The 144,179-nt window shown below is 41.4% G+C and overlaps 1 protein-coding gene across 3 annotated transcripts; it reads right to left on the bottom strand.

The window, feature by feature from the left end:
* Positions 1 to 53,391: 53,391 nt before the first annotated feature.
* On the bottom strand, positions 53,392 to 124,050 carry tmod2 (tropomodulin 2). Of its 3 annotated transcripts, XM_041175011.1 has the most exons (11): positions 123,924 to 123,944; positions 104,127 to 104,383; positions 90,575 to 90,775; positions 89,017 to 89,173; positions 64,774 to 64,896; positions 63,462 to 63,542; positions 61,586 to 61,716; positions 60,457 to 60,564; positions 59,070 to 59,213; positions 58,273 to 58,417; positions 53,392 to 56,185 (listed from the first exon to the last, which is right to left on the bottom strand). In XM_041175011.1, exons 3-11 carry the CDS (start codon positions 90,698 to 90,700, stop codon positions 56,151 to 56,153), a joined length of 1,050 nt encoding a protein of 349 aa, XP_041030945.1. In that variant the 5' UTR covers positions 90,701 to 90,775; positions 104,127 to 104,383; positions 123,924 to 123,944; the 3' UTR covers positions 53,392 to 56,150. The 3 variants fall into 3 exon arrangements, with proteins under 3 accessions (XP_041030945.1, XP_041030946.1, XP_041030947.1); XM_041175012.1 differs by lacking the exon at positions 104,127 to 104,383 and having other exon boundaries at positions 123,924 to 124,050; XM_041175013.1 differs by lacking the exons at positions 104,127 to 104,383; positions 123,924 to 123,944 and adding an exon at positions 122,039 to 122,103.
* Positions 124,051 to 144,179: the final 20,129 nt, after the last annotated feature.

The following is a 144,179-nucleotide window of genomic DNA, read 5'->3' as shown; positions in this document are numbered from 1 at the left end:
TAAATTAAACAGATTATAAATCGTTGCCCATTCCCTTAGCACTCTTTCATTTAACTGTGCTTTGTCTCGGCTGTTTTAGGTGCTTGCGAATTCTCATCAGAGAAAAAAATTAAAGCACAAGATTTAAGATGCAACTAACCCCTTTAATGAAATGTTTAACTTATCTTGGTAAATCAATTTCTAATCAGCCAGAATTGTGCCATTGTCTGAAGGGTTGCAACACTTGGTGGTTCTTGCTCTGCTTTGTAATCAAGAAACCTTGCAGTCCACAAATAAAATCAAAGAGTAATATCCCATGAAAGCTGTAGCTGGCAGTGGGGGAGGCACAACAGGGCGTTAAGTTGGATAGCACTCAAACACAAGTGCTGGGATCATGACGCCTGATTAACCTGCACCGGTTGATTTAAATGCAGGCAGCATTTATTAATAATAATAATAATATGCATGCAGTCAGTGCTCACTGTGTTGTTCGTTGGCTGCATATGTCAACAGGGCACCAAAACTCATAACTTCGCAGCACCATGCAGAGCTAGCCTCCACTGCTTAAAAACTAGCCTGCACCTCTTATAGAGGCCTGGAGCAGGTGCTGGCAGTTGCCATAAAGTGAATCTGCCCTAGAACAATGAGAAATGACTCAACACAGGAGAGGGCAGTCTCCAAGGTTTTTCGACACTGCATTGGAGGCCTTGAAGGAGGAGGTGAAAGCGAGGAGAGATGCCCTGTATCCGCAGGGGGGAGGTGGAGTGAATCGACGGGAAACCCCCCAGGCACACAGTCAACATAATACCGACACACACTGTTGCAGGACAAGATGGCGCACAGAGGGGAACAGATGCACTTGTATATCCTATCCCCAGAGACAGTGCTGGTCAGTACAGGAATGTCCATTGCTGAGGCCATGGCCTGCAGCGGCTGAAACCATCAAAGGTGACTGTATCCTCAAACCTAATCCTCCTCCTCATTCCATGGCCCATTTATCCCACACTCTTCTCTGATTTACAAAGTGCGGATGGTGTAAGCTTGCATTTTTTTCTTGCCCCACCCTTTCCCTCCTCTCTCCTCAACACAATCTTACCCTTGTAACTTTTTTCCCTTCAGATACCCAAGAGGTGCAAATTGCCCAGTGGATGAACATCAAGATGATGAAGATACCACACTGTCACTCACTCACAGCCATCAGCTCAGAAACTGACACCATACATATGATTAAAGGATAGGTTAGTGGGAGGATGTGGGGAGATATTGGGCATAGGTGGCCTGGAGCCTGGCAGAGGGGGTGAGGTTAGCACAGGTACCGGTTTGCTGGAGGATGGCATCATACACATGTTCCATTGCAATGCACTCAGAAGAGCATTTCAGTTGGCCAGCATGCAGAAGTGCATTGGCGGCACTAACAATAAAACCTGTGTGCGTTCTATGTCAAGGACTGTGGAGGAGTCCAGCACCAACTGGGCCCAGGGCTTTACATGAAGCTTGGAGGCCATCCTTTCTAGCAAGGATGTGCTGACCAACTCTATTTACACTATTGTTGACCTAACCATGAAGCACTGGGTATAGCATAACCACAATCAGTGTTGCAATAGAAGCTAAGACTGTTCTCATGTAAGCTCATATTCCTTTCAGCATGACTTTGATTACAATGTGCAAAGGGGCTTGCTGAGTATCAGAGCAGTCCAAGCAATCCGTCCTCCAGTAGGTCACTAGGATTGCTGAGGTCCTGCAAGAGAGTAGCAATGGCTCCATGAGTGCGCAAACTTGCTGTCTTCTCTCAGGGTGACACAATTCATTCTTTCATCTCAGCCACTCTACCAGTGTCTTTGCTGTTTAACCATCAACCAGCCCAGACTGCTGCCACCCATGCTGAGACAGTGCAGTCTGCTCCTGGGCCTTCTAGGACCAGAATCCGTAAAGGCTATCTGCAGTCTCCCCACTGAAACTCAACAGCCAATGAGGTAGCACTGCATAGCAACACTAAGACAGGAACAGGCACAAGGAAGATAGGCACAAAGAGAATACACAAAAGGAATTATTTAACATTTGGATGGAATATGGCAAGATTGGAATGATTATTTTGTGGTGGCTTTTATTTTTTTGCCTTGTGGCTAAGCAGACCATGTGATAGTCAATGACAGAGGGAAGGTAGGGTGTGCTGGACTGTTGGGGTGGGGGAATTGTTTTGCAGCTACTGACATTGCACCTGAATTAGTTCTTCGCATTCAGCCCGGGCAAAAAAGGGCTGTCGTGGTTGCCTTCTCCAGCCCCTGAGCTGCTTGCCATAGCTAGAGACAAGGGCTGTGCCCTCTTGATGGCGAGGCTGTTCAGCATACAGTAAACCATCATGATTCTAGATCCCCGATCTGGAGTATTGCAGGAGTGTTGGTTCAGCGTGCCAGTGGTCTACCCTATAATATTTCATGTGGCAGCATGTCTTTCATCATATACATGCTGTGTATGTGTGTGTTGGCTGTGCACCAGAGCTATGAGTCATATTGTAAATGATTAGCCCTTGCAACCCAGTAGCCACTCTGGTTTGTCCTGGTGGCCCAAATGCTGCTGGCACAGTGAACTGCCATAGAAAGAAGGCATCACAACTGCTGCCAGGATACTGGGCATTGACCTGCATGATTCTCTGCCTATGATCACACATCAACTGGGCATTGAGGAAGTAAAATTTTTCCAAAGTTGACATGTCACTCCTGCAAAGTGACGCATGTGCACCCTGCACCATGGAGAAGTCTGCAATCCTCGCAAAGTTGTGCGCTCACTCTGCCTGCTGGTCTCTGACAAGAGAGAAAGAAATATTGTTAGCTTTCAATGAATAGAGAACCATGGTGATATCCCTAATGCAACAGTAAATGACAAACTGCAAGATGCTACAACTTGGAAGAACCAGATGCATAAAAGTTCATTGGCACTGTCACCTTCACAATGACTGGCAACAAGATCCTTGTCCTGAACTGAGGTTGCAGTTGTTACCACAGTAGGTGGCATATTTTAGTGAGGACGTCTTTATTGAAGTATAGACAGCTTGCACCTTGTTTTTTTTTGAGGTTCAGGTGGAAGAATTGCTCCCTGAACACCTTGGGCGGACATGGCCTTTGGCAGGTTGCCCTTCACCTCACTCCTCCACCCTCTTCCAGCAGTTTATCCTGCTCTGCATGGCCTTTACTGATTTGTGAGTCATATTGTATTCCAAGGGGAATGCCCTTACTAGTGCACCCATGTTTGGGAGCAACTGGGTTGAGCAGAAGCCTTGAAGCTAACAAAATGTTCTTCAGCACCTACCGCATACTTCCTGTAGAGTTTTGCAACTTGGAAACCAAACACTTGTAGAATCATAGAAATAGCCAGAAGAAATAAACCAGCAACTAAGTTATAGGATTGGATTATCTTTTTAAATAGCATTGGTGGGGTGGGGGCCTACTTAACATATGCTCAACTGTGCGAGGTTAAAGGAGGGCATCAGCTGGAGCATTGAGCTTCAAAATGGCATTGTTGGTATCACAAAGTTGCATGCAAATTGACATCATGACCTGCCAGCTCTGCATTCGCCAAACAAATGTTAGCTGTGCCTCCACTAACACCCTCACAGGATGCCATATAGTGTGATTCACAGCAAGAGTGTAAGCTTACATTGGACACCATTTTTGTCCCGCAAGGCACTCAGTGCCCAAACAACAGGGGTTACAAGCCCAATTTCACACCCAAAATTTCCCTAGTCCACTCCATGATGGATGATTTGTCTGATTCACACTCAATGAGACTCGCATTTCAGTGACATCATCAAGAGCCAGTCTAAAGAGTGAAAGCTTTAAAAAATAAATTACACAAATTAGAGTGGAAAAGGATATTTGGGTGGTGGGTTGGGTCAGGGTGATGGTTTTCCAGTGTAATTAGTCATTCACAAGTAATTCTCTTGTTTTTTTTAAAAAGTGAAAAGGCTAAGTAAACAGTAAAGGCACAGTTCGTGACGCCAACTCTGAAAGCAGTAGGAGTGATGAAATATTAAAAATATCTTTGAGTTTACCTTCTCTGGAAGAACTCATCAGAGGCCACATTGATAATAAACACCATCAAGATTATCAAACAGGGAACAATCAGCAAGAACAAAGCTGCTCAAACCCCTCATCAGAGTGTGTTCCACCCTCAACCACTTCCCCATTTAAACATGTGATCAGTTCCCACTCTCCTGTCCTGTGGATGATTCTATTCAAAAGTTTCCCAGCATTTTCCAATGTCTTCCTATATCATTTGGAAGTTTATTGCAGTCTAATTCTAAATTGCTTGACTCAAGTTGTCTGCTAATTTAATTTTCTTGGCCTGAAAACTGACAAGGTTATTAAAGATTTCGTCACAAATTGACTTGTGGATCTTTCCCCTTCATACCATTGAAACACAAGTTCTCACGATGCACCTGAATGGGAGGCATTTCGAATGCTATAGTTCACTGTGTCTTGCAGTAGTCAACATTAGGACAACAGCATCTTCCTGGTCATGTTAGAAATCAATATATTTGTAAAAGACTGGAGAATCCATCTTCTGGAGTTTCAATTTTCAAAAATATATAACTGCAAAATCATCGAGAAGTAGCAATTATGTTGGTCATAATAAGGAGAAATTAGTGCAATTGGCTGATGGGCCTGGGTAAATCAGATAACAGAGAGTCAGCAGTCCATTTACATCTCTTTAATTTTTATTTCCATCTTCAAACTCAGTTCTGAGGGAGTGCTGTCCACTATTGGAGGTGTCGTCTTATGGACAAGATGCTTACCTGAGGCCCCATCTACTTTCTCAGATGGATGTAAAAAATCCCAGGGCACTATTTTGAAGAACAGCAAGGGAGTTATCCCAGGTGTCCTCACCAATACATATGTATCCCTCAATCAACATCACAAAAACAGGTTATCTTGTCATTCCTACACACAGCAATGTGATAGTTTGCTGTGCGCAAATTAGCAAATACATTTCCTACATTACAACAGTGACCGCCCTTCATAAGTACCTCAGTGGCTGCAAAGAACTTTGTGTTGTCCAGTAGCCATGAAAAGCACTACAGCAATGCAAATTTTACTTCTTTATTTTCACTTTGTCCAGGTACTTTATAGTTTCCAAAATACTGGAAATACAATGAAGAAAATATCAGAAATCAAATGTTTCTGGGAGCATACTTCTGGACATCTCTGGAAAACACTTTTTGTGCCTTCAACAATTGTATTTCCTATTCAAACTCTGGTTTTTTTTCCCTCCTCCACTATGAGTGAAATTACATTGGCTATACTGTCATGAGGATATCAATATATATATGTTATTGGAAATTATTTTAAATTGGACTTGTAGTAGGGTCCTTGTCTGTGGGTGTGAGTGTTTGTGTGTTAACTGGATTAAAGCCAGCTAATATGGGTGCTTTGATGCATAGTAGTTTTGAAATGTTAAACAGTAAGGTAGAGGGTACATTTGCATTTTGTTCAATAAACCATTCAAAGACTGGGGGTGAAATCTTGCACCTAGCTAGGAGACACCAAGCAATATGTTTATATTACAAATAAAGTTGTACTATGAAAGGGGTTTTATTGTTAGAAGAGGTGGAGTTCAAAAGGCCTGGTGATACAATGAGAATTTACATTCAAAGGGAAGGCTAGGTGTATACAGAAAGTGCTTTGTGTGTGATTCAGAGGCATGTAATATCTAAGCAGCCTGTAAGCCCCACCACTGTGTCTGTGAAGGAACAAATTGAAAGGAACCTCATTTTGAATTCCTAAGATAAAATGTGCTTTGCCTGGTGTCTGTTCAAGTCTATGGGTTATTGTTGCCTTGGCGAAGATTATCTGGGAGTGATTCAGGGATTTGTTTAAAAGTTATTATAATAGTAATTTGTAGGCATGTGTACATGTTTAAATTTGTTGTTAAATTAGTAAATGTTTAATTTATATGAAAAACCTCTCAAGGCTTAATGGGTTTTATTCCTGAGTTCAGAGCTGCACCTCAAACATACCAATTGAAAATACAGGTTATGACAGCTGTTTAAAGTTTCTCTATGGGATTTTAAATAACTCAGCCTTTACCAGCTGCTGTGTCATAACAATATCCACAGGCTAAGTTACACTCATTTACAACTTGCTTTCACAAGTTGTAGCATTATAAGCTGGGCTCTTCTCCAGTTGTCAGCTCAGCTTTTGTGTTAGCTTTTTGGAAACCATTGGTCTGTTTCAGTTAGGGTAATGCAGTGGTCCTTACAGAATGTGTGTGTTCAGACACTAGCATGGGTAGCGCCAGGCACAGCTGTGATGACCAGCCCCCCCCCCGTCACTGTTGTAATCTAGGAAACATGGCAGCCAATTTGCATACAGCAAGCTCTCACAAACACCAAAGTGGTAATGCCCAGATAATCTGCTTTTGCAATGTCAGTGGGAGGATAAATATTGACCGGAAGATTTGGAATAACTCTCTTGCTCTTCTTCGAAACCGTGCCAGGGGATCTTTTACCCCGACCTGAAAGAGCAGACAGGGCCTCAGTTCAACCTCTCATCCCTCAGTGCTGCACTGGAGCACCAGCCGAGATAGTGGTGCTCAAGTTGTAGAGTGGGGCTCAAACTCATAGCTGCTGACTCAGAGGGGAGAGTACTATCAACGGAGTCAATAGCTGACACGTGAGAGGTAGAAGAAATTGAAGAGAAAAGCAGGGAGAGGTTTAGAACTTGAGTTCTTCTTCAGAACTCAAGAAGAATAATATGATGAAGAAGATTTGTATTGGACTCAAAATATTAACTCAGTTTCTCTCACCACAGATGCTGCCAAACCTGCTGAGTACTTCCAGCGCTGTTTTTGGAATAGAAGGCCCCTTCCTCAATAGCATACTTAGGTTTCTGTGGGAACCAACGCCTTGGAACAAATGTATCATAAGAGAAAGAAGAGGCAGCTTGAACCAGTTTTAAAATCCTGAATAAGATTTCAGTCTCTGACCTGATTTAGCAACTGTCATTGTTGGTGTGAAGACTGTAATAGATCAGAGCCGAGAGCTGATCTTTCCTGTGGCAGCAAGTCAATGAAAATGGAATTCAAAATGTGCCAGTATAATCATCATTTTGCCACAGTCGCACTGGAAAACGTCAGGTTTTAAAGAGATTTACTTCACTATCTAGAAAAAATGCAAACATCTCTGCAGAGAAAAAGTGAAATAGCCAGGTGTAAATGGTACTGTGTATAAAGAATAAAGACTAGATAATACATCAAAACATATTAAACTGCAGTGGCACATAACCGGATAAAAGAAAGTGCCTTTGCACTGGTGTAACTTATAATTTTTCTTACCTTCAACAATAAAACAGTGTTTTATGAAGTGTTGGAACCTAAGAACCAGACTGAATGGACTTCACAATGTCAGAACAGTTGTTTTAGAATGTCTAATGTTTAAGCAGCAAAACTGCAATCTTAACTCTGCTATTTCAATGTGCAAAAGCTGTTGAGTAGGCGGCAGGGGTATAGGTAGGGGAGGGGGGGAGCAACATAGTTCCACGAGATTACCAGCACATCAATGCTTGGCATTTCACAACTCTTTAGCAACCTGCACATTGGATAATTCCCTGTGAAACACATCATCTAAAACTATAACTGTGCCAGTTGACGGATTCCTCCCATTTGGTCTGTTATAACATACTGTTCCTGGAATAAGAATGCCTTTTGAAAAGGACAATGGATGATAGCAACAGGGGGAGGTCATTTAGCCCCTCGAGCCAGTTCTGCAATTCAACGAGATCATGTTGATTGGTGACCCAACTCATCATGCCCATAACAAAAATAAAAATACCTGGAAAAACTCAGCAGGTCTGACATCATACTCATCTTTGCCCCCATACTCTCAGTACCAAAGGTTAATATGAAACTTCAAATGCTGCTCCTTGGAAAAGTCATCTGCCTCCTCAAAATCAGGCCTTCCAGATGTAACTAATTAACACATTGCTTTCAGGACCTTCATATTTGCCCTCCCTAGCAATATTGAATGGGGTTGACCCCCAGATTTCAGGCATTGGGCCCATAAGACAAGGAATTCCATCCCATTGCAACTTCAGGGGTGGATAGAACGAGAAGAGATTTTGGTGCCTGGATTTCTCCTAATTCAAACAACTCAAAGCTTTATTCTCAATTGTGATGAAGATTTCTATAAAACTAAGGGGCTCAAAAATAAGTTGTATTTATTTAAGACTCAGACCAATTAAGGTCAGAATTAGGCAATGCTGCAAAGTATGATTCATAGCCCATCTGCCTTTCCACCCAAAAGCTTTTGCACATTAAAATGGCTAAGTTAAGATTTCAGTTTTGCTGCATAAACACATTTAGGCGTTCTAACCGAACTATTCTGACATTGAAAGGTGCATTCAGTCTGGTTCTTAGGTTACAACACCATACAGAAATACTAAAAACAGAAATACAGAGCAGGTCAGGCAGCATCTGTGGGAAAGAAACAGTTAACATTTCAGCTCGATGACATTTCATCTGCATTCTGACTCTGTTTCTCCGAGTATTTCCAGCATTTTAAATTATTGCTTCATATTTCCAACATCAGCAGGGTTTTTTTGCTTTTGTATATTTCATAGCTGTTGTGTATCAAGACCACAGCGGTTGCTGTACTTGTACCTCAGGTGCATGACTAGTAAAGTTGCAGAACATTCTTCTTGGCCTTTAAATCATAATTAATCCAGTAAATTGCCTAATCTGACTGCATTTCCTCAAAAATGAAGTTCTCAGCTGATTCCACTCCAGCAGCAAAATCTTCCATACATTTCTTCTTTTCAACATGGACTTCTAGGCAATCTGTGACTGTAGCAACATTTGTACATCCTACAGCAAGACAGATTGAGCAGACAAAATGGATCAATGTTAATTTCTCGACAGAATTGACAAAGATTATATTTAGGTTCACAAAGAAAACCCAGTAGAATGTTAATGAGGGATTGATCAAAATCAAAATGCTGTTTCAGTTTTGGAATTCCTAAACATTTACAAATCTCCAATCAGCGGACACAGGAAATCTTAGCAGGGTATGAAACTTTATCAAATACAATGCTGTGACACCTGAATGAGTGAATCCGTAACAATACAAAAGGTGTCACCAGCAAACCTATAGCAATAAAGCTTCAGGCAGCATCTACGGAGAGAGAAACAGAGTCAGAACACAGCTGAAATGACATCAGTCTGAAACATTAACTCTGTTTCTCTCTCCACAGATGCTGCCTGACCTGCTGAGTATTTCCAACATTTTCTGTTTTTAGTGTTTTTGTACAGTGCTGCAACCTAAGAACCAGATGGAAAGCACTTTACAGTGTCTGAATAGTTTTGTTAGAATGTTTAATTTCATGTTTATGCATTTATCTGTCAGTATGCACAATGTGGATCACACTTAATCCTTTCTGTGCCTTGGACAGAGAAAGCCTGTCTGTTTTTATATTTTATATTATTGTAGCATACCTTATTGTAATATTTTCCGTTTTTGCCAAAGTCACAGAAAGACAGGTTAGATAATGAATAGTTATTGGACCAACATATGAATTAATGTAATTATTCTAAAGATGAATTTAACTTGAAAGTTGAATAAAAGCTCAAATTAGTTCACTATGTTGAACTTTACAAAGCAAAACCGAATTATTCCAAAAGGTTGAAAACTTCTGAATAACCATCGTTTAGATAGGAAGTAAAAAAGTATATAATTTGTTGATGATAAATGTAAAAATGTTAAAACAAATAAACATTCAATCTATTTACTGAGTTCAACAAAAATCTTTCAGAATTAAGCAAATTTCCAATTCAACTTTGTACTGTTAAACAGTTACTTTCTAAAACATGTGTACATAGAATAATTGTCACTTGATTACTCTGCATTTGACCAACTGGGACTTGTTAATTGTATCAATTGAAGTTAAGTACATACAGGTGAAGGGCATTGATTGAGTAGTTACCTGAGCACATATAAAGAGACACTAACAGAGGAGTTGAGTGGAGTCAGGAGATATATACCTGAAATGTTTCATTCTGAATAAATCTATCCCAAGTAGAGACTGTCTTTAGATTCTTCCTTCAACAACTGGCTATCAGGAATATAACACTTGTTATAAAAACTTATATAGAGACACAAAGGGCTGTCGTATGGGTTGGGAATACTACAATGAAACTTACATAGAACATACAGCACAGAAGCAGGCCAAAATAAAAGCAAAATATTGCATATGCTGGAAATCTGAAACAAAAACAAAAATAGCTGGAAAAACTCAGCAGGTCTGACAGCAACGTTAACGTTAACTCTGTCTTCCTCTCCACAGAAGCAGTCCATTCAGCCCAGCCAGTCCATTCTGATGTTTATGCTCCACTCAAGCTTCCTCCCATCCTTCCTCATCTAATTCTATCAGGTCAATCCTCCATCCGCTTCCTCCTTGTACCCTTAGCCAGCTACCCCTTAAATGCATCTACACTACTCACATCAACTATTCCCCTATTGCTGAAAAAAGAGACATGCTGTCTAAGCTTTTCATTTTGCACTAATCAGGACAGAATTGCAAGAATACCAAATCTAAGGGAACAGCAATTTATTCTGCATGAGAAGAGGGTGCTGATTGGTTAGCAAGAGGACTCTGATTGGTAGAGGCGTTTCCGTGGAGAATGTACCAGGAAGCAGTTAACTTCTAAGCTTTTGTTTAAATTCAAACCAGACAGGTCGAATCTGATTGGTCAAGGCATTGCCATGGGGAATGAACCAAAGAATGGCTGTCCCTTAAGGTACTCCCCTGTACAAGAAGTTCAAAAAGAAAGAGGAACTTAGTTTTAAATGGGATCTCATCACACCCTGTACTTATCTGAAAGAACTTTAGATCTGTTGAATTACATTTGAAGAGGAATCGTTGTCTTTATGGAAGGCAAATACCACAATCAAATTGTGTACAGCAAGATCCCATGTATGGTACTGAGATGAATGACCAATTAATGCACTTTTGGTGGGGGTTAGTTGAAGGAGGACTGTTAACCAGAACAGTGGAAGAACTCTCTGCTCTCTTGTGATGGTGTTATGGGATCTTTAATGTCCACGTGAACAGGCTGACAGGCCTCAATTTATCATCTCATTCAAAAGCATTTTCAATATGCAGTGATCCCTCGGTACTATACTGAAATGTCATATTGGATGTGTGATCAATATTGGAATGGAATGTATTAAATAAATATCCACGTACTATACACAGAATTGATAACATTCTGCTGGCATTTATTTGGTTTAATATTAATATTGCTGAAACAACCTGAGACTTCCTGAGGGATTAAATGCCATGACTAAGACTTGGTGGTAAAACATTAAAAGACGTATGATGTTATGAAGGTTCATTGTGTATGTGAGTAATCAAAACGTGAGTACCGTAGAATACTGAGTTTTAACTTAGAAGAGTATTGTCACTCATGTGAGAAAAGGTGGCAGACAGGCAAAGAGCACATAATGCTTCAGACATCTGAACAGTCTGTGAGATGCAGAATGGAAGAGGCAATTAGTTTGTGGTTAATGAGAGAATTAAAGTATGTGAGAGAAAATACTATGGCCTAGTGTAGTGCTCTTCAAGTTACTTCTGAAGGAGAAAATATGACATTATTTTAAACAGCACACATCAGTTATAGATGTTCAACAGAACTGTTGCCAACTAACGCTTCAATATGTTACAGGTATAAAAACAGAAAATGCTGGCCAGGCAGCATTTCTGGAAATAAAGTCAGACTTTTTTCCCCTACACAGGTTTTGCCTGACCTACTGAGTATTTCGAGCATTTTCTGCTTTAATTTCACATTTTCAGCATCTGCAGTATTTTGCTTTAATATATCACAGGTACCATTTTGATGCTAGTATCAGAGCACTGCAAATCAGCCGCACTGAATTATATTGCGCAGATTTCACAGCTGTCTGGTCAGAGAAAAGAAGTGTTCTGTGCCTGTGTAACTGACTCCTAGATCTTAATAGAGACGTCAATCCACTAAAAATAGCAGGCAAAGTAGTTTCAGCTTTACATTTGCATAAAATAGCTACAAGCATTGTGACACAAACTTTAGAATGTTTTTTAGAAGATAACCTAGATTGAAATACCTTTAGGTTTCTAACATCAGTAGAGAGTTGTTTCACTTGCTTTTGCTAAAATAGCGAGATAATGACATTATTAGGATACACATCATTCCAGTTTCTCAGTATTGTGATTTTAGGAAATTGCCCTGGGAATGCACTTTTAGTATAGCTGCATTAAAGAAAAAACAATTTGAAGACTTAGGTGAAATTGGAGATTGTGTTTTGCAAAGCACTTCTGTAGTTACAATTTTTAGTTTGTAATTGTTCACACTCAAGACCCAAGCTAAAATTTAAAACAGAAAGTGCTGGAAAACTCAGGCCAACCTGAAGTGTTAACTTTGTTTCCCCCTCCACAGATCCTGCCTGACCTGCTGAGTATTTCCAGCATTTTCTGTTTATATTTCAAATTTCCAACATCTGTAGGATTTTGCCTTTGGATAAGATCTTAGCTATTCATTTTACCAGTATTTTGAATTAATCTATGGTCATGGAGAAATAAAGAACTTCCTAGCAGCACGCATCAGGTGAATAAATGGAGAAAATAGGTTTGAGTAGATGATTTTACCCTTCAGTCTAATTCACTTATGATGTGGCACATGATGTGTGTCAGGCAGATCAAATCCACAAGGGAAACTTGATCACGCTATCACAACAGTTTTGCAATTTGTATTTATTTTGTGATGCGTGCACTGAATTCAGAAGTAATAAGTCCACTGAGACTGAGATTTTTTTTAAACAAATGAATTAAAATATTTATTAGCAAAAGAGAAGATTTCAAGCACATAGTTAGAACTACAACTCACTACTATAACAACTCCTAAAATCCAAAATTAACCTGACTCCCAGTTACACCCCCTTTAAGACAACGGTCCAAAAATAGGTTTTAGTTTTTAAACAGATCCAGCAAATTATTACACTACCCTGGACAGTGGAATTCAAAGTGGCTTTCTCCAGCTCCAGTTTCTGTAGACAGCAGGCTTGGGCACAAATGTTGCAGGTTTCATTACAGCTACTTCACACACTTGTGTTAGATTTCACAATGCCTCCTCCTGACACATAGCCTCATTCTCCTTTATATATGTTTCTCTCTTTTTAATACGTAAATTCCATTGTTTCCATATGTCTTTGGAACTTTACCTTTCTCATAAGAAATCTTTTCATGTTGCTAATATTCTTGTTAACCTCTTTGAAATTCAAACTTCCCTTCATCTATCTAAAAATGCAAATTCCCTTCACACCTTACATGCTAAGACCCCAACCATGTTTACCTACTTAGCATTTTAAAGACACTTCTACATCTTACTTCTTTTGATAACTTCAACTTGCAGTCTGCTTGGCTACAAAATGTAATTAAATCTCCCACAGACAGAAAAACACAACCCCCATAAACCTACAATAAATCACAATAATATTATGAAAATTATTATACTTTCATGATACCGTACAATTCCCTTGTATGCCAGGACATTCTTTACTACTGATTTGTACCTGATTGTGTTAAATTTAAGTGAAGAGAAATGATGTGATTGGAGCCTTTTTCTGAAAAGGAAGCTACAAGGGAATACTGTACTTGTACAGATTAATGCCTTATATTTGATATTCATAATTCCTGCCAATAATACAGGGTTAAGATAATATGACAGGAACTGGCTAATTTTTAAGAAGCAATACAGCTAAACGCCTCCCTTTCACCCAAGTACCTTCAGTATAATATGGTTCGTGAATCACCCCGAGTTCTTAGTGCAAATCAATTATCCCATTTTAATAGGGAGATATAAATTTCTTGGGTGGGCCAGGTTTTGTATTATAGCCCCCTCTCCTGTGTTAAGTCAGTATTAACACAAGGGTATTGAATGAGGGGAAACAGCCTTCACAAAAACATTGTGCTGAAATTTCATCTTATTATCACTTCACATATTATACAAGTATACAGGAGCAGATGAGCATTCTTATACAACATGTACGTTCACTTGAAATACACACTTTATTGTTCAAAAGGTTTAAAAAATCACACAGTACTAAACTGTAGCATTATCGCAGATATAAGGTCAACCTGTACCCCGCTTTTTCACTTGTCCTTCCTCCAAACATTCCCCATTAGGTTCTGCTATCTTCAGATCTATTTACTCATCAATGATTCTGGCTCTCTCTCAAGTGAAACAATCACCCAATTTGAAGAAGTTCCTGTTTTGTGCTTTCTCCGCAACTGAACTATGTAGGCTGTTCCACACCACATACACCTTGCTAGCACTCCCTCCCCCCATTCCACATCAGTAGCAACACTATTCATATCAAGCAAAACTCTGTGACAACAGATTAAGCTTCTGGGTAACACTCATTGGACAAGTGTCTGTACTCCCAGGAGTTTAGAAAACTGAGAGATGATCTCACTGAAGCTTATAAAATTCTGACTATGGATTGATAGGGTAGACACAGATTGTTTCTGCTGGTCAGGGAACCTAAAACACCGGGGCACAGTCTCAAGATAAGGGACTGGTCATTTAGGACTGAGATGAGGAGGAATTACTTCATGCAAAGGGCTGTGAATCTTTGGAATTCTCTACCCCAGAGGGTTATGGATGCTCTATCATTGAATACATTTAAGACTGGGTTAAACAAATTTTTGGTCTCTCAGGGAACTAAGGGATTTGAGGAGCAGTCGAGAAAATGGAATTGAAGCCCAAGATCAGCCATGATTGTATTGAATGGTTAGCTCGATGGGTCATGTGGTCTACTCCTACTCCTATTTCACGTGTTCTTGGGATCTCAGGTCCCTCTCATTTAAGGTCTTGTATGTTCAGTCAGATTTCATTGTTCGAAAAAGATTTTCAAAAAAAAAAGGATCACTGGGTAATTAACACCATAGGGTGGATTTATGTCTCAATTAACCAGTGCACCCGGGGTAGATCAGAGGAGGAGATCTGGCACCAGATGCCCAACTGTGTGCAGCACAGACAGGAAGCTTCCACCTATTTCATTAATTTAAAATGAGTGACAGAGTGACATCATTTTATCCTGGATGTTCTTTTCTGATGCTAGTTGATGCAAGACACTCAGTACAACTCTCACCTATGTATCTGGCTAGGTCAGATATATACAGCAATTCATTTAAAAGCACATTCAATGCATGTGTGCAAAGACCACTTCTGTCACATTTTGGGGGTGTTGCTGGTGTAATGGTAATGTCACTGGTTTTGTAATCCAGAGGGTCATGTTGTGGGAATGTGGGTTCAAATCCCACTATGGTAGCTGGTGGAATTTAAATTCAATTAATAAAAAAAAGTCTCAGTAAGGGTGACCATGAATGTGTCATTGATTGTTGTAAAAACCCCTCTGGTTCATTAATGCCCTTTAGGGAAGGAAATCTGCCATCCTTACCTGGTTTGGCCTACATGTGACTCCAGAGCACAGCAATGTGATTGACTCTTAACTGTCCTCTGAAATGGCCTAGCAAGCCACTCAGTTCAAGGGCTATTAGGGATGGGCAACAATTGCTGGCTTTACCAGTGATGCCCACATCCTCTGAAAGAATAAATTAAAAAAAAAATCTTTCTACTGCCATTTAGGTCTTCAGGAGTCTTTGTGATGGTTGTTCTTTCATCTCTTGTATCTGGAGATTTTGGGAGGAAGAAAAGCAGAACCAGAGGAATGTCCAGATTAGGATGTCACAGCTAGAAGAAGTTTCATAGTCCCATCGACCGAGGTGCACGTACCTCATTTTATCAGATGCTTAGTGCACATGCAGGCTCCAGTTTCCAAAGTAGGTCCATGCTGATCTCAATTCAACATGTGAATACCTGAATAAATGTAGTGCCAGATGCACCCAGTCACGCTATGAGACTAAGTTGCATTGCATGAAAGAAGTCCTTTCAGAGTGACTAACAAGCAGCTCAACTCAACTAGTCATACCTGCCAGTGGTATGCTTACCAAGGATAACTTCAAGCACTGGCACATCTACTTAGCGATGAAAGTGGGAATAGCCTTTACAGCCTTCAGGTCAACAGGCAGTCAAGGTGCCAGAGAGCAACCAGTGCCTGTAAAGGAGTCAAGATCTCCAGGAGAGGAAGGAAGGGTAGAAATTAGCCATACAATACAGAAAGGCAACCAAACACATGAGTGGAAGGAAGTGGGATCATATTTCTATGATTGAGTCCCAAAATTTCAGGGGGTAACTACCATTTTGAACAGAATCTGCAAATAAAGTAGTTAACAAAACTTTGAATAAGTATTAAAAATAAAATAATTGCAAGATTACAAAACTGTCAATATACCTAGTGACGGATTTATGCACCATTTGCATTAATTAGATTTGGGCTATCATTCCCTTTCTCAACCATTTCTTCCTTAAGTAGCTGTATTAGCTCTCCAGTCCCTTTACCTTTCATTCAGCAGTTGAATACCAGGCACTAATGTAAACAATCTGCAAGGCACAGACAGCATTAATATTCACAGTGCAATTACTATTCAGAACAGCTGACATGCATTGTATGATGAATAGTAGGATTCCTAAGAGAACAGTAATAAATTTACTTATCAAAACGTGGGTAATTTGTCAGCCTCACTGGCACATGTACAATCATACAAAAAGGTTATGGATTGTTATCCATAAATAACTGTGCCATATTCTCCATTGATCATACTGATGGAAGGTGCTGAAAGAGCCAGCAGTGTATTTGCAGTAATGTCAGATTGTTCTTTTATATTAATTTGGTACAGGAGCAGCAAGGTCTTAGGCAGTATTCCTTTATAAATCACAATATTTTCAGTATTTTTATGTTTGGTAGTGAGAAATGTTCAAAAAATTGACAAGAGGACAGTTTTATTTTAAATGTCCCAATGATTTTTCTCCAGGGTTGCGCGCAGCAGTATCCTGGAGATTGCTCTTCAATTCCTGGAGACTCCAGGCCAATCCTGGAGGGTTGGAAACCTTAATTGGTGATAATGACTATGTGCATTGTCAAGAAGGCTCTCAGTATTCCAATTGAGCCCAATAAGCTGGTGTTGTTTTATACATCTGCATGCAGCACACCAGCTGAACTCGGTAAACTACATAAGCCATTGAAGATGGCAGGACATGTTGAGAGAGCAGTTAATAAGGCATATAGTATCTTAGGCTTTATTAATAGGGGCATTGAGTACAAGAGTAAGGTCGTCATGTTGAACTTGTATAAGACACTGGTTAGGCCTCATCTGGAGTACTGCATCCAGTTCTGGGTGCCAGACTTGAGGAAGGATGTGAAAGCATTGAAGAGAGTAGAGAGATTTACAAGAATGATTCCAGGGATGAAGAACTGTAGCTATGAGGATAGATTGGAGAGGTTGGAACTGTTTTCCTTGAAGGAAAGAATGCTGAGAGGAGACTTGATAGAGGTATTCAAGATCCCGAGGGATTATGGACAGGGTAAATAATTAGAAACTGTTCCCACTTTAGGGAGCCTCAAGAACTAGAAAGCATAGATTCAACATAATTGACAAAAAGGATAAAAGTGATGTGAGGAGAAATTTTTTTCACCCAGAGTGGTTGGAGCCTGGACGAACCTCCTGAGAGGGTGGTGGAGACAGGTTCAATCGAGGTATTCAAAAAGGAATTAGATTGCTATCTGAAAAGCAAGAATGTGCAAGGTTATGGGGATAAGGCAGGCAAATGGGACCAGGTAGAATGCTCTTTGAGAACCAGTGCAGACTCGATGGGCTGAATGGCCTCCTTCTGCACTGTAAAGATTCTGTCTTACCGGCCAAGGAAGAAGGCTGTCAGACACCTACTGAATCAGGATTTATCACAGAACCAGCCTCAAAGGGAAGTAACAGCAGTGAACACAGCCATTTTGACACAAGGCTGTCACCTCAATCCTGTCATGCTGGTTATCAAGGAGTGATAACATCTGGAGCATTTGTACACATGCAGCTGACAAATTTTGGTGTGGAGCTGATCGGCTCACATACTTGTGCTCAACTATTTATTTATGTGATGTATTGTATAGCTGTTGCCTACTGCATACATCCATATTGTGTGGCAGATTACACAATAAGTAATGAGTCTGCAAAAGGATTTAGATAGGTCCAGTGAGTGGACAAAAATGAGACAGATGCTGTATAATGTGGGAAAATGCAAACTTGTTCACTTTGGCAGGAAGAATAGAAAAACAGTGTATTATTTGAATGGAGAGAGATGACAGGACAATGCAGTACATGGGGATCTGGTGTCCTAGTACATGAATCACAGAAAGTTAATACAGAGCTACAAAAAGTGATTAGGAAGGCAAATGGAATGTTGTTGTTTATTGCAAAAGGAATATAAAAGTAGGGAATTTTTGCTACAAGGCATTGGTGAGACCACGTCTGGTGCACTGTGTGCAGTTTTGTTTTCCTTACTTAAAGGATAAAATTGCTTTAGCTTTTCCGAGAAGGCTTACGTAACTGATTCCTGGGATGAAGGGGTTATCGGATGAGGAAAGCTTGGAAAGGCTCGGCCTGGGTCCTTTGGAGTTTAGAAGAATGAGGCACGATCTTATTGAAACATACAAGATCCAGAGCGGACTTGACAGGGTGGATGCTGACAGAATGTTTCCCCTTGTGGGAGAGACTAGAACTAGGGGATACAGTTTAAAAATTAGGGGTCTTCCATTTAAGATGGAGATGAGGAGAAATACTTTCTCTCAGAAGATTGTAAATCTGTGGAATCCTCTTCCTCAGAGAGCAGTGGAGGTAGTATCATTGAACATTGTGCTGAGTTCTTGACTGACAAGGGAGTCAAAGGTTATAGAGTGTAGACAGGAAAGTAATATTGAGATTACAATCAGTTCAGCTATGATCTTATCAAATGGCAGAGTAGACCATTCCTCTAATTCGTATGTTTCTATGTTTCCAGTGGCCTGGGTCCTTAAAGCAAGAAGTAAAAAGAGCTTGTATTAGGGTACTTGGGTACTTCTTACTTATTGGTGACTCAAGATATCAGTAGTTAACGGATCTCCTGACCTGTGCAGCTATGGATCACTTCATGGGTTTTAGATGCCAGCCTTTGCAGTGTCTCTGTGGAAAATCAAGAGATGGAGCTCATTCCCTTATACATACTTGCTCAGGCATTGAATCGGCAAAACTGACAGATTTCATTACCATTTTTTTTTGAAGGACTCATCTTGCTCCTCAGATAAGACAATGTGTCTTCATTCAGAGATTCAACCATTGTTTGGGGTGTAGCTAGTCAGCTGTTTCGATTGTGAAGAATGGGATTATGAATCATGATTTTCTAATGCGGTTTTGCAAACCTGGTGATTGAATGATCGTGTCATTGGCAGTTTTCTTTGTATAACAGCATCCTGACACCATGCCAAGATCATGTATTGTGATCGATTGTTTTCAACCCTTTAGCAGATGTTTTTATCCCCCTCTTCTGAGCTGTAATTATTCTATGCTTATTCTATGATTTGGTGAAAAGAGCAGTAAAGGGTATAAGGAGAAGAGGCACTAACTGTGTGCATTACTTCAAGAAGGAGGTGAGGCCCCTCGAGTGGGTGCAGAGGAGATTTACCAGAATAATTCCAGAAATGAAGGACTTTAGCTACAAAGTTAGGCTGGGGGAGTTAGGGGTTGTTCTCCTTGGAAGTGATTGAGGGGAGATTTGATGAGGTGTACAAGATTCTAACATGCTTAGAAAAGGTAAACAAAGAAAAGCTGTTCCCATTGATGGAACAAGGGGATACAGGTTTAAGGTTTTGGGTGAGGGATGCAGGAGGTACTTGGTTTGCTTTTTTTAAGGCCTGATTAACCTGTGGCGCAACTGGTCACATGACTGGTTATTATTTCAAAATATAATTTATCCAATAAAAAATTTGTCTTCAAACCCATGTGTAAAGCAACATAATGATTGCAAGATGCAAACCCAAACCTAAAGATATTTGGGCTCTAACAAGGCAGATCACTGTTCCCAATGCCTCGCTCTGACTAACTGGGCTTTGATCTATGCTTGTAGATGTAGGTGCACACAGCTCTCGCCAAACAGTTAGAAGGTTAAATGGTCGGGGGTTCAGGGTGGGTGAAGGGGAGAATCTCTGCTCTTTATTATTTAAATTAGAGTCAGGTAGGTTTACACATTATCCAGGGATTCAGTGGACCCTTAAGCATTTTTGTCATCAGGTTTGATATGATGGTGGATTTAAATAGCAAGGGGGTCATATGGGCATTAAACTGGCACATCCAACCACCCATTTCTTATAGAACCCCACCGCGGAAATGAAAATTGGGCAAGTTCTATAACTGGCAGGTGATTTGCTTCCCCAGTTTACCTCTCAAGTAGTGAAGGTTAAAATTACCCACAAGTGGCATCAGAGCAAAACGGTGAGAGATTGCTGACTCTAGGGTTTGCATTGCATTGGTACAAAGCTGAGATTGCTCAGCAATAAAGTTCTGATGTAAATGCAGCCTTACTAATTATTTTTAAGTACAGTTAAGCTCCCTTTATTGGGGAAAAATGTCACGTACATATCATGACAGGCTGCTGATGCCATATCCACAATGCTGAGAGCATCCAGTGTATGGTAACTAATTGATATAACAATGCTCATGTAACATTTTCCTCTGCACAACAGACCCAGTTCAAGCAGTCTTTTCTTCTAAACAATTTTCCAACTGTCACCTCTCATCAAATCTCCTGGACACCTTGTACCTGACCACATTTACAGATGAACAAAGCAGCACCTGCATGCTGGAGGTGGCAACTATTTCAGTGACATTTAATGAAATGGCGTTTGATGACTTTCGACTAGAGGGTAGGAAAAGCAGCTGCAGTGGCAGACCGGAAAATCACAGACTCGGCTCAAAATAAGCAGTCACGATTTTCTGATCTGAAATTTAACAAAAGAGCACTTAGCAAAACATTTGACTTTGCCACTCAGTCTTCTAATCTTGGCTTCCATCTGTCGAACAGCAACATCGTGCCAAACACCTGACAACTCTAATCTCTTTTGAAGAGCCTTTGATGTTTTGAACCCTCCCTCTGCTGTCACTCTGGTGCTAGCTACAAATCTGTAACTAATGTCCACCTATCACTGTCACCCAGAAAGCACAAGTAACCAGCCTCTCAAATTGAAAGTGGATAGAGGAAGAAAATATAAATTTAACAGCACTTTCAATTTGTATGTTCTCAAGATTAACTTGGTAATGAGATTGATGTTCTGACCTATTTGATGTTGCCATGCATTAGAACTGGTAGATGAGATGAAAGATTAAAATTTCCAAATGGTTTTTACTATTTCTCCAGCAACAAACATACATTTATTTTGTTCCCAAAATATTTTAGCTTTTTTTCTTAAATGAATATATCAACTACAGAAATAGCAAGTTAAATAACCAGTAATCGCCATGTTGGTCTTGCTGGAAATTGCACTCTGACATGTAGAATTGAGCCACACAAATGTGGAAAGTGCCAGGCTCCCTCACTCATCCGCATTACATCAGCCAGAACAGTGGTCAGCGTGCTGTGGTTGGTTCCAGAGCACTGGGCTAGGGTGGACCAATAATCAACCAGGTTTTCTACTCTTGGTTGCTATAAAAATGACTCTGAGTGGAAAGTGTAACTTTATCAATATTGGGTGGAAATAACAAATGCAGCATGACTTCAGCTTTATAGTCAAATGCTCCTGCACTACTAATTGCATATAAAGATATGCAATTATATGGATAAAATATCAAATTCAGCGTGTCAGTGGCCTGCAATTTGGAAGGAAGGAAAGAAAAAAAGGTTAGACAACACAAAGTTGATTTCCTGACAGTTTGATCCCAACTGGAGTACTGCTTTCAATTGTAGATACTGCATCTCAGGAAGGATACATTGGCCTTGAAGCAAGCACAAATTCATCAGCAAAATCCATCACCTTCAGGTACCATGCCCTAGGCGGGCGTTGGTGACCATGGACTTCCATTGGATTGGTCCATGATCATGCTTAGCAAAGTACTGCCATGGTTTACCATTGCCTTCTGCAGTGTGGCTGACCAGGAATCTCTCCCACTCTTACTGCCTGCCATTAGGCGTATAGGAAGGATTTACAAGCTGATCATCAACCTATTTGGCTAAGTTATGAATGCACCTTCCATGGACATCAAGTCCTGAAGTGAGTCTTGAACCCTGGGCTCCTGGCCCAGCGGTTGGGATGCTATCACTGCACCACAAGACCTCCCATCAGCATGATACCAAGGCTTAAAGGGTTATATTCTGATACCAGGTTGCACAACCTTGGTTTGTATTCACTTGAGTTTAGAAGGTTGATCTAATCAAGGTGTTTATAATGATAAAGGGATTCAATAGGGTAGATACAGAGAAATTATTTCCTCTAGTGGAATCTATTTTAAGAGTAGAGGTAAACCATCCAGGAGTGAAATGAGGAAACATTTTTAAACACAAAGGTAATGGAAATCTTGAATTCTCTTCCACTGCACCACCCCCCCTCCACCTCTCCACCCCCTCCAAATGCTGTGCAATGAAAGAATTTAAACAGAAGGATGAGATTAGATTAGAGGGTTTGGGGTCTTGAAGTCAATGTGGGTAACAAAAGATAAGAACGAATGGGTGAACAGGATACAGGATAGATTCTGGGCAGCAGTGTTTTGGTTTAGCTCCAGTTTAGAGGTTGGAGAAAGGGAGGCCATTGGGATAGTTGACTGGAGGAGGTGTCCTCCAATGAACAGCCCATTGACAGCAACTATCTAGCCAGAATGATCACTTTGATAAAGCATACTCAATCTTATAGATAGGAAAGATGGGAAGAGGTACATAATGGAAGGATATCTGCTGCAAGATTATTTTGACCCAACAGTGATCTCAGTTTTACAACAAATGGTCTGCTTCTTTATCTATTATGGATGTATTACATTGCATTATTTCGCATCTGTCAGGGCAGTACAATGTCGTCACTGAATTGTCTATTGTATTTTCATCTCTGCTCATCAAATATCAGACTAAGACTTCAAGGTTTCAAGGTAATTAATATCTATGCCCTCCCTGGCTGGACATGGAGCTTCGTTAAATTTCATAATGTTCCTGAAAGATTCTTTAATAGATTTAGTATCTGCAAGCCTCTACACTCAAGCTCCCCTGCAACCTGTTATCACGGTTTACTATATACACAGGCATGCTTAATTTACTGTGTGACCTTCATGCTCTTGTCACGCTTTAACACTTCAGTCTGTATATTGACTGGACACTGATGAGAAATACAGAGACCAGATTGCAAATTAAGTGTAACTGTCCAGCCCTGACTCTCCACGTTAAGTATGCTGAATGAGGAGCATTGATTTAATGAAAAATTTATAGGCCCATGCATATGGTGGTCTCCAAAGTCATTGTTTCCCTACAAATCTTTCTATCTATATTTAGGTGCACAGCTGATGGTGCCTGCGGTTCTCTAACATAGAAGCTTTACTCTAGCATAAGGAGTAAGAAAGATTGAGAGCACAATCATTAAATGAAAGGCATCAAGTTGCAGGGTACAACAGAATCCATTTATAGTGATCATGCAGGTTTAAGATTCCAAGTCTGGTTCTCAAAACCAATGTGCATCTTATTTATTTCAATCAGTCGTAGTGATCAGGGCAAGTTGGTCACTCTGCTGAGAACGTTAAATTTAAGTCGTCAACCATCCTTCTTATGTTATGCGCTTCCCGAATGTTAAGGAAATTAATTTTAAAAATTGATTTACTTCCATTCAGTTTGTCACCGACACAATATACATATGTAGTTAATGTGGCTAAATAAAGAGCAACATAACACTCAATCATCTACTATCCATAACCTATTAACTAATGCACATTGTCTGTCAGAACATAATTGGAGACAGTGCACTTTGAGATGTTTCAACCTGAAGATGGTACAAAGACTCATTTAAACAAAGGTACATATTAAAATATAGTATTACTGTTCCAATTCAAAGAAAACTTCTAGCAGGTTTCTTTAAACTAAGACAACTTCATAAAATATTTTGAGTTCCTTGTCACAAGAGTTGAAGCAATTCAAAATGGAACCTTAGCATCAAGTGCTCCTGGTTTAGGAATAGGATGTTTTTTGCAGAGTCAAGCTCCTTAAAACAACCCCAACAGCAGAGAAACATCCCACACTCATCTGTACTCAATTTTCATTATTAATGGAGATCGTCATTGCAGTCACAGTGGGACTGCTAATTTCATTGCATTTCTAACATGAAGTCTTATTTTGGGCTTGTACTGACACCCTTTGCTAAACTGTACAAATTACAAGCAAGCAAAATGATCACAGACCATGGTGCAACTGTATAATCTCCTTATTTGACTAGTGCTATATTTTATAGTGATTGTTAGATACTGAAGAAAATGAAGGATAAAAATAAATCATTTCTGGCTAGAAATACATCCACGTCTACATTAGTCATTGGGACAAATACACACAAGGACTCAGAGGTAAATGGTGTAATTTCAAATCACTACAATGTTAGGGAAATGTGTTCCATGCAGATGGTGATTAACCTTGCAAGCTGGCCTGCTTTTGCTTATGTTGAAATAAATCAGTAGAAACATTATAAATATTGCAGATGATGTGTGAAGAACAGTTAAATTGGAGTCTATTAGATATCAGCCAGAGTGTACTCAGCTGAGAAACAGAGGAGAGGTTTGCTGAATAATAAATGGTGGACTCAAACATTCCCTTTTTTATTAATTCATTCACAGGATGTGGGCATCACTTGTAAGGCCAACATTTATTGTCCATCCTTATATAACTGAGTGGCTTGTAGGCCATTTCAGAGGACAATTAGGAGGCAACTACATTGCTCTGGGTCTGGCGTCACAGATAAGCCAGACCAGGTAAGGATGGCCATTTACCTTCCTAATGGACATTGGCCAACTAGATTGAGACTGACCAAACTCATATCATCTTGAGCCCTTACAGCCAGGTATCAAAAAGAGAAAATTACGTCACAAAGTCTTCTGACTACATGTAGCTAACGTGACGGTTCATGACTGACAAAGTCATAATGGAGTTATTCTCTGTGATACAAACAAGATGCAAATCCCTTCCCGCGGATCTTGGGGGTTGATTTGTTCTATAACTTAAAACAAATAAGTAAAGTTAATTAGGCAAAAAAATAGGAAAAGTATGTAATTGTATTTTTGTTTCAGCTGGTGTGATTTGTGAATATTGATGTAATTGCTGAGTGATGTTAATGGTTTATACATTTGCTGTGAATTAACTTTCATGATGGATAGTTCCAGAAATTAATGATGCCAATTGTCACTTGGTTTAAACATGAAAAAAAAAAATCATAGAAGTGATATCACAAGTTATGAAGCCCCGGTTAATGCCGTCAGCTTAAGGCTGGATTTTAACCATGGTCCTGGCAAAAAGGGATTAGGTGCAATTTCCACTGGGCACACCTGATCATCACTGTAACTTTGCTATAGGTGGCAGAAATCCCAGGGAAATGACACAAAACAATCAGACAAACGATAGGGAGAAAGAAACCCTGTGAAATTTCTTTGTATTTAGAGCATAGTGGGCCAATGACCTATTGGCAGCTCTGTTGAAATGCTTACTTTAACACACTTTTCCTTCTTCCAAATTCACTAAAGTCTCATGCCTAATTAGTCATATTCATATGAGCATTGTGTAATGAACCAGTAATTTGATATTTATCTAACATCAAAGGCTAAAAACCCTGCAGCTGATCTTCATGTTTATGCACAATACAGCTACAAAAGATTTCCATTAATGCCATGTCCAGCAAACAAGCTCCATTTTTGAACATTATTCGCAGTAAGAAACAGATGTTTCCATGATGCCTCAACAAATTTATCTAACAGCTGTACAGTACAGAAGATCCAAGTTTGGCCTGTCGTGTATAAAGAGTTAGCTGATCTCATCTACACTGCAATTTGCTTTAATATTCAGTGACCTGTATAATGCAAAAATGCTGTTATGATTTTGTTGCTGTATGAAGTAAAGCAGAGGTTTTACCTTGGGTCTTAAATAGCTGCATTCTTAAGGCAGAGACTCATTCTCTCTGTCGGGGTAAACAATTCAATCTATTTTGAGCATATCAAGAAATGGCTGCCTATTACTGAAGTCTATGAAAGTATAAAATTATATCATTAGAGCCATGGTTGTCATAGCAACACCACCCACTGCTTGAGTCATCCTCTATTCCTGTTCACAATAATGATATCCAGTTTTCTAATGACATCTTGGCAACAGTATATGAAGGTTAATTTGTTGGATTTGCATCTTGTCCTATGTTTTACTTGGAAATGGACACCACAGTTTACAAGGAGCTGGGGTATATTCTTCTTTCTCTAGTGTTGTATGTTTTGCAGACAACTCCAAATTCTTGGCTGGAATATAACTTGCTCCCCACACCTCACCCCTTCACCCCACTATAGGACACCATATAAAATTCTTCAATGTGTCCATTAGCTGATTTATCTTTTCCAAGAATATTTCTGTCCTCTAGCGGTTTTGCAGATAAATCCTTATTTCCTTTTAAATTTTTGCAGCTTCCTTCGATCCCTTCTTTTATCGTTTGACAATGAACTTCCAACGTGGAACCTTATTTCATGTGCTCACTTTGCAATGGACTTAGGTGTCATAGTTCATGGATAATCTGTGCCGTGCATTTTGCTCGTGTGCTTCACATTGGAACTGTAAGAAGTGGAAGAGATAGCATTCTATCTGTAATGTTGGTATCTTGCATTATAGTAACACTTTGCTTGTTGCTTTTAAAGTCACTGAGGAAGAAGAGTATTCAGCATCACTGGAGGAGTAAAAATTGCACAAAGAGAAATAATCAAACTTGTCAGTACTTTTGAGAAAATGAAACCTTCCACACTAGTGCTTCTGAGAAACCCTCCAATACTAATGGTTTCCAGTTTCCTGGTCTTAACCATCTCCTCTTCACCATTGTTGTCTAATCTTTCTACGCCTCCATTTCCCCCAACAGGTCAGTATGAGATCCCTTCGCTTCTTTGTTGAATGGAGGACCAACCAGTTTCCATCACCTACTACCTTCCTCCGCTGAGTTGAACTTGTTCTCTCATTGAACAGCTTCTTGTTTAACTCATCGCACTTGCTCCAATCAAAAAGTTTTGTAATGGGTACCCATATAGGTCCTAGCTGTGCCTGTTTTTTTAAAATAGCGGATGTGTCACATTCCTTGTTCCATTCCTTCTCAGCCCCACGCTCAACTCTTTTTACAGAACATTGTTGACTGTCTGTCCTGCTCTCACCCTGAATTGGAAAAAGCCAACTACTTTGCTTCTAATTTCCACCCTTCTCTCAGTTTCACATGGTCCATCAATTCACTCCCTTTCCCTTCCTCAACTCCTTTAGCTCCATTTCTGGCAATAGACTATCAACTAATATTCATTATAAGCACACTGATACCCACAGCTACCTCAACTAACTCCCTCACACCCTACATCCTGTAAGGATTCCATTTCATTCTCCCATCACAATTTCCCATACCAGCACTTCAGAAATGTCTTCCCTTTTCCTCAACCAAGGAATTCCATCACCCTCAAACCATGGTTGACAGGTCCCTTGATCATGTCCACCACATTTCCTACACTTCTGCTCTCACTCCTTCCCCTCCCTCCCAGAATCATGCTAGAGTGACCCCTCATTCCCCCTTGCACCCCACCAGCCTGTGCATTCAACAGATCATCCTCCACCACCTCCGTGATGCCACCACCAAACACAACTACCCCTCCCCTTCCATCAGCTTTCTGATGGGACTGTTCTCTCAGTGATATCCTGACACACTCCTTAATCACCCCCAACATCCCATCCTCTTGTCAAGTCATTTCTCCATGCAAGTATAGATGTAATACCTGCCCTTTTACCTCCTCGCTCCTCACTGTGCATGATCCCATACATTTGTTCCAGGTGAAGCAGAGATTTACTTGTACTTCTTTTAATCTAGTTTACTGTAATCGCTGATCACAATGTGGTATCCTCTACGTTAGGCAGACCAAATGCAGACTGGATGACCACTTGTGGAACATCTATATTTAGTCTTCAAGCATGGCCCCAAGCTTCCTATGGCCTGTCATTTTAATTCTCCACCTTGTTCTTGCACTGACATCTCTGTCCTTGACCTGCTGCACTGTTCCAGTGAAGCTCAAAGTAAGCTTGAGTAACAGCACCTCATCTTTCAATTGGACACTTCACAGCCTTCCAGACTCAGTATTGAGTTCAACAATTGTAGACCATAATCTCATACCCCTTTGTTACCTTTTCTTTGCATGTTTTGGTTTTTCTCTATTTTTTTTCTCTTCAACAGCAGCACACCTGCTCTAGGGATATCCTTTATTTTTTTCTCTTGCCTTATCACCATTCTCTTTGGTCCTGTAGAACTAACTCTTCTGTCACTGAAACTCTCCTATCTTCCAAAACAAAAATAAAAATACCTGGAAAAACTCAGCAGGTCTGACAGCATCTGCGGAGAGGAACACAGTTAACGTTTCGAGTCCGTATCAATTTTCAACAGAACCAAGGAAAAATAGAAAAGAGGTTAAAAAAAAGCTGGTTTAAGGGGGGGTGGGACAGGTAGAGCTGGATAGAGGGCCAGTGATAGGTGGAGATAACCAAAAGATGTCATAGACTAAAGGACAAAGGGGTGTTGACGGTGGTGATATTATCTAAGGAATGTGCTAATAGGTGACATTAAGGGTAGAAAGCAGGATGAGCAAGGTACAGATAGCCCTAGTGGGGGTGGGGTGGGGGGAAGGGATGGAAATAGGCTAAAAGGTAGAGATAAAACAATGGATGGAAATACATTTAAAAATAATGGAAAAAGGTGGGAAAAGAAAAATCTATATAAATTATTGGACAAAAGGGGGATTGGATAGGGGGTGGGGATGGAGGAGAGAGTTCATGATCTAAAATTGTTGAACTCAATATTCAGTCCGGAAGGCTGGAAAGTGCATGGTCGGAAGATGAGGTGCTGTTTCTCCTATCTTCCGCCTTGCTTTTGTCCTTGTCCCACCCACCCCATGCTCAAAACCTATTACCTATCTATTCCCAGTTCTGATGAAAGCTTATCGACTGGACACGTTAACTGCTTCTCCCTCCACAGATGCTGCCTGGCCTGCTGAGTATTTCCAGCAGTTTCTGTTTGTGTTTCTAATTTCCAACATCTTCAGCATTCTTGTTTTTTGATTAATGTCTGCAAAACATTATGATGCCTCGGCTGCAGGGACCCTGGAAATTCCACAGCAAGGAGGACCTAGGATGTATTCATAGAGGCCCACATGCCAGGGAGCACATTCCAGCCAAGATAGTATTATGACATTTTATCCCCATTTCTCTTAACTGAACTCGCTGAGAAAAGGGCGTCTTGTTGGGAGTATCACGCTACAAAATTAGCCCAGGGGATCCAGTCCTTTTTCACTTGGTTTTCAGATATTTTACAATGAGCATTAATAGGATAGTTTAAATTTTAGCCCCACTTTAAAACTAGGATATTGTATTCTGCAATATGAAGGATTAATCTGAAGCATCTACTATTACCATATTCTGTACTACGTTGCCCTCTGGAGGTTCAAAATGTAACCGGTCATATTCTTCAAATAAATCATACTTCTCAAGTAGGTATGTTGAACACACTAATCGGTAATAGAAAAAGTTTTAAGTACACTTCTTGCCCCTTCTTTTGGGTATCAGGCACATACACATCACACACTTCCTGTGTTTATAATTGTATAAAAAAAGCCAAGGAATTAAAGGTCATGAAAGGAAAGTCGCTTAACGAAAACTGAGCAGAAAATGCTGGAACTACAGTGTCTGCAAGTTCCTCAAAGACCTTTCCACAAACGCAGCCTGGGTTCTATTGCAAGCCTGAAGATCAATTCACCTTTGAATGAACTAACCCAGTGTTTGCTTGTTTATTAGAATTTGTAGCCTGCAAGAGACAAACATTGGCAGCAGAATACCCAGTAAATCGAGAGCAGTAACAGGGAGATTTGCTCATTTAAAAATTCCAGATCTCAGAAAAAAATGCAATACTTACATTGTATCATCAGAAAATGCTGGAAATACTCGGCAGGTCAGGCAGACTCTGTGAAGGGAGAAACAGAGTTAATATTTTAGATCAGAAATAATACTTGTGTTGACCAGTCCAATTATTGGTCAATCTAAAACTTCACAAGCACTATTTTGTCTAAAAAGATCCTAACAAAAATGGAAAATGAATAGTGTACACACAAGTTTATAATCTCTCTCTCTCTCTCTCCATGAAGTGAACAGAGCCAGCAATTTTCTCAGCATTCGGTGGCATGATCACTAATGAGATGTATAATCTATTAAAGGACTCAGAAGTTTGCCAAATCATATGCTTAGAGTTGTCAAATGTTCATTCAAAGGTTAATTGGCCTTCAGACTTGCAATAGAACACAGGCTGTGTTTGTGGAAAGGTCTTTCAGGAACTTGCAGACAGTATAGCTCCATGAAAATTATGTTCCCTGAGTTCTTGTCAAATGACTTTATGACTTTTAATTCTTTAGCATTTTTTAATATATAAGTATGAAGACATTTGTATTAGAAAATGTGTTACTTGTATGTGCATGAACCAAATGTGACAGGCAAGAAGTGTACTTAAAGTTTTTTCTCCTACTGATACGAGATTTTTGCTGGTTGAGCAAGTTCAGGTATTCCACAAAAGACCCACTACAGAGTAACTAAGCAACTGCAGTTAAGAAGGAGAATACCTGTGCAAAGATGCTCCAAATGGCACAAGATCAGCTCCAAGGATAAATTTTGGATTGCCAGCATCTGCAGTTTTTTTGTTTTTATCCAAGGATAAATGAAGTTGGTTTAAAAATGGTGTCATAAAGAGTCACACTGCTTCTGGCAAAGGAAGAAATCAATATATATAATTTCTCTCCTCCCCCTCTCCCACCTTCCCAAATCAGTTTGGCAGACACATCTGCTCTGCATAAAAGCAGTTTGCCACTGAAGCCCTTTTGAAGTACAGCTCAAACAAAGGCCTTGAAGTTTGTGATATAGTCCTCAAACTAATCCACCCATGGTCAGATGGGTTAGAATATTCTGCCCACGCCCCCCAAGTATTATTAACTATAAAGAGCAACAGACTGCAGTACTGTGGCACATTTAATGTGGAAAAATATCCAAAGTGTTTCGCAGAGACAATTAGAAATGATAACAAAACAAAAATAGAAATACCTGGAAAAACTCAGCATGTCTGACAGCATCTGTGGAGAGGAACACAGTTAACATTTCGAGTCTGTATGATTCTTCAACAGAACTAAGTAAAAATAGAAAAGAGGTGAAATATAAACTGGTTTAAGGGGGGTGGGACATGTAGAGCTGGATAGAGGGCCAGTGATAGGTGGAGATTGCCAAAAGATGTCATAGACAAAAGGACAAAGAGGTGTTGATGGTGGTGATATTAGCTAAGAAATGTGCTAATAGGTGACATTAAGGGTAGAAAGCAGGACAAGTAAGGTACAGATAGGCCTAGTGGGGGTGGGGTGGGGGGAAGGGATTAAAATAGGCTAAAAGGTAGAGATAAGACAATGGATGGAAATACATTTAAAAATAATGGAAATAGGTGGGAAAAGAAAAATCTATATAAATTATTGGAAAAAGGGGGGTCAGAAAGGGGGTGGGGATGAAGGAGAGAGTTCATGATCTAAAATTGTTGAACTCAATATTCAGTCCTGAAGGCTGTAAAGTGCCTAGTTGGAAGATGAGGTGTTGTTCCTCCGGTTTGTGTTGAGCTTCACTGGAACATTGCAGCAGGCCAAGGACGGACATGTGGGCATGAGAGCAGGGTGGAGTGTTGAAATGGCAAGCGACAGGGAGGTCTGGGTCATGCTTGTGGACAGACCGAAGGTGTTCCGCAAAGCGGTCACCCAATCTGCGTTTGGTCTCTCCAATGTAGAGGAAACTGCATTGGGAGCAGCAAATTCAGTAGACTAAGTTGAGTTGGGGGAAATGCAAGTGAAATGCTGCTTCACTTGAAAGGAGTGTTTGGGCCCTCGGATGGTGAGGAGAGAGGAAGTGAAGGGGCAGGTGTTGCACCTTCTGCGGTTGGAAAGGAAGGTGCCGTGGGAGGGGGTTGAGGTGTAGGGAATGATGGAGGAGTGGACCAGAGTGTCCCGGAGGGAACAATCCCTGTGGAATGTCGCCGGGGGGGTGGGGGGGTAAAGGGAAGATGTGTTTGGTGGTGGCATCATGCTGGAGTTGGCGGAAATGGCGGAGGATGATCCTTTGAATGCGGAGGCTGGTGGGGTGATAAGTGAGGACAGGGGGGACCCTATCATGTTTCTGGGAGGGAGGAGAAGGTGTGAGGACGGATGTGTTGGAGATGGGCCGGACACCGTTGAGGGCCCTGTCAACGACCATGGGTGGAAAACTTCGGTTAAGAAAGAAGGAGGACATGTCAAAGGAATTGTTTTTGAAAGTGGCATCATCAGAACAGATGCGAAGGAACTGAGAGAATGGGATGGAGTCCTTACAGGAAGCGGGGTGTGAGGAGCTGTAGTCGAGGTAGCTGTGGGAGTCGGTGGGTTTGTAATGGATATTGGTGGACAGTCTATCACCAGAAATTGAGACAGAGAGGTCAAGGAAGGGAAGGGAAGTGTCAGAGATGGACCATGTGAAAACGATGGAGGGGTGGAAATTGGAAGCAAAATTAATAAATTTTTCCAGGTCTAGATGAGAGCATGAAGCAGCACTGAAGTAAACATCGATGTACCAGAAAACGAGTTGTGAGAGGGGGCCGGAGTAGGACTGGAACAAGGAATGTTCCACATACCCCATAAAGAGACAGGCATAGCTGGGGCCCATGCGGGTACCCATAGCCACACCTTTTATTTGGAGGAAGTGAGAGGAGTTTTAGGAGAAATTGTTCAGCGTGAGAACAAGTTCAGCCAGGCGGAGGAGAGTAGTGGTGGATGGGGATTGTTCGGGCCTCTGTTCAAGGAAGAAGCAGAGACCCATCAGACTATCCCGGTGGGGGATGGAGGTGTAGAGGGATTGGATGTCCATGGTGAAGAGGAAGCGGTTGGGGCCAGGAAACTGAAAATTATTGATATGATGTAGGGTGTCAGAGGAATCGTGGATGTAGGTGGGAAGGGACTGGACAAGGGGAGAGAGAATGGAGTCAAGATAGCAAGAAATGAGTTCCATGGGGCAGGAACAGGCTGACACGATCAGTCTGCCGGGATAGTCCTGTTTGTGGATTTTGGGTTGGAGGTAGAAGCGAGCCGTCAGAGTTTGGGAGACAACGAGGTTAGAAGCTGTGGGAGGAAGATCTCCAGAGGAGATGAGGTCAGTGACAGTCCTGGAAACAATGGCTTGATGTTCAGTGGTGGGTTCATGGTCCAGGGAGAGGTAGGAGGAAGTGTCCTGTGAGTTGACGCTCAGCCTCCGCGAGGTAGAGGTCAGTGCGCCAGACAACAACAGCACTACCCTTGTCAGCGGGTTTGATGACAATGTCAGGATTGGACCTGAGAGAACGAATTGCTTTTATAATTGGAAATGATTGCCTAGTCAAAGTATTTATTAACAGGGTGACCAAAAACCTGGTCAAAAAAGGCATTTTTATTTTATTCATTTGCAGGATATGAGCAAAGCCAGCATTTATTGCCCATCCTTATACAGTTAAGTGGCTTGCTAAGCCACTTCAGAGGGTAGTTTAGTGTCAACCACTTCACTGTGGTCACATAGGCCAAACCAGGTAAGAACAGCAGATTTCGTTCCTTAAAAGACATGAGTGAACCAGATGGATTTTTACAATAATCTGCTAGATTGATGGTTACCATTACTGAGACTAGCTTTTTATTCCACATTTATGTAATAAATTGATTTGAATTCCCTAGCTGCTGTACTGGGATTTGAACTTGTCTCCAGATCATTAGTAAAGACAGCCTCTAGCTTACAAGGCCAGTGATATAACAAATGTGCTACCGCATCCACTCACAACTTGCATTTATATAGCACCTGTACCATTATATAATGTCCCAAGGAGTTTTACAGAAGCATAATCATACAGAAACAGACAGTGGAGAGACATTACGACAGATGGCTAATAGCTTGGTCAAAGAGGACGGTTCTAAGAAGCGTCTTAAAGGAGAGGGGTGGAAAGGTTTAGAGAGGGTCTTAAAAGGAGGGGGATGCTTTCACCCTCGTTGTTCACCCTTCCCAACTTCAATTTATATATTTGCTCAAATTATTTGACATATGTTTAAACACTAGCAAACAAGCATTGCTGTCATTCGAGAAAAAGCTGACTACAAACACCAAGGGCAGGTTAATTAATCCAGCAGTCAAACTTGGATCAGTGAGTAACACTTTCACCTGATAGCTAGATACTTGAACACAAAATCTCAGTTGGCATTTCAGTGGAGTACTGAGGGAGTGCTGCACTGTCAGAAGTGTCATCTTTCAGATGGAGACATTAAACCAAGGCCCCATCTGCCTCCTGGGAGGGTGTAAAAGATCCCATGGCACTATTTTGAAGATCAGGAAATTTCTCATGGTGTCATGACTAATGTTTATCCTTCAAACCGATTATCCGGCCATTACCTCATGCTGTTTATAGAGTCCTAATGTGCACAAATTACTGCCCATTTCCTATATTTCAAAGTGTCTATACCATTAAGATCACTTAATTGACTATAAAGCACTTTGGGACATCCCGATATATAAATAAAAGCGCCTTCTTTCTTTACTGAGCCCAGAAGCTAAGAGAGTTTCAATGCACACAAAACGCAGTCTGCAGACATTAGCAGATCTCCTCCAGCACCTTCCTCTGCAGTGCTTAGCTCTGCAACGCCAACTCAGCAAATGTCCTTGATGGATGGGACAACTGAACAACCATTGACATCTTTTAACAAAATTATTCAGTGTAGGTTGGATTGCCAGAAAGAAACTTGTCGATTGCATTCAGCATTGCCAATTATGAAAAATTTGCAATATTTGAAAAGTGAAAAACAAATCAATTTTTAATGGTGCTGTGTCATCTCTGGCTTCACTAACAGTGTCTAGGAGTGAAAAACTGTCTAGATTAAATATTGCAGTGCCAGGTGGATGTAGGTAACATGAATCTCAAGTTCAGGCTGTAGCACACTAAGGATCGACACCTAGTCAGTCATAATAAACATAGAATACATTTAGATCATGAAATGTTTATAGAAAGAGTTAAAAGCCATTAACAAATGGGCCCATTGCAAACTGAAATTTAAAGTACAGGAGAATATTGGGAGCAAATCAGATCCCAAGAATATCTTAGGTTTAAAAAAAATCTGAAACATAATAAAATGCCCTGAGGTGCTTCTCAGGATTATTATAAAACAAAATGACACCAAGTTAAATAAGGAGACATTAGGTTAGATGACCAAAAGCTTGGTCAAAAAGGTAGGTTTTAAGGAATGTAATAAAGGAGGAAAGAGTGGTATTGTTGCTGAACAAGCTGATCTCAAGCAGAACAGTATTGATGTTCTAGAGTCTTCAGAATCCCTTGGTTAGAGAAAAGAAAGATTTGGCATATTATCTTCTCGTTACCCCAACCCAACTCCCAGGAACCATGGACAAATACTGAGACGCCTATAGGCTCTCTGTCCCAACTTCCAATACCCAAGGGGAAAAAAATGCAATAACTAGCAACAAAAAAAATTTCATCAGTATATAACACCTCAAATAATGTACCAGTAAGTCAGCAAATCCAGAAATCTGATAAAATGGATAAGAAATCTGATGGTTTTGGACACAGACCAAACTACAGTAATGAATGATGAAAAGCCTGCTTGTTTGTTGATGGGGTTAGCTGATGTCAAATAACTGCAGCCTGTTTGCGTGCCATGACCCCATTAACTGATCATAATAAAGATCTTTGTGGAGATTTGTTTGGGGAAGTTTATATCACATTGAAAATAAGCAAAACTTTGAGCCCATTAGGATTAATTTTGGGAGTTCTCTCAACAGCGATGTCCAAAATAAAAATAACGTAGCTTTAAAAGAACTTTCAATATGTTATAGTTGCAAAGTGTTGCCATTGAAATATATAAAATTGAGATCCCTTCTCAGGCTCTCTGGAGACTCCAGCTGAAACTATATAGTCAAGCAATGCATGCAAGATTAACATTACTGCAGCACTGCCTCCCACCCACAGCTGAACAGCAAATTAAAAACAAACATTTGAGTGAGCCCTTCAGTTTGTTTCACTAATCCTTTATTGTCTTTGGGAGGCTGCTTTAAAATACTGCAATTAAGTTCTAATATTGTGCATTTCTATTTTAAAATGAGTCCCAGCCTAGCTGTTTAAGATGCATTATTTTTGCTTGGTTGTCACATCTGAAGCCCTTTGAAAATTTGAAATTCCAATTACTTTACCCATTGTGATGTAAAGTTTACCATGAGAATGTACATGGCAATCTTCCAATAATGAGTTATGGCATGACAATGGGCTACAATCAATCAATGCTAAATTCACATCATCCATTGCTCTCGATCTTTTCATTGAGAACTGTCGGTGCGACATTAGTCGTCTCAATTTCTCTGCTCTTCTCACCCATTCTAACCTGTCTCTCTCTGAACTTACTGCACTCCATTCTCTCAGGTCCAACCCTGACATTGTCATCAAACCCGCTGACAAGGGTGGTGCTGTTGTTGTCTGGCGCACTGACCTCTACCTCGCGGAGGCTGAGCGTCAACTCGCAGACACTTCCTCCTACCTCTTCCTGGACCATGACCCCACCACTGAACATCAAGCCATTGTTTCCAGGACTGTCAGTGACCTCATCTCCTCTGGGGATCTCCCTCCCACAGCTTCCAACCTGATAGTCGCCCAACCTCGGACGGCCCGCTTCTATCTCCTACCCAAAATCCACAAACAGAACTGCCCCGGTAGACCGATCGTCTCAGCTTGCTCCTGCCCCACAGAACTCATTTCTCGTTATCTTGACTCCCTTCTCTCTCCCCTTGTCCAGTCCCTTCCCACCTACGTCCGTGATTCCTCTGACACCTTACGTCACTTCAACAATTTCCAGTTCCCTGGCCCCAACCGCTTACTCTTCACCATGGACGTCCAATCCCTCTACACCTCCATCCCCCACCAGGATGGTCTGAGGGCCCTTAGCTTCTTCCTCGAACAGAGGCCCGAACAATCCCCATCCACCACTACTCTCCTCCGTCTGGCTGAACTTGTTCTCACGCTGAACAATTTCTCCTTCAACTCCTCTCACTTCCTCCAAATAAAAGGTGTGGCAATGGGTACCCGCATGGGCCCCAGCTATGCCTGTCTCTTTATGGGGTATGTGGAACATTCCTTGTTGCAGTCCTACTCCGGCCCCCTTCCACAACTCTTTCTCCGGTACATCGATGATTACTTCGGTGCCGCTTCATGCTCTCGTCAGGACTTGGAAAAATTTATTAATTTTGCTTCCAATCTCCACCCCTCCATCATTTTCACGTGGTCCATCTCTGACACTTCCCTTCCCTTCCTTGACCTCTCTGTCTCAATCTCTGGTGATAGACTGTCCACCAATATCCATTACAAACCCACCAACTCCCACAGCTATCTCGACTACAGCTCCTCACACCCTGCTTCCTGTAAGGACTCCATCCCATTCTCTCAGTTCCTTCGCCTCCGTCGCATCTGTTCCAATGATGCTACATTCAAAAACAGTTCCTCTGACATGTCCTCCTTCTTCCTTAACCGAGGTTTTCCACCCACGGTCATTGACAGGGCCCTCAACCGTGTCCGGCCCATCTCCCGCGCATCCGCCCTCATGCCTTCTCCTCCCACCCAGAAACATGATAGGGTCCCCCTTGTCCTCATTTATCACCCCACCAGCCTCCGCATTCAAAGGATCATCCTCCGCCATTTCCGCCAACTCCAGCATGATGCCACCACCAAACACATCTTCCCTTCACCCCCCTTATCGGCATTCCGTAGGGATCGCTCCCTCCGGGACACCCTGGTCCACTCCTCCATCACCCCCTACTCCTCAACCCCCTCATATGACACCACCCCATGCCCACGCAAAAGATGCAATACCTGCCCCTTCACTTCCTCTCTCCTCACCGTCCAAGGACCCAAACACTCCTTTCAAGTGAAGCAGCATTTCACTTGCATTTCCCCCAACTTAGTCTACTGCATCCGTTGCTCCCAATGTGGTCTCCTCTACATTGGAGAGACCAAACGTAAACTGGGCGACCGCTTTGCAGAACACCTGCAGTCTGTCCGCAAGAATGACCCAAACTTCCCTGGCGCCTGCCATTTCAACACTCCACCCTGCTCTCTTGCCCACATGTCTGTCCTTGGCTTGCTGCATTGTTCCAGTGAAGCCCAACGCAAACTGGAAGAACAGCACCTCATCTTCCGACCAGGGACTTTACAGCCTTCTGGACTGAATACTGAATTCAACAACTTTAGGTCGTAAGCTCCCTCCCCCATCCCCACCCCCTCCCATCCCCACCCCCTTTCTGTTTCCCCCTTCCCCTTTTTTTTATTTTATTCCAATAAATTATAAAGATTTTCCTTTTCCCACCTATTTCACCTATTTCCATTATATAAAAAAAACCCCACTAGAGCTATACCTTGAGTGCCCTACCATCCATTCTTAATTAGCACATTCGTTTAGATAATATCACCAACTTTAATTTTAACACCTATGTGTTCTATTGTACTATTGTCGTTGACATCTTTTGATGATCTGCTTCTATCACTGCTTGTTTGTCCCTACCACACCAACCCCCTCCACCTCTCTGTCTCTCTATCTCTCCGCCCCCCACACACACACCTTAAACCAGCTTATATTTCAACTCTTTCTTGGACTCGAACGCAAGTTCTGTCGAAGGGTCATGAGGACTCGAAACGTCAACTCTTTTCTTCTCCGCCGATGCTGCCAGACCTGCTGAGTTTTTCCAGGTAATTCTGTTTTTGTTTTGGATTTCCAGCATCCGCAGTTTTTTTGTTTTTATCCATTGCTGCAGTCCGTTGGCCTGTATCCAAGTCAAGTTGAAAGGTTAGATAGATAGATTTTTGACCAAGGGAGTCCAGGGCGATGGAGGATAAAAACAGAAAGTGACTCTTCTAAGAGTCGTATGGACTCAAAATGTTAACCCTGCTTCTCTCTCCACAGCTGCTGCCAGACCCTGCTGAGTTTTTCTCGCACTTTATTTATATTTCAGATTTCCAGCATCTGCAGTACTCTGTTTTTATTTAAGGGTTAATTTGGGGTGGGGAGGGTGGGGTGGGGGGAGGGCAGTGGGAGGGAGGCAGAACAGACCAGACAGAAATGTGGAGTTGAGGCCACAATCAGATCAGCCATGATCATATTGAATGGTGGTATAGGCTTGAAGGGGCCGAATGACCTACTTCTACTCCCCGTGTCACAGTTAGTAGTAAACAGACAGGAGATATTACAGAACAAAGACAAAAGCACCTGGAAAAACTCAGCAGGTCTGACAGCATCTGCAGAGAGGAACACAGTTAATGTTGAGTCCGTATGACTCTTCATCAGAACTAAGGAAAAATAGAAAAGAGGTGAAATATAAACTGGTTTAAAGGTGGTGGGGGGGGGGGGGTGGGTGGAACAGGTAGAGCTGGATAGAGGGCCAGTGTTAGGTGGAGGTAGCCAAAAGATGTCACAGACAAAAGGACAAAGAGGTGTTGAAGGTGGTGATATTATCTAAGGAATGTGCTAATGGTGACATTAAGGGTAGAAAGCAGAACGAGCAAGGTACAGATAGCCCTAGTGGGGGTGAGGTGGGGGGAAGGGATCGAAATAGGCTAAAAGGTAGAGATACAACAATGGATAAAAATACATTTAAAAATAATGGAAATAGGTGGGAAAAGAAAAATATGTATAAATTATTGGAAAAAGGGGGATCGGAAAGGGGGTGGGGATGGAGGAGAGAGTTCATGAGCTAAAGTTGTTGAACTCAATATTCAGTCCGGAAGGCTGTAAAGTGCCTAGTCGGAAGATGAGGTGCTGTTCCTCCAGTTTGCGTTGAGTTTCACTGGAACATTGCAGCAGGCCAAGGACGGACATGTGGGCAAGAGAGCAGGGTGGAGTGTTGAAATGGCAAGCGACAGGGAGGTCTGGGTCATGTGGACAGACTGAAAGTGTTCCGCAAAGCGGTCACCTAGTCTGCGTTTGGTCTCTCCAATGTAGAGGGAAATGCATTGGGAGCAGCAAATGCAGTAGAATAAATTGAGGGAAGTGCAAGTGAAACGCTGCTTCACTTGAAAAGAGTGTTTGGGCCCTTGGACGGTGAGGAGGGGGGAAGTAAAGGGGCAGGTGTTGCACCTTCTGCGGTTGCATGGGAAGGTGCTGTGGGAGGGGGTTGAGGTGTAGGGGGTGATGGAGGAGTGGACCAGGGTGTCACGGAGGGAACAATCCCTGTGGAATGCCGCCGGGGGGTGGAGGGAAGATGTGTTTGGTGGTGGCATCATGCTGGAGTTGGCGGAAATGGCGGAGGATGATCCTTTGAATGCGGAGGTTGGTGGGGTGATAAGTGAGGACAAGGGGGACCCTATCATGGCTCTCTCTGGGAGGGAGAGGAAGGTGTGAGGGCGGATGTGCGGGAGATGGGCCGGACACGAGAGCTTAAATGACAGAACAGTTGTTGGTGCAGGTCCAGAAAGAGCAGCAATGGGGCCAGAAACAAAAGAGATGTCTAGAGGAGTGAACGGCAAAATGATGATCAGCTGCTGTCCGAAAGCAAAAGCAAAGGGAAATTGAGAGTAAAACCAAAACCAGCCAAAAAAATGAAACAAAATGGGGACAAAGGTGTTTCTTTCTCCGCTGATATCAGACCTGTGCATTTCCAGCAATTTCTGTTTTCATTTCAGACTTTCCGCATCTACAGTGTTATGCTTCTCATTTTATTCTTTATTTTCCACTATTATTTTGCTTCTGAGAAGTGGTTTGTCTATTTTCTCAGTGCAGATGGAGGTGAAATGACAAGGCATGGCAAGACCCAAAGGAGGGATAGAAAACAATGATTTTTCTTGGACCTCATTTATTAAAATAAAATCTAACAGTAACAATTTCTTTCCTGGGCTTTTCTTGACACTGCATTTTATTGTGATCATGATCTCTTGCATCTCAATTTTAGCTGTATGGCATAATTTAGTAGCAAAGTGCTTTGTCCCCTATGGTTGTCAGACAAATAAATGCTTAAGTTAAATCCTATGCTTTTGAATTCATGAACAATTACTATTGGCCTGATTTTACAATAGCAATGACAGGAAAACTATCAGTGTTCACTATTACTGCTGCACTTATCTGAAATGGATGACAACTTCTGGAAGCTGCACATTTGCAGTTAAACACAGAAATCAGTGCTGTTAGTTAGTTCAACGCTGCTTCATAGGGTGCACTGTTGGAGCACCCCCACCCTGCCACTATTTGCAATCAAGTACATATCACTGAGAACCAGCCCTTTTATGGTATTAGCCTCACTGTAAAAGTCCTTGAAATTGCACCTTGTTGAATGAGGTGCAACTTTATTAAATGGCATACTAAATTCACAATCACTGCCTAGAAACCTCTCTAACCTGAAAAGCTATTTTACATTTGTGGAATATCAAATTTCCCCATTATGATTTTAAAAAAGTCACCTTTTAAGTTGATATTTTAGCTTTCACCTTAATCCCATGTGAATGTTTCAACCATTCATTTCAATCTCTATAAAGTTTAATTATGAAAGGATACAATTGCTTTTAGGTTTATGGTTTGCAGTGTGAGAACACCAATGTGATTGGATGCTTATCCTGCTTGTGACATCACTATTGTTATGACCTTGGTGATCTCCTCCACTTGACGCCAAATTCAATCTGATGCTGGGAAAAGAAAATCCACATCAGATTGCTAGATCTGTGAGATGCTTTTTTGTGGTGAGTGCTATTGCTTTACTGCTGATCGTGAAATCAGGGCCATCATTTCTGTCACACAAAACTGTTCAGATGGTTAGCTTAAACTGTTGTTCAGTCACTTGTCATTATTAGGGGATCTACTCATATTTTGATTTCAAAATTTTGTAAGTTCTGCCGAACAACTTTTGGCCTGTTTCACCACTCAGAATACTGAGCACAATGCTCCAATCTTTGCCTTCATCACTTTTAGAAATCTATAACTTGTCAGTATTGATGCTTTCCATGGGAGCAAAATACTGCGGATGCTGGAAATCTAGAACAAAAACAAAAATACCTGGAAAAACTCAGCAGGTCTGACAGCATCTGTGGAGAGGGATACAGTTGACGTTTCGAGTCAACTTGCCTCACTGACTTTTCAGCAGCTTGTTTCACCAAATACATCTAAAAATAGCATGCTGCAGTGTGGGGAGATGGTAATCAAAAACAAATTATGGGGAAAGCCACTTCAAAGAAGCAAAGAAATAAAGAGATAAGCACCAACGTTTAATGCTTCCAGTGAGGAGATTGCCTTGTCAAGGTGCAAATTAGGGAATGAGATTGGAAAATCATCGCACGTGGTGTGACCCATGCACACCCAATGCAACAGATGACAGATTCAAGATCTAATATCCTGCCACCAATCTGGGCACACCAAATGGGTGACTTGTTTCAACTTCTCGTTTCCAAATCTGGTGGGTACAAGGGCAGTGGGCATGGAGAATCTGGCTGTACGTGGGAAGGTTTTAGTGGGATCAGGAGTGCTCCATGAGGGTTTTAAAAACTTCTTGGAGGCCTCTGGAATTGCCTTCAGAGATTGCCAATTATGCCTCTCATTGCCTAGAGAAAATGATACGGGTTTTCACTGTCCACATTGTGCCTATTTCTCATTTAGGTCATAGTTTCTGAAAACAGGCACTGATTTGCACAAGTAAACAGCTTTCTGCCTAGTTCTGGGTGCTGATTTAAAGGCCGGTCAGAAACCTCGTTCAGGCAAATGACCACACAAGGCCCAAGCAGACTTCTAAATGCCTATCATCCATATTTCAGGTAGGAAGTTGAGGTAACCATTTGAAAGTCCCCCCAACTTTGATCCTGGAATTAACTGTTGCAAAATTGGCTTTGCTTTTCCAACAAGCAATATAGTTATTGTAGGGAAATAAAAAATAAGAACCATCAGAGGTATACATATAAAGGAAACTTCCACAAAATTTGTTTGAAGGAGCTTTGGAACACTTTATTACATTAAAGGTGCCGTATTAATGCAATGTATTAATGTTCTGGTACATGAGATAAATCAACATGCAACATGTGAAACTAAGCAACTCAATCCTATCATGTATAATGGTGACCCAGAGGGTAAACTTCTGAAAAAAAATGCTCAGAATTAGCAGCAGTGATTAGGCATGTTTTGGACTAATCTTTTTAGATATTTTAAAGGCAATCGTGGTGTTCCAAAGCCCTAATCATCTTATTTAAAGCAAGATTTACTTTCCTTTTAATAGAAATTATGTTTATATATTTTGACTTACTGAACTTTTCTAGATCCTTTTACTTCATGATATCCATCCTATACAATCCTGATTTGACTCAAATATACCCTCCTTCTCTGTTATTCCTCTATTCAATTCGCAATCCTTCAGTTGCATTCGTTAAGGAGATAGTACATCAAGGTCCCAGATATCCTGCTGCCCTCACCATGCTAAGATGAGCTCGCGCTTCCACTAAGTTAGCCGCAAACATTTATGAACCGAAGGGTGCAGGAAAAAGTTTATAAGTATGTACAGTCTGCCATGAGACACCCTCAAGTTGTGGCTCATTATCTTTAATTCCCATTTAACAAACGTGCGCTATAACCATTACCTTGTCAAGGAAGCAGAATGGATAGTTGCTCAAAGGAATATTGATAGCCTTCTTCCCAACTACAACATTGTGTGTCTCCTGATTAAATAGAGTTGGAAGGTTCCTTATTCCAAGCACTGCTTTCCCCTAATCAGAACATTTCTCAATTAACCCTTCAACAATTGAGTTTGATGAATGAGTTCAAATTATTTAAGGCACTTGTTCTTTTACATACTTTACCCTTTTCTGGCAAAAAATTATCTTTGAGAGTCTCATTCTTGGAGCAATTTCAACCAGCATAACTGGGAGTACACAGTTACCAGGGCTCAGAAAAGATGATCAATAAAGTTGAGTAGAAAAATACCATACTTGGAGAAGAAAGTACAGAACTTGAAATAGTACATGCAAGTACACAAATCAAATCAGACTCAGCAGTTCATACTGTGCAAGTATAATAAATCAAGTTATGACATGTTGAGTTTATAAGTCATTGTCCATGCAGTTACCTCATTCCTAGAGAATCTAACAACCTCTGCTGAAACAGAAACCAGTATGAGGTCATCTAAATGATTTAACAAGCCATACAAGGAACTGCTGAATGTACATCTTCTCGTCTGTGTTAATATATATGTTTTATATATATGTAATATATCTTCATTTTTATATTTCAACATATTAATACGTTAGGAAAAGTGATCACACTTATTAAAAATGAACATGGTAATTTATATTATATTTAATTTTAAAGTGTTAACCTCACTTAAGCTCCTTTCCCTAAAGAACAAAGAGCATTTTAATTACTTTTAGGTAATCATTATTCTTGAGATTAACAGCATGTGATATATACTCTGAATCAGGTAACATAATGAATGAGGCAAAAGGGCATGTCAATCCCTTTAAAAATTTTATGTAGAAACCATGTGACATTCCATTCTGAGACTCAAAGAACATCAAGAATGTGCAACACCTGCCCCTTTACTTCCCCCCTCCTCACTGTCCAAGGGCCCAAACAAGTGAACCAGCGCTTCACCTGCACTTCCCTCAATTTAGTCTACTGCATTTGCTGTTCCCAACACGATCTCCTCTACATTGGAGAGACCAAACGCAGACTGGGTGACCACTTTGCGGAACACCTTCGGTCTGTCCGCAAGCATGACCCAGACCTCCCTGTCGCTTGTATTTCAACACACCACCCTGCTCTCATAGGCAGGTCCTTGGCCTGCTGCAATGTTCCAATGAAGCTCAACGTAAACTGGAGGAACAGCACCTTATCTTCCAACTAGGCACTTTACAGCCTTCCGGACTGAATATTGAATTCAACAACTTCAGATCATGAACTCGCTCCTCCATCCCCACCCCCTTTCCGATCTCCCTTTTTCCAGTAATTTATAATTTTTTTTACAAATATATATTTTTTTCCCACCTATTTTTAAATTTATTTCAATCTATTGTTTCATCTCCACCTTTTAGCCCATTTCAATCCCTCCCCCCCCACCCCACCCCCACTAGGGCCATCTGCCACTAGCTTGTCCTGCTTGCTACCTTTAATGTCCCCATTAGCACGTCCTTTAGATAATAACACCACCGTTAACACCCCTTTGTCCATGTCATCTTTGGCAGTCTCTTCTTGGCCTCCACTTATCACTGGCCCCCTGTCAAGCTCTACCTGTTCCAACCATCTCTACCAGCTTGTATTTCATCTCATTTCTATATATTTTTTGGTTCTGATGAACAGTCATTTGGACTCGAAACGTCAACTGTATCCCTCTCCACAGATGCTGTCAGACCTGCTGAGTTTTTCCAGGTATTTTTGTTCTAGATTTCCAGCATCCACAGTATTTTGCTTTTATCAAGAATATCACAGTTTTTAATGAGAAATGTTGCTTTAAATTAGAAGTAAGAATTTCCATGTTCTATTCCAATTTGGGAAAAACATAAAAGATTTATTTGACACTTCAAACAAAAATGCTGCTTTCTTAAAATAAAAAATGATTTTTTTTGGGGGGGGGGGAGGGCGGAGAGAATGAGTGGGCAAGACTGACAAATGTAGGTAAAAGGAACTACACAAGACCATAATTCATCTCAAAGAAAGCCCAAGCGAGAAACAGCAAGTCTTGGGAGGAGAATAAGCAGTTATGAATTGCAACCCCATTCAAAGATTAATTAGAATTGCATCTTAAAGTTATATTCCCATTCTCATGAATATATATTCTTTCTACCAGCTAAGTAGTTCAAAAGGAAACTAGAGGACGAAGCAAGGCAATACTATGTATAGGTAAAGAACGAAGGAATACTACATCATCTTTTTACCAGGGAGACTTGTCACAGTTGTGCTTCAAGAATGTCCTCAATCACTTGCTTTGCTCTTGGACACAGATAGTGGATACAACTGTCATAGAAAAGCCCCAAGCTTGGTAGCTATCCTGATACTGATATCTTGAAAGCTGATACTAAGAGATGGAGGTAGTCCTTGAAACATTCTGTTGCCAAACCAAGTCACCAAATTTCAGTCAAAAAAAAATGAGTACTGTTCGGGGTAGAAAGAAAGAATGTTTGCGAATTGTGTTTGACTTAATAGACAATGAATTTCAGTATTGGAACATAGAATGAGGGTCAGGGCTGGCATTATCATGTTATAGGATACAGTGGATCACCTATCAGTGGGTAAATGTGAGATCATTGCAAAGAGCAGAGTTGTCAACTAGGACAAGTTGAACTTGATAGTGATTGTGTGATTCTAAAGGACTTTGTCAGTTTGGGATACAACCTATTTAGATCCTGAACCAAGGATAGACCCAATGAGTGGGAGGCCCCTTCCATTAAACGATCTGCAAAGCAAACTTTCCAAAGTGATACATAGAAATATTCACCACACCATACTCTAACAGTCAGGTTTACCCAACATATTCAAAAGTTAAAATAGGTACAGGACTTTTGAAATTTACAGGCACAATTTGTAAATATATTAAAAACCAGATCATCTTGAGAGGTGCAGGTGGATTCTCACATTTACAAAATGCAACTTTTTGGCAGGCAATTGTGATAAATCTGTAAAGAAATAGAGGCCTGCCCCTATAATAAACTAAACCTTTTGAGAAAAATCAATTAACTACATATTTCTTAGATTGAATCACAGCAATAGTCATGCTTGATCAAAAAATAATGGAATCAGCAAATATGTAGTAGTAAAAAGAATTTATTTGGAAAGAAATGGTTCTATGCTTATAAAAGGTCAGATGAAAAAATTAAAAGTGTAGTGTTCACTGACTAAACAATAGTAAAAACATGAATAATTAATCTCATATGTAAACCCTTACTTCTCCAGGGAAATATCTACACTTTATGAAAACATTTTAGCTGATGCTCTTTAAGGGCTGAGAATTGCTCATTGAAGTTATAGCTACTAAGATGTAAGCATAGTTCCATAATACAAATAGATTTTAAAGAAAGCTCCTGTTGCAAAACGTTTGGTTTTCCTTCAGTCAACATTTACCATTCTATGGTTACTATGCCAATATTTCTCGTTTGATTTTGCCGTGCTACTTGCCACAATATAGCAGGTTTCTGAGATTTCTTTTAATTGTTCAACGTTTCATGAGCAACAGCACAAGCAATTTATTAGTACCAGATAAAAAAGCCAAAAGTTCAAAAAAACAATATATGTGCCTCCCTCTATCTTTACTTCTTTATTCCCTCTATTTTAATTCCTATTACAATTTATCTAGCTTCTCATTTTATTAGAAGAACAGGCAATACTGGAAGTATTTAGTGGTTAGGCAGCATTTGTGGAAAGAGAAGCAGAGTTAGCGTTTCAGGTTGATGTGGTCTTTCCTCAGATCTGGAGGCTAAAATGCAATAGGTTTTAAAGCAAGTACTTCTTCAAAGAATCACATTGTAAGCTGAAAGAATGGCACGTCATCGTTCAATTAATCTTTACGGCCTTTGTGTTCAACAATTTCAGGTCATAACCTCTATCCACCCAGACCTTTGGTGATTTAGTGTTTTGGATGGCAGCTATTGGTAATAATTCTACTAATTCCATTTATACATCCTCCAGCCCCATTTTTTATTCTTTTACTGGCCCCATTTACATCTCCTTTACCTTGCGCCATTATCTCTTTGGTCATTTAATCTCTCCTGTTTTCCAACCCATCAGTCTCCTTTCTGTTCTTTCCCCTTCCCTACTTCTAAAGTCTGTTACATCTTTCACATTTTCCAGTTCCAATGAGAAGTGACCAATCTGAAACATTAACTGGTTTTCTCCACACAATCACTGAACTGCTGAGCATTTCCAGTTTTTATTTCACATTTCCAGCATCCATAGTATTTTGTTTCTCATTTTATTCTTTTCCCACTATTATTTCTCAAACTTACTTGCTTTCCTTAGTTTCCTGCAACATACCAACCAATTTCAGTAACAGGTGCACTTTGTTTAAATTCCACCTCATTCCGTGAAACATTAGATTACGTCTCCTGAGTGATGTTTTTTTTCCACTTAGCGTTTTAATTCATTTGGCAGAAGTACAGTATGATGTAATTCATCAGAGACCCATGACAAAGGAGCAAAAATTGGTTATCCCATCAATGTCAATGGAGAGGGGAAGGTGCAACACTGCAGAATTATTCAACTACAATACCAATAATAGAAAGCTATACAAGGAATGGAAGGAAAGGAAAAAGTGGAAAGATGATCAAATAGTTTTGTTGGCCTGCTTATTTCAATTTTCCAATATTGTACAGATGCAAACATTAAAAAAGCATGTAATGAAGCATATTTCAGTGCATCGAGCCTAATTACTCAAACATAACCAGTTCTGGACTCTTAACCATCTCTGCTCAGGTTGCAAATCAAGTTCCTGAGATTCGATCAGATCTGCTGAGAAACACAGGTAGGGACAATATGGCTTATGAGAACACTTGATCTAATGTAATCCTACTGCACATTTGTAAATACAGCAGAAGAATGGGGAGAAAAATAAACTGAGGCCAATTTAAATTTGCTCTGACACAACTCTTTTGATCACATATCTTAATTTGAAGGCTAACTAAGGTACCAGTGAGAGAGATAATGTACCTTCTTTATACTCAGTAGTAAATCTAGTTATCCCTGAGCCTAAAGCTTTCTTATATATAAATTAAGATTGATGCAGGAAGCTACAGATGATAAAATTGTGCAATTGCAGTTCCTATGAGATAACTTGCATTTATACAGTGCCTTTAACATGCTTTACAAGAGAGTTATCAAAAAAATTTTGACAGGGCCACATAAGGAGATATTAGAATAGATGATTAAAAACTTGGCCCAAGAGTAGTTTTAAGGAGAGTTTTTAAAAGGAGAAAAGGGTAGAGGAGTGGAAAGTTTAGGGAGGGCATTCCAGAACTCAGCCTAGCCATCTGAAGGCACAGCCATTAATGATAGAGTGATTAAAATCAGGGATGTGCAAGAGAGGAGGAAGTCACAGATCCGAAAGGGCTGGAAAGCTGAATGAGGTAGGGAGAGCCGAAGCCATGAAGGGATTTGAAAACAAGGAAGAAGGTGAGAAAAAGGTGTTGCTGAACTGGGAGTCAATATAAGTCAAAGAGCAAAGTGGTGACCAACTGCTTAAGAATTGATCCAAATTGTGGCTACTCTGTTGGTAACTGTTATCATAATCTGAAGCTCAGACCCATGGATGATGTCAAAGGGCAACTGACCGAAGCATTACGGACTAATTTTTAAATCGTTTAACTTTGAAAAGTACATGAAAATTTGTTTTAAATATATCAGCAAAAGCTTATTTATTTAATAGCTGACCATCTTTTCCCTTGCCTTTCTGCCCCAAGGTAGGTATCTCCTGTGACCAAGACAGCAGAAGGGCAACTGTTCCCAAATGTCTGCTATAACATTGAGTCAGCTGCTAAGAAGCATTAATGATCAGTCTGGTGCACAGTCCTAGTTTCCGTCCTTTCCTTTGGGAAGGTTTCTGGCCCCATACAGTCTGTCTCTCCAGCAACGCAGCTGAGCCGCTGAAAATCTAATTCCCAAAGCACCTTGAAATGAGATGCATGGAGATACTCTAATGCAACATGAGTGAGAGTAGTCTGTTGCTGCAGGCACATTGGGACCAAAAATACACTTATTCTATGAGACAATGACTATATATTGAATGATTTATATTCAGAATATACAGCTGTATTCTTACAAGTTCTAAATACACATATACTTCAGTATGGAAAAACATTTACATAACAGTAAGGAATCTTAATGTTCAGAATTCCAAAAATCATCCACTCCATTTCTTCAACTTCTTCAGAATGATTTTTTTTAAAAAGGTTGAATTTATCGATAATCGCCTGTATTTACTCCACCCAAGTTAACGTGGCTAATATTTATGAATTATTCATGAGTGCATGCAGACTTGAGACAGTTTACAGTTCATTAAACCATTTTAAGTTATTCAGATTGTAGAGTGCTTGATCACAATGAACTCATGCAAAAGGTCACTTTCTGGTTTAAAAGCAATCCAAAGGTATTTGTGAACTAAAGCAGCATTGCATAGTTGACAAGAATGGAATAGCTTCGGAACATGTACTTACCCCAAATTTTCCTTCCTCCCCACAGCCTCATTCCCCCGAAGGCACAGACATGGAACAGGTCATGTTTCCATATGTCAGCTAGGGCTTGGTTGGTAGCACTCTTGCCTCGGAGTTACAAGGTTCTGGGTTCAAGTTTCACTCTAGGACTTGAGCAAAAAATGAAGCCTGACACTCAAAGGACAATGCAGTCTTTGAGTGAAATGATAAACTGAGGCCCATTCTACCCTCTCAGGTGGGCATAAAAGATCCCATGGCACTATTTCAAAAAGCAACCCCCAGTGCTCTGGCCAATATATAACCTCAATCTACATCATAATAAAGAGCTTATTTGGTCATTTTGACACTGCCGTTTATGGAACCTTGCGGTGTATAAATTGGCTTCCATATTTCCTACAGTATTGCAGTGTAGTCACTGTTGTAAAAGTAATTAATTGGCTGTAAAGTGTTTTGGGGTGTCTGGTGGTCATGGGAAGTGCGATATAAATGTAAGCCTTTCTTTCAAGTCTTTATAGGAGACAGAAGTTCACTACTGCCTCATCCAAGTGACCAACCTTTAAGTGTGAATCTGGCCAGTAATTGCCAGCAGCGTACTCAACTATGTGGGTACCTGAACCAAGTCTAATCTTGTGTGTGTTCTCTCCCACCAAAATAGCTCACCACTAAGATGAACAGCAGAGCACCAAATGTCATCCTGGTCTAGACTGGCAAACCCAACACAAGATGCAACCTGGGATTTTCTCTGTATTATGCAATGTCACACGATGCATGTATTTACTCACTCAAACCATGAGAGTAATACATTTTAAATTTGATGCCTATTAGATGACATGCTCAATATAATATGCAAAGTAGATTTAAAACATAATCGGAATGGTCAGTACTCATCAAGGAGCTTAATCTCCAGGATTTTAGAAAACCAGTGCAATTAATTCATTATCTTCGCCAATTGCAGAACAAACTGCAAGACTTTGAAAATCCAGGCAGGGACTCAAAACAAACAAACAGAATTTTAAAAATGAAAGCTCCATGATATGAGCTGTCCAGGGTAAAATTAGTTTTGTTTATACTTGTAATTCCAAGTAGGGAGGCATGAATGTAATTATTTCATTTTAACTTGCAATGTTAGCCTTCTTTCTTGAAGAAAACAGATATGTTAAAGATTCAGAAACAGAAGCCAAAATTAAATTTATATTTACCCATTTACTGTGCTAAGACTTTAGAAAACTTTTACTTGGAATATGTAAGCATCTCAACTATTTTTATACAATGCCGTATTCAATCTGAGGGGATTATGCCTCGAATTAGCCAATTAAATTTTCATTCAAATTAAATTAATTCACAAACTGAGTGCCTCAGTTCTTCCATTAGGACTACATACAACAATTTGCATTTATATGGCATCTTTACAGTGGAAAAACATTACAGGAACACAATATTTAACACTGTGCCAAATGAGCTGATATTAAGACAACTGGCCAGAAGATGGGTCAAAGACGTAGGTTTTAAACAGCATCATGAGAAGGGTCATGAGGACTCGAAACGTCAACTCTTTTCTTCTCCGCCGATGCTGCCAGACCTGCTGAGTTTTTCTAGGTAATTCTGTTTTTTGTTTTGAATTTCCAGCATCCGCAGTTTTTTAAAAGAGAAGGTAGAGAAGAAATTCCAGAGCTTTGGGTCTGCGTACTGCATGCACAGGCACCAATGGTGAAAATTGTGGATATGCAAGGGGCCAAAATTGGAGGAGGTTACAGTGACAGGGAGGGGTGAGGCCATGGAGGGGTTTGAAAACAAGGATGAAAACGTTATATCCTAGTTTAAACTAATAAGATGTATAGATTTAAATAAATCTACAATAATGGCTGATGAAAGGATTGTTTAAGTAGCTATTTCGCAGAAGAGTTAACTTTCTTTTAATTAACACAAGTCTAAGAGACAGATCTAGCCTAATCCTGTCTCACAGGTTGAAAGTGACTGATCAAATGATGCATGACAAAATTATTCAAAAACAATTTTCATGAACAAAGATGAGACCAGTCCTCCATAGTCATCTATATTACATTTCAATCCATATTTAAAGTAGTGAACAACACAATGCAAATACTGAAACACGTGATTTTATTCAAGTGTGGGATTTACTGATTCTGATGAGCATGAACCAAAGTTTTCACATTTTGCAAAAGCATAAATTAGCATTTCAGATCAAAGACCTGGTTTAAACAGAAAATCAAATAAAAGTCCTCCTCCCCTTTTCTAGCATTTGATTAAATATTTCTTTAAATAGACCCGAAGTTTTTTGTATTTGTCGTTACTCTTTAAACTCAAATCCCTTTAAAGGGTGGGGCAGGGGGTCCAAATTCTTTGCCTTACCATACAAGCAGCATGTTTAAAAAATGACTAAGATCTATGACGCAGAACTCTGTGCTCTATGGGCTGTTCCCAGGGATGCACACCGAGACAGACATCAACAACTTGGTGAAAGATGCTCTTTGGTCTGCCAAAGTTTGCCGGGTCTTCCAATGCCAAGAGCTGTCCTCGACCAAGTGTTGCAGACTGGCACATTCCAAGGTCCAGAACTATGTGCTGAAAGACACATTAAAGCTCGAGGCAGCCACCCCAGCGGCACAATGGGGAAAGGTTGCTGTATAAGCCCTCTCAGCTATCATACACTGAGGGGCTGGAAAATTTGTAGAATCCCCTCCAACTAAATGCCTAACATTGAATATGAATGCACAAGTATTGAAATGGTATTGAGGCACTTCAGAGGGGCATATGCTGAATGAAAAAAAGTTGAATTCTATTGCACTTTTTGTAATTTTTCAATTTGAAATGTTTTGCCCCCAGGTTGTATGCGTGATATGGAATGTATATTGAAAATATCAAAAGATTTACAATTGTATAGAGGCACCTAAGAGTGGAACACACTGTACAGAGACAAGTAGGGTTTTTACAAAACATTTTGACTTTAAAATTACAGAATGTACTTTTACAAATTTTATGAATAAAGTATTTATTAGGAAAAAAATGACTACAAGGTAGAGAAACACATTAATGGCTGCTAATCAGGAAGACTCATATACATGACAGCAAGAAACAGGACATGTAAAATCAGAACTTACATATAAGCCTGCCCTTTCAGGGGCTGAGTGCTTATTGCCTAGCTTGCAGTAGGTTGTTTACAAGATAAAACTGTGAACTATGGAAGAGAATTAAATCTGCAAATTAAATCTCAACCAGAAAGGCTTTACCTGTTCAGAGGCAAATGAATTGCTGCATGTAAAATTGATGCTTAGCTGCATGCTGACCAAATCTTACACCAAGGGTGTTCCTGTACCTTGTATCTTAGCACAATGCCCAATTTATAACAAATTGAAGCCTCGTAGGCATAACGCTTGCTCCCTATGGAAAAACAAAGTGCACCATTGTATTTCACACTGAACCCGTTTTCAATTCCATCTTTTAAGCAAGTTCAAATGTAGCTGTTTGGGAACGCGATGTGGCATTTCTCGGATCAGTAAAAGCACTAGAGAATTTGTTCCAGGTAAAGCTTTGTCATCTCACACACACAAAAACTGTGTGTGGTCTGTTGCACCATGAAGTGACACAGCATTCACTCTTACACGGCAATACTTTCAGCAGTGCAGTTCTAAGAGAATTATATACAGGAGTATTCAGTCCTATTGCCCACCTAAGCAGCATGTGGTGATAGTGACAGACTCTCAAATGCATGCACACTACACAGCCTTTACCATCATGAAACACAAAATGACAATACAGCAGATATCACTGGTTTCGTACAATAAAAATTAACTTTTAGATCAGCTGCAGTTATAGTGTCACCGATGTGATATAAATTGGATACAAGACTTTAATGCACATATTCCTACATCAAATTATTAATGTCAATGCTATATTAGCAATGTATTTAAATTTCCGATGAAATTCCCAGTTTAAACTCAAATAATTAAATGAGAAAGGTGAGAACTTAAGTACTAAAAACTTTATTTTCCCACAGGTTTAAATGTAGAATGCTGTACATTTTAAATATACACAGCACTTTAACATAAACTTCCCTCATTCAACAGATTAATTCTTACACAGACTTTACGTAATAGGTTGGTAACCAATTATTATTTAATACTACACAAAACAACCCAACACCTTTAGTGAAGAGTGTTTTATCAGTTCAGTTATAAGGGTAGGCTATATAAATACTTTCAACATCCAATTTTAATTTGTGAGTATTTATTACCACAAATCGGATTTCCACTATGAATAAACAAGCATAACGGAGAAGCTTAACCGTTAACAGTTGAGCATTTATAACAATTTCTTTACATGATCCCACAATATTTATTATGTTTGAAAAAGCCAATAACTCAATGCAATGTATTAATTGATGGGACAGACATCATACATGGGCCTATAAACACTGACATAGCTTTTCATCATGTTGGCATAATATACCTTAACCACACAAACACGCAAGCCTAGGACTTTCGGACAGCATTCACAACAATTTGGTCATTTAAGCATACTACACAAGATACTGGCATGCGCATGGATTTTTTAGTATCCAGAATATTTCCTGCAATTAGTCATGCTGCCACATAATTTCCTATATAAGTGAAGTAGACAAACTCTTAAAATACTCCGCAGATAAAAGCTTCATGAAGGAGGACATAAAAGGGTTACATATTTTTAAACTACTGTACACAGCTTTAACAGTGTGGGTTGGTATGGATTTTTATTTAAATCATTAGGACTTGGTGTAAGCAATCATTCAGATTTGTTTTCCCAATACTAGCACTCCATAGAATCCAACATGCTTAACTGAAAATGCCAGCAGGCTTCATTATTTAATACATTAGGAGAACAAACTACAAAGAATCCAGATTTGCAGATCTTTGGTTAAATAGTTACAACTATTGCCAACTAGCATATTCCTTCCAGAACATAATCTGCAAATGTTTTATTACTTTACTCCAATAGAATTTCCATCAATACAAGTCAATTTGGTAATAAAATGCAGTTGCAGCAAAAGGAGTACAAATGAATTTAAGAATTGCAAGTGGCTTTTTTGGCAGAAAGTCTGAAGAAATATCCCTGTGTCAAGTCTTGATTTGAACTGCTCTCACCACAGAGTGAGCATGCAGAAGAGCAACAGCTACTTGCATGGCCATGGTTCAGTGCTGTACAGCATGGCCAAATCAGCAAAATAATCCTAAGTCCCAAGACAAACTTCGTAGTAGTTTTTTTTTAGTTAATACAAAATTCTTTTTTAAAAAAAGGTTAAGTCTTTTCTGTCTTAGTCCTGATACACTGGAACATTAAGTGCAGTACAAAAATGACACAACTGCACAACACACTACAATTTAGCACGATTTTCATTACAGTATATAAAAGGTTAAAAAATACTTGACGTTGGGCACAGTGCAAATTTCAAGTCAAACATTTTTCTTGTCCTGGATATCTTAATATCTAACATTTTCAAATTACAACATAGTTTGGTGCTATTGATGAGGTCCCCTGAAAAATTAAATCGAGAAGTGTGATGTCTATGGATAAGTCATTATTAAACTACAGTTACTGCTAGAACAGTGGAGGGGTTAAATTCCAGTCTTTTCCCTTCTACCCAGACAGCAAATGCGAGAAAGCCTCGAGCTAGGCTTGGCAACGTGCCCAATGCGTTGTAGTGGATCTTCCATAGGATGAAATACAGCACCAGGCAGGCACAGACTCCAGATTACCATTAGTATGCATCTCTTTCGACTCGCTTTTTGCGAACTGTATTGAAACAACAGAAAGAGAAACAATAGCTGAACAGCTTAAAATGGTATGGTCATCAAGTAGTTTAGAATACATGACAGACAGACACACACACACATACACACTCCTTTTGAAAATCCAAACTTTTCTGGTCAATTATAAATTCTGGAGCATGCATTCAAAGTTCTAACAGGCCAGAAATTAGAAGAAAAGCAGTGAAATAAATAAGATAAAGGCAAAACTCTGAAAATAGCAGTTAGTGCAACGCAGAAAGCTGGTGATAATTAGTTCAGCGGTTCCAGTTCTCCATACTCATCACATTTAATCCAACCTGAAACTTCATGGCTGGGCAGCTGGCAAGGTGTATGAAGAATTTACCCATATTCCAGACTGAAGAAGCAAGATGACAGCAATTAGCAGGAATAAAAAAAAATGTAATATTGAAACAAATTGCAGCATTATTCATCTCAAACTGTTGCTTTGTGGGTGTTCAATAGTTGTTAAGTTTGATTTCAAGGCTGGTGCATCATTTTTTGCTATCTTTTGTCAATATGAAAAGTTTTTGGGAAACATCCAGCACAAGGAAAGTCTACAACTTAATAGAATCTAAAATCTGAAAAGAAGATAGAAAGGGAGATTTGTTATCCTAATAGCAAATATATATAAAACTTATAATAGCAAAGAATCTTTACAAAGGCTTCCCACAGAAGAAATCAGAACTAACGCTATTTATACCAATAAAATATGAAATCACACCAATAAGAAGTTTAAAAAGTTAGGACATCACTACTTTATTTTCTATTATAAGTATTTCAAGAAAGCTTTCAGATTTTGAACATGCAACAGGTTTACTTTTCAGGAAGCAACGCTACTGAAACAGTGTCACCTATTCTGGTCTCTTGACTCAGCGATTGAAAGTAATTGGGTCAGCAGTGACTACACAAACCAAGTGCCTACAGTGGCTTGCTTAAGCTGAAATTTCTTCACAAGGGACCCAATTTCGCTCATACCTGTACACGGCAACATCAAGGCGTTTTGTTGTGTTAATTGAAGTGTCAGTGCTTGCAAACACCTCAATAATGTTTATTACAGTAGATGGATAATTTATATTTCAACCAAATCAATGCCACAGGCTTGGATCTGGTGACAGAGAAACTGACAAAAGTGCAGACAAAGTAAGGGTCTACACTAAATGAAAAAATAAAAAAGGTGAACATTTAGGCATGTCAAACCAGAAAACTTATGAAAAGGAGTGCATCACTTGCAAAAAGGAATAATACTTATCCAGTTAAAAAACTTAGCAAAGTAGCAGGCTTTTGCCAGGGCACATGCTGGGGCTGTGTGGAAGTACCAATAAATATCTTGCCTGCCTGTTTGAAAGTTCTGATGTGTATACTCAATGCTGCAACACCTGATACATTTACCCAAGGTATCAGGAGGAAAGGGAGAGAGAACCTGGTCTGCAATTTCCATTCAAAATTTAATTATCCTGCAATAATCCGAACGACAGCAAAGGGAACACCTATATGCAACTAAATTTGCCATTAAAAGTTTCCAATAGTTTCACTAATTCACAAAATTCAATGGTTCAGCCAAAACTTGATTCAAAATTATAATCGAATTGATCAAAACTCTTACTCTTAATTATCAGTGGCTCTTATGTTCATGCACAAAGGATGAAGACAGGACTGGCTTGAAACTGATGCTATGGGCTACTGTGTATGCATCCCTGCCACTTCAGGATGCAAAGCCTGCTAACATTCATTAGCAAGGTTTGCAAGTGAAGAACAATAAATGCTGGAAACACTCAACAGTTCAGGCAGCATCTGTGGAGAGAGAAACAGAGTTGACGTTTGGTCAATGGCTTGATGAATGCCTAACCAGATAAGTGCTTCCAGCATCTACAGTATTTTGCTTCTGTCACACATGGAAATTATTACTCGAGCAAGTAATTGGATGACGACTGGAACCTTTGGAATTATATTCCAATGTATCAGTGCCTTCAGGGAGGGATAAAATTGGTTGGGCAGGGGTGAGGGGGGCAGAAAACCCAAATTCGCTTTGGAAATTGTTGTTATAAAGCCAAAAGGAATCATAAATCTTACCTATATCATTATTCTTGGTTATGGCCGCAGCTGCCCTTGCTCGTGGTCCTTGTTGCGTGAACTGATATCCAAATTTCAAGATTGAACAGTTTGTCTCCAGCATTTGTGCTATTTCCATTTCAACAGTGGCACCTAACTGTTGGCGCTACAAGCAGAAACACAGTCAATGTAATCAATCTAGTGTGAGAAGTTTACTTTGAGGCTTCCCCCTTATTTCAAATTGCCAATTTGAGACAGTCAAGTAGTTTGAACTGGACATCTTTTAGGGATGGGTGAAAATGGTTTTGGAAAACATTAATAAAGCAATTCTCATGCAATAACTGACTAATTATTAATGCTTTTCAACTTTACAACAGATTAGCAGTTATTGTTCAGAACTCAACATACTCAATCAGTGCAGATATTTCACATTTTGTTCTTTTACATAAAGCAACATACCAGATTAAGGCTTTAACCATTCAAACTACATACATTTTAAAAAAAACTATGCAAAGATTTGATGACATGAAGATATTGAGAAACGCATAATTTTAAATTAACTGAATCCCACAACAGTTTATCTTTGGGGCTTCATGGTAATAAGTTAGATGCTTAGGATATACAGAAAATGTACTGTGCGCTCAGGGTAGATGCAAGCACATTTCAGGATAATTCAATTAGGGTGCAAGAAGGACTATATGACGTTGTAGTTTCTTGGCCTGAAGGCTGTTATATAATATATAGAAAAATATCTAATAAGCTGTCCTAGCAGTATGCCAAAGTTACACAAGTAGAGATTTCAGGCACAAAACACTCACTTGATTATCAATCTTGATCTCCATTAAGGTTTCATTCTCTTTCAGTGCATCAATGATTGCCTGTATACCGACACCAGTGATGAAGTTTGACTCAAGATTTAGACTTCTAAGTGTCTTATTAACTCGCAGCATATCTGCAAAAGCCTTCAAAACAAAAACTTGGTTTGAATGCTAACAGGCAATGTCTCCAAAAACAAGCATTTTAAAAGCACTCACTAATACTAATATGATGTAGCACTGAAATGCAATCAGAATTCTTTTGAACAATGGTCGATGTTGACATTCTCTGAGCATAGTGGCTGAAACACTTCAGTTCAGAGGTCAGTTTTAAGAGGATCTTAAAAATGGAAGGAGGTGGTGAGGATGGGGTAGAGAATTTCAAAGTTTGGGGCCGAGATTGTTGATTGCACAGCTGTCAATGCTGGGGTGAAGAGTATTTGGAGATGCACAAGGGGCCACTGTTGAAGGGACAGAGTTCTTGGAGGGTTGTAGCATCTTGGAGGGTGACAGATTGGGACTGGTGAAGCCATGAACACAAAGGTGGGAATTTTACATGAGACTTTGGGGGAATGGGAGCCAATACAGGTCAGCACAGGGGTGATGGGTTAGTGGGACTTGGCATGGGATAAGTTAGAGAGTACAGTGTTTTGGATGAGACAAAGTTTACGAAAGTAGAGAATGAAAGGTTGGCAACAGAGCATTGAAAGTTCAAGAGGAATGACAGCAACATGGTCAGGCTGAAACAGGGATGAAGATAGGTGATGTTAGAAACGGAAGTATGAAAACTTTGTGATTGAGAGGATATGGGTTTGGTAACTCTGCTCAGGCTCATAACTGGCACGGATGCTTTTAAATTCCTTTAATATAAATTCTAGGAGTTTGACATCCACAAATCAATTCCCCATGTTGTGAAATCCATTTTCTAGAGCTTAGCTGCAGACTTGTAGTCCCAGATAAAGCAGGGCCAATGAGTCTGCTGCCAGGGCTACAGAGAGTGGATTCAGCAAACACTGAGCTGGCTTACAAATGACAATCTCTCAGGGTCTGAATAAAATAGAAATGAGTTTTGTTGACAACTTAATAATGCTAAAGCAAAAACTTTTATAGGCCCACTCACCAAGTTACACCATGACCCAGATTGTATCAGTTTGTGTTTGCGTTTAATGTTCATCTAATCCCAACCAACTCTTCATGGACTGAGGGAAGATGGTTACATTAACCAGCATGCAGATTTTCAAAGAAGCCTATCATCTCACGAGGGAAAATCGTTAAAAAGAGTTCCAGCTCACTGTTTTGATATTTTGCTCTAAACCATAATTCCAAGTTAACTCACTGGGGAACTAAAGAACGTTTCATGAAAACAGAATCAGAGCAAAATTAAACTTACAAAAGCAATGGGGTCATTGCTCCGAGACGCCGCCAGGCTAAACTTCTTCAGGTGAGTATTTTTTTTCAAGGCTTCTGCAAAGTCTTTTAACGTTGGAATTGGAATATTCTAAGGACAGATTCAAGATAATTGATTAATGCACATTGGAGCCACAGTGCACCCCTTCCTCATGTTTCTGACAACTTCAGAGCACTCACTAGCTGCCCATATAAACCACTGGCTGTTCTGCCAGTCTTCAAACAATTTACCTAAGTTTAGAGCTTCCTCTGAGTAACTGCAAGTGAGAGTGTGTCTTACCAACACACTGCATCACAGGGTGGCAATCAAATCTTTCGAACAAATCAATTTGCCACCTACTGATCACGTCTGTCTTTTCCCCTACTCCCTTTTTGCAAGATTTTATAATATAGCACATGCCAACCACTAGGAGGTGCAAGAAAGGAACCAGTCAATTCAATTTTACTCATGTGGCAGGCAAAATTATTGGCAACCCAAATGCCTCAATTTGCTCCATTTCAACATGACCAATGCAATACCTTTATTGGCGATGGCTAAATAATTCTGACCTAACCAAACCTCTTATGCAATGGTTCAATTACTGAGAAACCAGCCTTTGAAGCCAGTTTTCCTACTTAAGTGAGAGGAAAGTCCAATGGTGACGGAGGAAAAATACTAAACAATTTAAATATTAAATTAAAACAATGAACACAACAGGAGGTAAGACAGAAAGAATGAAGGAAGGCAAGGCAGTTGTTAAACATGGAATTTAACTATTCTTGGTAGCAGTTCATTACCATAAATCAAGCTACTGGCATGTATGCAGTCTTACTGCAGTAATGAGGAATTTTTAACATCACAAGATCACGAGCTGAACCTTGCATTAGTCCTCCAGAAGTAGAACTCCATGCAGTTGGTGATGCCAAGTACTTTGTTACGCTGAGTGCTTAGATTCTTTTAAAATTATGCAAATATATTATGGTTATGAAATTTTAATCAATCACAAATGGAATGAACCATTGTGCTAATCCAGTTGCTGGTTACAAAAGCCATTTAGTTTCTTCAAGGTGCAGTAAAACAGCATTTAAATAAGTCATTTAAATAAGAATTTATTCAACCATAACTATCTTACCTTTATGTTGTTAAGATTAACCTCTACAAGTCCAGAATCATTGGCTTTTATTCGTTGTAAACTTTCTTCTACATTTGTTGGGTTGGGAGGTTCATCAAAAACTGGTTTAACCTTTTCACCTTTGACAACATCTGGAAATCACCATTTACAACAATTAGTTCATTGAAAAATTATCCTGAATCTTCAAAAACATTAAAGCAGGATTTGTCAAGAGGCTCAAATGTACATCTAGGTGGCAATAAGCCTTCTCTGGTAGCAATGATGGAAGGAACTGATGGCATAGTGGTAAGGTCCCTGAATTTATAGTCCAGAGGCCCAGTCTAATGGTCTGGTGCCACCATGGCAGCTGGTGGAATTTAAATTCAGTTATAAAAAAAATCTGGAATATAAAGCTAGTCTCAGTAATAGTGACCAAGAACCTATCAATTGTCATAAAAACAGATCTGGTTCATTAACGTCCTTTAGGGAAGGAAAGCTGCAATCCTTACCTGGTGTGGCCTACATGTGACTCTGGGTTGACTCTTAACTGGGCTCTGAAATGGCCACTCAATTCAAGTGCAATTAGGGATGGGAAACAAATGCTGGCCTTGCCAGCAATGCTCATAGCCCATGAAAGAATAAATTAAAATTAATAATTAACATATTAACAACTTGCTGATGTAGCAATCTTTGTGCTGAATCAGTGTTCTGCTTTCAGAAGTCAATATCATAATTGATCTGATACCTATGTATGGTTGTAACATGTACTGGTTTAAGTCTTGTTTCACTGAAGAAATCTGTATGAGTGTTTAATATTAAGCTGATATCAAAGTACTTAGTTTGAAAATAAACATTTAAATGAAGTTTTACCCTCCTGGCATAGGCTTTACTAGTAAACAAATCTATACATAATAAAAATGATAATTGACCAACCTTATCTAAATGCAATATGCTAAAACATTGCCATCTTAGTTCAACTTATTATCTAGATTAGGGGGGAAGAATGGAAAGAGAAAGACAACACAGCTACTCAGCACCGTTGCCAGGATTTCAGTAAAACTTAAATGATGGACCAGTGAAATTTTCAACACCGTGTCCAAAATATCTAGTATCGATTATATCCTTCAAACACAGGTTGTGCCTGGAAAGAACGTTTTGAGCTGTGCAGCATCAGGGTGAAGTATTGGTGGTTACAGGTCTGTTACTGGTGTAGAAAAATCTGCAGCAAATTAAGAATGCCATACAAAAAATACACTGGCTTGATGCAAAACATCTTTTCTCTACATTACTCTGGTGCCAACACTAAATAACCCGAGTAATCAGCAAGCTTGATACCATGGTGTTTACATGAAATATTACACTATGATCCAAATATTTTGATAGACTTACAAATATTAAATTTGGGGAAAATCCCATTGAAAAGAACACATTTTAAACTGGCATCAGCCAACATGATCTTTATTTACTACTACTAGTTTGCATGCATCTCTGACTGCGCATGTTTTTTATAAAAGGAAATTTTAACTTAACTTACTTAGCTGAACATATTAATCTCCTGATGACTAAATTGTTTTGGCCTGTATGTGTCTCCTTCACTCAAGTCTATGTTTAAACTAGATATTCTACTTGGGCAAATCAAAATCTTTATTCACTTTACTCCCAACCATTCCACCATGTTAACAGCTGTAAAATGAATATTCATCAGCCTGAGAATTTCACCATTCCAGAAAAAACAAGCAGATAACAAAAACTTGATTATTTTCCTGAATAGGAAATGAAAAATTTCATAACTGTTGGAACTCGCCAAAGGATTGTCCTATTTCTAACACAGATGCAGTAGCAAAACACTCAAGTGAAACATTTGTTAAAAAGTAATAACTTCTTTTTTCCAACTTACTGTTTAAGCCGCCTTTGCTTCCACTGCCAACAGAATCTAAGTAATGTGTGTTGCTCACCAAAGTGTGCATCCCTAGAATGGCTGAAATTAGGAAGCAGGAAATTAATGAAATCTTAATAACAGCTTTGCTAGTCTCTCAGTCAAATACATCAGCTTCAATTTAGTTCTTATCCAAGCTATAAGAAAAATAAATGGATTATTGAAACGTGGATTATTTAATTCAGTTACTTCGTGATTTCCCCTTAAATGACAGGCAAATATCCTACATTAATTGAGATTAGATAAACAAAGGTTTTAAGTATTTCCTGTGGTGCAACAAACATGAATTTTTCTAGAAGTACGTCACTAAACAAAAGCAGAGCCGCTGAAATTGGCAGGAATTTTCTAGATAAACTGTTGGAATTCAGTTTTTGCAAGCAACTTGTTACTAGCACTAAGTCTCTGAAGTGCTATAAACAAACATCATGAAATATTACCACTGAGTGTCGTTTTGGAATCAAATCTCAAGTCAGCTGTGTTGGGGGAGATATCAGATAAAGACTTTAACAAACTACTTGAAGTCCTGACATCCCAAACCTGCCTGAAAAAGGTAGTCACAATTATTGTACATAGTTTTTGTCTGAGGGTATATTATCCCATTTTCTTGATTTATTCAGTTTGCTGGTTTCCACTTGAACAATGCAACTCCATTTCAAAAGGAGAGCAAGCACATTAGTGATAATCCATGTAGCTGGACAGCCAGGTGAGCTGCCCAATGTATTTCTCGCCAACCCTACGCCACTGGAAACATCCATCAACAGTGGAATGACCAAGAGGAAGAACAAGCAGAATTTAGAGGATCAAAGTTATATCCTATAATTCTGTGGTACTGGGTGTTAGACATTTAATGGCAGTTTGGTGGATAAAGTGAATTCATGAACTACATAAATACCATAGATGAACATGCTGCAAATCATAAAACATATTCAAAAAGAGGAGATACACCATAGACAGAAGTTCTCATCAATCCATAAATTGCAGACAAAAGTTGCCAGCAACTAAACTCCACAGATGCAATTGTTAGAGCATCTGCCCCTCTAAGATTATTTTCTCTGAACTTTGCCCACACTATGTAGTAGACCCTTTGCCATCTTTGCAGTTATTATTCTCAAATTAAAACTAAACCTACAATTATAACGAGGAAACAAAATCCACCAACTTTTAGAAGTTTTGCACAATTCCCTCCCTATCTAGCTCCACCCAAGGGAAGAACAAATGAATTAGAAGTGCACCAAAACAGATATTAAAAAAAGCTGTGCTCACGATGGTTTACCTGCAAGGTCACAGAGTTCTGTATCCGTTGCACTCGTCAAGGCTTCTTCCAGTTCTGGATCCAGTGTCACTTTCTCTTCCACACGCTGCTCCACAGGTTTCTGCTTGGGTATCCATAATTTTCCTGTAACAAATCATTTTGAAATGATGTTCCAAGGTGTTTCCACTCTATTTTCTCAGACTAGCTTCTAGTTGATATACGTAACAAAGGCTAACAAGCCTAATCTAGTTATAACTGAAAAAAATTCTCAAGTCAATTGGAGATTCTACACCTTGCCCCTAAGATAGCCAAGTAAAATGTAACAATGGCGTTGTTTCTATATAAGTAAAATTAGTAGATATTAATCATGTTTACATTATGCTATTACATTTTGTTAACAAGAGCTGGGAGTGAGTCAACAGTGCAATACATCACTTGCTTCCCAAACAGAAATTTGAGGTTTGGATCATAGCACAGCTTGCGACTCAAAATAGCAGCTTATTTCAGCTAGATTACTAGATCAGAGAGTTTGTTAAATGGACGCATTTTACAATCCATATTACTGCCTGTTCAATGGTAGCCATTAAAAAGAACAAAACTGTGCAGACTGCTGGGAAGCTAGTAATAAGTTCAACTAGCATTAAAAAGCACCTTTAATGAAGGAAAAAGAGGCCATGGTTGGTGTCTCCCGAAAAGCATGCGCAAGAATGGTTAATGGGTCAGCCCTATATGTTAAGGGCTACTTAGATTTATATAGCACCTTTAATGTTATAAAACATCCCAAACACATCACAAAAGCATAATCAGACAAAGAATGACACTGAACCAAAGATGGCATTAGGACAAGTGACCAAATGCCTCGACATTTTTGAGGAATGATATTCCACATATGGAGTTCCAAACAGCATTTGACAAAGTTCTACTTCAAAGGCTGCTATTTAAGCTAGAAGCAGTAGAGACTCAAGGCAAATCAGATGGGCAAAGGTAGCCTATAAAATCAGTTCAGGGTGTATTCTGACAATTTCTTAGGACTATATGTTCTGGAGCCAACTAGGGTGCAGTCTGTTCCAGACCTGGTAATGTGCAATGGGACAGGATTAATCAATAACCTTATGGTACAGAAGCCTGTAGGTGAGAGCGGTCATATCATGAGAATTTCATGTTCAGTGTGAAATGGAGAAGTGTGGGTCTAAGACCACTGTTTTGAACTTAAACAAAGGTAATTATAAGGGTACGAAGGAAGAGCTAGCTAAAGTGAATGGAAAACTAGTTAAAAAAGGTAGAGAAGCAGAGGCAGACTTTTAAAGAGATATTTAATAATTCTCAGCAAAGGTTTATCCCAGTGAGAAAGAAAGGCTCTTCGAAAAGAATGCATCATGGATAAATAAGGAAGTTAGGGATGGTATCAATTTGAAAGAGACACTGTACAAATCTGCGAAGGTTAGTGGTAGGTCAGAAGACTGGTCAGCTTTTAAGAACCAGAAAAGAGTATAAGGTAATAGAAGAGGGAGAAAGTAAGGTATGAGAGAAAGTTACCTAGTAATATAGAAACTTGCTATCTGTTTTTATAAGTATACAAATAAGAAACGAGTAATGGGCCTGTATCCACTGACATTCAGAAGAATGTGGGCGATCGTATTGAAACAAAGATCCTGAGGGGTCTTGACAGGATGGATGCTGAAAGGATGCTTCCCCTTGTGGGAGAGACTAGAACTAGGGGAGACAGCTTAAAAATAAGGGGTGTCCCATTTAAGGCAGCAATGAGGAGAATTCTTGCTTCTCAGAGGATCAAGTGTCTTTGGAACTCTTCCCCTGGGAATGGTGGAGACAGAATCATTGAATATTTTTAAGGCAGAGGTAGATAGATTCTTAACTAATAAGGGAGTCAGATGTTACCAGGGGTAGGGAATGTGAAGCTGGCCACTATCTGATCACCCACTACTGAATGATAGAGCAGACTCAAGGGGCCAGGTAGCCTATTCCTGCTTCTAACTCATATGTTCGTATGTCTATGGAATTGATAACGAAAAGCAAGGAAACGGAGATGGTGTTGGTGTTGAACAGGTATTGTGTGTCTGTATTCACTGTAGAAGGCAGAAAACTTTCCAGCTTGAAAATCAAGAGGTGAAAGGGAGGGGAAACTTAAAACAAATCATCATCACCAGGAAAAAGGTGCTGGGAAAACTATTAAACTTAAAGGTTAACAAGTCCCGAGGGCCAGATGGCCTGCATCCTAGGATCTTAAAAGAAGTGGCTACAGAGATAGAAAAGGCATTGGTTATAACATCTCCCAAAATATAACATCTCCTTTGATTCTGGAAAGGTCCGAGCGGTTTGGAAAACAGCAAATGTAACACCTTTATTCAAGAAAGGAGGGAGACAAAGCGGGAAACTACAGGCCAGTTAGCCCTAACCTCTTTCATAAGGAAATTGCTAGAATCCATAATTAAGGAGGTTATAACAGGATACTTAGAAAATCACAACGGCATCAGGCAGAGTCAACATGTTTTTGTGAAAAGGAAATGGTGTTTAGCTAAAATGAGTTTTTTGAGCAGGTATCAAACCAGGTGAATAAAAGGAAACCTTTGATGTGGTGTATTTGGATTTCCAAAAGGCATATGATAATGTGCCACATCAAAGGTTACTACACAAAATAAGAGCACATGCTGTAGGGAGTAACATGTTAGCATGGATAAAGGATTGGTTAGTTAACAGGAAGCAGAGAGTAGGGATAATTGGTCTTTTTGGGTTGGCAAGTTGTGCTTAGCAGAGTGCCACAGGGACCAGTGCTGGATCCTCAACTATTCACAATCTATATTAACGACTTAGATGAAAGGACTGAATATATGGTAGCTAAATTTGCTGATGACACCAAGATAGGTAGGAAAGTAAGTTGTCAAAGAGGAGGTAAAGAGTCTGCAAAGGGATACAGATAGGTTAAGTGAGTGGGCAAAAATTTGGTAGATGGAGTATAATGTGGGAAAATCTGAACTTGTCCACTGTGGCAGGAAAAATAGAAAAGCAGCATATTATTTAAATGGAGAAAGATTGCAAAACTCAGTGGTACAGAGGGATCTGGACATACTGGTACATGAATCATAAAAGTTTGTAAGCAGGTACAGGCAGTGAATAGGATGGAATGTTGAGGCTTATGGCAAGGGGAATGAAATATAAAACTAGGGAAGTTTCACTGCAGGTGTACAGGCCTTGGTGAGACCACATCTGGAGTACCATGTAGAGTTTTGGTCTTCTTATAAAAAAGGATACAAGCATGTTAGAAGTTCAGAGAAGGTTCACTCATCTCATTTCCTGGAATGTAGGGCTTATGTCATGAGGAAAGCTTGAACAGGTTGGGCCTGTACCCACTGGAGTTTAGAAGACCTTACTGAAACATACAAGATCTTGAGGCACTTGATAGGGTGGATTCCAGGAGGATCTTTCCTTTTGTGGGGGAAACTAGAACTAGGGGACAGTTTAAGAATAAGATATCTCTCTTTTAAGGCAGAGATGAGGAGAAATTTTTCTCTGAGGGCTGTTAAGCCTATAGAATTCTCTTTCCCCAGGAAGCGGTGGAGGCTGGGTCATTTAGTTTATTCAAGGCTGAGTTAGATAGATTTTTGATAAACTAGAGAGTTGGGGGTTATGAGTCAGACAGGAAAGTGGAGTTGAGACCACAACCAGATCTTATCAAATGGGTCAGCAGGCTCAAAGGGTCGAATGGCCTACTCCTGCTCCTAAGTCCTATGTTCCTAAAACCTAGCCAATGTTAGTCATTGCATAAGATGTTGCAAGTTCTCATTAAAGTAAATAAGTTGGAATAAGCAAGTGCTGAGTAGGTGCATGGGGAATCAATGACAGGAGGCTTACTTGTTCTAATTTACATTAATGACTTGGTTGATTAATTTAAACAACTTGCATTTATATAGCACCTATTGTGAAACTGATCACCAATCAAGTGGAAAATAATCAAACATATTCACAGGTGCCCTGAACAGAAAATGTATGATGTAATCAAAAAACACATGGGTATTGAATGAGTACATGGTTGAAAGTTGTCTTATAGCTATGGCAAATTTAAAGCAGTTGGGCAGTAAAAAGATCCATAGATATGATGCCAAGACATGCAAAGAACAAAGATTCTAAGTAGAGAACCTACTACTGATGCAACATAACTTCAATACAAAAAAATCCTTACCTTGGGCTTTTAATCACACTCTCACTCTGAGCTTAAGGTAGACTCCACAAACAAATTTGGTTCTTTTCAAACTAGAAATGACCCAAAAGATAGGCAGGTTGGCAGAGGGGGTGGGGTTGCTTTTTTAGTAAGAAATGAAATCAAATCGATAGCAAGAAACAACGTAGGGTCAGATGATGTAGAATCTGTGTGGGTAGAGTTGAGGAATTGCAAAGGTAAAAAAATCATAATGGGAGTTATGTACAGGCCTCTGAACAGTAGTCAGGATGTGGGGCACAAGATACACCAGGAGATAGAAAAGGCGTCGAAGAAAGGCAAGATTACAGTGATCATGGGGGATTTCAATATGCAGGTAGACTGGGAAAATCAGGTTGGTAGTGGATCCCAAGAAAAGGAATTTGTGGAATGTCTACGAGATGGCTTTTTGGAGCAGCTTGTGGTGGGGCCCACTAGGGAACAGGCAATTCTAGATTTAGTGATGTGTAATGAGGCAGATTTGATAAGGGAGCTTAAGGTGAAGGAACCCTTAGGAGGAAGTGACCATAATATGATAGAATTTACCCTACAATTTGAAGGGAAAAAGCTGGAATCAGATGTAATGGTATTACAGTTGAATAAAGGCATGAGGGAAGAGCTGGCCAGAATTGACTGGGAGATGAGCCTAGCAGGAAAGACAGTGGAACAGCAATGGCAGGAGTTTCTGGGAGTAATTTGAGAGACACAGCAAAAATTCATCCCTAGGAAGAAGAAGCGTTCTAAAGGGAGAATGAGGCAACCATGGCTGACAAGGGAAGTCAGGGACAGCATAAAAGCTAAAGAGAAAGCATACAATGCGGCGAAGAGCAGTGGGAAACCAGGGGATTGGGAAGCTTACAAAGACCAACAGAGGACAACTAAAAAAGAAATAAGGAGGGAGAAGATTAAATATGAGGGTAAACTAGCCAGTAATATAAAAGATTGCAAGAGCTTTTTTAGATATATAAAGGGTAAGAGAGGCAAAAGTGGACATTGGGCGGCTGGAAAATGACGCTGGAGAAGTAGTAGTGGGGAACAAAGAAATGGCGGAGGAACTGAATAGGTACTTTGCATCAGTCTTCACAGTGGAAAACACGAGTGACATCCCCAAAGTACGACAGAGTCGGGGGGCAGAGGTAAGTTTGGTGGCCATTACCAAGGAGAAGGTGCTAGGAAAACTGAAAGGTCTGAAGGTGGATGAATCACCTGGACCAGATGGATTACATGCCAGAGTTCTGAAGGAGGTAGCTGAAGAGATAGCGGAGGCGTTAGTGGTGATCTTTCAGGAATCACTGGAGTCAGGGAGTGTCCCAGAGGACTGGAAAATCACTAATGTAACCCCCCTGTTTAAGGGAGTGAGGCAAAAGACGGGAAATTACAGGCCGATTAGCCTGTAGTCATTGGTAAGATTTTAGAGTCCATTATTAAGGATGAGATTTCAGAATACTTGAAAGTGCATGGTAAAATAGGGCAAAGTCAGCAAGGTTTCATCAAGGGGAGGTCATGCCTGACAAATATGTTAGAATTCTTTGAGGAGGTAACAAGTAGGTTAGACAAAGGAGAGCCAATGGACGTAATCTACTTGGACTTCCAGAAGGCCTTTGACAAGGTGCCGCACAGGAGGCTGCTCAGTAAGATAAGAGCCCAAGGTGTTAGAGGCAAGGTACTAGCATGGATAGAAGATTGGCTGTCTGGTAGGAGGCAGAGAGTGGGGATAAGGGGGTCCTTCTCAGGATGGCGGCCGGTGACTAGTGGAGTTCCGCAGGGGTCAGTGTTGGGACCACAACTTTTCACTTTATACATTAATTATCTAGATGAAGGAACTGAGGGCTTTCTGGCTAAGTTTGCAGATGATACAAAGATAGGTGGAGGGACAGGTAGTATTGAGGAGGCGGCAAGGCTGCAGAAGGATTTGGACAGGTTAGGAGAATGGGCAAAGAAGTGGCAGATGGAATACAACATGGGGAAGTGAGAGGTCATGTACTTTGGTAGGAAGAATAGAGACATAGACTATTTTCTAAATGGAGAGAGAATTCAGAAATCTGGAATGCAAAGGGACTTAAGAGAATCCTGGACTAGGACTCCCAAGGTTAACTTGTAGGTTGAGTCAGTAGTTAGGAAGGCAAATGCAATGTTGGCATTTATTTTGAGGATTAGAATATAAAAGCAGCGATGTGCTGCTGAGGCTTTATAAGGCTCTGGTCAGACCACATTTAGAATATTGTGAGCAATTTTGGGCCCCGTATCTCAGGAAGGACATGCTAGCCCTGGAAAGGGTCCAGAGGAGGTTCACGAGAATGATCCCAGGAATGAAAGGCTTAACATATGAGGAACGTTTGAGGACTCTGGGTCTATATTTGATGGAGTTTAGAAGGATAAGGGGGGATCTGATTGAAACTTACAGATTACTGAAAGGCCTGGATAGAGTGGACGTGGGGGAGATGTTTCTATTAGTAGGAGAGACTAGGAACCGAGGGCACAGCCTCAGAGTAAAGGGAAGACCTTTTAGAACAGAGATGAGGAGAAACTTCTTTAGCCAGAGAGTGGTGAATCTATGGAGTTCACTGACCCAGAAGGCTGTGGAGGCCAGGTCATTGAGTGTATTTAAGACCGAGATAGATTGGTTCTTGATTGGTAAGGGGATCAAAGGTTAGGGGGAGAAGGCAGGAGATTGGGGCTGAGAAACTTATCAGCCACGATTGAATGGCAGAGCAGACTCGATGGGCCGAATGGCCTAGTTTCTGCTTCTATGTCTTATGGTCTAAAATATTCAAGAAAGGACTTAAGAACATGCAATGAGAAAACAATATATCCCTATTCCTATTTTCCAAGTAATCACCAGGTTAACGAAGGTCTGAGATTATCCAACAAGCTCATCCTTTTTTGTAAATTGCTATAGCCCCTTCAGCTCAAACATCTCATCACTATCTCACCTGTCAGAAAGGACACTATGCTGATTCACTAATTTTTCCTCTTCACACAGTAACCATATATAGTCTTAAAAAAGACAGCTATACCTGCTGAAACAGATTGGGGGGAGTGGTAAAGGAGAAAGGTGAATTTAAATTGAGGTTCAGTGGTGAAAGGGGCATGCTATGAAGTCGCAGCTTTTCCAATCCTTCAGATGTGCAGTTTTGGTCTCAGTATTTGAAGAAAAATATAATTGCTTTAGCAGAGCTCAGGAAAGGTTCACTCGACTCGTTCCTGGAATGAAGGGCTTATCATGAAGACAGGTTGAACAGGTTAGGCCTATACACAATGGCGTTTAGAAGAATGAAAGGTGATCTTATTAAAACAAAGATCTTGAGAGGACTGGATAGGGTGGATACTGGGAGGATGTTTCCTCTCGTGGGACATAGTTTAAGAATAAGAGGTCACTCTTTTAAGACAGAGATGAGGAGAAAGTTTTTCTCTGAGGGTCATTAGTGTGTGGAATTCTCTTCCTCAGAAGGAAGTGGAGACTGGGTATTTAAATTTATTCAAGGCAGAATTAGATAGATTTTTGTTCGACAAGGGAGTCAAGGGTTATGGGGGCAGATAGGAAAGTGGAGCTGCAACCTCAACCAGATGAGCAATGATCTTATCGAATGGTGCAGCTGGCTCAAAGAGCCAAATGGCCTACTCCTGCTCCTAAGTTCCTGTGTAAAAAGGTAATTTTCTTTATTTACTCAAAAGCATACAATTCCAAGCATTTCTGATTTCAAGAAAATATACGTGTTTTGGAGTATTCCCAAACAAGGAAATTAGCAAACTAAGTATCTTTTTCAAGTGAAGTCCTTACTAGTAGTTATGTACAGTGACTTTCAGAAGTCACTGAATCAAGATTTAGAGAGTTATGAACGAGAAATGAGCTTAAAAAGCCATTCATACAAAGAATGGAACATTTGTTGAACTATTTTCGATGTTTTTATTCTAGAACAATGAACAAAACCCAGAACACTCCCATTCCAAGTTTGGATGAATAAACTCCTTTCATGGAATAGATGACATGTTGTAAAGCTGGGAGAGGACTTTTATACAGAAAAGTTGTCTGAAGATTTCTACTTGAAAAAAGTTGCATAGCTTATATTATTGGTTATGAGCCCGATGTAAGATGTTATATGCGAGCATATTTAAAAACGTTTACATGTGCACCTAGCGTATGGTGCAGAATAACACCAGTGGTGCAAGTTCAAACCCTGCACTGACTGTGGTAGTTCAAGGAGGGCTGCCTCCTTGCCTTGCCCCAGGCTTGGTGTGGATTGGAGCCCCTCAAGCTATTTAAACACTTATCTCAGAGAAAGAGATGCCTATGGTTCCTTGTGGATGAGAGTTACTCACCACATGTGCGCCAAATTCAAAATGATTAAACTATTATATTTTTAAGGAAAGTATATGAATATACCCTAGCTAAGAGTTTCTTCCAAGGTTTGCTCTTCAGTTAAGCTTGCTATTATTCTTGTCTATATTTATGGAAATCTATCAAGTCCTTAAACATATTAAACACATTATAACTACACAGCTATATCACAGCTGCACAGACACACAACTTTGAACATAATCTTGTTAATCTCCAATTTTAATAATCTTGGCTATCCTTGCTTAAACTATTTCTGCAACAGATTGCTACTATCAATTGACATTTAGATGCAGGAAGAATCAGTTCTTAAATGACAATAAATTGATTACATTATTGTTTCCTGTTGATCAGTCTCTTAAGAACTGCCTCCGGATGCAGAAATTACACAAGAATGAATCAAAAATATGTGACAGCTTCTGGAATAAAGTCAGACCGGGTTTATCCGAATATATTATGAACGTCCACTTACTTTACAAATTGAAAGTCAACACCAGATTAATGGAAATGAAGAGCCAAGAGAGCAAATGTCAAATCAAGTTACTAATTCCATACTCAGTTCAAAAATTACACACTGTTCGTTTATCAAATGCCTAGTAGTCCTGCAATTACTGAACACAAGTGAAACAGAACTGACATTAACCATTTTATTCCTCCTAATTTGAATAAAAAGCAGAGCAAATATGGACAGATATAATAAGCAGCTAATGTAATATTCAAAAACATACACTCTTACCTTGCCCACTTCAAATATTTAAAAACTGAATTATAAAAAGTTTTATTTTTAATGTTGAGTGAGGAAGCTGCACCCAAGGTGCTAAAAAGGTGGTTAATACTCTTCAGCTATTGCTCTTTCGATCAGATGGCTTGATAAATCAGAGAGGGCTTTAACATCAACTGCATAGTGTGGGACTAGATCCAAGTCAAAGTTAGGCCCATACAGGCTGGAGTGTCAGTTTCTCTTTCTGCAGGACATTAGTGAACTAACTGTGTTTTAAAATCACAAAATAGCAGCATTTATGGTCATTTTCAAGTGCCAGCCTACAAACTGACAGAATTAATCAAATTCAAGCTTCACAACCTGTCCCTGCACTATTCAAACTCTTAATCTTTCCATGTCCCTTAAATGATTTAAGTGTAAGAATGGAATGCACATTAAATGCACTGCCAGTTTGTTACTGGCAACAACGTGCACTAGAGTACAACTACATTTGCCTATTCTTTAATGACAGGAAAACTAGGCAATAAGAAACTTGATATTTACAAAAAAAATCTTACCTTGGGAGGTTTTATAATTAGGAGGGATAACTTGGCAACAGTCTTAGCGAGGACAGTAAAGTTTGATTACTACTACAAAGATTGTACCATTTGGATTCAGAATTTTACAGGGTTTTGTATTAACAAAAATAATTATAATGGAAAATGGCTGTTGATCTGAAACTTGTTCAGATCCCCAGACATTTGGGGCAATGAGGTTTGGATAAATCAGATCTGACTGTACAATGAACCAAGTGCATGCAATCTTCAGTTGTCTTTTGCAGCATCTAGCCCAATCACTCAGATGTGTTATGATGGATAGAAGTGTATTAATCGAAATAACTTGCCATGGATGCTATAATGCCAAAACTGATATCAAGTACTAATTGCACAATCTATATAACTTAACAGTTTGATGCTACAAGTAAGAAAATCCAGAATTATATCCTAAAACTGAAGTGTTGATTGGTGTGTGTCAATGAATCAATTATAAAGAATGATAAATGGTGCATGGCCCAAACGTTTGGAGATTTCGAAAGTTAAACCATTGGAAATGCTATGCAGCAGTAAACAGCCTCAATGGAAACTAAATGCCAGAACAGTAGGATCAAGAAGCTTGTAAGTTTGGAATGATAATCGCTTCTCACAAAACACAAACCTTAGATGTACATATGGTTATCCAACTGATGGTGCTTGAAAGATTTTAAAATATTGGTCCATTGTACCTGTCCAGCCTCAACATTTTCTACTGGATAATAACAAACATCAGAAAGCCAGCCCTGCAGGTTCCTGAAGTCTATATAAACAGGAAGTCGTGCATATGTCTGATTTGATCATAAATAATCAAATAATGAAATGATAATGAAACCTCAGTCTTTATGGTTTCGCGCACACACATTTGAACCAAAAACATTCAATTCCAGCTGCTCGTCCTATTTGATAAATCCCAAGATGGAGCGGACCCTCACTCTAGCTCTGCATCTTTTAGCTCCATGTCCCAGCTCATGCCCTCCACTCTCTGGTCTGACCTCCTGTGAACCACCACATACCCACCAGCAAGAACTTTCAGCATTATATGACCTACACTAGCTGGTCCCTCACCCTCTGTCACCTCCTCAAAAGCGTCTCCAAAAATTTCTCTCTGATCACCTCGTATTATACTAATAGCTGCCTATTTCTCTTCACTGAAATGCTTTAGCACATCCATCACCACAAACTGCCCTACATCCTTTTGTGTAAGAGTTCAAATTACCCAAAATATTGCTTAAATATTTTAGAACTGCTTGAGAAAATATATACTTCATATTCTCTTAAAGATTTTCAAAATGTAACCAGAGGGTGAAATGCATGTTGAAACCTGTACTGTTAGCCTCGCAAAGGTAAAATAGATGTACCTGAGATTCTGTACTGATACTGAAAGGAAAAACATGCCTTTTCCAGTTAATTGTAGTAGCGATCTGCCTAAGGGTAGATTCCCTAATCATTTCTCCACAGCTTGCTGCCTTGCGCTTTCATCTTCAGTTGTTCATAGAAGCCTCCCTATTTTCAATTTCCTGTTGTCCAAAATCATCATTCTCTTTCTTCCTCTTGGTCTACATCCCTCTAATCTTCCTTCAATTTAACTCCTTCAGCAAGTTCTCATGCCTTAGAATATGATCAGTCTAACATTGATTTTTTTTGCTTGGTATTCACTAATGATCTTTCCTCCTCCACCATGCTAGGAACTTCTGCAACTGAACGGCACCATCCTTCTCCAGAGCCATTTTCACAACTAACTTCTGGAACTCTGCTTTTCTCAAGGTCCACATTTTAGCCCCATACAACAAGGCACCCCAAATCGAAGTCTTGGTAATTATTTTCTCAAGATCTCTTCTCATTCTTACACTGAGCAGTTCTTCATATTTGGATTAACTTTTCTAAATCAGGAAGAATAGAGAACAGATTGCTAGATAATCCAGTTTACATTCCAGTGGGTAGATAGAATAACAATAGAGATTAGCCATGATCTAACAGAATGGCGAAATGGACTTGGGGAGCTGAATGATCTACTCGTGCTCCGGAGGGAGGGAGGATACGTACATACATACACACACATTATCATCTCTCAATTACATCCCTATCCCATACGCAAGGCCCTTCAAATTGTTTGTAATGTGTCCAGATCAGGAGTTCAAAAGCATCTTATAATTCTAGCCTGCAATCACTTTCGAATTTTATTATGCTTTTCCAGTAATTACCTGATAGCTTTAAGACATAAATGGTTTCTCAAAATCTGTGCTCTCCCACGAAAGCATTGGTATGGTTATTAGCAACCTCAAGCTAAATCTGTTTTTACTTTTGCAAGAATGCAGTTTTGGCAAATAAACAAATTAAATATTACTCAAATATTGCTCAAAGGTGATCATATTTACAAAAAAAACCAGGGTATGCAAGTTACGTTCTGTGGAATGCAAACCTTTCACATACACCCCAAAATAAAGGTCAATCTATAGACATAATCCAGACATCAATACTGTCACTCCAATCAGCTCAAATATTTGAACATTAATGGTCAATTTTTCCTTGCCCATGGCTGACCAAGGTGAGGCCAACTATTTTAATCTCTTTTCCTTCCCCAATGCTCCACAAATACAAGGGTCAGTCGCAGCTGGGATTGAAACTGGTTCTCTCAACTGACAGTTCAACATTTTGCACTCTTGGTTCACATTAGTTTGAACTACTTTTGTCGATTTTCCCCCAATTGTTGTATATTTTACATTTTAAAAATCCGCAGATATTAGCCAAATACCATTGGTCACATACCCAGATAGAGTATAAGAATATTGCCAACTCACAGCATATTCATTACTTATATTTCTAGAGAATATTTGATTTGTAGCTAAACATCCTCTCAGTGACATTTATGTTACAGAAAGGGTAAGCAAAATGGTTACAAAACAACTACACAGAGGTAAAGGTGCAACAGAGACATGCTGAAAGCTAATGCTCCCATCAGTGGTCATTAATAACATAACCCAGATCTGGAATCTGTTGGTTAAGTACCTGCTTCGCAGATATTAAATTTAGATTGAACTTTTTATAAAAACATCATTTATAAATTCTCACTTCCACTTGAAATCTTGTTATTCAATCTACCACATTCTGAGTCTAACTAGTCTTATAAAGCTTAACCAAGTTTTTAGATTTTAAAACCATTTTCAAGAATTTACTCAGCTAATAAAAACTGCATTACAGACCAATCAGTCTGAAGTTCTTACACAGTAATGTAATGGTCCTAAACTCCTCAAATACTTTAAAGATATAAAACGTATACAAGGACTATTCACATAAAATCTCAATTTTTCCTGCAGCATTTGGCAAGAATTGGTCACACCATCAATTTAATTGAGAAGTATAGATAAGTAGGCATGTAGGAAGTGTAGCGAAAGGAATTCTCCCTTCTGGCTTTCTCTATAACCACTTTCCAACTAGTCATTTGGTTTCAAGGAATTTCCACCACAACCATCAGCTGAGATCAGGAGTCAAAGTTCTTACCTTACCTACCAAACCAATACCAGAGAGGCAAGTACTCAAAGGCCACATTGAAAATACTGTTTTTGCCAACACTACAGAAAAACTATTACAGATAGCCAATTCAACATTCTTTACAAATCATATTAGGCTACATTACATTAAGCTACAAAAATCCTGCTGAAAGCATTTGCCCTATATCCCAATATTAATATACTTCCAGCTTAAAATTTAAGAGTTGTTTCAAATCACAAGCATATTATGCTGATGACACAAGGCAAATTTCATGCCAAATCCAGTCAGCATTCTAACTGCAAACATATGCGTCAGTTGAATAATTTTCCCATTCTAGTTTAGTTTATATCATTGAGTAAGTTAAGTAATTGAGACTGTTAAATCAGATCCAGGCTATTGATAATACCAACAATTCAGATAAAGTACCACATTCTGAACAACCCACACACAAAAAAACAATCAGGAAAAGGACGAGGAGGATGGGGGTGAGATATGAAAGTAGAGACAAATGAAATCACTCGGGGATCCTCCTTACATAACGATCAGAAGTTTCAGTAGTTTTTAACGACACCAGGGAAACAGTTGAGGTCATTTAGCAAGTCTAAAAGCATGAGATCAAGATTCCATTCATTATCTGAAGATACATAAATTTAGCAACAAACAGTACTGCATTTAGCAATTTTGGTCAATTGCAATGTCACTTTCAACTCCTCCAAACTAGTGCCACAGATTAGGTAATGTTAGCTTTGTTTAAAAAAAAAAATGGCTACAAATATTTGAAATGGTATGATTTAAGAAAAATATTAGTGAAAGAAGAGTTTTTGTTTAAGTTCAACTGTATTACCAATAACCCCAGTTGTCTTTGAACATTAAAATGAACAGCTATAAGTAATCAAATGTTCAAATTTTAACAAAAGGCAGTGGTGGTGTGAGTGGAGAAAGAAATGATCAGGAACAAAATTTTTCAACTGAGGAAGTCTCACCTGAGGCAGAGGCAGTGGCAGCTGCTGCTCCTGTGGTTGGCATTAGGATGCGCAGCAGAGAGCATAGGTTAGCAAATACAGAAATCCAGCAAAATAAGGACAATAGATAAGAGAAACAGCAGAGGCATGCAAGGTATCCAAAATAAAGGCTACCTTTAATCAGGAACAATAAATTTAAATGCAACACAAGGTTGGCATTTAACAGTCCATGCATCACCACCATAATTCATGAAGAAAAAACATTAGAATGTAAATCTAATTCCAGCATCATGCTAAATAGGTACTCCATGCATGACGTGTTCCTATATTTAGTACATGCAACAGAATTTCTGTAATTCAGGGAGGGTCTATTAGATGCTTTTTCCTATGTAATACACTCTCTAGTCAAATCTATTTGTGCATTCCAGTTACCCTTGTTCCACAGAGGGAGAACAGATACAAGAGATGGAGTATTGATACTGGAAGGAAAAATATGTTCTTTCCAAATAACTAACTACTGTAGGTCAAGAAGAATAGAGAACAGATTGCTAGATAATCCAGTTTACATTCCAGTGGGTAGATGGCAAAGATCAGCCATGATCTGACTGAATGGCAGAATAGACTTGGGGGTTGAAGGGCCTACTCATTTCAAAATAATTAGAAAAGTTCACGTACCCCATTTGAAGCCAGTTTTCAAAACAGCACAAATAAACCATCCAGTTATTTCAGTAGTTACTGAACTCAAAAATTAGATATTTGCTACCATTAGATACTCAACAGCCCTATGAGCTTAATGCACCAAAATAAACATTCCATATCATTTTTATTTGAGATATGAAGGAATACTAGGGCAATTGAAGATTTTTAGCCATGATAAACTGCAGCTATAGGTCTATAAGCTATGAAATGAAAATAGAAAAGTGACATCCAGAATATGGTTAGATAAGTTATAGCAGAAAGGGCATGGGTTCAAATTTGTAAAAAGCAATTGGGGTGCCAGAAAAAATATCTGCAAGAGTAATCCAGAGTAACACTTAGGACCGACTCTGCATAGAGCAATGCAGGTTAAAAACATAAGCTGGATACTGAAATGGGGAGACACTAGCTGCTGCCCCCCCCCGCGCCCCCCCCCTCCCCCCCACCTCCTCCCCCACCCCACACCACCAACCCCCCCCCACCCCACCCCACCAACCCCACCCCACCCCCACCCACCCCTTTCTGGATGGATGGAGCTTCCAATCCTTATTTATATTACGAAACAAGTTCATAGCGCTCCCAGTAATCTAGTAGGTCAAAGCACCATTTTCTGCAACAGTACTCACCAGAATACTTTAGTATCAAGGAATCACCCGGACAAGAGTCAGACCAATAAATTAGAAAGAAAGGTCATGCCTTCAAAACACAGCCAATTAATAATTGTGAAATGTAATCACTGGTACACAGGTAAATGCTGCAGCTAATTTGCACACAGCAGTGAAATGAATGGTGGTTTTTGTTCAGATATAAAAATGCTGGCTGGGACACCAAGAGAACCACCTGCTCTTCTTCCAACTGTGCCATGGACTCTTTTACATCATCTTGATCAGGCAGATTTAACTGTTTGATTTAACATCTCTAACAATGCAGCATTCTCTTAGTGCTGCATGAGAGTGCCTGTTTGAATGATGCTTTCAAGTCTCTGGATTGGGACTTAAACCTACAATCTTCTGACTCAAAGGAGACAGTGCTATGACTGTGCTAAGCTAAGAAGGGAAAAATTAATTATATGATGACTACCAAATTTATGTACCTTTTAAAATGGGTGAACCTTGTAACCACACATCTCTACATCCTAAACAATAAAATGGTGGAGGGGGGGGGATCAGAGACCTTTACAACATTGGCTATTGATACCCTTAATTCACTGGCCATGATTCTTGTAGTCTGAAATTTTTAAAAAATATATAGTTTTTTAGCAGGAGGTATATGCCAAATAAAGATTTCCTGCATCTTGGTGCTCAACTCATTAAGTGCCAGCTTATACAGCATAGACACAATAATCTTCAAAGTAAAAGACAATTAGTATGTGAACCTGTTAACAGTTCCATCCATCCCAAGTTGTGCGATGTCTACTAGCATACGAAATAATAAAATTATACTTTATATTTTAGGAGTTTACCCAATCTTCTCTAAAGCACTGAGGAATGAGTAATGATTGAGGTTCAATTCTCATGTTAAGCTGTCATAGGTTAGGCAGCGAGGGATAAAGGAAGGAGGTTAAAAAAGGGTAGATTTGCTTAGTTAATCACTGTCTACTAAGGCAGACAGCTAGAAGTTTTTTTTTTAAATATATTGAGAAAGAGAATGGTAAAGGCCCGCCAATTAAAGATTGATGCAGATGAGATTATAAATGGATAACAAGAAAATGGCAGGTTTGTTAGATGAGTCCTGTTTTCACAGTGAAGGAAAAGGACAAAATACCAGTGGTACAAGGAAACTTAAAAACATGTCAGAGTAACTTATTGATTTATTAATTTTAAAGATGGCAGTGGAGAAAATAATGGCACTCAACATAGATATATCTCTAGGATCTGTTGGTTCTCTGCCCAAGTATTTGAAGGGAATGTCTGAGACAATCCCTCCTTGTACTTTTCAATCTGCTGCAGTCAGTTGAATGAACCATCTTCTTCCAACACCCCTCTACTGCTATCCAGCGCTCACCTGGTTCCTTTATCTATCCAATTGTAACCAGAATCACCTGCAAGGGCTTCTCTTCCTGTTACCCCTCGTGTCTGCTAAGGATCTATATTTAGTCCCTTCCTATTTCTTAACTACATACTGGAGCAGTACCAGAAAGAAAAACTGAGTCAGTTTCCATAATTACATTGATGACATCCACCTCTAAGTCACCACCACTTCTCTTGGCCACTGTCTAAGTTGTCAGACTTGTCCCTCATTCAGAGTAGATAGTCAAAAATTTCTTCCAACTAAATATCAGAAAGACCAAAAGCATTATCTTCAGACCCCGCCACAAACTCCATTCCTTAGCTACAGCCTCCATTCCTCTACCTGGCAACTGCCTGACGCTGAACCAGACTGTTGACAACCTTGGTGTAGTATTTGACTTCTGAACACATAGCTAATCATCATCACTAAGACCACTTATTTCTACCACCAATATCACTTGACTCCACTCCTGCCTCTGCTCATCATGACTTTGACAAAAGGCGTTTCAGTATTAAGGAAGGGAGGAAATTTGATCGGAAGGATTCAAACGAGGTTCAGAATTTGGAAGGTGACAGCATGTTCAATGGAGAGATACAGGAAGTTGTAGATGGAGCGATAATTTGAAAGGCCAGAGGGGTCAAGGGCTGGTTTTATGAGGGGCTGATCACTGCAGAATTGGAAGGAGAGGGGGCAGCATCCAAGAGAGAAACAGTTAACAATATCAGCTGACATGGGAGCTAGGAAGTGAAGTCAGGTGGTCAGCAGTTTAGCTGGAATTAAGTTGGGGGAGCAGCAGGTAGTTTTCATGGACAAGCTCAGCTTGGAGAGGGCATGATTGGAAAGTGAGGACAAACTACAAAATTGTGTGAGTTCATGGCTAGGGAAGGGGTGCACCTTAGAGAAAGTCTGGCCTGGTGGGCTAGGGGGAAGCAGCAGGGCAGTTGATTGTATGGTTGAAATCTTAGTGACAAAAGTCAGTGTGCTCCATGCACTTGGAGTTGAGCGTGAAGGAGACAGGGGAAAGGAATCCTCTAGAAATATATATTGGGCCTCAGGCTTTTAATATAATTAATATTTATATTTGAGAAATAAAAATGAGATTTTTTTTTGAATGGTGAGTGACTAGGGGCTGTGGAGGAGCAAAGAGATGTGTGTGTCCTGTACACAAATCACCAAAAACTAGTGATGTGCTAGTAATTAAAGGTTAACAGTATACTTCATCTCAAGGGGGTAGGATTTTAAACGTTATGCTTCAATTGGTCATGTCCCATCTGGAGTATTGCATTCAGTTTTGGGCACCAAATCTCAGGACAAGGTATATCGGCCTTGGAAAGCATAAAAGGCAAATTCACTAGAATCATACACGGGTTTAAAGGATAAAATCAATTGGACAGGTTTGAGAATATTAGGAATTATGCCACGTGCAGAGAATCTCTCAGACCTGGAACTGAATTGACATTGTGTTTTTAGCCCTTTTGGCCATGCTGTTTGGTAATTCAGTTTTCCCAGCACATCTGGAAGCCTACATTGTGAATTTAGTAAACATGATATCCTATTGAAGCTAGGTATTCAGTCGTTTCCTCAGTGTAGTTGAAAATCTGGTTGGGACACTTCTCTAGCACTGAATTACACTGGTATTAGATAATTATCTTTACATAAAAATTTATAAGTTGCCATTTGACTTCAGCAGAGAAAAATAGTTTCAACTCACTGAAGTACGTGAAGACTGTTCAGACCCTTAGTTATCCCTGACCTCAATGTTTACATTGGGAAGAATAGACATCTTCATGTAGAACTCAATGATTGACAAAGGGTTAAAGCCACTTGCTACTTGCAATCTCAAAAGGCAAGGTTTACATTAGGATTGCTGTATTTCAATGCTTAACTCTATAATGCATAAGTAACAAATTTACCTATGCTATAGGTAATGCTTCACATTCCCGACGCATCTATTAGAAAGGAGTTTCTTCTACAGAGGAAGTGAAGTCATCACCATAACCCCAGAGAACCAAATTTGTACAATGTTAGAGTTGGGAAATTTTTAATCTGGAAGGCTCTTAAGCTTAAGAATTTTGAAGCCACATCACGTTAGTCACAAGGCTCCATTTGTGCAGCTGGGAATCAGCTATTTTGTCTAAACTCTTACCTTTGCAATTATCGGTACCAAAGATAGATTTAGCTGATATCAGCAACAAGATTCTGATAACCCCCAATAAGTTAGCTGGTGTGCCATGCATCATTGGTGTTTATAAAAGAACCTTTAACCTGTTGAGGATACTAGTATGCAATCCTATGTCAGACATCCAGTGCACAATAATGTAAAGCCAAGCCACATTGGAACAAATTTGTGTAAATAAAAAAAAATCTTCAAATTCTAGCAAGGTGAGCAAACCTTACATAAGGCATAATGGCCAAGACAAAGCAACAAAAGCAAGAATGCTTGTATGCTTGAAACACATGCATTTTTTGATTTGATGTAAAGCTTTGAAGGAAATGCCCCAGGAATTAAGTTAGTTCTTGTGACTGATGCAGTCCGACCAATAAAAACAGACAATAGGCCAACTGGCCTCTTTCTTTGCCGTAAACGTTCTACGATTTTAAGAAACCAAAGCTCTGGTTTGGAGGATATTGCTCCAGTAGCTCCACCCAAATGGAAGTCTTCAAAGCATCCATGACATCTGAAACCTCAGTCAAGTCCATGTTTCGGGGAAGAAAAACTAAGGTAATCGCTTTTGGAATTTCATTCCATCTTCATCGTGATGGAATCTGTAGTTTCAAAGCTTGTATTTTTTGAGACAGGTCCTAATTGTGCAGGGGAACCGAGAAAGCAAACTGACCCTCCTAGTGAATGTCAACCTGGTGAAGCTAAAACACAGGACTACTTGCTAGCCAAACAGCAGGAGCTGCATGTGATAGGCAAAGCTAATCGATCCCACAGCCAACAGATTATATCTAAATGCAGTCCTACCACATCCAGTCATGAATGGTGGTGGACAACTAAACAACTCACTGGAGGCAGCGGCTCCACAAATAACCCCATCCTCAATGATGGGGTAGCCCAGCACATCAGAGCAGAAGACAAGACTGAAGCATTTGCAACCATCGTCATCCAAAAGTGCAGAGTGGATGATCTATCTCGGCCTCCTCCTGAAGTTCCAAGTATCATAGATGTTAGCCTTCAGCCAATTTGATTCACTCCATGCGATATCAAGAAATTACTGAAGGCACTAAATTCTGCAAAGACTATGGGATCTAACAACATTCCTGCAGTAGTACTGAAGACTTGTGATCCAGAACTAGCCGTGCCCCTAGTCAAGCTGTTCCAGTACATCTACAACACTGGCATCTACCCAGCAATGTGGAAAATTGCCCAAGTCTGTCCTGTCCACAAGAATCAGGACAAATCTGACTCGGTCAATTACTGCCCCATCAGTCTATTCTCGATCATCAGCAAAGTGACAGAAGGCGTCGTCAAGTGTTATCAAGTGGCACTTAGCAATAACCTGCTCACTGACGCTCAGTTTGGGTTCTTCCAGGGTCACTCAACTCTTGACCTCATTACAGCATTGGTCCAAACATGGACATTAGAGGTGAGGTAACAGTGATTGCCCTTGACAGTTGACCGAGTATGGCATCAAGGAGCCCTAGCAAAACTGCAATTAATGGGAATAAAGCGGCACTGGTTGGGGTCATACCTAGCATGAAGGGAGATGCTGTGGTTGTTGGAGGTCAATCATCTCGGTCCCAGGACATCACTGGAGTTCCTCAGGGTGGTGCCCTTGGCCCAACCATCTTCAGCTGCTTCAATAACGTTCCCTCCATCATAAGTTTAGAAGTGGGGATGTTCATTGATGATTACACAACGTTCAGCACCATCAGAGACTCCTCAGATACAGAAACAGTCCGCGTCCACATGCAACAAGACCTGGACAATATTGGGCTGATACATGACAAGTAACATTCGCACGACACAAGTGCCAGGCAATAACCATCCTCAACAAGAGAGAATCCAACCATCTCCCCTTGACATTCAATGGCATTACTATCATAGAATCCCCCATTATCAACTTCCTGGGGATCACCATTGACTAGAAACTGGGCCAGACTAGTCATATAAATACTGCGGTTACAAGAGCAGGTCAGAGGCTGGGAATTCTGGGCGAGTAACTTGACTCCTGATTCCACAAAGCCTGTTTACCATCTACAAGGCACAAGTCAGGAATGTGATGGCATACTCTCTGCTTGCCTGGATGAGTGCAACTCCAACAACATTTAAGAGCTTAACACCATCCAGGACAAACAGCCTGCTTGACTGGCATCCTATCCACCCCCTTCAACATTCACACCCTCCACCACCAGCAGCAGTGTGTACCATATACAAGATGCAACTTAACAACTCATCAAGGCACCTTCAACAGCACCTTCCAAACCAGTGATCTCTAGTATCTCGAAGGGCATGGGCAGCAGATGCACTAATAGATGCAAGTTCCCCTCCAAGCCACACACCATCCTGACTTGGAGCTGTATCACCATTCCTTCACTGTCACTGGGTCAAAATCCTGGGATTCCCTTACAACACTGTGGGTGTACCTACACCACATGGGCTACAGCAGTACAAGATGGCGGCTCATCAACACCTTCAAGGGCAATTAGGATGGGCAATAAATGCTGGCCTAGCCCGCAACACCCTCATCCTGTCAAAAAAAAGTTTCCAAGGACCATAAAATCCCGCTGGTGTAAAATTCCACCCTAAGGAAATGAAAACTGAAAGTGAGATCGGAAACCAACACTTCTTGGGGAGACTGAAACTGGTTCAAACATATAAAAGGGCAGAGAGAACCCTCAGGGCTCAATGGACATTGATGGGCGTGGTTGTGTCATACAGGTAAGCTGAAGAGGAGGTTAGATCCAGAATCTGAGAATAAACAAATCTTAGTGTAACAGAAACAACTGCATAACATTGGTGGACTGAAGCCAATGAAACCAAGTTGGAGGTTTTGCATGCATGATCCTTTGGTGAAGACCGTGCCCGTAGAACTCAGGATAGTTGTGCGTGTAGACTGGGAATCAGGCTAGCTCCTGGTGGAGATGCTGAAAGAAAGAGTTTTGAAGGACTTTGTGGCTGAGTTTGATGATCTATACATTGAGTTGATTGCTCAGCCAATTTGTAAGATCTATCTCAGTTGTATCTGCCATTTAATGTGCAATTTATAGTTTATAATGGACTGCAATTTGCCTGTTAATTCAGAGTTAACAGGATTTTACAGTATAGTTGATTAACTGAAATGTATTTTGTTTGTTTTGTTTGATTCTTTTTAGAATAAAAATTCTTCTGCTTTAATCAATGGAATCTTGTAGCTTCATCCTTTGTGAATAACTAGGATTTTAGATTTCTTCTACTTTTTAAAAAAAAGTTACAGTTCTCTAAGATCGCAACAATTTTCAGACCCGAAAGGATCAATTTCAGCTGTAGAGCATCAATGAAAGGATGAGAAAGCTCAAGGATAGTCAAAGTAAATAAATTGTGCTAATCTGCTAGCCACAAAAAGTTACAAGAATTCCATTCAAGTAAAAAGCTCTTATAGGCTTATTAATGGAACTTGGCTTGGGCTGAGAGTTCAGGGGTGAGAGTCGGGGGGTTGGAGGCAGGGGGTCGAAGATATAAAGTATAACCATGTGTTTAAAAGTATTTTTTGTGACAAAATTACAGATCTATACCCCACTTAAAACTTGAAATCTAGCAATATACTTTTATAAAATGTTATTTATATTCTGTAATTGGACAAAACATGTGGAAAGTGTTCTGATCCAAATGGTCTTAAAATTCATTTATATTTTTTGGAAAAATCTGCACCTAAATATCAAGGCAATGCATGGGTTTACACACAAAGAAGACACACAGACACACACAAAGACAGATCTCATTTCAGGAACCTAACATTATGCAAACATAGACTTTAAATTATTGCTCAGTAAAAACATGGCTTCAATCTCAAACTTGGGGATTTCCATTCTAGACCAATGATTGTTTGAAGAATATCACTAAGTACTCAAAAACAAAAGGGACTGACGCCTAGATCCAATCATCTCAGCAGATTTGTAATTAGAAAGATTTTGAATTTGTAAGCATTTGGGAATTTTACTTCCCAATTTTGAGATCTTGCAGCTCTGCCTTTAAAAACTGTACTATTGTCATGGGAAGCTTACTCTCAGCGTTACTCGAAACGGAGGAAAGTACTAACAATTTGGCAGTCACTGAAGTAGTCAAGACAAATTGCTTAGAATAAGAGATTAATTAGAGTATTAAGTGTGCATTTAATACAGCTATGCTTTGGAATTTTCCACTTCTAACATCTCCTAATGGGGTTAAAGTTACTTCTGCAAAAACTCGTCTTGGAGTTAAATACACACCTCCAACCAATACTAACATTTCTCATCAACTGAGAAAAAAAAAACGAATATAATAGATGGTAACCACACCAAATCCTATTATATAATTTTTAAAATCTGTTTCGCCTCAGTTACAACATATTTAAATACTGTAATTAACATTTCTGATGCCTTGTAGGAATGTTTCAAATTCTCTCATATGGATTGTATTACAGCATAATTGAATCTTTGCATTTTTTAAAACATGTTTGACAATCAGAAACAGGGACTGCACAATTCCAATTAATGCAAAATATTTCTAGATAATTTTATCCTTCCTGTAATCAAACTTCAGATTGTTCCTACTTCAGGGGATTTCTTTGACTGCTAAATGCCCTAATGAAACAAATGTTTTCCATTTAATGTCTAAAAATAAATGCATTACCATACAAAATCTTATCTAAAATGGAGAGCATACCTTTCTATTCTATTTAAATCACAGATGTTGGGAAGTATTGAACCTTGGAAGATTATTTTAACAATGTCAAAGTATTTTAACAATTTATTAGAATGTGCATATAAAAAATTGAAAAATTTTCAGTTACCAAATATGATGAGCACTTACATTAAAAATAGTGAATTTTTTTTAAAATGAAATGATTAAATGTCATAATGAAGGGTTTTTTTTAAAACAGTGTCAGATGAAGTGATTAATTAAAACTGCTGTGTATTTGAATGTGGTTTTATCCCTCTGCAGTTGCTTAATTTATAAATCGAAGTAGTAAAACTGAGGTCGGTCTCTATTTTTTTAAAAATTCATCATTAATTCCCTCCCCGAAGACAGAAGCATGCCGGAGAACAATGAGAGCTTGCAGCCCCTAGTAAGGCTCGTACAGTACCTTTTTTCTCCCCTGTGAAAGGGACATAATCCTCCCTGTCCTTATACTCCAATGCCTCCTTCTCTAAGAATGCTAGAAGCTGATCTCTATCAAAGGGGCCTGTTGGGGTTTTGAGAGTCTGGTCCTTCTGACGATAGCCTGCTGGCAGCAGTGAATGCTAGAACATCAGAGAAAATGCACTATTTTAGAAGTCTGAACAAAACAATATATCAAACAATTTAAACATGTAGATACACATGCAAAAGCATGCACACTTTAAAAAGAGTCTCAAGCTTTACAAATAGCACAAGTAATGCTGGTCTCTCTCTAAATATACATTAACTTGTAAAATAACATTAGACAGAATATGAAACTTAGATTCAGAATATTGAAATGTATGTGGCTTCCACTGAAGACATTGTTTGATGACAAAATATAAATGTTACAAATATAGAAGCGAGCCTAGTTCTACCTTTTGTTTTTCTTCCTTGTTCCTCCCTTCACAATTATTAGCATATTAAACTTATTGTCAGAATATATATGTTTCAGTGCTGTGAGTACAATGTCCAAATGTTCATGAACTGGTGACTGGTGTGAATACAGAATAAGAATACAGAAGGCAGAAGAAAGCGCTCACAAACCTGGTGTCATATTTGACCCAGTGATGAGCTTCAGATCACACCATCACCAAGACTGCCTATTTCCAACTCTAATATCATGCAACTCTGCTCCTGCCTCATCTCATCTGCAGCTGAAGCGCTTATCCATGCTTTTTCTACCTCTTGATTTGACTAATCCAACATTTTCCTGAGCAGCCTTCCACCCAGCACAAATAAACTAGAGGTCATCCAAAGCATTGCTGCCTGCATCCGAACCTGCACCAAACCTTGTTCACTCATCACACTAATGCTCACTGATCTAACACTGATTCCCAGTCTGGCAACGTCTCAATTTTAAATTTCTCTTCTGGATTTCAAATCCCTCATGATCTTACCCCTCCAACTCTACAACCCTCAGATCTTTGCACTCTGCCAATTCTGGTTTCTTACATATTCCCTACTTTAATACAAGTTATTGTTGCTGCAATGGGTTATCATATAATTGTGTTGCTCAAAATGAAATCAAGTGCAGCAGCATGGCAACTGTTGGGTGGTGAAGAATGGAACACTAGTTCAATTTTCCATTCCACTGAATTGTTGAACAGCTAGGTAGCTGTGGGAAAATGCCTAAAATCAAAGATCTGGGGAAAAACGTTATCATTGGGCAGCTAGAGGATAAGGGAATGGGAAATGTTAGCAAAATAGTCTCATAATATTTCAAGCTTGTTTTACATAACATAAGCGGAAGATAATAAGCTTTTAGTAGTGAATTTAAGGTTGCTTCATCCAATGGTTTAAATAGATTGGAATCTTTCCTGAAATTTTATTAAACATTTCTATCCACCAACCTCAGATGATTACCACTTGTTTAACTTTTCCAAAAATAGATGTTGAATAGCTTATTTTTGAAGCGATACCAAGTTCCAACACATGTTACTTCATCTCTGGAGAAGAAAAAAAACAAGAATTTCAATCCCCACCTCTGGATCCAGTTCCTCAAGGGCAGTTTCCAACTGTTTCAATTCTTCCTCGCTAAGTTTGCCAAGAAGCTCATCCTCATCAATATCCTTGTACTTCTCCAGGTCCTTTTTGAATGGCAGCGCCATCTCTTCAACAGTAACCTGTTGTCACTTAATCTGCAGCAATCTAACAATTCAACGTGTAACCAGGTGTGTAGCTTTCTGATGAAGGAAATTGCAAAAACAGATTATAAACCAATGTAAAGCTTCCCCAGAATACATTCTGATGCTGGAAAAAGGGGGATTGAAGTTTACAAAACAAGTCTAAAAGAAATGTCAACATTTTCCCCAAACATATGATAAAGAAATTTCCCCACAAGCAAGCAGTATTGTAATTGCTTTGCAGATGGCATCAACAGTTACATAAGCTAAATGATGGAGCCTCACATGTCAGCCTTGACTCTAAGGCCCTCTTTTGCGCCTCAGCCAGAACGACCTAGGTTCAAACCCTACTTGATACTTAAACACAATCTAGGCTGATGCTTCATAGCAGGACTGTCAAGGTTGCCGTTTTTCAAATGAGGCATTAAAGAGAGATGGCGCCTGCCCTCAGGTAGGTGTCAAGGATCCCAACTACTCCATGAAGCAAAATTCTTCCTGTGTCCTGGCCAACATTATTCCTCAATCAATATCACTAAATCTTACTATCTAATCATTTCTCACTGTTGTTTATGCAACCTTGCCATGCACAAATTGGTTGCCATATTTCCTAACATTAGAACAGTTTGTTTATTGATGTCAGCTTCATCTCCACCTCCACCTCTGTCCGACCTGTGCACCTCTCAGACATTCCAAAGGTCAACTGCATCCAGTCCATTATATCAGTCATGTTTTCTCCTTTGCTTCCCTCTCCTGCCTTTTCCATTGATATTTCCTTCCCATAATCATCTGTCTACTGTCCGCTCTAATGACATGGCCAAAATATTGCATCCTTTTCCCCTGATGTTATGCGCTAATTTCCTCTTTTCTTCAGCCATTTCCAGCACTTCCTCATTAGTCTGTCTGTGTATATGTGGAACATCCACCAATTTGTCCACATCTTGAATGCATTCAACTTATCAATAGTCTCTTTGTTTGTTGTTCATGTCTCCAAGGCTTATAACGTGATAAAATCTAGCACCTCAGCATTCTTTTCCAGAGATTCAGGTTGAGTTTCTACAGTAGCTACACTTGTAAATTAAATTAATTGCCAGTGAAGCACTTTGGGACATCCTTATATTGTGAAAGGCACAATGTAAAGTTATTTTTTTTAAGCAGCTAATGATTTCAATGAGTGGGCTAAAGTGAAAGTGAACTATAAAGTTTCATTAGTGTTTTTTCCAATGCATTGCTTTTACTGACAAGTCTAATCATTGTAGATTGTTGTCAGGGCAATAACATTTTCCTAACCAAAATAGAAAACATGTACCACATATATGGCTGTCATACAAGAAAATCAAATGAACATCTAGCTCCAAAAAGAAAGCACCTTTAAAAGAGCCAGTTTAACCTCACACCATTAGTTAGAAATTGAAGAACTGCTAGTACCTGAATACAACACTGAATAATGTTAAAATAATAAAATCTTTCTACTGCCCAATCCCAGCACCTGACATTCCATATACCACATCATACTCAACCCTCTCCTCTCTTTTCCACCAAACAAAAAAGAGGCATCAACAGTTTACAAGTGAATACAAGTTTGAATATTATTTGAAGTGTACATTGATACCTCCTGTGGTCCTTATTCTGAACATTGCTCATATATGGTCATGCCCATGGATCATATCCCCAAATTACTTACAGACATATTTAACTTTTAAGTAAGGCATGCATTTTTTTTAAAAAAAGGACTTACAAGCAAATGCTGACCGAAACTGTAAAGTAACCACTTGCTGGAAAATTCCTATGTGGATTACACTTGACCAACTAGTCTACAAAGAACAGAATATCACACCTAAAAAGGTGTTAAGACCTACTTCAGACAGAGGCACTTCAAAGGAAAATATGCAAAGCAAAAAGTGAACTGCAATCTCCTGTGGTTGTGGAGTTAATAAAGGCTAATTTCCATGTCAGCAGAAACTACCTCCTGTTGAGTTATATCCCAGGCTATGGGCATGAGATGAAAGAAAGCAGTTTCTGGGTAAAAGATGTTTGTTTTTCCCTTCCAAGGATACACAAGAAAAGGGGTTAAAAGCCAACTGCAAACCCTGCTCCATATGCTAGTCTGGTGTTCTGGTTCTACTGTGCTAATGTGTGCTGTGAAGGTCACAGTTGGAAAACATCAACTAGGAATTCCTGCGCTAGCAGGTGAAAAAGTGTCTCTCTGATTGCTGGAGACAAGTCACAAGTCAGCAAAGCCAGAGTCGAAAAGGAAACAGGACAACAACTTTCAGCTAACCTGCAGAGCCAAGAATCTCCAAACCAAACTGCTCAACTGCTAAAGTCAGCTCTATCGGAATCATCCAACTTAACAGACACAATGTTTCACCATCTACTCCTCACAGAGGAGCCAAAGGACTGATTAATTTATCTTCAACTTTTATTTTTGGACTCTCTTCTCATTTCTAATCTGCCTGTATGTGTGCTGCATTTTTACTATTTTTTTCACGTTTTAGTAACTAATAAACTCACTGGCTCAAGAAAGCCTGGTTAAATTGGCTCCTTTTAAAACATAAATACATTTGGACTAGGAAAAGGTATCCACGAGGGAAGGGATCCTTTTTAAATTCACCTTATTGAGGCCAACCAAAGGCTTGAATAAAAAAGGGGAGCCAGTTCATCCCCTCTCACCCGGGAGCATAACGCGGTTGTAACTATACATGTTAGAGACCTGGTCTTGTGGCTGCTGGACACAATTGCAAAGTTTTCAGGTGACACAAAAATCTCAAAGATGACAGGAACAGATTTCAGGAGGATTGGCGAAATGAGCAGAAAACATGCAGATGCAATTTAAATGAGAAGTATGAAGTGATGCATTTTGGTAGGGAAAAATTAGAAGAGACAACATAAACAAAATGGTACAATTTCAAAGAGGATGCAAGGACATGGAGACCCCTGGCTGTACATACACAAATGGTTGAAGGACAAATTGAGAATGCTGATAGTAACGTTTTAGATCCTTGGCTTTGTAAACAGCAAAGATTATAAAAATAAGGACATTGTTCTAAACCTGAATATATCACTGCTTAGGCCCCAGATAGAGTCCAATTCTGGGCATCACACTTAAGGAAGGACGTCAACATCTACGATACCAAAGATGCAGGATCAGTTGCACAAAGAGACTAGAGAAATGGGGGGGTTGCTCTCAAAGTGGGGAAGGTTAAGGGTGATAGGGGTGTTCAAAATCATACAGGGATTTGATAAGAGTGCATAAGGAGAAACTTTTCAGTGGCAGAAGGGCTGGTAAGCAGAGAACTCAGATTTAAATTAAACAGCAGAAGAACTACAGGCAGCATGAATTTTTTTTTTTTAAAAACGGTGCAAGTTGTTATCCGGAATGCACTGGCTGAGAGGGTGGTGGAAGCAGATTCAATAATAACTTTCAAAAAGATAAATACTTGAACATTTTTCAGGGTTATTGGAAACAGCTATCTAATTAGATCCGTTCTCTTGCTATTCTCTAGTAAACCTGCAAAATCTTCTCCTTCAAGTGTTTATCTAATAATCAATCTAAATGAGCCAAACCAGAAAATGGACTTAGCTAAGTAGCCAGCTCACACTGGTTCAGCAGCATGCTTACATTGATTTACCATAGATATTGTTTAAGTAAATGCTTTTCAACATTTAGCTCAGATGCAAAACAATTCTGATTCTTTTTATTTAGCAAGTAGAGAGAGTCTCCAAAGCGATTGCATATACAGTCAATGAAGAGCTTCAGTGCTTCTCTTAAATTCTTGGAATTGCACAAGTTACAAAATTAAAACTAGATTCACACAGCCCATAAAGCACTAAACACCCTTCACTTTATTGGAATAATCATTGACAAGGACACCTCTCTTTGACTCTCACTGACTGAAAGTCAGCCAAAACATTGCTGTAGTAGTTCTCTGTCAGGAACTGGCTATAAGTATGTAGCAAAGCAGAATTAGCCCTGAAAGAACTTAGCACAGGACAGCCTCTGAGGCTGGTGTACAATCCTGCTGTGAATACAAAAAAACAAATGCAATGGAATACAAAGGCAAAATACGGTGGATGCTGGAAATCTGGAAGAAAAATAGAAAATGCTGAAAATACTCAGCAAATCTGGCAGTATCTATGGAGAGAAAAACACCTTTCAGGTCGATGACCTTTCATCAGAAAGTATGAGTGTATTTCCAGTATTCTGTATTTATTTTAAATGCAATGGGATGTTATAGTGAGAACATTCCTATCCAACCCAGTCAGTATCAACATATAAATCAAGGGGAAAACTTCATGTGACAGTATAATAGCAATATTGTCTTAAATACAGAAAGACTTCTGGTTGTAACAAGGTTTAGGTATTCACATCTCACATACAGCTTTGTAGGTATCACTATTTTGTGCATTTTGATCATTTCCCAGTTCAGTTCACACTCCCCCAGTTCAGAAAAAATACTTCCAAATATTTTAGATCAAAGGCACTAAAAGTCGGGGTATCATGGATTAAAGATAATTTCCAAGCTCCAGTAATACAATTCCTGAAATCAGTCATTTGGTAGTACAGAATTTGAGTATTGCTGGAAAAAAGACATTTTCTCAAAGCTTTTCGTCTTGCACACATCAGGACATTTCACAAGAATACAAATCCAAGGGAAAGAACAAATTTATACTGTATGAGAGGAGTGCTGATTGGTTGGCAAGCCAAGCACTGTTTGAAATTTAAACCAGGCAGCTTGACTCCGCTTGGTCAAGGTATAGCCCTGAAGAATAAACTAGCAAATAGCTGCCGCTTATTTTCTTTAGTTACATACAGTGTATGTACATGTTCTTTCTGTCTGCAAAGAACACACCCTGTGTATTTCCGTTTCTTCACCCTCCTTTTTGTTTTTCTAATAACTTATATAGATTTTTCTTTTCCCACCTATTTCCATCATCTTAAATGTATTCCACCCTCTGTTTATTTCACTCCACCTCCACTAGAGCTACCTTGCTTGTCCTGCTCTCCACTCTTAACTAGCACATTCTTTTAGATATCATCACCTTCAACACCTCTTTGTTCTTTTGTCTGTGACATCTTTTGGCTATCTCCTCCTATCACTGCTTGCTTGTCCCAACAACCCCGCACTTCTCCCCCCCCACCCCCCCCCCCCCCCCCCCGCCGCCCCCCTTAAACCAGCTTATATTTCACCCCTTTCCTATTTCTATTTAGTTCTGTTGAAGGGTCATGAGGACTCAAAACGTCAACTTTGCTCTTCTCTGCCGATGCTGTCAGACCTGCTGAGTTTTTCCAGGTATTTCTATTTTTGTTTTGGATTTCCAGCATCCGCAGTTTTTTGTTTTTATGTCTGTGTTTAATTGACTGTCACTTCTCTTCAAGAAGTGCCTACCTTGAAGAAGTTTTGTTCTACTCTCCGTCAGGATTTTCGAATCTCTCTTTTGCCTTGTTCACCTTCATTGCTTTCCATTTCTCTCCTGTTTGACAAGGTGTTTACTAAAACCTGCTTTCACAGCCATATCTCCTTTCTCAGTGACTGTCTCCGTCTCCAGCTTACCCCATGTGGATTTCAACTGAAATTCCATCCCTCATGTTTCAAACCCACCCAGGATTACAGGTATCTCCGGGACATAAAATGTTTCTCGGACTGCTGTTCCGTCACATCCTGAGATCCACACTCAGTGCCATGCGCCGCCATATGAACACACTCGACCTCTCCCTCCAGCAGCACCGCCGCATCCTTTTTCAAAGCTGCGCGTGCCCCCTGTTTCATTTTATTCTTCGTCTCATCCGACGCCTCAACAAGAAACTTTTTCTCTTTCTCACAAGTGCTAAGGAACGCAAGCTCCAACAACTCATCGAAACCAACACCCATCCAGGACCCTCCACCCCTGCCCGTCCCTCCGTCCCCACCCCATCTTCCAATCCCAGCCCCAGCAGTGTATTCTCTATACCCCCTGACCTTCCCATCTCCGATGCTGAACATTCAGTGCTCAGCAAAGGACTTAGTTTCATACCCTTACGCCCTCATTTCAATGAATTTCGGGCTCGACACGATGCCAAACTCTTCTTCCACCGCCTTCGTCTCCGTGCTCACTTCTTTGGGCAGGAGTCCTCTCCCTGTTCAATGGATCTTTTTACCCACATCCAATATTCTCCCTCCACCTGGACCCCTCCCTCTGGATTCTTACCTTCTCTTGATCTTTTCATTGAAAACTGTCGGCGTGACATTAGTCATCTCAATTTCTCTGCTCCTCTCACCCATTCTAACCTGTCTCTCTCTGAACTTACTGCACTCCGTTATCTCACGTCCAACCCTAACATTGTCATCAAACCCGCTGACAAGGGTGGTGCTGTTATTGTCTGGCGCACTGACCTCTACCTTGCAGAGGCTAAGTGTCAGCTCACAGACACTTCCTCCTACCTCTCCCTGGACCCCATCACTGAACATCAAGCCATTGTTGCCAGGACTGTTACTGACCTCACCTCCTCTGGAGATCTTCCTTCCACAGCTTCCAACCTGAGAGTCGCCAACCTCGGACAGCCCACTTCTACCTCCTACCCAAAATCAACAAACAGGACTAGCCCGGCAGTGTCAGCCTGTTCCTGCCCCACGGAACTCATTTCTCGCTATTTTGACTCTCTTCTCTCTCCCCTTGTCCAGTCCCTTCCCACCTACATCCGTGATTCCTCTAGTACCTTACGTCACATCAACAATTTCCAGTTTCCTGGCCCCAACCGCCTCCTCTTCACCATGGACGTCCAATCCCTCTACACCTCCATCCTCCCACCGGGATGGTCTGAGGGCTCTCAGCTTCTTCCTTGAACAGAGGCCCGAACAATCCCCATCCACCACTACTCTCCTCCGTCTGGCTGAACTTGTTCTCACACTGAACAATTTCTCCTTTAACTCCTCTCACGTCCTCCAAATAAAAGGTGTGGCTCTGGGTACCCGCATGGGCCCCAGCTATGGCTGTCTCCTTATGGGGTATGTGGAACATTCCTTGTTCCAGTCCTACTCTGGCCCCCTCCCACAACTCTTTCTCTAGTACATCGATGAGTACTTCAGTGCTGCTTCATGCTCTCATCTGGACCTGGAAAAATTTATTAATTTTGCTTCCAATCTCCACCCCTCCATCATTTTAACATGGTCCATCTCTGACACTTGCCTTCCCTTCCTTGACCTCTTTGTCTCAATCACTGGTGATAGATTGTCCACCAATATCCATTACAAGCCTACCGACTCCCACAGCTACCTCGACTACAGCTCCTCACACCCCACTTCCTGTAAGGACTTCATCCCATTCTCTCAGTTCCTTCGCCTCCGTCGCATCTGTTCTGATGATGCTACCTTCAAAAACAGTTCCTCTGACATGTCCTCCTTCTTCCTTAACAGAGGTTTTCCACCCACAGTAGTTGACAGGGCCCTCAACTGGGTCCGGCCCATCTCCCGCGCATCCGCCCTCACGCCTTCTCCTCCCTCCCAGAAACATGATAGGGTCTCCCTTGAGCTCACCTATCACCCCACCAGCCTCCGCATTCAAAGGATCATCCTTCGCCATTTCCGCCAACTCCAGCATGATGCCACCACCAAACACATCTTCCCTTCACCCCCCCTTGGCAGCATTCTGTAGCGATCATTCCCTCCGTGACACCCTGGTCCACTCCTCCATCAGCCTCTACTCCTCAACCCCCACCTACGGCACCTTCCCATGCAAACGCAAGATATGCAACACCTGCCCCTTCACTTCCTCTCTACTCACCGTCCAAGGGCCCAAACACTCCTTTCAAGTGAAGCAGCATTTCACTTGCATTTCCCCCAACTTAGTCTACTGACTTCATTGCTCCCCATGCGGTTTCCTCTACATTGGAGAGACCAAACGCAGACTGGGTGACCGCTTTGCAGAACACCTTCGGTCTGTCAGCAAGCATTACCCAGACCTCCCTGTCGCTTGCCATTTTAACACTCCACCCTGCTCTCTTGCCCACATGTCCGTCCTTGGCCTGCTGCATTGTTCCAGTGAAGCACAACGCAAACTGGAGGAACAGCACCTCATCTTCCGACTAGGCACGTTACAGCCTTCCGGACTGAATATTGAGTTCAACAACTTTAGATCATGAACTCCCTCCTCCATCCCCACCCCCTTTCTGTTTCTTCCCCCCCTCCTTTTGTTTTTCCAATAATTTACATAGATTTTTCTTTTCCCACCTATTTCCATTATTTTTAAATGTATTCCACCCTCTGTTTATTTCACCCCACCCCCACTAGAGCTACCTTGTTTGTCCTGCTCTCCACTCAATTAGCACATTCTTTTAGATAATATCACCACCTTCAACACCTCTTTGTTCTTCTGTGACATCTTTTGGTTATCTCCCCCTATCACTGCTTGCTTGTCCCAACAAGCACCCCCCCCACTTTAAACTAGCTTATATTTCACCCCTCTCCTATTTCTACTTAGTTTTGTTGAAGGGTCATGAAGACTCGAAACGTCAACTTTGCTCTTGTCTGCCGATGCTGCCAGACCTGCTGAGTTTTTCCAGGTATTTCTGTTTTTGTTTTGGATTTCCAGCATCCGCAGTTTTTTGTTTTTATCCCTGTGTATTAATATATGTTACTTCTTGCGAAATATCCTGAGTGTAAGATGAAGAGCTTCGACAAGTGTCTCTTTTTTTTAAGCAATTCCTAAAAAAGCACATGTAGTGGATCCAGACAGGCAATAAAATTGTGCTACTTGCAAACTATTTACACATCCTGGAAGAGCTACTCAATGGACATTCTGATACTGTATTCGATAACCAACATATCAACTTTTCTAATTGTATTTCAAATGTTAACACCGGAATTCTATGATTAATCATACTCAAATTTGCATTTATATCAATAGTTATGCAGAAGTTCCAGCACATCCAAAGTTTAAACTATTTGAAACCAGCGAATACTGGAGGTCAACCAATTGCAAGTGACTTATCCTTACTGTGTACACATTACTTTCCATTACCAACCAGCAGCATAATGGCAGAGTTTAGCTTTAAAAGGTTAAAGATCAAGTTAAACATTGAACAATACTGCACAATATTGTACAAGGTTACAGTTTGGCATGTTTACCCCACAGCTGCTCAATAGCCTCACAGAAAAGCTAGTGAGGAAGTATAAGTGGATAAAGTAACCGCCCAAAATAAGAAGAATGAAAGGTCAAGCAGTAAGTGGTTTACGCAGAAATAGATACATTTAAACGCAAATATCCACCAAAAGTAGTGACTGGCACTGTATTTTGGGAAAAGACTGGAAAGGGGAAAAAAGCTTGAACTCATGACACAGGCCAATTTCATTGCACTTAAACAGCTACCCAATGCAATGTTTAATGGTATGCACAGCATACACTGTATTACTTAGGATAGAAGTATCCAACACATGGCTGTGTATCCAAATCTAATCCAAAAACTATCACCATTTTGCCCCATTCTCACCTTAAGGACATCGTCTTTTCAACGACATATCCACATAGCTTCAAATTTCCAGGGTGTTGAAGAAGGGGGTGAGGGTGTTTTTTTTTCAATGCACTGGCAGACTTGCATTGTACACTGGGGTTGCAATGTGTGCGTATGCAGGACTTGCATTTTTTGTCTATGGGGGAGGGAGGGGGGTGGAGGTCTCAGTTTTTGTGCATCAGGATTTGATCTTGTATAACAAAATAAGTAGGCACGCATTTCTGGATAACCACACAGACCACTCTCGTTTTGACACACATTCTGACACTAGTTTTCAAAATGTAAGGTGTCCCTGATTTAAAAGTATGCACCCATTTAGTTGCTGTATCATAAATATGTCAACTTTCTAAGTATGAGGGGGGGCTGGAAATTAGATTTCTCTTTACAGTTTGACTGGATGCCAGTAACCAAAAATAAGCATAACGATCACATAACCAGCTAGGGAACGGATGTTCTGAGGAATAATGAAACTCAATAAATTATAATGGTGAACCAAGACTGTTAGCTTTCACAACTTTAAAAAAAAAATCAAGGATCAGAAAATGAACAATGGTGCTAGGGATCATATGGAGCTTTTTATACTCAGTAGACTAAAGCAGTTTGATAGCAGAAAGCTCAGATTTCAGTTCTGGAAATGTTCAGTTGAACAGATGTTACAGCTAAAGAAAGCATTAAAATAATCTTTTTTTAAAATTGGAATCACTTGCATCAGGTTCAAAATGAGAGTTTGTTCCCTGCCAGAAACATTATCTAACAGTCCCACCCAAAAGTTATGTTTACACAGAAGATTCGATGGCCTGAAATTCAAGTGGTCTTCCACTTTATCAGAAGTGCAATTTCCAAAGCTACTTATTTTGCTTGTATATAAAATATAATTAACTGATCAAATCACTGTCCTTCCCAAAAAGATTGCTTTCAGTGGCCTACAATTTTCTGATGTTAGTCTTCATATCACGTTAAAGGAACTCTCTCAAAAGGGAACAGACAACAGAATCTTGTAAGAGCCAGATTCCACATGTTTGCAAAAGGATTCCAGTCTTGTACTGGCACAAAGTTACTGCTTTTGCAGTTATTAGACTTTTGAACTGACTGCTCCAGTCAAGGCGAGAAAGAAAAAAGGTAAAGAAGCAAACTGAGCTATGGGATACAATTTACGGCACACTAATGAATTTTCAAGTTATGGTCAGCACTACAATAAAATATAGATCATATTGCATGTGCAGTTATAAACACAAGTTAAACAAATATAAATTTTAAAAGCAACTACACCGATTATATATGCAGATGTTTGATAAACTTTTGCCATAATGTGCTCTAGTTTTACCTACTACTGACACAAGTATGATTTGAGGTGTGTTTTGCATTATAGTTGAAAGCACTGATGAACAAAAAATTTCAGCAACTATTCAATATTAAACTTGAGGTTTCATTAATACCAAGATTAGAGTCAAAAGGTTTTGGATTTTTGTCTCAGTCATGTTATTTATGGAATTCCTTTTAGATGTTAGTATACCACTGAATGTGAAAGTTGCCCTACAAGAAAACTTGGAGGGGGGGGGGGGGGGGGGGGAGAAAGAGTGTGGAGGGGGCAACTACACCAGCCTGTCTTGACTAAATTATATTTTAAAACAGAAGTTTGGAAATTGTTAAAATTGGATATAAAAGCTTAGTATTAATGGCAATTTATTTTTGCTGGATCACTTTCTAAAACAGTGAGTAGCAATATTTCTGTATTCTACACATATATGGAATGTTCCATGCTATTTTAGCTATATAAATTATTGGAAAAAACAAAAAGGAGGGGGAAGAAACGGAAAGGGGTGGGGATGGAGGAGGGAGTTTAAGATCTAAAATTGTTGAACTCAATATTCAGACCGGAAGGCTGTAAAGTGCCTTGTCGGAAGATGAGATGCTGTTCCTTCAGTTTGGGTTGAGCTTCACTGGAACAATGCAGCAAGCCAAGCACAGACATGTGGGCAAGAGAGCAGGGTGGAGTGTTAAAATGGCAAGCGACAGGGAGGTCTGGGTAATGCTTGCAGACAGTCTGCGTTTGGTCTCTCCAGTGTAGAGGAAACCGCATTGGGAGCAACGAATGCAGTAGACTAAGTTGAAGGAAGTGCAAGTGAAGTGCTGCTTCACTTGAAAGGAGTGCTTGGGCCCTTGGACAGTGAGGAGAAGGGAAGTAAAGGAGCAGGTGTTGCACCTTCTGCGTTTGCATGGGAAGGTGCCATGGAAGGGGGTTGAGGAGTAGGGGGTAATGGAGGAGTGGACCAGGGTGTCATGGAGGGAACAATCCCTACGGAATGCTGCCAGGGGGGATGAAGGGAAGATATGTTTGGTGGTGGCATCATGCTGGAGTTGGCGGAAATGGCGGAGGATGATCCTTTGAATGCGGACGCTGGTGGGGTGATAAGTGAGGACAAGGGGGACCCTATCATGTTTCTGGGAGGGAGGAGAAGGCGTGAGGGCAGATGCGCGGGAGATGGGCCGGACACGGTTGAGGGCCCTGTCAACTACCGTGGGTGGAAAACCTCGGTTAAGGAAGAAGGAGGACATGTCAGAGGAACTGTTTTTGAAGGTAGCATCATCAGAACAGATGCGACGGAGGCGAAGGAACTGAGAGAATGGGATGGAGGCCTTACAGGAAGCGGGGCATGAGGAGCTGTAGTCGAGGTAGATTGTTCCCTCCGTGACACCCAGGTCCAATCCTCCATCAGCCTCTACTCCTCAAGCCCCTCCTACGGCACCTCCCCATGCAAACGCAAGATATGTAACACCTGCCCCTTCACTTCCTCTCTCACTGTCCAAGGGCCCAAACATTCCTTTCAAGTGAAGCAGCATTTCACTTGCACTTCCTTCAACTTAGTCTACTGCATTCGTTGCTCCCAATGCGGTTTCCTCTACATTGGAGAGACCAAACGCAGACTGGGTGACCGCTTTGCGGAACACCTTTGGTCTGTCAGCAAGCATCACTCAGACCTCCCTGTCACGTGTCATTTTAACACTCCACCCTGCTCTCTTGCCCACATGTCCGTCCTTGGTTTGCTGCATTGTTCCAGTGAAGCTCAACGCAAACTGAAGGAACAGCACCTCATCTTCCGACTAGGTACTTTACAGCCTTCCGGACTGAATACTGAGTTCAACAATTTTAGATCTTAAACTCCCTCCTCCATCCCCACCCCCTTTCTGTTTCTTCCCCCTCCTTTCTGTTTTTTCCAATAATTTAAATAGATTTTTCTTTTCCCACCTATTTCCATTATTTTTAAATGTATTCCACCGATCATTTATCTATACCTTTTATGCCCTTTTAGTCTGATTTCACCCCACCCCCACTAGAGCTATCTGTACCTTGCTTGTCCTTCTATCCACTCTTAATTAGCACATTCTTTTAGATATCACCACCTTCAACACCTCTTTGTTCTTTTGTTTGTGACATCTTTTGGTTACCTCCTCCTATCCCCGCTTGCTTGTCCCAACAACCACACCCACTTCTCTCCTCCTCCCCCCCACCCCCTTAAACCAGCTTATATTTCACCCCTCTCCTATTTTTACTTAGCTCTGTTGAAGGGTCATGAGGACTCAAAACGTCAACTGTGCTCTTCTCCACCGATGCTGCCAGACCTGCTGAGTTTTTCCAGGTATTTCTGTTTTTGTTTTGGATTTCCAGCATCCGCAGTTTTTTTGTTTTTATTAATGCAAGTACCTTTGCACACATTTCACCACAATCTAAAAGCACTTATTAAACACTGATTAGGCCACACAATTATTATCTAAAAGTAATTTAAAAAACGGCAAGTTAAAGTAAAAAATGAAAATTACAGCATCTTCTAAATTGTTTACCATGCATTTACTGCCAAGGTTCAAGTAAGGATGATGCTGAACAAACTTCAGTCTTTCAAGATCACATAATGCAGCGAATTTGCTCACCTAAATCTGAAAGGAAAACTCAATTGAAGAGAAAGCAGATAAACATGCCAGATGTTGTAGTCAGGGGAAACTTTCTGCTGCTTCTCCAAATTGATTCTAGTTATATATTGTTGTCAGCTGTGGCTCAGTTGGTAGCAACGCTCAACTCAGTCACAAGGCTGTGGCTTCAAGTCCCACTCAGAGACTGGAGTACAATGCAGTACTAAAGGAGTTCTGTACTTTTAGAAGTGTCGACTTTTGGATGAGATGTCTTCTTTCTAAGGTGGATGTAAAAGATCCCATGATTATTTAAGACAAGAAAGGAAGTTACCACTAGAGTACTATCCCTGGAGTCCTGGCCAATACTAAGCCCTCAATCAGCATCACTAGAACAGATTACCTAGTCAGTATCACACTGCTGTTTTTGGGAGGTAGTATACAAATTGACTGCTATTTTTTCTAAATTACATTAATTTTAAGTTACATAATGTAGTTCAAGTACTGCATCAGCTGTAAAAGTACTGTGCGACGACATCCTAAGGTTGTGAAAGTTGCTAGATAAATGCAAGCCCCCCCCCCCCCCCCCTCGCCATTATTCTGCAGCTTCGGTCTTCAAACCATTTCACTTGACCTCAATCAACATTTATTAAAACATTAATTAAATAACTAAAAATATGCCGAAGTATTAAAAGATGATCCTTTCATAAGTTCACAGTAACATTTGAAATGCTTTTGGCCAGAAATTCTTTCTCCTTTTGAGTGTATTAGCTAGTAAGTACAACAGGGAATTATACTATTGGCACTGGTTTGAAATCAGCACCTGCTGATATGAGTACAGAAACAGATCAGTTTTACTTCCATTTTGTTTTGGTCTTTGATCAAACTGAGTTCTGCTTACATGTATTTTGAGTGAGCTCTATACCTGCATCTAAATGATGGCTACAATTGAACGTTAAAGACTAATTGTTCCATCAGCTCCAACATTAACAGCAAAGTTTTAAAAGTTTCTGCAGTCTACTGGGTTACCTGGGAGCTTAAAATGTTAGCTCACATCATCTGTATTATAATACACATTCAAATTACACTCTATAGATTGGATCAATGCAAAGCTGAAACTAGCTCCTGTCAATAAACTGCATAATATAACTGGCATTTTCCATTAATAACAGAGGCTGTTTGTAACTGCATTTATTGTAAAATGTATCAAGTATCCTGATTTTGCAGAAAAAGTATTTTTAAGTGTCAATACCTTCAAATGACACTGCAGCTTAAATTTTTCAACATTAACTGAAAGTAGGGCATTTTGGCTTAGAGCTTTCTTAGTTTTACATGAATCTTTTGTTTTCATTGTGTTCAAAGGAAATTACTAAAGTGCTTAAAATTTAGCAGGATATCTATTGATTGAGAGTCTTTGCCAGATTGTAAACTGTTACTAGAACTCTGGATCTCACTACCCTCACATGTATCCACGATTCCATCTGAAATGAGTCACAAAGCAAGTAATGGTATACACTTTGCTACATTTAGTAACAAAAACAGGTCTTAAAAGTTTGAAAAAAAAAGCCATTGTGTAAAATTTATGTGATTTGATGGCTTATTGATTGAGAAGTTTAAACATTTTCTTGAGTTCAGTACACACAGCTGCAGCCACTCCCTCAACTGATTACTACATACGATCAGACGCCAAATAAAACCAAAACAATCTTGATTCCAAGTCTACTTAGTACATAACAATCAGACCATGAATTCTTGGATTAATCACAGATGGAGATGCAAACACTCGTTGCAGCTTCAAGATAGTTCCTCTTATCCCTAGCCTTCCCATTGACCCCCCTCCTACCCCACAATATCTGACAGATGTTATTTGCTCTGCACAGCAGAGATCCAACAGAATTTTCTGGTCTGTATAAATCAGTATCATACAAGGCAGTGAATTATAGCCCTATGGAAGAAGCTAACAGTCTTTAAAAAAACTGACACTTTTTTAAACAAAGAAACTTCTGTATGACAGACTCTTTTACAGGGCCCACTGACTTCAAGCTGGGGAAATCATAGATACAGTTATATCAGTTGTCAGTATGGCAGCTAAGCACGTTAATGGTTGTGCACATTTAGGCACTTATGTTCACATACAAGAATGGCTGTGGAACCCCTTTTGATTAGCCAATTTTAGAATACTGCTCGGCCCACAATACTTGACTAAATTAACTTGAGCATGACAAATACCAATCTTCATTCCAGTTTAGAATTGAAGCCATCCTCCACGCTGGTGCTCAACGTCTCTTCCCTTCATTAAGAGTTATGTGGGCATTATAGCTGAAGTGAAGGGTCAATCGTCCATTTCAACATTCCTGATTTTAAATCGTTCCATCGTTGGTGGCCATGCCTTCAGTTGCCTAGCCCTAAGCTTAGAAACACTCGCCCTACAACTCTTAAGCTCACTTTCCTCCTTTAAGAGGCTTAAACCTACCTCCAAGCCACACGAGGAGGTTTCAGGTCAGATGTCCAAAAGCTTGCTCAGTCTCATATTTTGTTTTACAAACCTCCTGAAATGTCTTGGGACATTTTATTACTTTAAGGGTGCTATATAAATACAGGCTGTTCTTGTTTAGTGTTGAATAGGTTAGCTTTTCCCAGACAAAAAAAGCATTAAATATTATTGACACTGAAGTAACTCTTCATGAGCCCCAGTTGGCTCTTCTTTGATTTGGTTTCAATGCACTGTATAACACAAACTTATTTCATAGTCCAAGTCATTTGAAGTGCAGCATCACTTTTACACAAGACCATGGCCCCCCATGTGGTCAGAGAACAAGAACTCAAAACGTACACATTGTGCAGATCACATATATAGCCTTTGCTGCCACCAAGATGGACATTAGTTGACACTAACATTTTACAATTGTCGGCTGTGGCTCAGTCGGTAGGACTTTCACCCGTGTCAGATGATTGTTGGTACAAGTCTCACTCCAGGACTTCAGCATTACAATCTAGGTTGACACTCCAATGCAGTACTGCGGGAGTGCTGCATTTAGAGGTGTCACCCATCAGATGAGACATTAAACCAAGGCCCCATATGCCATCTCAGGTTGGGGCAAAATATTCCATGGCACTATTTCAAAGAGGAGCAAGGAAGCTATTGCCGGTGTCCTGGCCAATATTCATCTCAAACAACAACACAAAAATAGATTATCTGGTCATTATCATATTGTTGTTTATAGGTTCAAGTTCCAATCCAGAGACTTGAGCACAAATCCCAGGCTGTGCTGCACTGTCAGAGGTACTGTCTTTCAGATAAGATGATAAACCGAGGCCCCATCTACTCTCAGCTAGATGTAAAAGATCAATTTCGAAGAAAAGCAGGGAGTTATCCCTGCTGGTCTATCCAATATTTACTCCTCAGTCAGCATCACTAAAATACAGAGCAACTGGTCATTATCACATTGTTGTTCGTGGGAGCTTGCTATGTACCGATTGGCTGCCACAGACCTGTCCGCAAGCATGACCCAGACCACCCTGTCGCTTGCCATTTCAGCACTCCACCCTGCTCTCATGCCCACATATCCGTCCTTGGCCTGCTGCATTGTTTCAGTGAAGTTCAACGCAAACTGGAGGAACAGCACCTCATCTTCCGACTAGGCACTTTACAGCCTTCCGGACTGAATATTGAGTTCAACAATTTTAGATCATGAACTCTCTCCTCCATCCCTTTTTTCTTTTTTTTCTAATAATTTATATAGATTTTTCTTTTCCCACCTATTTACATTATTTGTAAATATATTTCCATCCATTGTTTTATCTCTACCTTTTAGCCCATTTTGACAACTTCACCCCACCCCACGAGGGCTATCTGTACCTTGCTTGTCATGCTTTCTACCCTTAATTAGCACATTCCTTAGATAATATCACCACCTTCAACACCTCTTTGTCCTTTTGTCTATGACATATTTTGGCAATCTCCGCCTATCACTGGCCCTCTATTTAGCTCTACCCTCCCCCCACCCCCTTAAACCAGCTTAAATTTCACCTCTTTTCTATTTTTACTTAGTTAACCGTGTTCCTCTCCGCAGATGCTGCCAGACCTGCTGAGTTTTTCCAGGTATTTTTGTTTTTGTTTTGGATTCCCAGCATCCGCAGTTTTTCGCTTTTATCCAACAGTTACAATTTGTTTCATTAAATGATTACGAAAGTAACCAAATAAAGGGCAACAATGTTTCACAGTTGCATTAGGCCATGAGACAGTCTTGCACTAATAAAGGGCATCTCCAGTTTACCAGAAGACAACAGGATTCTACCAGGTGTTGCACAGATTTATTTACAAGGTCCTCAAGATGGTTCACCATCTGTGGGTCAACTGAAGCAGATTTCCATCCATGCCATTGCTAACCACCGTGAAACCAAGTCTATATGAAGATATTTGCTCACTGCTCAAGAATAATGCATGGAAAAAATGCACCATGAAAGGAATGAAAACAAAAATTAAGGTTATGATAAAGCAATGGAAACGGGGCTACAAGATAAACGTGAAATAATGCACCAGTAACTTGTAGCCACCCTATAAAGGAAAAAGAAAAGGAAAATTTTCAACTGTAAAATTGTCTAGCACTACTGGAATCTTAAATTAAAACAGGATTCCAAAGTAACTAGAATGCGTCCTCCAAGGACCCTGATTATTCACAAGATGTGTCTAAGAGTCTGAAATGTTACATATTTACACATTCTTTAGTTTATTTTACAGAGAACTTAAATAACTTTTTTTAGGCTTGAGAGAGATGGTTTTCTTGTGCTCAGCCCCAAAGTCCAGTAGAGCCCTGTAATCAAGTTCTCACTCACGACAAATGGAGTGTAACAGCACTGTCCATTGATCAAACAGAAATTCTTGCTACTGTAACATAAACAGAAAATACTTGTGTCAATTAGAAACATCGTGAGATTAATCAGGGTCCCTGGAGGACACATTCTAGTTATTTTGAAGTCCTGTTTCAATTTAAGATTGCAGTAGTGCCAGTTCATTTTACAGTTGAAAAATTTCCTCTTTTTCCTTTCTAGGTCTTCAGATAACAGTTTAAGTTACAAACTACAGAACAGGTTTATTAAAAGTAAACAAACAGTAGCCTAAGGCATAGTAAGTGGCACTATTTAATAAACTTTTAACTCATACTCTCTTCTTGGGTGCTTGATTGGCACCCCGTCCACAAGCATTTACTCCCTCCAACACTGACGCACAATGGCAGCGGTATGTACAATCTACACTACAGGAACTCACCAAGGCTCTTTAGACAGCACTGTCCAAACCCACAACCCCCTAGAAACTGCCTAGAAAGACAAAGGCAGCAGTTGCATGGGACATCACCACCTGGAAGTTTCCCTCCAAGCCAGACACCATCCTGACTTGGAACTATATCACTGCTTCTTCACCATCACTGGGTGAAAATCCTGGAACTCCCTCCCTAACAGCACTATGGGTGTACCTACATCACATGGACTACAGCGATTCAAGAAGGCAGCTCACTACCACCTTCTCAAGAGCAATTAGGGATGGGCAATAAATGCTGGCCCAATAAAAAAAATTAAGAGTCCTGATTTTGTAGTAGTGATAACAGCAAAAACTGTTGACATTTGCCATCATTACTCCATGAAACTGACAGCAAATTCTGGGGTCTGCATGTGTGCAGTTAGTCACTTAAATCAAGAAGCTGGTGCCATAGCTTCTATGCATTTCTAGAGGTGTGCTGTTCAGGTCTCCCCAAACTCAAATTCAATGAACTAATGAGCACTCCCATCTTCTTTGCCTCTCTGTTTAAAAACTCTAGAAGACGTTACACCTTTTTGAATGAAGTATAATTGGGTTTTTTAAGATGTACTAAGTTCTTAATTACTGCTAAACAGCCTCACAGTGTAATTTCATATTTGCAGAATATCAAATTTCTCCATTATAAGAAATTCCACTTTTTGAAAAAAAGTAGAGATAACATTTCTGCTTCTACCCTAATCCCTTGAATATGCCCCAATCATACTTTGCACTAAATTTTAAACTAAAAGTGCAGAGGTTCAGCGTTTTTACTTTGTCGTTTGCTGTCAGTGAAAATACTTCAATGTGATTGACTACTTATCTGCTTGATGACATCACTGCTGCTGGATGCCCAGAGATACCTTTGACTTGGCACCGGATTCAAACAGACATTGAAAAAAGGACAAGTGTGCACCACAGAGATTGCTAGATCTTTGCAGGCAGTTTTCTTACTACCTAGGTCAATGGTTAGTGCCTTTACTTCACCACTAACTGTAAAATCCAGCTAAAATGACAATACCTTTGAACAACATTGGTCATACTAAACCTTGATTGCTCTCTGCACTGTACTTGCACTCTTATAGACAAGTATTTGTAATGGCTCTAGAACATTGAGGGCACTTCCACAAGCACTTGAGTCCAAAGAACCAAGAACTGGTGGACAGGGATGCTATTGGGATTATCATCCTGCCGGTCTCCTTTGATCTCCAGGGAGTGGAGATTATTTGACAGAAAAGTCTCACACATTTGAATACAACTGTCTAGAAGGAAATATTTCCTAAAGTACCTATGTAAGCACCAAGAAACAGAATAATGATGGCAATCTAGGCTTCTAACACAATCTACCATTTATAGAACACAGCAAGACATGAAGTTGCAAGTAGCGTATCAAAACATGAAGCATTCTATCACTAGTGATTTAATTATCTGATTTTTTATATTCAGCTAAACTGTAAGATAACTGAAATGACTAGCCAGTCGAACTTTCATTCAAAAACGTGAGGAAATTCCTTACCTACCATACTGATCACTCACTGTGGATGCCATTTAATATCAAATACACTTGAGAAATCTTACTGCCTACAGATTCTAAACAGCTGATGCTAAAGCCAAGCACCGTGAGAATATGATGTGCAACCATCAGGTGTTTAAACTTTGGTGCTCATGCCTTCACTTTATATTGTAAAACCTAAAAAATGCCATTGCCATTAGTCATCAAGGCTTTTCTTGAATTGGTATTTTTCCTGGTATCCTCAATTATCCCATATCACTTTTAAATGTAACTGTCACATCAAGATCAAGTCCACCATCATAGCTTTTAGCCCAATGCATCCTAGAAAGTCAGCTAACCATTACATACACTAATTGCACATTTCTAATTGTCACTATGAGCACCATCAATGGCAGATTTAAGGAAATACGGCCAAAAACAATACTCCTTACTATGAAGGATTCAACACAATACCTCGTTATCCTCGCTCTGCTGGATTCCACACCTTCACTTACGTGTCAGCAGCCTACTTCAAATGATTTTCTCATACTGTAATTCCTCAGCATTTCATTAATAACAGCAATAATGTTCACAAAACTTCTGAAGTACAGGATTCTTATTCTCAGATCTTCCCTAAACCTTACCCAAGGAATAGAAAAATGCAGGAGGTCATGTTTCAGAAAATAAACTTCACTGGGCATAAGGTAAGTCAGAACAGGTAAGAAAGATTGCAAGTCTTTGTTTGAGCACCACTGTCTTGAAGGTCCAGTCGAAGAAGCAATAATGTGTTAATGACAAGAGCACCAGATTCCTGCTGCTGCTGCTAGAATATAAAAACATGCTGTAGCTCAGAATCAGAGAAGGGCTCGCATTTCTGTTTATATTGCAACAAAATTATTAATTGTAATTTTGTTGACACAGGATCTGGCTTTACATGAACTGCTGGAGTTCTGAATGGAAACACCCACCATCATTTGAGTTTTACCTGATGCTAAAAAAGGAGGTTCTCACTGCTTCTTAAAAAAATTCATTCCCTGGATGTGGGCATCACTGGCAAGGCAGCTATTTATTGTCTGTTCCCAGTTACTAGGAAGCTGGTGGTGAGCTTCCAGTTTGATACAACTCAGTTGTTGCCAGATCACTTAAGATAGCAGTTAAGAGTCACCCAAATTGATTTTAGACTGATGCAGCATAAAGGCCAAACCAAGTAAAAATGGCAGGTATTCTTTTCTAAGGTATTGGTGAACCAGTGGGAATTACTATGACAGCACTATTATCACTTTTTATGACATCTTTTTTATTTCTGAATTTTAAAAAAATATCTATGTTAAATTCTCAAACTGCACTGGTGGATTTGTGAATGTGCTCTGTAGATTATTAATCCAAGCCTCTGGATTACTACTGCGGTAATCACTATACTACCAAACCCTGTAGAGCCAAATCTAAATCTTGTGTCTGGTTCCATCAAGAAGTTGTACTGGGCAGGGTGATTATAAACAACCTTTGCAAACTAGACATGAATTTCCCAATCCCTCCATCACTTCAGTGTTACTGGATGGCTTGTCAGACATCCAGCCTGGGATGAGCTACTATTTCCAGTTAAACATTAGGAAATCCAAAGCCATGCAGACTGGATTCAACTAGACTGTTGAAAACAATAGCACTCTATTCTAGAATTACCTGGAAAAACTCAGCAGGTCTGGCAGCATCGGCGGAGAAGAAAAGAGTTGACGTTTCGAGTCCTCATGACCCTTCGACAGAACTTGAGTTCGAGTCCAGGAAAGAGCTGAAATATAAGCTGGTTTAAGGTGTGTGTGTGGGGGGCGGAGAGATAGAGAGACAGAGAGGTGGAGGGGGTTGGTGTGGTTGTAGCGACAAACAAGCAGTGATAGAAGCAGATCATCAAAAGATGTCAACAACAATAGTACAATAGAACACATAGGTGTTAAAGTTAAAGTTGGTGATATTATCTAAACGAATGTGCTAATTAAGAATGGATGGTAGGGCACTCAAGGTATAGCTCTAGTGGGTTTTTTTTTATATTTTATATAATGGAAATAGGTGGGAAAAGGAAAATCTTTATAATTTATTGGGAAAAAAAAAAGAAGGGGGTAACAGAAAGGGGGTGGGGATGGGGGAGGGGACTCACGACCTAAAGTTGTTGAATTCAATATTCAGTCCGGAAGGCTGTAAAGTCCCTAGTCGGAAGATGAGGTGCTGTTCCTCCAGTTTGCGTTGGGCTTCACTGGAACAATGCAGCAAGCCAAGGACAGACATGTGGGCAAGAGAGCAGGGTGGAGTGTTAAAATGGCAAGCGACAGGGAGGTTTGGGTCATTCTTGCGGACAGACCGCAGGTGTTCTGCAAAGCGGTCGCCCAGTTTACGTTTGGTCTCTCCAATGTAGAGGAGACCACATTGGGAGCAACGAATGCAGTAGACTAAGTTGGGGGAAATGCAAGTGAAATGCTGCTTCACTTGAAAGGAGTGTTTGGGTCCTTGGACGGTGAGGAGAGAGGAAGTGAAGGGGCAGGTGTTGCATCTTTTGCGTGGGCAAGGGGTTGTGCCATAGGAGGGGGTTGAGGAGTAGGGGGTGATGGAGGAGTGGACCAGGGTGTCCCGGAGGGAGCGATCCCTACGGAATGCCGATAAGGGGGGTGAAGGGAAGATGTGTTTGGTAGTGGCATCATGCTGGAGTTGGCGGAAATGGCGGAGGATGATCCTTTGAATGCGGAGGCTGGTGGGGTGATAAGTGAGGACAAGGGGGACCCTATCATGTTTCTGGGAGGGAGGAGAAGGAGTGAGGGCGGATGGGCGGGAGATGGGCCGGACACGGTTGAGGGCCCTGTCAACGACCGTGGGTGGAAAACCTCGGTTAAGGAAGAAGGAGGACATGTCAGAGGAACTGTTTTTGAATGTAGCATCATCGGAACAGATGCGACGGAGGCGAAGGAACTGAGAGAATGGGATGGAGTCCTTACAGGAAGTGGGGTGTGAGGAGCTGTAGTCGAGATAGCTGTGGGTGTCGGTGGGTTTGTAATGGATATTGGTGGACAGTCTATCACCAGAGATTGAGACAGAGAGGTCAAGGAAGGGAAGGGAAGTGTCAGAGATGGACCACGTGAAAATGATGGAGGGGTGGAGATTGGAAGCAAAATTAATAAATTTTTCCAAGTCCTGACGAGAGCATGAAGCAGCACCGAAATAATCATCGATGTACCGGAGAAAGAGTTGTGGAAGGGGGCCGGAGTAGGACTGCAACAAGGAATGTTCCACATACCCCATAAAGAGACAGGCATAGCTAGGGCCCATGCGGGTACCCATGTGGCTATGGGTACCCGCATGGGCCCTAGCTATGCCTGTCTCTTTATGGGGTATGTGGAACATTCCTTGTTGCAGTCCTACTCCGGCCCCCTTCCACAACTCTTTCTCCGGTACATCGATGATTATTTCGGTGCTGCTTCATGCTCTCGTCAGGACTTGGAAAAATTTATTAATTTTGCTTCCAATCTCCACCCCTCCATCATTTTCACGTGGTCCATCTCTGACACTTCCCTTCCCTTCCTTGACCTCTCTGTCTCAATCTCTGGTGATAGACTGTCCACCAATATCCATTACAAACCCACCGACACCCACAGCTATCTCGACTACAGCTCCTCACACCCCACTTCCTGTAAGGACTCCATCCCATTCTCTCAGTTCCTTCGCCTCCGTCGCATCTGTTCCAATGATGCTACATTCAAAAACAGTTCCTCTGACATGTCCTCCTTCTTCCTTAACCGAGGTTTTCCACCCACGGTCGTTGACAGGGCCCTCAACCGTGTCCGGCCCATCTCCCGCCCATCCGCCCTCACTCCTTCTCCTCCCTCCCAGAAACATGATAGGGTCCCCCTTGTCCTCACTTATCACCCCACCAGCCTCCGCATTCAAAGGATCATCCTCCGCCATTTCCGCCAACTCCAGCATGATGCCACTACCAAACACATCTTCCCTTCACCCCCCTTATCGGCATTCCGTAGGGATCGCTCCCTCCGGGACACCCTGGTCCACTCCTCCATCACCCCCTTCTCCTCAACCCCCTCCTATGGCACAACCCCTTGCCCACGCAAAAGATGCAACACCTGCCCCTTCACTTCCTCTCTCCTCACCGTCCAAGGACCCAAACACTCCTTTCAAGTGAAGCAGCATTTCACTTGCATTTCCCCCAACTTAGTCTACTGCATTCGTTGCTCCCAATGTGGTCTCCTCTACATTGGAGAGAGCAAACATAAACTGGGCGACCGCTTTGCAGAACACCTGCGGTCTGTCCGCAAGAATGACCCAAACCTCCCTGTCGCTTGCCATTTTAACACTCCACCCTGCTCTCTTGCCCACATGTCTGTCCTTGGCTTGCTGCATTGTTCCAGTGAAGCCCAACGCAAACTGGAGGAACAACACCTCATCTTCCGACTAGGGACTTTACAGCCTTCCGGACTGAATATTGAATTCAACAACTTTAGGTCGTGAGTCCCCTCCCCCATCCCCACCCCCTTTCTGTTACCCCCTTCTTTTTTTTTTCCCAATAAATTATAAAGATTTTCCTTTTCCCACCTATTTCCATTATATAAAATATAAAAAAAAACCCACTAGAGCTATACCTTGAGTGCCCTACCATCCATTCTTAATTAGCACATTCGTTTAGATAATATCACCAACTTTAACTTTAACACCTATGTGTTCTATTGTACTATTGTTGTTGACATCTTTTGATGATCTGCTTCTATCACTGCTTGTTTGTCGCTACAACCACACCAACCCCCTCCACCTCTCTGTCTCTCTATCTCTCCGCCCCCCACACACACACCTTAAACCAGCTTATATTTCAGCTCTTTCCTGGACTCGAACTCAAGTTCTGTCGAAGGGTCATGAGGACTCGAAACGTCAACTCTTTTCTTCTCCGCCGATGCTGCCAGACCTGCTGAGTTTTTCCAGGTAATTCTGTTTTTGTTTTGGATTTCCAGCATCCGCAGTTTTTTTGTTTTTAGCACTCTATTCTATCTTGAACAGAGGTACAAAGACCACCTACTTCCTCAACACTGCCTACCTCCACTTACCTCAGCTGCTCAAACCCTTTATCAGTACATTTAACACCTCCAGTCTGGACTATTCCACTGCTCACCTGGCTAGCTTTCCTGTTTTCATATTCTAAACTGCATATTATCCAAAACTCTGCTGCCTCTATCCTATCTTACACAAAGGGGCACTCTGTCACTCCCATCTTTGCTACACTGGCTCCTAGTTCCTCAATGCCTAATATTAATTCCCTTTCTCTGGTTTACACCCTTTTGTGGCTTAACCCCTGCCTCTAACCTCCTCCAGCCTTAACACCTATCAGAATTTTCCATTCTCCTGACTTGTGCATCCTCCCTTTTCCTTTTGTCCAACATTGGCAGCCTTGCCTTCAGCTATCTAGGCCCCGTGTTTTGGAATTATCTCCCCAAGCTCCTTTACCAACCTCACCTCATTTAAGACCCGCCTTCCAAACCATGTCTTTGGCAAAGCTTTTGGTCACCATTCCGAATAACTCCTTGGATTCGGCAACCATTTTCCTATGATTATATGAGGCTGTGAAGTGCCGTGGGAGTTTTTCTCTGTTCAAGGCTCAATATAATTACATGTTGCGGTTGCAAAGATTGTTCAGGTGCAACCCTCAGCTGTTGATTAAAAGATGGAATTTCAGACTACACTTCAACCTAGTCTTCACATGAAAACAAAGATTCAGATTTATTTGTTACCTTATTACATCTACAGAAATTTCCAAAGTCCTTCATAAATAATCAGTTGCTTTGAATGCAATTTGGTATCTTAACTACTACGAAAGACTGATCTTATGAATGGCACAGGATAGGAAACACACCTTGTTAAAAAGAATGATCAAGTTTCCACTGACAGTAATAGAACAATTTGAAACCACACCAGCCTAGGCAAATTAACTCACTCAAAATATACATTAGTCAACTTTGAGGAAGATGAACAAACAAGCCATGTCCATGGTCAGCTATCACTAACTCTACATAATTCTGCCATTCATCACTGCTACCACCTTTGTGATGAAATTTTAAGTGAAAGAGTTACTAAGCATTTGTTGTAAGCTCATCTACCAGAAGCAGTTATTTTAGCCCCAACTTACTGGTTGGTAATGCAGCAATGAGAAAAGCAATGCTTCTTGGCCTTGACTGTAAGCAAGCCTATTCATAGCTATTATAGAATAGCAGTTTGTTTTCCTAACAAATATTGAGATTGTTTGATGTAGGCTTATGGGCTTAGATCAAAAGATAATGTGTGCCAAATAAATCAAAAACAGGCATTTAAAACTAGAAACAAAAGCAACCAAGTACAAGACAGACAACCAATATACAGATATGACAAAGTACAGAGAATTGATTTGTCAAACACCAGCCATTTAAATTAGTTTCAATTCATTACAATGGTAAAATTCAATAGTAAGAGGCCCAGTTCAACAGATCAAAACTGACTTATAAAATACTGAATTAATATTTGAAGTATTTTAGGATAATGGCTCACAAGCACTATATCCTCTAGTTTCTAAAACAAACTTCTGAGTAATCATTCCTGCTGTGGTTTTGAGGGTGTGCATTGAACTATAATACTTCTAAGTTCCTGAATACCAAAGCTCAGTATCACAATCAGCCCATCCTTAAAACAACTTTTATTTATATTGCACATTTAACATAGTCAAAGTCCCAAGGCGCTTCAAAGGAACGTCAGCAAACAAAATTTGATACTGGTTCACATAAAACAATAAGTTTGAGGAGCATCTTATAAGAGGTAAAGGTAGTGGGGCAGAGAGGTTTAGGGCAGGAACTCCAAAGCTCAGGGCATTAGGCAGCTGCAGGCACAGCTGCCAACAGTAGAACGATAAGCAACAGGCCACATCTGGAAGAGGACAGAGATCTTGGGGGTTTGAAGGGTTCAAGGAAGTTAGAGATAGAGAAGGGCTAGACCATGGAGGTGGAGAAATTAGAGGATTTGGTAAACCAGGAGTTAATGCAAGTCTGCAAATACATGGGTGATGGATGAACAGAACTTGGCACGAGTAGATCTTTGGCTTTTATGGAGGGTGCAAAATGGGAGGCTAGCCAGGAGGGTATTAAAATAAAAACATTAGCTTGTGTGAATCACCAAAAACAAACAGCTTTTTATAAATCTCCACAGAAGAGATCTTTAACACTGTCACAGTATTTGGATTTCTGAATCTCATGTCCCTATGCAGCAAGACTTGGACAACATTCAGGCTTGGGCTGATAAGTGGTAAGTATCATACGCACCACACAAGTACCATGCAATAACCTTCTTCCCTTTACATTCAATGGCATTACCATCTTTTTTCAGCATTACCATCAGTGTATCTCCCATTATCAACACCCTGCGGGTTAACATTGACTAGAAGCTGAACTGAACTAGGCATATAAATACTGTGGCTACAAAAGCAGAAGAGGCTGGGAATTCTACAGAGAGTAACTCACCTCCTGACTCCACAAAGCCTGCCCACAAATGACAAGTCTCAAGTCAGGAGTGTGATGGAATACTTTCCACTTGCCTGGATGACTGCAGCTGCTACAACACTCAAGCTCGACATCCAGGACAAGGCAGCTCACTTGATTGGCACCCCATCTACCACCTTAAATATTCACTCCCTCCAACACTCATGAAGTGGCAACAGTGTGTACCATCTACAAGATGCACTGCAGCAACCCATCAAGGCTCCTTCGGCAGCACCTTCCAAATCCACGATCTCTACCACTTAGAAGGACAAGGACAGCAGATGCATGATAATAGCATTATCTGCAAATTTCCCTCCAAGTCAAACACCATCCTGACTTGGAGTTATACACTGTTCCTTCACTGCCACTGGGTCAAAATCCTGGAACTCCCTTTCTAATAGCACTGTGGGTGAACCTGTACCATGTAGGCTGCAGCAGCTTACCACCACCTTCTCAAGGGCAATTAGGTAGGGACAATAAATGTTGGCCTGGCCAGTGATGCCCACATCCCATGAATGAATAAAAGTTCTGTCCGCCATAGGGTTTAAGAGGTACAGGTCAAAACGTCAAGTTAAGGACATCAGTGGTAATAGACAACATTTTTTTTGAAAGAGACGGATGGTGATAGAAACATGGAAGAGATTAAAAAAGCTTGGCTAAATTTGTCTGCAGAAATGGTATGCAGGACTATCAGCTCTAAAACTGCAGTATGGGAACTAATGCAAGGTTTTGGAAGAATAGATTACATGGAGCAGTATTGTTATCAGACCAAAGCTATTACTATGTTATTACATTATTATACAAGTTTGGCAACCACTATATGACAGCATATAAGAAGAGCCACACCATTAGTCCTAAGAATCTATTAATGGGATCTATATTACCCAACAGCTCCTAATGTTGTGGTTAACTTCTACTCCATGACAGAAAAATAGAGGTTCATAAGATAAGATCAGGTGGCATTAGAGCATTTCTTTAATTGCAAGTGAATTCTTAAACGTGCACCAATTTAAGAACCTTCACACAATGTCACAGTGTTAGCACCACAGCAAAGCAATTTCCACAAGAGTAATCCATCGAAAAGATTTCACAAAGAATACATCAGAGCAACTGAGGGTTTTACATCCAAATTGCAGATTCCTGACCAGCTCCAAACTGCATTGTAGGGATCAATTCCTGGATGTCGGGACATGGCTTACCACCAATTTAAAGCTAAAATATTAAATCTGATTTGAAAAAGCAGCTATAAATAATAAGTAACTGGGAACAATTCACTCTTGGTTCACTTTGTGAAGTATAAATGCACCCTCAGAAACCAGAATTTAGTAAACACACCAGAGGGGTGAAAAAAAAACGCTGGTTAATTACAGGCTGTATATTTAAGATTTATCAGGAATATTGTATGCACATATCATATGTTGATCTGGTTTATAAGAGGCCAATAAAGGATAAAATATATGAGTCATGCAAGAGTCACACTCTCAAGTGTCTGGAGTCCTACGTGTTCATTACTATTACGCCCATGATTACACAGCCTGATTCAATAATTTACAGACTGAATAAAGCAGCTCACATTTCTTAGTCTAATTTCTTGATCTGGAGCTATTGAGACACAAGTATTCAAAACAAGAGAAAACAAGCAATTCTTTCCACATTGGAAATACAAATCCATTCTAGCCACAAAAAAATCAAAAGAGACAAAGGCTATCTTGAAGATGTATTTTTCCACAAGTTTTTATATAATATTACCCAAATGCATAGATCAAATAAAACCCATCATACGTGAAGCATATCTTTCCCAAAAAACCTATTATAAAGATAATTATGGACAACAAGCATCAAGTTTTAGAAAGATATTTCCAATATTCCACCACATACAGAAAACGTCCCAGGGTAATTTTAATGGGGAGATGAGATGAATAACAGATTTCAATTCAACAGACTTCTACAGAACTGCACTGAACTCATCCATCATGAAGTAGATGCACTAGAATGATATAACAGCAAGATTACCATGCAGCAATTCAATACGCTCAAAAATACAATCACTGGTGATAGGCACTCAGGCATTTCCTTCCTGTCACTACCAAACTTGCTTGTTACATTTTTGCAAATGAATAGAGAAATTTTTTTTTAAAAGATACAGGGGCCTAAATTCCTACACTGTCCTTTCACTTCTAGATTTAAGTTCAGCCCAGACTCACTCAAGGAAATTTTTTTCCCCTGATGGTTGTGTGTCTGTGCCTGCATGTGTGTATGTGGGGGGGGGAAGAGTGGGTCTTTCTAGTTAGTGCATGTTGTTGGGCCAGAGCAAAAAAAAAATGGTTTGATGTTTTGCAGAATCCAATATCCTTTGGAATATAACACTGTCCAATTGCAAAGTACAGCTGAAGTCAGCAACGGAAACATTTTCACTGCTCTAATTAAGTTTATTTAGGGATGCTACTTTCAGTTTTTACATACCCAATTAACCAAAGGAATCCATCTAATTAGAAGTCATCTACCATGAGCTTCTGCAGTTGAACAAACATGTATCTCCAGAATCACAGCCTTTGGGTTACTCAAGCATTGGCTAAAGACATATTCAGTAAATCAGCATTAAAAATTTGAACAAACAACTACTGATATTATAAACCAAACCAGTACCCGAACCTACAAATGTTATGACATTATAAACCACCATGTCAAATTTCACAAGCCTAGAGATGCAGTATATCCTTAAAACACAAAACTTCTATTATGGTTGTCATTATAGGGGCTTTTTTGCAAGTTACAAGCATCAGGTTGACAAGGTGGAAATCTCACCATCATCAAATCATTGCTATATCATACAACTTTCAACTAAACTCCTGGCAAAATTTGACTGGCAGAGGAATAACTTAAAAGCATTTAAATTTGCAGCTGTCAGTGTCAGTATGGGACGGAATGGGGTGTGTGGGGGGGGGGGGGGGGGGGGGGGGGGGGGGGGGGGTGGTGAGGCAACTAGTGGCTTCAATATCAACATATACAGCACTGAAATTATGGTTCAACTCGCATGCTGCAAAAATATTACATTTCCAAATGGTCTTCCTCATGCATCTATACTGTCATCTTCAGTGCATGCTCAGGCTCAAAGCTCAGTCCCTTCCTCAATAAGTAACCGATCACCTATAATACTTCTAAGCATAGAATCAGCTTCCATGCAAAGGCTAACATTCAGCTTTACCTATCCAACTCCATTTATTCCAAGGGAGCTGCTGCTACACTTTCTAGCTGCCAAACTACAAATTAGGGAAAATCTTGTGGCACACAGGGAAGCAGCTCTGCCTCTGAGCCAGAAGCTCTGGGTTTGAGTGGCACCCCAGGACTTGATGGCCGAGGAAGGTGGGTTCATAATGCAGCCAAACAGATTGAGTATCAACCTGTAAACCTTTGCAACACATTCCAACAGCAGGCAGGCAGGGGAGATCCCTGGTCAGCCATGTGACTGAAAGAAAGTTGGAGCCTCTGCCATCACTATCAATAGCTCCAGACTACAACATTCAGGTTAAAATTCATGTTGCCACACATCCCTACAAATTCCAAACAAGATAAATTTCATCCAGTTCAATATCAATAAAACCAGTGTCACCTTGTTCCAAACTTGCCCATTCACCTCAAGCCTTTGATCCATTCATCTCCACAGCTGCCATTCCAGGCTTAGTCTGTAGGCCCAGTAACAAAGCATACTGTCAAATTCAAAAATGAGCTTCCTGTTCCATATAATCTACCATCTGCACCCTCCCCTATTTTTCCCCTAAAGCACAACTTCTCTTTCTCACCTCAAGACTCAACGTCTCCAATGCTCTTCTAGCTAGCCTTTACAAATAACAGCTCATTTGAAAGTTGCAGCCACATCCTTGCCATGCAAACTCCTGAAAAACCATCATCCAAACCTTGCCAACAAATTGACTTGTGTAGCACCTGCTACGTGCAGAATTGTCACAAGGCACATTCAGGTGGAGGGATAGAAATGATCAGAGTTGGGCAGAGTCAGGTAGGAGACTCAAGAAAGTTCCTGGAGATACCAAGTGGAGCAAGGCAGAAAGGAATGGATGAAATCTGGAGTGTACAGACAAAGCTCCATGCCTAGCAATTGGTTTCAAGATCCTTATTCCTTGTTTTTTAAAAATTCCCTCTATGCTATGCCCCAATATATCAGCAATCACCTCCAGTACATCCCCACAAGCAACCTTTGCTGTTCTTGTAAAACCCAACACCAGCCTTGCTTTTATTCCAACGTGGTTGCTCACTCAGCCCCTGTCAAATAAGACACTATCATGGCATGCCTGTTTCATCACCTCCCAACTTGTTATCTAAAGTCTCCTGAAACCTCTCAATAATCTTTTCTGTATTCCCACTTCAAATTTCTTAGCTTTCTTCCCCTTCAGAAAATATTGTGAAGTTCCTTTTTGTATAGGAATATAAACTGTTGTTCACATCCTTCATCCTGCATTTAGTGAGTTACTGTACAACACATACAAGATACGTGAAAAAGGACCTAAGGAATTAAAAGGCAAATTTAAAACATTAAAAACTCAATGCACCTGGGAATCCAGAAATTATATAAATCAGCAACTTATAGCTTTGAATATACACCATCTTAGATCTCATTTGTCATTTTTAAATTCCAAGTGACAGCCAACAGGACATATTGTGACCCTTGGAGCTTATATGACCTTCCACAAGTATTAATACCTGAGCATTAGCTAATCAATTTTTAGTTCTGAAAAAGTTGGGAACAGAAAGCACTCAATCGGTATGTGGAGAAAACAATCGTCTGTCTCGGGGATTTTTTTTATTCAATCCTGTCAGCCCGCCCGCCCATTTTCTCCACAGACACCTTTATTAAGTGTTTATTTTTGCCCTCACAAATTGTTAAATCATAATTGCGGTGCAATTCAGGTCCGTTTCAATAGAACTGCGTTTGTCTTGACTGGATGGAACCCTGCACCCGGACTCATCCACAACAAAGGTCGACGCTGACTGTTTAAATGCCAAAACGCACGCCCCCACCCTGAATGTACAATCAAGCTGAAGCTGCTGATAGAGGCGAGGCTCTTACTGCTGGGGGTGAAGGGCATGAAGCAGACACACAGCTGGGGGTGACAGGGAGGTGTGAGCCCCAGTCACACCGGCTGCCATCGGCAGGGGGCTGGGGCGCTCCACTGGCAGCGGAAGGAAGGGAGGGAGGGAGTGGGGCCTACGCGGACCGTCTCCCCCAAGCCCCGGTCTCCCCCGTGTCCGAGCCCCCAGCCCCGAGCCCCGAGCCCCGAGCCCCGAGCCCCGCACACACTGCGCCTCGACCGGACATGCAGGCGGCTCCTCACAACACCCGGCCCGGGGGATGTTCCCCCTGCAGCCGGCTCCCCGTCACGCTCAGGAGCTTTGCCCCGAGCAGCGAGCCGCCGCCGCCGCCGCCGCCGCCGCCGCCGCCGATACTGTAGGGGCTGGAGGAGCCAGTGACAGACACTTACCTCTCGCCGCCTGAGGAAGGTGCGCCTTCTCCGGCTCCGCCGCCCCTCCCCCGCCAGGGTAGCCTCGCTCTCGCCCTGGGCTGAGCTCGGGACCAACCGACGCGCCGGGTGTTGACGCAACCCTGAGACGTCATCCGATTGGCATCCTGCTCTGCCAATCGCGCCGCCCCTTCCCTCCGACTCCCTCGGCCCTGTCAAAGCCAATCGGCCGTATTTGGAGGCGGGGCTAGGGCTGGCGTGTGAGGCGCGGAATGCGCAGTCGCACTGCGGCTGTTGTTGCGCCAGCTTTGGACGTTGTGCAGGGTTTGCCGAAGAGGGCGGGGCCTTTACTCAGGAGCGCCCTCTGTAGGTTGCATTAAGGAAAGATGTGGTCGGGTCAAGGATCCGGCGCAGAAGGAGGCCCTTCGGCCCATTGTGCCGGTGCCGGTGCCGTCTTTTTAGTGGAACTAAGCAACTAGTTTGAATCCCGCCTTCTCTCCCCAGAGACCTGCAATTGTTTTTCCCGTCAAGTATTTAGCCTGGTCCTTTTTGAGAGTTATTAATAAATCAATTACCCTTTCGGGCAATGCATTCCGGAACATTACACAATTGCTGTTTAAAAGCCGTTTCCCTCTCGTCCCTTTGCCAACCTGAAATCTGTGTCTTCTGGCACCGAAACTGATTCCTCATCAAAACAATTGACTTTGAAGGGTCATTCGGACTCGCAACGTTAACCGTGTTCCCCTCCGCAGACGCTGCCAGACCTGCTGAGTTTTTCCAGGTGTTTTTTGTTTTTGTTTTGGATTTCCAGCATCCGCAGTATTTTGCTTTTGACTTTGAACATGTCTATCTCTTACTAACCTGCTCTGATATAAGGAAGTTAAAGTCCCTCATCCCAGGAACCATTTCAGAAAATCACTTCTAAGGGTCTAAATTCTTGCCAGAATTGGAACAATACTCCAGCTGGAGCCTAAGCAGTGACTTTCGAAGGTTCAGCATAACTTCCTTACTTTTGAAGTCTTTATCAATTAAGCCAAGGAGCCCAAATGCTTTTGTGAGAGCAGTTTCAACTTGTCCTTTCACCTTCACAGAAGTGTACATAAAACCAAGTGTCTCTTTGTTCCTGAACTCCCTTTAAAGTTGTGTAATTTAGTTTATACTTTCTCTCATTTTTCCAACCGAAATGTTGGAACTTTATATTTCTTTGCATTAAATTGCATCTGACATGTGTCTGCCCATTTCACCAGTTTATGTCCACTTGAAGTGTGTTACTGTCTTCATCGTCATATATTACTTTTCCGAGTTTCTTGTTATCTGCAAACTTTGAAATTATGACCTGGATTCCCAAGTCCAGGTTAATAATGTATATCATATTTTACACCTTTCACAACATCCCAAAGCACTCTAAAGCCAATTAAATACTTTCAGAGTGGTGTCACTGTTGTAATGTTGGACATACAGCAGCTAATTTATGCACAGCAAGGTCCCACAAACAGTAGTGTGATAATGACAACATAATTTTTTTTAGTGATGTCGGTTGAGGGATAAATGTGGTTAGTATACAAAGTAAAGCTTCCCTGCTCTTCTTCAATGTAATATTATGGAATCTTTTACATCTACCGGAGAGGGTAGATGGGGCATTGATTTAATATCTCATCTAAAAGACAGACACCTCCAACAACATGACATTCCCTCAGTATTGTCTTAGCCTAAATTTTGTGCTCAAATCTCTGGACTGGGTCCTTAAACCCACAACTTTTTTGTAAAGCCATGCTTTATATTGAAGGTAACTTTATTATTTATTGGGCTCAAGCCACTGGTTGAGTTTTAAAAGACTGAACAACAGCATTTCACTAATTTAAAACAGCAGCTTCTAAGTTGGCCAAACATTTGCGTAACTACAAATTCCAAAGCCATTAATAGAATCAGGCTGCCTAGAAGAACCCATCACCGATAATCAGCTGTTGTGATCCTTGGCCTGACCACCAAGTTGTTGGTAGGATCCAGTTAGGGGCCAATAATGTTTTGGTTAAATTAGACAAAGTTTGAGATTTCAGACACTTGCTCATAAAGAAAACCACAAGATTCTATGGGTTTTGAACAAACAAAAAGAAACTTTGCTATACAAGGTCAGAAAATAAAACAATTTACAATACCTATCTTATACGCTAACATTCAGGGTTGACATGAGGTACATGTGAATTAACAGGCAAACTGTGGTTGAACACACCACTCTGCGTAATAAATGCCAAATGCAATAAAAACAGAGTCCATGGATTTCTCAATAACCACCTAGATGTCAGTAACACTGTGTGTCGACCAATCTCACTGAAACTCTATCTCTCTCATGAGGGATTCCAGTCTATGAAGATCTCACCTTGGAATTCTCTCCAAAAGTTGCTCCAGCTCAAAACAGCATCAACGACGGCTATCTCACAGGGTTTCAACTTCATCTCCTGAGATTCTGTCCCCTGGATTCCTGAAAATACACTCAAGCACCAACTTAACTCACAAGCACAATTTCAGATCTTAGGCCGCGCCGAGCAGAACACTATTTCTTCAAAGGGGTAGCTTTTCCCCAACGGTCTGCAGCACAGAGTTACCATCTTCAGCTGCCTTCTTGGATCTTCAAAGCTTCTTCTGAACCCTTTTTGATTACCAGGGCTTCTCTTGAGCCCTTTTCACAAGGTCTGCTACGCACAGGCCTTTTCCTATCTGGATTCTTTTTTTTCTCTGCTACTCTCTTTTTAACTGACTGGGACATCTTCCTATCCCTATTCCACTCTGGGATGAGCTTACAGAGCCGAACTGCGCATGCGCAGAAGGCCCGAGACTTACCAGTTGAAGGTTGGGAACTTCAACAAAGTAAGTATAGTTTTCAAAACAGACCTTACAGGAAGGTGAATTACCTCATCTTCTGAATCATTCACAAAGCAACCAGTCAATCACTTGTATATTTCACAGGTTGTGGAACACGTCATTAGGCACCATCACCTTGGGCAATGGACCCTAGCTAAGAAAGGAATTCATCTAGCCATAATCTAATCATACCTCAACCATGAACTTGGAATCAACTTCCTATGACCATGTTTGGTTAATGGGTCAGTTGGTGAGGGGGGGATCATATGATAAGCTAACGAACCCTCTTTTGTGTTTTAAGAAACTGCTTTTCTCCAAGCCAATCAGAACAGAAGAAGCAGGACCCTGAGTGTGCACTATCTCTCCTTCTCTCCATCCAGCGAGTAAGCTTTTACAGACCTTTACAGTCACAGCATGTAAACAGTTAAACAGTCACTGAATTGGCAAGCATATCCTTTTAAAAAACCCCCGTTGTGGTCAAATGAGGAGTGGGAAAGGGGGGAGCCATTCTAATCCCCCTCGCCTGATCATAACAACTTTCTAACTCAGAAGCAAGGGTGCTACCACTGAATCTTGGTTTACAGTGTAGGATTAAGGACAACTTTTCAATCATGCTAATTAGAAGCAAAAAGAAAAGCTGCAGACTGACCACACAGATCCCAACAGACCTGCTGAATATTTTCCAGAATTTTCTGCTTTGATTTTAAATAAATGCCTTTGAAACTTTCCTTGGTGGTGAACGCCTGTGGATATGAACATATTGCAGGCGTCTCACTGGCATGTGGCAGTTTCTCCAGGAATTTCATGGAACCCTTGTCTTTGTCAATGTCAGGTAATCCACATGGAAATTCTACTCCATACTGTTCATTTATGAAAGAAAAATATTGCTACCATTAGAGACAACTTGTTTATTAGTATGCATATACAGGAACAGCAATAATGCCCTAGTAAATCAATGAGTACTGTACTGAAACATTGAGAATCTGGTGACTTAGGGGTGCCCTGGGTTCCAGGAGCCCAAGCTTGAAAATCTGTGGTTTAAAATAAATAATAAACGGTGATAAATAATTAATGCCCCTGAGCAACTGGTGGAATACAGTCTGCAGGACATTAGCTATATCTTCATCATTTCAAGCCCTTAAAGTATTACATTCTCCAACTCCCTCAAGGTTTGGGGTGGGGGTGTGGGGCTCATGACACTTTTAAGTAAAAGCAAATATGACATTTTCCTTTGAAGGGTCCAATGGAGAAGTCATATCGTCCTTCAGAAGTTGGTGGCTCACTATCACCTCCTCAAGGGCAATTAGGGTAGAGCAATAAAAAAATGCTGGCTTGGTCAGTGACACCCATGTTCCGTGAAAAAGAATAAATAAAAAGATGTCAGCTGTGCTATGTTTCTTCAATGTTAGCCATCATTTCCTGTTTCTTCTTATCATTCTTCTCAAACTTAACCAGCTTCCCCAGGTGGTGGTTTCAGATGTGGTTTGGAAGGGTTGATCTAATTTTGTACATCTGAAGCTTTGGCCAGTGAACACATGACTTCCGATTGGGCTTCAGCTAAGAAGTTTTCTTTTAGGGCTGTAGCATAAGTCATCAACAATGTGTTTACCCTGAAAATATTGTGGAATGCGGATCAAAATATTCAATAAACTTCAGATAGGTGTTTCATAGCTTTGCGTTTTTGCATTCATATCTCGTCAGTTGCTTTTTCAATACTTTAAAATAGTGAATGTCATGGTAACATAACAAAAAGAAAAATGCTTATTAGATTTCATCGACAGCATGACTATTTTCTGGAAAAAAGATTTTGAGCAGCTAAACTTCTCTTTCGATTTTACATACTGTCCCTCTATTGGAAGCTTCCTTGACCATTTTTAGCTGTTACGATAAGTCATTCTTACATCCTCTTAAAAAAAAACTTTCTTCACATGGAACACATCTCATAAAGAGCTTCACAACTGACTATTGTGACATAGGCAAATGTTATATCCATTTTGATACACAACAATGAGATGAATGCCCTGTTCAACTGTTTTAATGGAGTCGGTGGAGAGAAGGATGTTGGCCATGGCACAGGGCAATTCCTTGCTGCATAACAACATAGGAACAGGCTTAGGCTATTAGACTCCTCGAGTCTGTCCACTCTTCCATGAGATCATGGCTGATCTGGCACTCGCTCTTCACTGTATCGTGACAACTTAATGCTCACAGGATCCAACAGATGGGGTCTTAGATGATTGTCTCATTGGAATGTTTTACTATATTGAAGGTGCTGTGCAAATGCAAACTGTTGTTGTTGATGCCATCTCTCAAATGCAGCGCTCTTTCAGGACCACAAAAGGTATTGGTCTAGGTTACGTGCCCAAGTCTTGGAGTGAGGCTTGAATTCTCAAAACTTTGAATCAGAGGCCAGCATGCTACCAACAGAGCCAAGGTATATTTAGATTCCCTCTTGGTCAAATGTCTTCTGCTCAGTCAACTTGATGTACATTGAAGCTGGCCTATTATTACATCATTTCCTCCATTCTTAATCTCAAATTTAGTAAGCCTGCTGTGACCAAGAAACAATAGTTGTGTTTTGTTTAATATTTCCTCCCCTGCCGGTTAACCAACAGTGCAAAGAGCTCTGGGTCACCAATAAAGGTCAAGTGGTGCCTTTTCAGTATTAAGCAGATCCATCTTTATGATTACATGTAACATTTGATTGGATGGCTTAACTAGTTTTCAGCAGCAAACCGCAATGGGTTTAACTTTCACTGGTATTGCATCACTTGATAAGCAACATAAAACTCCTTCCTGCACTACCTTAGTACACTTGTTCACCTCTTTATTTAAAGTGATACATAAAGAAAGCATTAACCAATTCACTACTGGAGGCAGTTACACCTCATGGAAGTGGCAAGCAGCCTGATAACATTCAGCAGCAGAGGAGTCAAGACAGGTGATGGGGAGGTGGAGCTACATGTCATCTTTTGGATGATGTCACCAAGGTTGCATGGGAAAGTGCCTCTGAACCTCTTCCTTTAGACAACCACAACAAAATACAACGAAGTCTAATTAGGGGACTTCAATGCACATATGTTAGGACATTCTGGAGAGAAATACAGAGAAAAATGGTGATTCACCCACTGGCATAGTCTGAGGGGCAGAGGTGATTGGGGTGAGTGAGAGAAGAAATATGTTGGCAGGTTTGTCTATAGTTTATGCACTCAGTTGGTAGATCAACAAGAAAGGAGGATGAGGCAGTTGGGATTAGCATCTTGACAGATGACAAGAGATAAACAGAAGCTATCTGTGAGAATATGTGTGAGCAGATCCAGCCAGGAATAAAGCCTAGCAGAATAAGAAGCCAGGGAAGCAGTGATGAATTTGAGTAGGAATTGGGAGTGAGACAAAGTACCATGAGGGGAGAAAAGGAAGTTGACATGACTGGACAGCAGGAAGGGGACGAGAAGAGAAAAACCCAAAAGGAGCATGGGAAGAGAAAAAAAGGGTATTTACGTAGTGGAATATCTTCACTTGAAATTACCTCTAAAATTTACTGTTAACATGGTTCCAGCCATATTCACTTTGAATTTCAACCAAAATAATTGACAAATAACTTCATAGGTCAGCTCCTGATTTTAGAAATGGGCTCTATCCTTTGTTTCAATGTAAGAGTGATTCATGATTGTTGTAGCTGTGTTTAATGTTAGGGCTATGGTCAGAAAAGTCAAACAGTAAATCTTTGACCTATTTTGAGGACCAGGTGTTTGTTTCAGGATATGCTTTACTTTGCTATACTCAAAAGCATGTGGGTGAAAAAAGTGTAACCAATTTTGGAAGATAAAAAAAATCACCAGGTTATGTTTGTCATTTTATTCCTTTGTTGCCTAAATACCGTTATTCTGAATTGTTTTAGCTTCTTGGTAATATGGCATTTCTTGTATTGACCTTTGATGACTTTGGTTAGATGCATATTTTTTTAGCTTAGATCATACTATCCATCAACAATTGAATCTTTAATGCATTTCTCAGTCTGCTTTTTCTGTGGAATAATTAACCTGTTTATATCTTTGCTTAGCTGCTTTTCATAACTCATTGGTGTCATGAGTCAGAGATGAAGAGGGTAGTACAAAAGCAAAATATAGCGGATGCTGGGAATCTAAAATAAGGACAAAAGGTGCTGAAAAAACTCAGCAGGTCAGCGCTATCTGTAGAGAGATACAGAGTTAACATTTAATGTCGCTGACCTTTCATCAGAAGAGGGTAGTCTTGGTCTGCTAGAAGACATTTTTTTACCTGACAATTCCTTCAAAGAACCTTATAGAGGATTTTCTTAAAATGAAGGAACCGTGCCTGCTAGCTAAGCACTCACTGCTATGGTCCGGTGTTGCTTGTTACAGACTGCTTGAGGAACTTGGGGTTCATGAAGGCCATGAGATTGTACAGAGACTTGGGTGGCCATATGGTTGCCATTAAGCTGCTCTGCACACCGCAATTTGAAAAGATTCCAGGTCCCTCTCATTTTGTTGCCAGGATTATGCATCCGTGCATTACAGCTTGACTGATTTTGCTGGTGTCCCTCTGATAACTTACTATAAGCCTGAGGCATAAAAGTGCAGGGCTGTGGTGACCTTCACTATTCATGGCACACTATCCATTTGTTGGAGCTTGTCTGCGGGTCAGGTTCCAACAGTACAATCCTGTCACTATCTACCTGGTAAAGCAGAAATTCAGTTAGGTGTGCCTCTCTGTTGAACCATAGAGCAAGGTCATTCAGCCCATCATGTTTGTGCCTGTTCTTTGCAAAAGCAATTAATTATTTTGTGCTGCATTGATTTGGTAGTATTACTGCTTTCCCCTCCTGTGTCCAACTCTAATTCTTGAATTGATGCTGCGCCTTCTGTAATTTAGCCAGTGTCCACAAAAGGACCATAGGCATCCATCACCATGAGAGAGAGAGAGAGAGACAGGCAGAAATTGGTTATATATAGCTTGTGGAGCACCAGTGCGAGACAAGGTGAGGAGGATGGTCTCCATTAGCTACCACCACCATGCAGGAATCAAATCCACACCATTGGCATCAATCTGTACCACACTCTAACCATCTAGCCAACTGAGCTAACCAACCTTCATCACATTGCAAAGGTTTCATACAAGTGACTTTTGGAGTGCAATGATGGTTATGTAGGTAAACTCACACATGGGCCAGGATTTTACCTATGGTGGGCGGGCTGGGTGAGAGCAGGCACAGAGCTGATCGCTGCCCATGATCGGTTCCGCACCACCATTCTACGCGGGCGGGCTAATTCAGGACCACCCAGCGTAAATCGTGGCTCCCGAGATCAGCAGGAAGGGGTGGGTGGCAGTGGGAGGCCAATGACACCTGGGTCCAATGGCAACCCGGCAGCCTATTCAAAAACGGCACAGGCAGCCGGCCTGAGGCTGCCACTGATGTCGGACAGGAGGATGTCGGATAGCATCCTCGAAGAGCAGGCCAGGCGGGAGGGCAGGCACAAGGGGCGCAGGGCCAACAGGAAGTCCATGGTGGAAGGGGCCACAGAAGACCCCATCCTGCTGCCAGGGTTTACAGGCGGCGATGCAGCTACTTCAATATGTCTGAGGTGCAATGTCAATGGTGGGGCAGTCGGTCCCGAGGTTTACAGATGAGTGCCTTGCTGACCTCGAGGAGGTGGCAGCACGCTGCGAGATCCTTGTGCCAAGGGGAGGGAGGAGGAGGCCCCCCCACATAACAAAACATGCCTGGGAAGAGGTGGCAGAATGGGTCAGCTCCCATAATGTGGTGAGACACATCTGGGTGCAGTGCCACAAGCAGTTTAATGACCTCTTGCAATCGGGAAGGGTGAGTACCATGTTGGCTTGGGTCACTTGGCACAGCAGTTAGGTTGGCCCCCCACCACACGACCCCACACCCCCCCTCCCCCAAGCCCCCCACCACACGACCCCACACCCCCCCTCCCCCAAGCCCCCCACCACACGACCCCACACCCCCCCTCCCCCAAGCCCCCCACCACACGGCCCCACATCCCCCCTCCCCCCAAGCCCCCACCACACGACCCCACCCCCCCCCCAAGCCCCCCACCACACGACCCCACACCCCCCCTCCCCCAAGCCCCCCACCACACGACCCCACACCCCCCCTCCCCCAAGCCCCCCACCACACGACCCCACACCCCCCCTCCCCCAAGCCCCCCACCACACGGCCCCACACCCCCCTCCCCAGCCCCCCCCTCCCCCAAGCCCCCCACCACACGGCCCCACACCCCCCTCCCCCAAGCCCCCCACCACACGACCCCACCCCCTCCCCCAAGCCCCCCACCACACCCACCCCCCTCCCCCCAAGCCCCCCACCACACGACCCCACCCCCCCTCCCCCAAGCCCCCCACCACACGACCCCACACCCCCCCTCCCCCAAGCCCCCCACCACACGAGCCCCCCCCACACACCCCACCCCCCCCCCCCCAAGCCCCCCACCACCCGACCCACACCCCCCCCTCCCCCAAGCCCCCCACCACACCACCCCCCCCTCCCCCAAGCCCCCCACCACACGACCCCACACCCCCCCTCCCCCAAGCCCCCCACCACACGGCCCCACACCCCCCCCCCCCCAGCCCCCCACCACACGGCCCCACACCCCCCCTCCCCCCAAGCCCCCCACCACACGACCCCACACCCCCCCTCCCCCAAGCCCCCCACCACACGACCCCACACCCCCCCTCCCCCAAGCCCCCCACCACACGGCCCCACACCCCCCCTCCCCCAAGCCCCCCCCACACACCACACCCCCCTCCCCCAAGCCCCCCACCACACGACCCCACACCCCCCCCCCCCAAGCCACCACACACCCCACACAAGCCCCCCACCACACACACCCCCCCCTCCCCCCAAGCCCCCCACCACACACCCCCCCCCCCAAGCCCCCCACCACACGACCCCACACCCCCCCTCCCCCAAGCCCCCCACCACACGAGCCCCCCACCACACACCCCCCCCTCCCCCAAGCCCCCCCCACAGCCCCCCCCACCACACGACCCCACACCCCCCCCTCCCCCCAAGCCCCCCACCCCACGGCCCCACACCCCCCCCCCCCAAGCCCCCCACCACACGACCCCACACCCCCCCCTCCCCCAAGCCCCCCACCACACGGCCACCCCCCCCTCCCCCAAGCCCCCCACCACACCCCCCCCCCCCCAGCCCCCCACCACACGACCCCACACCCCCCCTCCCCCCAAGCCCCCCACCACACGACACCACACCCCCCCTCCCCCCAAGCCCCCCACCACACGGCCCCACACCCCCCCCTCCCCCCAAGCCCCCCACCACACGGCCACCCCCCCCTCCCCCCAAGCCCCCCACCACACGGACCCCACATCCCCCCTCCCCCCAAGCCCCCCACCACACGGCCCACCCCCCCCTCCCCCAAGCCCCCCACCACACGACCCCACACCCCCCCTCCCCCCAAGCCCCCCACCACACGTCCCCACACCCCCCTCCCCCAAGCCCCCCACCACACGACCCCACACCCCCCCTCCCCCAAGCCCCCCACCACACGACCCCACACCCCCCCTCCCCCAAGCCCCCCACCACACGACCCCACATCCCCCCCTCCCCCCAAGCCCCCCACCACACGGCCACACCCCCCCTCCCCCCAAGCCCCCCACCACACGACCCCACACCCCCCCTCCCCCAAGCCCCCCACCACACGACCCCACACCCCCCCTCCCCCAAGCCCCCCACCACACGACCCCACATCCCCCTCCCCCAAGCCAACTCAGAATTCTGCTTTTGTATTCATTCATTCATGGGTTGTGGCCTTCACTGGGTGGGCCAGCATTTATTATCCATCCCTAGTTGCCCCTGAGAGGGTGATGCTGAGCGGCCTTCTGTATCTGCTGCACGCATTGCAGGAACACCCACCATAGTGTTTGGGGGCGAGCTCCAGGATGTTGACCTAGCGACAATGGTGGAGCGCCGGAACATTTCAAAGTCAGGACGCTGAGAGACTTGGTGGGGAACTTTCAGGTGGTGGTGTACCCATCTATCTGCTGCCCTTGCCCTTCTACGTGGTAGTGAACATGGGTTCGGAAGGCCTTAGAGTGTGGGTGGCAAATGTGATGGAGGCAGCATCTGGGCAAGGGGGGGTCAGCCCTGGCTGCTTGGAGTGAATGTATGGTGGCTCCAGGGTCATAAATCGGATGAGCCCAGCAATGTTTCACTCAGGTGGGGGTGGCAGGGCTGCAATGGCAATCCAGGTACAGGGTGGACTAATCAATGCTCCTCTCTCCTTTCAGGAGGAGACAGCCCACAATAATGCCAAGCGGCTGTGGACTGGCGGCGGGGGCAGCCCCACCTTCTCATCATCACCAGATATGAGCAGGAGGCACTGGAACTGAAGAGGCACCATGTGTCCAGGTCAACCGGCCGTGGTGATGTGGGGTGCTGCTGGGAGGTAAGAGTGCTGTGCACTGAGGTCATAATGTCTGTCAGTGCAAACATTCCACTGTTGGCACTGCACCTCAGACATATTGAGGTAGCTGCATCACTGCCTGTAAACCCTGGCAGCAGGATAGTGGGGTCTTCTGCAGCCTCTCCCGCCCTGGACTTCCTGTTGGCCCTGCACCCCTTGTGCCTGCGCCTGTCCTCCCACAGATGACTCCACTGGAGGCTGAATAGGGACACGTGGCCTCCTCTCCCTTCTGCCCCTCTCTTCCTCCTCAGAGAAGGTGCCTCCAGCAGAGAGCACAATTCCCATTCCCAGGGTAAGGGAAGGCTGTCTGATACCTGGAAGGCCCCAAGTGTTATGGCTCCTGCAGAGTCCGGAACTGAAGCAGGTTCGTTCTGTCAAAGTAGCCCTGAAGAGAATTGAAGTAGTCCTGTTCACACAAGCAAAGAGCAGTAAGTAATAATCTAAAGTTCTAACAGCTCACATTAGCAAGTCCACTCACCCCTGTTATCCCAGCCGTGGATGAGCTTTTTAAAAATGTGACCTACCCACCTGCCCGTTGTGCCCATGCGTCACACTGAAAAATCACACGGGCTGCGCAAAATCGTTTTCAATTGCTGTCTTAAGGGCCTTAACTGGTCCGTTAAGTAATGATGGGCGCACCTTGGAACTCATAGCGCACCCACCTACCGAAATATCGCGATGGCTCGCAGTGATGTCAGGACACATGCCCGATGTCATTGTGCGTCATTTTACGTGTCAGCGTGTTGGGCTCTCCCCCACACGCCGGCCTGAAAATTCTGCCCACAGTTTTCCTTTTAAATACAGGAATTCTCGTAAAATGGGAATGTCTCTCGTGCACTGATCCTCTCTATCTTTCTTTCACTACATCGTTCCTACATATTTCCCTATATATATGTCTGCATGTGTGGTATATTATATCTCATCTCACCTTTCGTATCTATGTACTTATGTTATTTGACAGTCTACTACTTTCTGCTCTTCTTTGTATCTCTTTACATCTGTGTGTATTTATGTCAGGCAGCCTCTGTCATATTATTTTTGTGTATGGTTCTCTTTCCAGCTGTGCTTTTGTTCTGTAATATTTCCTGTTTCATTGAGAAACTGTTCATTCTACCTCCTCCCCTCTGACCTCACTACTGTATAGTTTATTAAATTTGAGCAAGGTTTCCCACGAAATCAGCAGGCTCTACTCCTTTGGGAACAGATTTTTTTCTCTTTTGGTACTTTTTCTAACAATTTGATGTCTGTGCTCCTGCACTGTGGCCTCCCCCAGCACTCCCTGATGGGAGCAGTTGTTATAATCGCTGTTAAATTTGGACTACATTTTTAAAACGTTACTGCGAAATCTTGTGCTGTGTTGGCTCACATTACATTTCCTGAAGTCACTTTTATTTGTTTGTTTCACAATCCAAACTTGGCAGCATTTGACGTTGTGAGCTCATGCACTAAGTGGCACTCCTGCTTTCAGGATGTTGAGTTTCAAGTGTAACTTGTCAACAGCTTTAGAAAGTAGTTGCCTGGCAACTATCATGGGTTTGGTCAAAAATGAACACTCACAATAAAAGCACTGCTAGTCCTTTGGTGGTTTCAGAAAACTAGTGCCATACACCCAGTATTTTTCTCCCAGCACACACACACACATGAACTCACACACACACACACGCACGCCACCATGAACTAGGCATTGCAGAGGAGAGTGCACACAGCCAAAATAAGCTGACTTTCCTTCTCCCATCTCTTCCTGAGAGGAAACATCTTGCCTTCACTTTGCTACTGAAAATTTACTTGCCTCAAAGTGGAATGCACTGTTCCTGTTTTACAGGAATGAAACGAGCAGCTCTGGGCCCAATATGGCAGGCAGCTTGCACGTGCTCCACGGCCCCTACCATATCAGTAAAAGCTCCCCAATAAGCATCCAGGGTGTGCACCTGAAACAGCTGTTAGGCCCTTCATAAGCAAATAGGATGCCTATTGCCTGTTTGAGGCTCCCATTGCAAAACTTGATTGTGTATGACCAATGCACTTTGCTCACTGCAGTCAGTTTCTTCACGTTCCTGTTAGCAGTCCCTTAAGCTGAGATTGAACTATTTTACTTACCTTATAATGGAGCTGGGAAGAGTAGGATTGGCTATCCCCCACCATCTTGTCACCACCATCAAGCCTCTCGGAATGACCATAGCCAGTGCCTGAGGCAGCCGATCTAGTTACCGTGGAACTGACCAGCTGCCTCTGGGGCTGTGATTGGCTTCAAGAGCTTGTTATGAATAAGCAAATAAGATCAGACAATTTGGTCACAATCCAATTTTTAAGCCAAATGGTAGAGCCGGAATCTGCCACTACAGAGCACAGCTTAGCCAAACTTTGGAGATGGGCGAGGAGGTGGGAGGGCTCGTAAAATGGTGGTGGAAGGGCATTGGGAGGGAAGTCCAATGTCTTCCTGCTGCTGTGGGATATTCCCAGTAACAGGAATGGCAGCAGCTCAACTGCCTCCCAACCAGAGGCAAACATCCAATTCCGTCCATTACCAGGTCAGTTTCATGCCCCAGTGTCTCTGTCACCATTGTTGGAGAATTCACTCTGCCGATCACCAGGGGCTGCCTTTCTGGCCCCAGCAAAATAAAAACATTTCTTACTTGCCCTTCAAGGATACCTCAACATGGAGGAACCCCCCCTTAATTCTGCAGTCTCAGCAGTGGCCACCTCTCTCAGGGGCACTGCTGAGCTGCCAGCCCTCCAACTGAGAAAGCAGCCTGGACGGGCAGACCACCATCCTTAATTGGACAGTGGTCCCCATCAGTGCCCATTAATTGCCAGCTGGTGGTAAATCCCCACCCCTCCACATGCGGTCCCACTGCCTGTTGACGTGGGCTCAGGTGATGTATTTCATCCCAACAGGAGGACTTCACTCTCACTAATAAAATTCCAGTGCATGTCACCACAATAATATGATACGCCTCAAGTAGTATTCTTCTAAATGCTTTTATTTTAGAAATAATTAAAGTTAGAAATAACTGAACATAACCAAAACACATACTTGACAGTATCTTGCTGCGAAGCTCAGTTTGAAATAATCTAAAAATTTAGTCATTGAAAATTTATCAGTAAACAGGGACTAATGGGAGTAATGTTAGCTCCAAGATGACAGGAGATTTGAACTGTCTCAACATTCTACCACTGAAACAATTAATTAATTCCATGCCAGATAAGTTGGTAGAACAAACAGACATGACTTGATTGACCTACACGCCAGCCGTATTGCCAAGACCTGCAGGAGCAGATGTGTCACCGGAGGCTATTCCTTTCAATTCCCATTTATCACAAGCCAATTCCCTCAATGAATAAGTGATCGAAGCTGCATTTGCAGCCAGAAAATCATCAGAGCTCTCTGTAGGTAATCTGCTTGATTTTAGCTGGTTGAAGTCCAACCAAATCCCTGCAAGAGTCTCTAAGATTTGCCTATTGGACAACAGACATCAAAACTCTCAGATAAACGATTGTGCCCCTAAGGGAAAGGAGTGCACGTTCTCGAAAGGACAAACAGAAAGTCTACTTTTAAGGGTTTCTTAGTAGTTTGGTTTGTAAGGTCCCTAAACACGGTCATGAGTTTACATATCAGGTACTTAGCCAAACAAAAATAATTGAACAGGTCTGGCAGCATCGGCGGAGAAAAGAGTTGACGTTTCGAGTCCTCATGACCCTTCGACAGAACCAGTTCTGTCGAAGGGTCATGAGGACTCGAAACGTCAACTCTTTTCTTCTCCGCCGATGCTGCCAGACCTGCTGAGTTTTTCCAGGTAATTCTGTTTTTGTTTTGGATTTCCAGCATCCGCAGTTTTTTTGTTTTTAAAAATAATTGAATGTTATCACAAACATAGCAATACACTGAGAAAGACAGTTTAGCTACAAGTCCTTTAACAAAGGAAATGAAACTTGAAAGCGTAAATTCCAATATATTCCTTGATGACCATTGACCAAATGCCACAGACGAAATGACAAAATGCATTTCTGTGTTCTAGATAGATAACAAAAGATACATAATGTTGCTGGCACTTGCTGTTCAACTGTTCAGCCTACATTACAGCTGCAGCCACGCTTCAAATAAATTGACTGTAGAGCACTTTGGGATGAACTGAGGTTGTAAAAGGAGTTTTTTTTATATATAAGCAAGTCTTTCATTCCTTTATCTGTGTTGTGACACCAGCATTATGAAACTACAAACTGCAAGTGACATCTGCTTTTTTTCATGTCAATCACTGAACTCTGAAATTAGCAGAACAAAATCATAATACTAATAATTATGGATATGTCTAATTTTGGTTTTGAATGAGTGAAGCTGCTAAAGTCAGTGAAAGTTGGTAGCATCCCTTTGTGTTGGTATTTTTTTGATGACAGCGAACTATATTCCTTCTTCAGTGGCTTTGACCAGGTAATTTCATTGCTTGACATGGTTCTAACAAAAATTAAATAAATCGAACTAAGCCAGCCTGACGTGCATCTATGTTTAGCCCTGTTACATCTGTTTTTGTTCCGGGTCTGCATCCAGATCCCTGGGTCGAGTGATACATTGGGTAGAATTTAACACAGGTGGTGGGGGTCTTGCCCACTGGCCATAGAGCTAGCAAGAGCCCCAAAACAAAAACAGAATTACCTGGAAAAACTCAGCAGGTCTGGCAGCATCGGCGGAGAAGAAAAGAGTTGACGTTTCGAGTCCTCATGACCCTTCGACAGAACTTGAGTTCGAGTCCAGGAAAGAGCTGAAATATAAGCTGGTTTAAGGTGTGTGTGTGGGGGGCGGAGAGATAGAGAGACAGAGAGGTGGAGGGGGTTGGTGTGGTTGTAGCGACAAACAAGCAGTGATAGAAGCAGATCATCAAAAGATGTCAACAACAATAGTACAATAGAACACATAGGTGTTAAAGTTAAAGTTGGTGATATTATCTAAACGAATGTGCTAATTAAGAATGGATGGTAGGGCACTCAAGGTATAGCTCTAGTGGGTTTTTTTTTTATATAATGGAAATAGGTGGGAAAAGGAAAATCTTTATAATTTATTGGGAAAAAAAAAAGAAGGGGGAAACAGAAAGGGGGTGGGGATGGGGGAGGGGACTCACGACCTAAAGTTGTTGAATTCAATATTCAGTCCGGAAGAGCCCCACGTTGCCTACTTCTGGGAAAGCCCATCAAATTAAGTTCTGGCACTTAACTGGGCAGTGGGATCAAGGAAACCCCACCAGCCCTGAGGCTGCTGGCCAATCAGAGGCAAACTTGCCTTGGGGGAAGGCATTAAATTCCACCCATTGTGTGTTTGCATATATAGGTTATTTTGAAATGATTCTATTTTCAATTGAGATCCCTCATCCAAAAAACAAAAATTATGTCCTGCAACAGATCACCTCAGTAAGTATTCCCACCATTACAGTAAGTTAAACATTCATAATTCAGCATTTGCACCTCCTCTAGACATAACTTTTGTTTCAGTACTTGTCCCATTACCCACCTGGTCTTTATCACATTGCTGTGTGTAGGAGCTTGGTGTATGCAAATTTGCTGCCTTGTTCCTTACATTACAACAGAGACTACACTTCAAAAGCACTTCATTGGCTGTCAATCACTTTGAGACATCCGAGAAACGTGATTGAAATACAAAATGTTCTTTTTCTTTTTCATTGTTTCTAACCCATCTGCTTGGTCTGCAGCTTTGCAATCTCTGCTTCTTCTGCTACACATTCCCCTCCACCCACGAGCTAGAGGTTGTGAGCTTTAGTTTGGCAGGAAGCTCAATCTGAGCTGCTGAATCAATTTATGTTAGATTATCCTTTCCAGTTAAGAACATTTGGCTTTGTTCAATCTCTGCATTTGGTGAAATGAGGCAAGCAAATCTGACCGACAGCCAGCTTTGGACTCAAACTCGCAAACTGCCTACTCCAGAATCAAATGCTTATCTATTTAATTAATTCAGTCACAAGTCTGTTCTCACCATACTCATCAGTTTCATGCATTATTACATATATAAAACAGACTTTTCAATACTTTCTGTAAAACTTGTTTCCTGAATCAATGGGCAGTGCCTGACCTGAGAGATGACAATGCTTTTTATCAAAGTTATCAGGCACATCAATATTAGAGAAAAAAAACTTTACAAAAGATACAACCCTTTTATTCTTCCACCTCTGCATAACATTGCACTGCAAAGCCTCTTTAGTGAGAATGGTAACATATAGAGATGGAGGTCGCTTTTAACCAAATTGGTTCCATGAAGGAAAAAACATTTAGGGCGGAATTTTTCCAAATTTGCACTCAGTGCAGTAGTGGGCTGGTGAAACAATATTTTACCTGCTGGCCATGATGGCAGGTGTTCACGCCGTATTGTCCTGAACCTGCCTCATTATTTATCCACTCCTGGGAAACATGCCATTTCCATGGCGGGTGGGGTCTCACTTGCCCGCCCACCATCACCCCACTGCTGCATCGTGCCGGGCACCATGTTTAAAGTCCAGCTACAGGCACACATCTCAGTGCTTCCTGCTCACCACTGCTGCACGGAAGACATGGTCCTGAAAGTGAAGAAGGCTGCAGCCCCAGGTTCAACGACATGTCTCTCGAGTGACTTTTGGATGCCGTGGAGGTCATCTACCCCCACCCTGGCTGCAGGATGGGCAGCAACAACACTAACCCGGCTTGGGAGGCGGTGGCAGTGGTGGTCAGTGCCGATGCCCTGCAAAACAGGACAGCCATCTAGTGCTGCAAGAGGATGAATGATCTCCTCCGTTCTGCCAGGATAAGTTACTCATCTCATCACTCAACTCACACACTCACAAACCTATCACACATCCACAGGGCCCTCACTCACTGCTGGTTCAAGGGACATCATCATTCACTCTCTCACACTCACTGTCATTGTCCTCATCCCAATCATGGGACCACTCAACACCTACACAGGCCAAGCACACTTGTCATCTGGCCTGGCAGGCGTCCTGCTTACACTTTCTCCATCTCTATCCATGTAGAAAAAGCTGGCACACAACAAGGTCCTCACGGACTTTGAAAATAGAGCCATCCAGCTGGCCGACAAGGATCTGGACCAGTCCTGTGCTGACGGTGAGGTCGTTGCTGCTCTACCAAGTGAGGATCCAGCACTGCAACATCCATCAGACAACCATGTGATGGTTGATGGCCACTGCCATGCACTAATTATCTCCCTTTGCTTTCGCAGGCACATCTGCCAAACAGCCGACAGAGTCCATGACCCAGGGCCTCCAATTATACCCCGAAGAAACCTCTGAAGAGGAGTCTGGAGGCACTCTCCCTGAAGTCCCGTCACAGAGCTCCCCCTCACCCTCAAAGGTCGCCTCACAGGAAGGGCTGCACTTGCCCCCTGATTCCACCCCCTGCCACCAATCGGGCAGCAGCATTTAAACCTGACCCCCACACCCCCTCCCTGCACCCCTGAAGACTTGTAAAGCAACAGGCGACCCTGGTGAGCTCTGCAGAACGTTGCTGTGCACTCACCTCCAGTTCACCCAAAGTGCAGGCCGCCAGGTGCATGTCACCTCTGTGCTGTTGTGAAACATGGAAACACGTCAGCGTGCTTTCCCGCCAATGTGGACAGACGATCCAGCAGGGGGTGCAAAAGCTTAGCGGGATGACCTGATAATGATGTATTACAACGAGGTTCCTGACGACCGTTGGTGGGAAACGTGACCCGCCATTGCCGGGCTGAGCGGACTATTGTGACCTGTCTTCCTGCCGTCCTGAAACCGAATGCGCCATATTGTCTGCTCACACCACCTATCATGCCTGCTGCCAGCGGGCACGGAAAATTCTGCCCTTAAAGCACCAGCAATGTATCAGTGAGAAGGGAGAGGCTTCGAACCCAATTGAGATTTATTCTGACTCTTTTTCTTCCGGCTGTTTACATGGATTGAAGCATCAGATGCCACTTCTGCCCTTTCAGCTTTCAGCCCTCACCGTATTAACACAGACAGGACATAAAACTGCTGATGACTGGTTATCTTCTTAAGGGCCTCTTACCTGTACTTTGGAATTAGAGATAAAAACTAATGTTTGCATCCAAGCCGGTATCTAAAACGTTGAGGTGAATCCTATCAATGCAGTTAAGCTCATGAATGTCCTTAGTAATATGTTATTTGCTGGTGTGTTGTGTTTTCATGGTTGTGCTGCACGATTCTAAGAACCTTGACCCCAATTATTTTCATGTAGCCATACCTTGTTATGGGGTCAGGACAGTCCTTGTTTGACAACATTGATGAGATTAGCAGAGAATTATGTTACTGCCCTGATTGGAATAATAAGACAATTTTCACTACTTATTTGATGTTTCCTTTTCCATCTTCTATCGCTCACTAGGTGGCAGTGCAGTGCAATGAGAGGGGAAATCAACGTGGAGGCACAAATTCATTCTGTTGTCACAATGAAAAGTGAACAATTAATTACGGTTTAATCCAATTGGTAAAAAATTATAACTTCTGTCTCCATTTTGTTTTAGGCAGCAATCTGAATAATGATTTTGCTGTTCCCATTTACATCTCCTCTAGGCCTATCTCTTGTTTCATAACTTGGTCCATTATCGTCTCTTTTTGCCTTCCACCATCATCTCTGTTGTCACTTAATCTCTCCTGCTTTCTAGCGTATTACCGACATTTCCTTCAGTTTTCCATCTCCCCACCTTCCCTTGGCTCTGTACTTGCTTAAAACCTGTCACATCTCTAACTTTTGTGCTGTTCTGATGAAAGGTTGTTAACTTGACTTCTCCATCCACAGATGCTGTCTGATCTCCTGAATATTTTCAACATTTCCTGTTTTTATTTCAAATTTCCTTCATTCCCAGTCATTTGCTTTTGATGAAGTTTCTGTTCTGACAATGCTTTGGATTGAATACAAATGGTAAATATCTGGCTGGATGGTATAATGACAATGGCTTTGAAAG

Source organism: Carcharodon carcharias, chromosome 26, assembly GCF_017639515.1.
Source record: "Carcharodon carcharias isolate sCarCar2 chromosome 26, sCarCar2.pri, whole genome shotgun sequence".
In the NCBI taxonomy this organism is placed as follows: Eukaryota; Metazoa; Chordata; class Chondrichthyes; order Lamniformes; family Lamnidae; genus Carcharodon; species Carcharodon carcharias.
Note: the sequence above shows the minus strand (reverse complement) of the source record. Positions and strands in the feature narration are given on the sequence as shown.

Excerpts from the sequence above, each read along its gene's own strand:
- tmod2 (XM_041175012.1), bottom strand. The coding sequence starts at position 90,700 with ATGGCGCTGCCATTCAAAAAGGACCTGGAGAAGTACAAGGATATTGAT. Across the intron at positions 89,174-90,574 it reads TTGAGGAACTGGATCCAGAG|CATTCACTGCTGCCAGCAGG; the intron begins GTGGGGATTGAA and ends CTGATGTTCTAG. Across the intron at positions 61,717-63,461 it reads AAGCAAAGGCGGCTTAAACA|ATGTTGTCAAAGGTGAAAAG; the intron begins GTAAGTTGGAAA and ends GGTGATTTCCAG.